At 37.5% G+C, this 121896-nt stretch overlaps 3 protein-coding genes across 3 annotated transcripts in view; 1 reads left to right on the top strand and 2 right to left on the bottom strand.

Moving 5' to 3' along the window:
* Window positions 1-10889: 10889 nt before the first annotated feature.
* On the bottom strand, window positions 10890-42231 carry LOC129280933 (DNA-binding protein RFX6-like). The gene is made up of 18 exons (XM_064112361.1): window positions 41973-42231; window positions 39007-39175; window positions 38160-38283; window positions 36970-37031; window positions 35267-35344; window positions 34640-34667; window positions 33672-33776; window positions 32643-32720; window positions 31921-32034; window positions 30558-30607; window positions 29378-29478; window positions 28764-28822; window positions 20771-20900; window positions 18562-18656; window positions 16862-16988; window positions 15458-15580; window positions 14829-14939; window positions 10890-12671 (listed from the first exon to the last, which is right to left on the bottom strand). Exons 2-18 carry the CDS (start codon window positions 39162-39164, stop codon window positions 11983-11985), a joined length of 2232 nt encoding a protein of 743 aa, XP_063968431.1. The 5' UTR covers window positions 39165-39175; window positions 41973-42231; the 3' UTR covers window positions 10890-11982.
* A 12748-nt stretch (window positions 42232-54979) lies between these two features.
* On the bottom strand, window positions 54980-75475 carry LOC129280929 (uncharacterized). Its single transcript, XM_064112319.1, has 7 exons — window positions 75317-75475; window positions 73114-73128; window positions 60798-60814; window positions 60224-60306; window positions 59329-59558; window positions 58053-58122; window positions 54980-57523 (listed from the first exon to the last, which is right to left on the bottom strand). Exons 5-7 carry the CDS (start codon window positions 59372-59374, stop codon window positions 57025-57027), a joined length of 615 nt encoding a protein of 204 aa, XP_063968389.1. The 5' UTR covers window positions 59375-59558; window positions 60224-60306; window positions 60798-60814; window positions 73114-73128; window positions 75317-75475; the 3' UTR covers window positions 54980-57024.
* Window positions 75476-104198: 28723 nt separating this feature from the next.
* LOC129280931 (uncharacterized) overlaps window positions 104199-121896 on the top strand; it is a 19835-nt gene continuing 2137 nt past the window's right edge. The window contains exons 1-8 of the mRNA XM_064111802.1: window positions 104199-104735; window positions 108163-108320; window positions 111026-111058; window positions 115976-115992; window positions 116375-116463; window positions 117328-117557; window positions 119309-119378; window positions 120835-121896. The exon at window positions 120835-121896 is cut by the window's right edge and continues 2137 nt beyond it. Coding sequence (XP_063967872.1) covers window positions 108173-108320; window positions 111026-111058; window positions 115976-115992; window positions 116375-116463; window positions 117328-117557; window positions 119309-119378; window positions 120835-121204 — 957 coding nt within the window. The 5' untranslated portion in view covers window positions 104199-104735; window positions 108163-108172 and the 3' untranslated portion in view covers window positions 121205-121896. The remainder of the gene's footprint in view (window positions 104736-108162; window positions 108321-111025; window positions 111059-115975; window positions 115993-116374; window positions 116464-117327; window positions 117558-119308; window positions 119379-120834) is intronic.

Genomic DNA, 121896 nt, shown 5'->3' with positions numbered 1-121896 from the left:
AGAATCGGGAACAATAGCCAAACAGCCTTCCTTGATAGAAATTCAGAGGGCCATTCGATTGATGGTACTGCATCTCGACTCTCGAAAAAATCACAGGAAAGACAAATACAATAGCCTTGTCGCTAACCATTAATATGATTAATTAATTAGGGAAGCTAGGTAATTTTGCTTTAAAACAAATCGTCATTTGCCCACATAGAGAGAGGGTATAGTACCACAACCTGCAATTAGGAAGTCAGTACTGACAGTCGACGGCAGAAAAATGCTCATGAACGCACCCCCCCCCCCCTCCCCGGGTTGAGTCCTGGTATTTGTATTAAAAAAAATCAAGCCTGGCTGCAGGGATGCATGATACGTAAAACATATGTTTTCAATTGCATTGATTACCCCCTCCCCCCTCCGACATTTTTTACGATATATCTGTAACGCAAAAAGATCGCGCCCAAACGCTTTATGATTTTTTTTTCTTTTAAGATCAAATTCACGACTCGGGGATACACGTTTTCAAAATAACGCAGAATTTTGCAAATGAATGCAGACCCAAAATTGCTCCAAAATGTGACTACGTGTACAAATACTATACAAATAGTGCCTTAGCACCCCCCCCCCCCCACCAAAAAGAAAATCAATTTCATCTTGTTCATGGTCAGAATAAAGTTCCCGAATATTTCAATAAAACAAAACAGTTGGAAAACAAATAAATAAGTTAAGAAATTTAAAACAAAAAAATACATAACAAAATAATTGTGATATTGATTTTTGGTTAAACAAATTTCATCAGAATGATGAAAAATTTATGAGCATTTGAATATTGCGATCATTAATGCTATGGAGATAATTCCATTGGCAATGCGACAAAGATGTGTGATGTCACATGTGAACAATTTTCCCTGTGATGGACTATAAAATAACCCCAAAATGTATTTTTTGCTCTATCCTATGGTGATACAAACTCTTTATCCATAATGTATTATTTACAAATCTGGATTGCATGCCCTCCTATAGACAGAATACATGATCTACTAATAGATGTGATATCAGTGGAATATATAGAAAAGTAATGGGGAAAGTTGTTCACATGTGACATCACACATCTTTGTCGCATTGCCAACTGAAGGATCTACATTATAATAATGATCTGAACTTCAAATGCTCATAACTTTTTTATTTTTTACTAATTTTTCTCAAAATTTCGTTGATATGTTTTTTTTTATTTTTCTGTTCTCACACAAGCCATCTTGTTTCAAAGGTTTCATTTTCCTTTAAGCAGCATGGAGGTGGATCTTTTATCACCTTTTAGAGAGCGAAGCTGGCTCAGTCGGTAAAGTGTCTGCCCGTCGAACCAAAGATCGTGGGTTCGAGTCCACCCTGGGCGGATGACTGAAGCCAGTGCGTTGTGTGTAACCGTCCCTCCCCTGTTTCATAGATTCAGGCTACATGTATGTTACAGTGGAAAACCCTCCGTCCCTCGGATAGGTCGTTAAACGGAGGTCCCATGTAGAGGATAGTCAGAAAGTGTGGGGGGAACCCCGGTGTAGCTGTGGTCCACCTGCATTCCCCCAACCAGTTGGGAGGAAGAGCGGGTCACAGTTCTGTGTGCGCCCTTCTAGGCGACCCAGATTGGCTGGCTCCTCCTAAAATGCGCCTTTGAATGTCTTTGACAGATACATGGCACTATTACAAATGCTGTGCATCATCATTACCTATACATCGCTGAGCGAAACGCGATATTGAAATAGATGATTAAATCTTGATTGAATCACTCACCTGGAAACTGACAAACTCGACGTCCTGGTGGGATTCCCAGTTTGCCCTTTCCCCTGCACTGTGCATCCTCGGCACTGGAAGCTGGGATCAGCTTGGGAATGGTCTGGACCATGCGACTGTTCTTGTCATGTTTCTCCGTGCATTGATCAAACATCGGAAGTGTGTAGTTGAGATTGTATCCATCCGTGCAATAGACTCCCTGGGAACATTCTTCAATTGATTGCGAAGACGTTGTAGACCCTCGAGCATAAATGGTTGAAGATTAAATAAGTACTTTGCATAAGCCATTTCGTAATTGCAATTCGCGGACAAGATTGTGATAATAGCCGTTAACATATAAATAGTGGGGTCTCTTGGCGTGATTATTCATAAGATACCTGCTATCTCATTTAACGGTCAAGTCCACCCCCGGAAAATGCTGACTTGAATAAATAGAGACAATTAAAACTAGCATAGTGCTGAAAAAATCATCAAAGTCGGATGTAAAATAAGAAAGTTATGACATCTTAAAGTTTCGCTTATTTTTCACAAAACAGTGCTATGCAGAACTAGGCGAGTCATTTTTTTTTTTTATACATGTTATAGATTTGACAATAAGGATAAACTTGACTGAAACATATAGCATTAAACAATGCTAATTCCCAATGTTCATGGAGGAATTAAACATTGTATCACTTGACAATGAGAAGATAATTAGAATATTTCATATAATAAAATACAAAAGAAATAGTGAGTGGATGACGTCATAGTCATTTGCATACCAGCCAGGATGTGCATATAACTGTTTTGTGAAATTAAGCGAAAGTTTAAAAATATCATTACTTTCTTATTTTACATCCAATTTTGATGAAATTTCCAGTGTTATGCTTGTTGGATTTTCTCTTTTTATTCAAATCAACTTTTTTGGGGTTGGTCTTGTCCTTTAAAAATAACAACAGTGTCATTCATGTTTGGTACTTGGCAACGGATCAAATGATAGCCAGTGAGTTAAAACATGGACCTACTACCCTGACGAGTAGGTTCATGGTTAAAAGCGGACATTAATGCAATAGGTTTCCCAACGTTAAATTAATATAACCTAGAAAGTATTGTCACCTGGTATGTGCAGTGGTCCATTTATCAGAGTCGAATATCGCAGATAGGTAGACTGATACCATACCAGCATAGAGCTATAGCTCCATGATACCAGACAAGCTTACATAACATCTTCTTTTAAAGGTCACTTCAGAAAGTTGCTCGAGAGCAAATTACGAATTATACTTTTCTCTTTCTTTCAACATGTTCATGCAGTGTCGGATTCATGTTAGCGGATAATTGGGCGAGGAGCCTTGGCCTTCAAATCCGCTTTTGTTTAGCTAATTAGTCAGCTTTTTCGAACGGGTGAAAATGCTACCCGGTTAGTGGAGATAATAGAGACTTTTCGCGCCGTACGGATTCAAGAATAGAGGAAGTTTTTCTCAAATGCCTTTCATGACAAAAGACAACCAAAAAGTCTTGGTCGAAAATTGGTAACTCAAATTAGCAGTGAAGTCCTTGACTCTGGACAACGATATTTGACATTTTTGTCAGCTCCAAAATTTAGGGGAGGATGTTGTTTCGGTTCTAAGTACCAATTTTCGACAAAGTCTTCCCAGATGTTCTCTGTCAATGACGGTCTTTTTCAATTCACTGTGTTCTTGAAGAATCCGTACGTCGTGAAGCAAAAATTGCATAAGAATACATAAGGGAAAAAACTTCAGGTGGGTATATTTCCTGGATCAGCAGCTTGTATACATGTATATCTACTGGTTTTCCCTCTACAACTCCGCATGCTTTGGATAGAAAGCAAACCCGGTTTTTTTTTTGGGGGGGAGCAAACTTGTTGTTGTCACCTGTGCTACAAAATTTCCTGGGAAAATCATAGCAATTAGATAAAAAAAACGCCAACATTTCTCCTCTTCTAACATATTAATACATCAGACACGCTTACACACATGCTTGCGCCCACGCGCATCCGACCGCACACGCACACACAAATCCTCACACGCAGAATCACTAAACTGATATGTAAAGCAACCTTTTATCATTTTTTTTTTCAAAGTTTAATAGCTGGAATATAATATAGAAAGTCTTTTCCTTATAGGCTTAATCGGTTTGAATTACATATCGGCCCAATTTCAAATTTGCAAATTTGGTTTAGCATTCGGCATGTTGGAAGCAATAGAATAGAACATCGTTTGCACAGAAGACATTTGTTTTTACTGGTCCAAAATTATGGAATTCTTTTTCAAAGGATATTATACAATGTAATTCAATACACAATTTCAAAGGAAAACTTAAAAAATATCTTCTGAATTCATATTAGATTATCGTTTTTTCCCAAAGTAATGTAATTCAGAACTTAATATGTAAATGTGTTTATTAATTTATCTTTGTATATATGTTTAATCGTTCTTTGATTTCTGTATACAGTGTATACTGAATCATTTATTTTTATTATTATTTAATTTTATTTTTATTTGTTTATTTTTTTATTCATTATATATATATATATTGTTTATTTATTTATTGTATCCTATTTTGTATTCATAAAATTTACTTATAAAAGGGGGCCTTCACCCTACAAGCTCTGCTTTTTAGTTGGTCTCCTTCCCTTTCGATTTCATGGTATTATTGTATTATAAAAAAATGATTTAAATGTTATATTTTGTACATATGTATATTGAACTATCATTGTAAATGTAAAAAGATTGAAAGAGAAAATAAATGAATTGAATTGAATTGAAATTAACATCTACATGGCTTCTACCAGCTAAAAACAAGGGTAAACTGCACATGAGAATTATTTACCGTTTATCAGCAGAAGGGCCAGGACTGTAAGCAATCTATCAAGCCCCTGTTAGAGTTTCAGGAGAGAGAAATGGAATCGATATGATGAAGGCAAACATTTCAACTTGAAAAATCACTTCATAATGAAAATGAATTGCGTTGTGGGATTTAGGGATTTCGGTGCTTAAAAGATTGAAAAATATTCCTGTGTAAACATGTTCAAGAGGAACATGTAATAATAATAATAATGATAATAATAATAATGGTGGCTATTATAGCGCACAGGTCCACCTTTCGGTGCTCATGGCGCTTCAGGAAAAATAAACACAACACACACACAACGATAGAAAACGAAAAAGAATAGCTGAAATATAATGTAATAGAAGATACATGTAGTGTTGATTCATATTAATAGCGTGCAAATGATACTTGGTGACAATGGTGGTGGTGGTGGTGGTGGTGGTAATATCTATATGAATAATAATAAACAATATGCGTCTGAACATTATTTTGAAGCGCTGTAGGGCGATTCCATACGTGTCGTATGGGACATTTTGGATTAAATTTTTACTCTCTAAGCTGAATGCTTGAGCAATAAAAAAAAAATTGTGTCAAAGATAAAGATATAGTGGGTAGTCATGTGAAAAACTAATAACTAACAAAAAATGTTTGATTTTGGGTGGAAAAAAATGTTGTTTGTCCTACGGGACTCAGAAATGTCCCGTACGACACACAACATTTTCACCTCTAATCCACCACTGATACAGGATATTTTTGTCGGTTACCATTTTTTTACATGACAACCCAGCATTACTTTATTGTTACCACAAAATGAATTGAAGTGCCTCGTTTGTTTGGACAGCAGGTTGAAAAATGTTGTGAAAATGGCTGATTTTTCTAGCATGGAATCGCCCTGTTCAGATTATTATCCCGTTCATCGGATTTTGGCATGCCCAAACCGTGTATGCCCACTCTACCTGGAGAGTAGGCCCTTTCCCAAGAATATGTATTAGAATATTGAACACTGCAAAGCCAACTTAGCCAAAGCATCCGAATCTACTCGTTAATATGGATAAAATATACAATATATTGTAAATTAACTTGATTAATTTTCTACACAAAAAATAAACATCGATAAATAATCCTTCAACTCGAAAACATTTATCTGAAGAGATGATTTTAATATAATTCCCATAACATGATAAATGTTTTGTATAAATGGGACTTAGTGCACAAAAATGATGAAATAATTCGTTCTAGACTTATGCTTTATAAATGCAAACATTTTCAATGCAGAAAATTGCATTCATTATACAATTAATAATTACCAAACAACTGACAGAGAAATAATGTCTTGATCATGTAACGTAAACATATTCATGACAACAAATTGAAAAACATAATTCCGTCGGTGGCCTACTCATTCAACTTACCATTTTTGGAGGTTGATCTGTACCTGAACGTAGTCCTGTGCTCTTTTTGTAGAGTCGGTCCTTTTTTTACCTCCTGGGCGTATCAGTAACAACACAAAAGCCCAATTACATACGCTTATTCTATACTTCTTACGCAACCTCCACACAACTCGTCAAAACTTACTCAGTACTTCTTCATGATTTCAACTTAAAACCTTCAATGAATTGCGGCCCTTCCAACGGCGCCGTTGATCTCCGACCTTAGCGGAGGAAGAACACGATAGAGAGAGACAATTTTTAACCGTTTGATGATAGATGAGAATAACTTGATATGGTAATACAACGTACGGCGACGAGCCTCGCGTCATTCGATCATTTCATTAATTTCATTAGTCGCAAAAAGTCCTCATTGAATTCACGGAACACAGGGGGGGGGGGGAATCAGTCCAATTGTTCAAGCTTTTATCGGCGGCTTCTAATATCTGTGGGCATAGCAACATGGTGATTCAGTTCGCTTTTCGTCTCCCAGTCACAGATGACGCCAAACAAATGATAAATATGATTAAAAAGTTAAATAAGGAAATGAATGTATTGCTTTCAGCAAAAAAAGCGACTTTCACATATCAAACCAGATGATTCATTTTCATACCATCTTTACTCTTTCTCACAAACGAGTCACATTACATACACACATATGTACACACATTTACACACGATGAAGTTGATCATAATTGTTAATACAATATTATTTAGATTTCTTAAGTATGGTATAAGAAGATAATTTCATTGGAACAATTTTGAAACATTGTAGTAATGATACAAATTGGTACCTAAAGAAAGATAAGGTCGAATGCCTCGCCACAACCTTTGATTTCAAAGCGGTTTTTTTTTCTTCTTCCCAAATCCTAAACTATTTTGTCGGTGTAGAAATTATCAAAGGATATGGCCCAGGTTTGACTTGATTCAACTTTTCGGTAAGGTACTGAGTGCAATATTTTAGCAAACCATCGTTCGACTTACACATAGAAGCGCGTGTTAACACTATTCCGGAATGATTATATTAATTTATTTATGGATGGGATGGAATCCCATGAAATATGAAGATCAATCAACATTTAATGGGTTTCCATCCTTGTCTTCGAGAACAATGAAGTATCGATATCATCAGACAATTTGCGGAATTGCTCATTTGCTTAATTGACCCTGGCCTAAAAAAGATTAATGGCGTCGTGCATTGAGAACCTAATTATGATTTAATGTTAATGTTAATGTGATCATTAAAAAACAATGGGATTTTTTGTAATCATTGTATTATACTTCCGAACGAGGCTTATGTTGCTCGATCCCTCTATAAAATAATAATAACTCTTATTAGGGATAACGACTTCATCTACTAGCTCATTTCCAAGCGGGTCTTGCATTATTTTATCATTACTCTTTTCCATTCTCAAAAGTCGAGAGCGGCACAAAATGGCTGAAGGTCCCATTTTTCAGGTCTAATTGGTATGACTCGATTGGGGATGGATCCCCCAAGACCGTCCGTTAATGAGGCGGTCGCTCTACCACTAAGCGTCCATGCCCGATTTTGTTTCTCTTTCTCGCATGCTTTCTCTCTTTATTAAGTCGTACACACATTATACACACCCACCCCTGGTCCAGGGGAGTGTTTCATGAAAGGACTTGTCAGACGTTTTATCCAACAAGTCCTGTTTTATCCGACAGTTACCATAGTAACAGTGTCTCTCAGCCAATCAGAATCAAGGAAAGATGTCAGATCTGACAACTTGTCGGACAAAAATGTTGAGGAAACACTCCCCAGATTGGACCTTGGTATATGGAAGTTCCCTTTCCCAAAGCTAACATAGAGGGCACATGTCTCCCAATCTCCAATCCACTCGAGGACGCACACCACTAAAGGGATATGTAATGGTCGGAAAAAATATTCATATCAAATCAACGGTGCATATCTGAACAAATTTTTTTCATATGGGCATAGAGAGGGATTAATTTGTCAATGCTGGATTTTATGGGAACTTAATTAGTTGCCCGAGAAACCCTGTGAGCACTGTGAATGCATCCAAGTTTGCATGTAGTCTTGGTTTGATTGAGCCCTTGTAGCGCAAAATATGCTGAAAACCCCCTATTTATATTTGTAGCGTTTGAAGAATATTGGATGAACTACCAATTCAGGAAGGTGTGAATGGTGTCATTATTAAGACTTCTTTTTGGCGATTTTTTCAAATCTCATTTTTAATACATGAGTCAATGGGGAAATAGTGGTGTGTGCCCTGAAAGGAGGGAAGATGAGTGGATTGGCACTGGATTAGAGATTGGGAGACATGTGCCCTCTATGACAGGGGGGCAGGGGGCAAGTTGCCCCCCTGGCGGATTTCACCGGGAAAATAAAAGAAAAACTGGAAGAAAAAAAAAAAAAGGAGGGAGAAAGAAAGGGAAAGAGGAAGGAAAAGGGAAAAGGAAAGGAGGAAAGGGAAATGTAAAGGGAAAAGAGAAAAGAAAACGAAGGAAAAAAAAAATTAATGGAAAAGGAAGGAAAGCGGGAAAATGTACGAAAGAAGAACATTTGAGGAAGGAAAATCATTCCGAAATAGGCCTATGTAATGCAATAGCACGGTGGGAAATAAATTAAAAGATGAAAAAAAGGCAAACAATAGCGGGAAACGAATGTAGAATGTAATTGGTCAAAAGCTAAATTGGAAAACAAAGAATAACACGACCGGGCTGCCGATGATTGAAATTAAAGAGCGGGAAGAAAAATGGACTGCATACAGCATTGTGCTATAAGCTTGATAAATTTTATGCAAATAAGCTACCGGGGCTTTGCCCCAGACCCAAAGCAGTAGGGGCTCTTCATTTATAACCTTCAAATGACTCTATAACGCCCCCGTTCAATCACGTTCAATCACTGGATTACAGGCGCGGAGGAGAAATTATAGGAGACAACGTATAATGAAATGAATGGAACCAATGAAATGTGTTATTTGCTTAATATAATGGAAAAATCGATCACATTATTAGAATTTAAATATACAATAGACATTTTTTCCAGCTCGCTTTGCACGCTGGCGACCTTTTACAAATTTTTCCCACATTGCTATGTTTTGCCCTCTCAAAATATTTGGTTCATACGCAACTGGGTTAAATAAATGTCTCGTGTAAAAGCTATATTCTGTATATGCCCGCGTTTTGATTAAAAATAGCAGCAATCTTCGAGGTTTAAATGGCTCTGATATCAAGAACAGCACTGCGTATGGAAGGGCTGGGTCATGCCCCCCCCCCCAAAAAAAAAGGAGGAAAGAAAAGCAAAGGAAAAGTGTAGGATATGATTTTACTTACTGAATATAATGTCAAAAAATAGCTCAAAGTTAGTTTCTCATGAAAAGGTGATTTTTTTCTCGCTCGCTCCGCTCGCTCGGGATTTATAAAAAGCAGCTTTTTGGCACGTTTGCTATAGTATACTGCGCCCCTCGTTTTTTTTTTTATTTTTTTTTTACTCTCCACGCTACGGCCGTAAAGAATCCTGTTCACAGTGGCGTACAGACCACAAAAAAGGAAACTGAAGAGAGAAGAGTTAAATATATTATTCTCTGGATATCATTTCAAAATCTATCACAAAATTGGATTTTTGTATTAAAAAGGTTAAAAAATTTTGCTCGCTCGCTTCGCTCACAACTCTTTTTAAAGATAAATTCTGCCCGATACGCAATATCTGGCCTTCTCAAAATAGTCGCCTCATTACACCATTACGCCTGTTCATACCATGATATGACCGGGAAATTGTTGGCTCTTGCCTTCCTGGCCACCGACCCCTGTTACGCCGCTGCCCCCCCCCCCCTCTGTTTGCTTCTCTCCATCTCGGTCTTTTCCACTAACATGCACTGATCGAATTCGCTCTCTCTCTCCCTCTCACACATTAGTCTCTTTTTCACTTCATTATTTCTCACTCACACACACCCTCACAAGTACTCTTACCAATATCCTCCTGCAAGCATAGTCACAAATACACACACGCACACATCCTAACACATACCCTGAACAATCTCGGACGCATTTATCATTCATCGCCAAAGTGGGGACGCGTATTAGTGGTATAGACACACACACAAATTAAATTATATCCAGCAATCTGGCTCACTTTCGGACATACATTCGCGCGTTTCGCAATTATAACCGGGGACACTTCTTACCGTCCTACACACACCTTGGCCCGTATTCTGAAGTCAGGTTTAACTTAAACTCAGGTTTAAAGTTGTGGTTTAAGTATGGGAAGCCAAAAGTATCAACATTTTTTATTAAGTTGTACGTTTCTTATGTTTACTGTGCTCTTTCCTGATCCATCGATGGTGAAGACAATAATCTATTTATACTTCCTAGACAATTATGAATGATTTGAGACCCAAATGAGCTGAAATATGATATCTCTACCGTTAGTGATTTATGTAACAATTGGCTATCCATACTTAAACCATAACTTTAAACCTGAGTTTAAGTTAAACCTGACTTCAAAATACGGGCCCTTGAGTTTAGTTGGCCAAGCAGAAACCCTTTCTTTTACAAACCTTGAGCTTACAACATGAAATGGTTTGAAATGAGAATAGGAATTATTAGGCATGGTTGTCTGAAATGGGGACGTCTCCGGGTGTATTACAATTCCTGTTGTAGTACGTCCACGGTTGGTAGGTAGAAAGGGAGAAAACCTCCACAGAAATAGTCAATACAGACTCATGTCCTTTCATTCCACTCCCTCACCCCACCCCCACTCCCCCCACCCCACCCATCTCTCTCTCTCTCTCCATCTCTCGTGTCTTTCTGTCTTTCACATCCCCTCCCATACTCTTTCTCTATATTCCCCACTCACAAAGATCTTTTAAACAACAGTTGTATGGAGTTGACATCAATTCGCATTTCTATTCACTTAGATTTCACTCACATTTGTTGACAAAACAAATGGATTATATTTACACTTTTTGGTTGTGGATCATTGTTGTTTTCTCATTGAATGAATATCACTTTAATAACACTCTTGACAATCGGGCCTCTTCACCAAGCCAATTGTCTTTACTGGTTTTCATGACATTATCAAAAGTAGCGTCACTTTTGTCACGGTGCACAATGAATTCTAAAACTCAGTTAATGTATTGAAAATGTCCGTCAAATGGCAACGAACAGCTAGGAGGTCTTTGCCGAAAATTGGCGAAACGAAAAAGCAGTTTCGTTCGACAGTGTTCTACCTTTCGGAGCTATCGAAATATGAGAAATATTTTGTTTGTCCAGAGTCCAGGACTAAGCTGCTATTTTAAGACTTCTTGGATTTTCATAGTCGAAAATTGCCTATGTCAATAAAGTTTCTATGTTCCGCGTTGCGGAAGCGAAGACCCCCTTGTATCATTACACGAAAACAAAATGTTAAAGTCCAGCCAACCAAACCGATTCAAAACCAACCAATGGTTGGTCTAGACTCTAGAGTCAATAGTCTCGGTCTAATATACATCTTCGTGAATCACTGATCCAACTTATTCTTGTCTATGGAAAGCCAACGATTCCATAATTTGGCATAAAGAAGTTCAAGAAAATTCTTACAAAAAAAACAATCGGTAGGTAACTTCAGATATGATCATCAACTCATATAAGTATATAATCTTCCATGCTCTGATACTTGGGCATTTCCCGTGTTATTTTTTAGACCATAAAACAAGGTGTCACTGGTTCCCGATATTTTTAGATTTATCTAAAAAAAAATAGTACATGGATACAAAAAAATGTCGATCAGTTGAAATCGAATCAAGAGGTATGACGATCACCTTCTGAGAAATTATCATAATCCTGCCATAATTTAAATCCTCCTTCAGATATTTTTAAGTAGTAAAGTACTGGGTGTACTACTTTCTTTATGTGCAACAACGCAACATGATCTGTAACTGGACCCTTCGATCAACGTAAACTATCTGTGTCCATGATAACCTGACTGATCAGGTGACTAGTGATTAGGCATGGGTGGGAAATCACTTGGGAACGGTAGGTTCCTAGCTACACCATCGGCTGCTTCAAACCTATTCATGTTATTTGGAATCATCATTCCAGTTGGAGCGTATCTCCCTGTTCGATCGTCAACGAGTGGCTGGAAACCAGGAGTATTGAAATTGCGGTAATCACGCGATTGTTCTGGCGTCGAGAAATGCATCATGTTTCCGTAATGAACCGGGGCTGTCGGGCCAGGTGAATCAGTGTAGACGCCGAAGCCAGTCGCCGAGTTGTTCCAAGAGGCAGGCAGGGGAAGGTGTGGAGGAACCACGGGGTTGGGGAATGTCGTCTGGGGGTAACTGAAGGAACCGACTGGGATAGAGACACTATGGTGCCCGTATTCAGGCGTAGGTCGTTGATTTTGGTAGGGGATGTTGTATGACCTCTCTGGTTGGCCGCCGTTTGTGTCGCTGTAGTAGTTGTGCCCTGGGATGTTTTGGTGCAGGGGAACGTGGTTGCTAGTTGGTGCGGTTGCTTCCGGGTTCTGGGGGTAGGCCGGCGGATACGACTGCGAAGGATTGCCACCTACTTGGTCCCTGGAATCTTCGGAGGACATTCCCGATGCATCTCTGGTTGATTCGGTGTGATTTAAACAACTGCCATGACTGTGTAGTTGTTTGTTCTTCAGTAGGTCTGGATCAAGATCTGTCGTGTAGAACAAATGAGACCGTCATTGACAACTTGGACATTTGACTATTATAGGAGGTACGTGGGTTTTGTCAATGTAAACATCGTAAAAGATTGATAAAAGAAATAGCATCGTCAAACTCTTAAGCAACCGAGGTATAGACATAGGCAAACAACACTCTTCCTCATTTTAGTCCTACCGATATACTAATGATGTTCCATGATTCGATCTCAGGGTCCCATTGCATAAGAGTTACTTATATAGTAACAACGCTCAACAGCCGATCTAATTCAAAGCTACTATGAAAGGTGCTACTGGATAGTGCTCAGAGTTACTATAATAATAACTTTTATGTAACGCGGGCCTTATAGGTACCTTTTCAAACAAGTCTCTCGTAAAATTGTTATGATGATAATTGAAGAGTGTAATCCAGAGAAATTGAAGTCAACGTTTGTACCTTTGAAGAGAAAAGTCCATTTGTCTAACAGCTGTCATGCCGCCTTTTCACACGGTAAAAAATATCGTAATCAGAATGATTCCAGTGAAAAAAGAAGACTAATGACGATTTTTTAGCAAGTGTGAAACCAAACTAGAATCACGAACGCTAATTCAAATTCTACTCCGTAGGTGAATTCCGGTTAAGTTTAACTCAAACTACGGTACGAATTTTCCGTGTGAAAGGTCCGATGATTCTAAAGACGAATTGCAATCATCATTACAATGATGATTCAAGATTCACGTGTGAAAAGGCCCCAAAATTTTCTGTGACAATGGGTAGGTTAACAAGGTGTGCAGACACAGACTTTGGTTTTCGCAATTCGCATTGTGCATAATGCAGAGTATGGAGTAGTGAGAGTTTGGAGTCTAGTCGTCACTCTAGACATGGTATAGTTGAAAAAATGTCAAATTTGAGTCTGTGTTTGCAGACCAATGTTAGCACTAGCATCAATATGTCTCTCACATTAAGGTTACAATCAAGATGCAAGATGCAATGTAAACGATAATACAAATTTGCAATTGTAATTGTTGATAGACCCCTATTGATTCAAATCTTGTGCGTGAGTTAAAAGATCAGTTACAATCAAGATGCAAGATGCAATGTAAACGATAATACAAATTTGCAATTGTAATTGTTGATAGACCCCTATTGATTCAAATCTTGTGCGTGAGTTAAAAGATCAGTTCCACAATAATTAGGGTAATTATCCAGGACAATGTTAATCTGTGACAAAACTCAATTTATTATTAATCAAACGTTAAATACGCTGGAGATCCATTTTGTAGCTACAAAGACTGTCAATTGAGTCATCATCCTCATCATCGTGACACATCCATCACCTATCGTTATCATTGTCGCCATTGTCGCCATTACCATCGACATCATGATCATCAAGAGCAGCGGCAGCACGACAATCATTATATTTGAAATCATTACTGTCATCGTCATCATGATACTACCAACACCAGCATTATCACCATCATCGTTGTCGTCGTCACCATCATCATCACCACCCTTACCATCATCATCATCACATTTATCACCATCATTATTACCACCAACAACATCAGCAGCATCACCATGATCATCTTTGCCATAACACAACCACGGTCACCACTATATCATCACCATCACGATCATCATGTAATCTCGATGATCGCAAACATAAAATATAAAAGGTGGACCAGTTGCAGTTGGTATATGTGACCGGCCACCCTAAACCAACAAGTCGCCAGGGAAGGTGCTCTATAGCCAAAATAGTAATTTACTCTTCAAACGCTAATGTCAAATTAAGCTTTTCTGAAAGGAGATTCTTCTTCGTGTTGACAGATTTTCAAGTTGTACAGTTGAGTAAAAAAAAAATACAGGAGTTTCTTTGACACAGGTTTTCTGACTACTTGGAAGTTTCGCCGAGATTGTAGCTTACAGTATCTCATGTTTGAGTTAACCCAAAACTTAAAAACTAGTTTTTTCCTATTTCGTTTTTTTTTTAACCTCTCGCGAAATTTCTTCTGCATTCATTCAAATAATTGTGAGTGCTATTGTTGATCAATTATTTATATATCATATTAACGCCAAGGATATGTTTTTCAGGTATAATAAGAATCGAAAAAAATTACTTGTGGTTGGTGCGGTGGCTGGTTACATTTACTTTACATTAATGATAATGGCTTACCATCTTGTGCGTTGGCACTGGTGCTTGCTCGTCTTTTCTTTGCCTTATTGGGTTGGGCGGATCCTGTTTTCCGATTCGATGTCCTCACCATTGCCTTCGTTTTGATAATGGCTGAGTTATCGTAGGAAAAAAAAGGATGGAATATACCGCTAACACAATAAAATTATATTTATCATGTTTATTGTATTTGAAGGTGTAAAAGAGTGAGAAGGATAAAAATGTTGAATTTCGGGGAGGCAGCATAGAAACTATTCGACTTGTACTTTTTTATAAGATAGAAACCTGTACAACCACAGTTGTTTTTAAGTAACATGGGCCGGGGAAGGAGAAACAGGCTTATCTTGAGCCCAGTCCCACCAAATAATGATGATAATTCTAAAAATAATAATGATAATAATAATAGTAAATCAATAAACAAAATAAAATGAAATATAATAAAATATGAGTAAGCCAATATTAAATCATAACATTCACGAATAGAAGGAAAACAGTTTTTTGCTTATTAATCTGCCTTAACTCGACCTACCACCAAGTCAACTTATAATTTGCAAGTTCTAATCAATTTTTTTTCATAAAACTTTTTAGTCTAAGAGAATTTACCAAAAGTAAGTCCTTATTGATAAGTTTACCTGTTTTCTTCATGTGTTGCTGAACGTTTCTCTGGTATCCAATATGAACCGCCTTTTCGTGTTGCGTCTCAATGGTCAGAAGTGCATACTCTTGGAGCATCAAATTCAGTAGATGGAACTTGCCTGCATACAGGTCGAAGTATTATGAAATTGAAATCATGTCAAGATCGAACTGGTTATTGTATGGACCTACTACTCTAGGCTCATGGTTATTGTAATCAGCACTTCAAGTGTGGAAGCGTATTGGTGTAGCGGTTCGGACTCTTGCCTTTTAATCAGAGGGTCGTGTGTTCGAATCCCAACGCAGACTAGCGTCCTTTAGCAAGGAGTCAACAAGATCAAGACGAGCGCATCGTGAAGTAATACATTTGTTGTAATAAACCAATATAACTCGACACTAACCTCGTTTAACTGTTTAAATAAGTATTAAAACTCGAGAACAATCGAGCCTCCTGCCTAAGCCCTTAACGCGCAACTGCTGGCGCTTTTTTTTTTCGTAACCTTGCAAGGAAATATATTTTGGAGGCGTTGGATCAGACTACAAATTTTGGACATGCAACTTTTCAGAGTCTAGTCTTATTTGTTAAAGGAGAATGAAACCCTTGAAACCAGCTGAATCCATATAAAAGAGAAAAATCAAAGAAACATATTGTTGAAAGTTTGAGGAAGATTGAATGAATAATAAGAAAGTTATGAGCATTTGAATATTGAGATCACTAATGCCATGTAGATCCTCCCATTGGCAATGCGACCAAGATCTGTGATGTCACACACGTACAACTCCCTCATTACTTTTAGTACTTATTTCACTTATATTCTCACTTTTATAGAGTCTATCCATGGAGCTATTAAGATAGCTCTATGGTCTATCACAAGGTGATGTGTTCTCTTTATGAGAGGACAAGTACAGAGGTTTCACAACATTATATCATTGATGAATCGTTTGTCATATGATTAGAATATGAGCAAAAAGAGATGTTTTGGGGTATATTTTCAGTGTCCAAAAGGGGAGAGTTGTTCATCTGTGACATCATAGATCTTGGTCGCATTGCCAATATGAGGATCTCCATAGCATTAGTGATCTCGACATTCAAATGCTCATACTCTTCTATTGCTAGTCCTATTTTACTCAAACTTTTGTTGATCTTATTCTTTGATTTTTCTGCTTTCACAAAAGCTAACTTGCTCCAAGAGTTTCATTCTCCTTTAAGATCGTTCAAGGCGAGACAGAACCTGCGTCAAAGGTCTTGACTGCAGAACCGGATATTTGATTGCGTCACCCCAAGAGCTGAACAAATTTCGAATACGTTTAGTGTGCTCATGAATATTCATGAGGCGTAGTCTGACGAAATAAACCTTATTATACCGCTATTCCCATATACCTATATACGCCAATGAACTTACCGAAACTCTTCAGAGCTCTCATTGTAAACTCGGCCATAAGTTTGCCCGTGATGAAAGACCAATTCATGAGGAACTCCGAAGCTTGGCTGTTGAACTGGGAGGGATCGATGTCCGAATCATCATGCGTCTGATACAAGAAAACAAGGTTAGGGTCGGTTTTATTATCAGTCTTTATTCACGATGTGTTGAATAAAGGAAACAGTGGCAGAGGTTTTAGTACATAACAATTACGAAAAAGCTGAAAAACTTCATCAAATTAAAACAAACAAATCTCGGCTTCTGTGGAAGCCCGTCGCACCCAAAGGGTTAACCCTTTATGGTAATTACCTTGAAATAGTGCTCAGCATGCAGCCACTCATATTCAAAGTTGTTACATACATGGAAATGTTCGCATAGTTGTAAGTCTTTGTGAAACGGTTCCAATGGCATGAGGGTGTATATGAAGAGCTCACTTGCAAAAGGGGTTAGGTCCATTTTTTATCAAATTTGATTTTTTGGTCTCAATGTATAGATTTTTAGTAGCTCTATAAGATGATACCAAAGAAAAGTTGAAATTCCTATTTAAAAGTGATCAAAAATGGCAAAGAAAAATCACTTTTTTTTTCAAAAGGGGTTAGGTCCATTTCAGTTTAGTTGCAAAAGGGATTAGGTCCACACCGAATTTTTTTGCAAAAGAAAATTTTTAAAAATATGAATAAAGGTAGATTTCTTTTATACCCAATTTTATGTTGTCATGGTAGGGAATCTTGAAAATTCAGTTTTGCATAAGAGTATGCAATATAGGAGAATAAAAAAAAATGATTTTCTTGGAGTGGACCTAACCCCTTTTGCAAACAAACTCTTCTGAAGAACTCATTTGTCAAAAGGGGTTAGGTCCATTGTTCATAAATTTTATTGTTTTCTGTCTCAAAACCTCTAAATTTTTAGTCGCTTTGATGAAAACAAAGAAAATTTGAAATTTACATGAAAACGTGAAAAAAAATTGGCAAAGAAAAATCACCTTTTTAATCAAAATAGATTGGATTCATTTCAGTTTACTTGCAAAAGGGCTTAGGTCCACAATGATAATTTTGAAAAGAATTTATAGAAAAAAATTGAAGACAGGTAGATTTCTTTTATACCCAATTTTATGTTTACATGATAGGGTAGTACATCATGACAATTTAGTTTCTCATAAGAATATTGCAGTAAGTGAGAATAAAAAACATGTTTTTTCTCAGAATGGTCCAAAGTGGACCTAAGCCCTTTTGCAACTAAACTCTTCATATATAGGATCACAAAATACGTACATGTGAAAATACGTGAATATGGTATGTTTCCCAATTTAAAAAATGCGTTAAGGCATTTTATAGGCCGAATTTCGATTGGCTTGCAAAACCCCCCAGGAACGTAGAGGTATGGCAAGCCAACTGTACAATAATTCAATAAACACTGTTTATCGATAAATATTGTTTTCGATATGTTATTAACGCAATCAAAACATGTTTCATATGAAAATCTTGACAGTGCTTTTCACTTGATACACATTGGGTTTTTTTTCTAACCCTAACCGATGTTTATCGACTTGCCGAGCATTTGACCTGCCATACGCGAGAACACAACAATATAGTTGACGCCCACGATATTATGTCCTCTTTTCATAAACATAGATCAATTAATGTATATTGTACATATTACAAATGCAAGAAACTTTGTGTCACCTTTAGAAGCCTGTCATCAATAACGCAGTCGATCCATTCAATAAACGATTCTAAGGGGGCTTGCTTCTTCATCAACGCTTCGAATTCCGCAAGCACTGAAAATAAATTATAAATTATGATGAAAGATAATACATTTAAGCAAAAGGTAGTGTTTACCCTTCTAAGCAATGTGCCAGCTCTTATTTCAACGGTTTCAGCCTGGATGCACGCATTATTTTTGACTGAGCATGGACCTAGGTCCATGGCATGAGGGAGCTGGTTTACCTTAAAGAGTCTTTGGTACCTCATCATTGTTATATCTTCTGAAAAAATATGGAACCTACACTGCAAACACAGTGCCGTTAAAACTATTATACCAGTTGTGAGTCAGCCGCTCTAATAAGCATCTTACACCATTGTTGCATTAATAGCGTTAGTTCAAAATCCACTAGATTAATGTGTATATTAACACCTCTATGGCGAAACATTTAAACTCCACAGTGTGCTTAACACCAAGCAGAGGTTTGCGATCAACTCACAACACTGACTGGTGTTGTTGTTAACACAATAGTTTCATAGCGTGGCATTAGCCAGAAGTGTGGACTAAGATCCTCGTATCATGTTTATGCTGAACTCAAACCCCTGCAAATAGACACTACGCATATGACGTAATAATTGCATAGCGCCCTCCCAGAGGTGATAGGAATACGCATAAAATATTATAACATGGGGCGGTGACATATGCGCTAGGTCTGTAGTCCAGTTTTTATCTTCGAGAAACATCAAACCCTGGTGTAAAGGCGACCGCACACCTTACGATTGGTCTCCGACCCGATTTCAGAATAAAATGTATAGAATGTTATGCTAATATTGAGACTTGGAATATCCTACTGTGTAATGTTCTAAATCATCGTACGAATACCTATATTCAAATCTGTGACTATGCTATCACCCTTCTTAGAATAAAAGCGAATTTGATATCTAGTCATAATGACGTCATAGCAGTCGTACGATTGGCTACGATTTGAAACTTATTTGGCCTTTACTCCAAAATAAAGGCTTGCAATCTTTCAAAATGGTTATATTAGTATTCTTTCAATTAATTTTAACCTCAAATAAAATGATATGTTCCATTCACATTTCTAGAAAATGAGCAAAATGCGATTTGTTCCAAAATCGGATCGCGAACAGTCGTAAGGTGTGCGGTGTAGAATTTAAATGGGCATTTTACCAATCACTTCGCGGACACTTTCAACAACGCACAGAATCTATTGTCAAAAGCCATTCATAACAAAGGGGGCTTTGTCGAAAACTGGTGAACCGAAACAGCAGTGTCGTCCTGTACTGACAATGCGCTAACAATGCGCTAACAGAGGCCATGTTACAACCGGTAATGTGGCAGCGATGCCCAATGCATATATGCTACAACAATGCATTACTTACACTTTGAAATAAATGTTTTGACTTCACAATCTGAAAGATGTGACTGGGCTTATGTTAGCGCTCTGTTAGGCTAACAACGTTTCTCTGCGGCCGGCACTGGACTCTGATCAATCGACATATTTGCAATTTTTTTTGCCCGGTCCGAATCTTACGACGATGTGCTGTCCCGATCCACCAACTTTCGACAATGACCTCTAATGAGCCCATTGTGGTTTGACGGGCATTTTCAATAGATTTTCAACGTTGCAGAAAGCGTCTGCGAAGTGATGCTAAAAATGCGCTAATGTCAGTCACTTAGGCGAAAATTACTCCATACCTGGGAAGCGTTTCATCAACTTTTTGTAAGATGTAACACTTTCATTGATGCTGATTGGCTAAGAAGTAGTGTTACCATGGTAGATGGGAAATGTCGGATAAAACGTCCGCTATCTCCTTTCATGAAACGCTTCCCTTTTATCATCCTTTTCCTCTCCTCTCTCCTCTTACATCCTGAATCTTTCCTCCCCTTTTCTTCATTGGTGACACCTTGTAGTAATCATTTTTTACTTATATGATACATTTCTTTGTCATCTGTATGCATCTGTGTTGTATTTGAATATTTATTTATGTTTACTTTATATTTTGTTATGTTTCTATTTGTACATGTAAACAGTCACACATTTCAGTCTTTGACTACTTGTGATTGTATTTTGATAGTTTTATCGCAATAAAATCCTATATACTAATGACAAAACATTGACCGGTGTGGTATCTTTTTAGCTGGTGTGACTGTGGTATACGAACTTACTTTCCTTAGATGAAGTCTTCAGTTCTTCTGTCAACCCAGCATGATAGAATGATGTCATAGACGTGATCTCTTGCAGATCTCTCAGCATCTCCGTGATCGACTCGTGGCTTAGTAGGACAAATCGAGCAGTCTAAAAAAAGAAGAAGAAATTTTGTTTGAAAGTACACATTCACCGCCTCTCTGATTCTACATGTACTATATCGTGTAATACTGTATATCTATACGCGACAACTATCAGCATTCCCCCACACCCCCGTGCAGTCTCCACATTCCTATTTCTTTATTCAACCATTCATTTCACTTTATTTTAAATGTGTTGTTTTTCTTTCGTTCTTATTCGTTTGCTCTGTTTATTTTTTGCTTGCATATTCATCCTCCTTTCTATTTATTTCCAGTAAATAATTCAAATTCGAATTTTAAAGCCATCAACACAAAGGCATTATTCAATTAAATGAAAAATGAAATGCGCTAAGTCAAGAGTCAACGCAGTGCAAAAAGAAGCACAAGAAGCCTAGCCGTGATCTGATAACCATGATAAGAAATGCATTTGTCACATATTCTAGATTTTCAATACATTTCCGTTGTCTCAAATCGTGACATCGCACAAAATACGACTTTACGTTTACCAGGTAAATTTGTTATCCATCATTGTCATGTTGCGCTGCATTACACTGTAAAAATACTACATGAATCTATGAAGATATTTCAATGGCAAAAAGAAGCTGCTGAAAACTGCTTATCTAATAAAAGAGAGCCAATGGAGTAAATTAGAAAGTCAAAAAGGGGCCTAAGCTTTCGATCCTAGCAGAATCTTCGTCGGAGGCAAAATGACAAACATATAAAGTGGAACAACCATAATATAGACCACAAACAAGCTACAGCAACACTAGAAACAAGGAGACAAAAGGGGCATTAGTGAGTAGAGAAGACCAATCAGGTTAGTGAAGGGGATGAAAGAAAAGGAGTAGGCAGACACAAAGGGAAGTTAGTGTAAGTAAAGCCAATAAAAGACCTCAAGCCAAGAGGGATTGAAATAATGAGGCAGGCAACATCAAACAGGATCTGGAACAAAACAGTGATAATGGGATGAAAAACAAGAGAATTAGTGAGAGGTGGGTCAAACAGGTTACAAAGAAAGGCTTAATAAACTGGTGCATAAGAGTGGGGGAAAAAAGAAAAAGAATGGGGAACAACTGATAATGTGCAAAAGACATATAAGTATATATGATAAAGCATTAAACAAACTAAGAGAAGAAGGTAAGTGTAAATATGTGTCTATAAGTGATATGTATATAAATATATCCAAAAAAGAAATGTATATGAAAAAATATAGAAATACACATATGGTGTAACTGATATTGTAATCCGCTAGGTGTGACGGGAAAAAAACATAAGACTATATAGTAGGGGAAAAAAAGAAAAAAAAAAAAAAAAAAAAAAAACCTGTGTATGTGAAAAAGAGGAAGCAAATTGCCTAAAAAGGTAAAAGCAAATAAAGAAGAGAGCGGGTGTATTATGAAGAAACCATAGTATACATGTAAATAAGCAAATGTGGTAAATCTAAAAGAGGTGAGTGGAGAAAAAACAAATATATATATATTTATATATAATAATTATTATATCGCCTGAATAAGGAAGGAAAAATTGGAGCTGAGCTTGTATGAGATATGGGAGGAAAGTGGAGTAAGAAACTATAATATAACTATTCAAAAGAGCTGAGGGAAAAAATTATATGTATATATAAATTGAAAGTGGATAGGAAAGAAAAATCAGTCGTTCCCCTCTTGGATGTTCAGGCCATGAGGTTGGGTGGTGCGAAGTCGTCTCATCCAGAGCTTCTCCCTGCTAGTACAGACTGAGTCAGGACGGGTACCTAAAGATTCGATGCCCTGTAGCATCATGTCAGTGATGGAGTGGTTGGGGAGGTTAAAATGGCGGCCAACTGGAGTGTCCAGCTTTGCTGTGTTGACGGTGGATCTGTGCCCGTAGAATCGTTTCTTGAGTGTGGTCTTGGTTTCCCCTATGTATTGTACCCTACAAACTCTGCAAGTGATGAGATATACAACATTAGTGGTAGTGCATGTGATGTTGCCCTTGATTTGGTGAGACAGGCTGATAGAGTTGCTGGTGAAAGTATCGCCCTCGTGAAGGTGTATTTCACATATGATGCACCTGTTGCTGGTGCATTTGAAGGTGCCATGCTGTATGGGAGAAGAATGGTTAGTGAGGGAGGGCACTTCAGCACGAACAATGAGGTCCCTGAGATTCGGTGGGCGTCGGTATGCTAGAAGGGGAGTATCGGGAACGGCCTGTTGGAGACGATCAGAAGTGTGTAAAATGTGGTGGTTATCAAACAGGATTTTGCGGAGAGGGGGTAGATTGGGATGGAAGGTGGTCACAAGCGGTATTCTGTCGGTGGTCTCCTTGTCACTTTTTGGTTTGAGAACTTCAGATCTGGGGAGAGAACGAACTTTGTTAATTGCCAGTTGGACTGCCCTGGCCCCGTGGCCCCTGGCACAGAGATGTTTCTGCAAATTCCTGGCATGGAAGGAAAAATCAGGGTCCTCGGAGCAGATACGGCGAAGTCTGAGGGCTTGACTGTAAGCGATGCCGGTTTTGCAGTGACGGGGGTGGCAGCTGGATGAGTGGAGGTACTGGTGGGTATCTGTGGGTTTAGAGTATAGGGTAGTGGTGATACCATTAGACTTTTTCTGGACTGTAACATCAAGGAAGTGGGTTTCCTGTTGGGAGAAATCAGAAGTGAATTTGATGGTCCTGTGGAAGGAATTGATGTGGTCAATTAATGTATGGAGGCTGTCTTCATCCCTGGTCCAGATGAAGAAAATGTCGTCTATGTAACGCCACCAAATCCATGGGCGACAGGGGGCTGAATCTAACATCTGCCGTTCCAGCTTCGTCATGAAGAGACAGGCGAATGAAGGAGCCATCCGGGTGCCCATTGCTGTACCGAATATCTGTAGGTAGTGCTTGCCCATGAATGTGAAGTTGTTTTTTGTTAGTACATGAGACATCAGAGATTTGATATCGGATATGGGGGGACTGGAATGGCCACTGGCGGCCAAGGCTTCACATGATGCTTGAATACCTTCGTCGTGGGGAATGCTGGTGTACAGTGAAGAAACATCGAAAGTGCCGATGATCGCAGTCTCGGGTATCTGGTCCTTGATGTCATTTAGTTTCCTGAGAAAGTCTGGAGTGTCGTGGATGTAAGAGGGTGCACGTGAGACAAGGGGCTTAATGTGGTAATCAACAAAAAGGGAGATGTTCTCTGTTGAAGAACCATTTCCTGAGAGGATGGGTCGACCGGGGTTGCCAGGTTTGTGGATCTTCGGGAGGAGATAGAAGCGGGCAGGTTTAGCGTTAGTAGGGGAGAGAAATGTGTGGGCCTTCTCAGAGAGATGCTCGTGTTCTTTCATGTCATTCAGTGTCGATTGGATCTGTAGGGAGAAATTACAAGTAGGGTCAGAATCGAGGAGTGCATAGTGAGATCGATTATTGAGATGTTTCATGGCTTCATCGATGTACTGCTGGCGGTCCATAACAACGACGGCTGATCCTTTGTCTGCAGGCTTGATGATGATGTCCAGAAAAAGTCTAATGGTATCACCACTACCCTATACTCTAAACCCACAGATACCCACCAGTACCTCCACTCATCCAGCTGCCACCCCCGTCACTGCAAAACCGGCATCGCTTACAGTCAAGCCCTCAGACTTCGCCGTATCTGCTCCGAGGACCCTGATTTTTCCTTCCATGCCAGGAATTTGCAGAAACATCTCTGTGCCAGGGGCCACGGGGCCAGGGCAGTCCAACTGGCAATTAACAAAGTTCGTTCTCTCCCCAGATCTGAAATTCTCAAACCAAAAAGTGACAAGGAGACCACCGACAGAATACCGCTTGTGACCACCTTCCATCCCAATCTACCCCCTCTCCGCAAAATCCTGTTTGATAACCACCACATTTTACACACTTCTGATCGTCTCCAACAGGCCGTTCCCGATACTCCCCTTCTAGCATACCGACGCCCACCGAATCTCAGGGACCTCATTGTTCGTGCTGAAGTGCCCTCCCTCACTAACCATTCTTCTCCCATACAGCATGGCACCTTCAAATGCACCAGCAACAGGTGCATCATATGTGAAATACACCTTCACGAGGGCGATACTTTCACCAGCAACTCTACCAGCCTGTCTCACCAAATCAAGGGCAACATCACATGCACTACCACTAATGTTGTATATCTCATCACTTGCAGAGTTTGTAGGGTACAATACATAGGGGAAACCAAGACCACACTCAAGAAACGATTCTACGGGCACAGATCCACCGTCAACACAGCAAAGCTGGACACTCCAGTTGGCCGCCATTTTAACCTCCCCAACCACTCCATCACTGACATGATGCTACAGGGCATCGAATCTTTAGGTACCCGTCCTGACTCAGTCCGTACTACACTGGCGTAAATCCCGGGGGGGGGGGATGGGGGGATATATCCCCCCACTTTTCGAGGAGGGGGGGATGGCCTGTACAAACATCCCCCCCCCCCCCCACTTTTTACGAAAGAAATAAAAAAAAAATCACAAGAGATAATTGTTTTATTGGTGAAAATTCTTCCTAAAATACCGCTTAACAAATAAAACAATATTATTGAATCATAAAATGCAAATAAAGAGCCAGTTCACCATTTCCAAACGAAATACTTATGTCCTTATTATAACATTGAAGAGAAATCCCCGTTTCTTCTAATTCATCAATGTTGGGGTCTTTGGGAAGGGATTAAGATGGAATGTCAATTTTTTTTCAATGTAATCTCTAATAAAACAATTAAACCATCATGGGGAAAAAGATAATAATATTGGGGGGGGGGGGGTATTTGCCATATGGACATACAGTGGCGTAACTACGGGGGGGGGGGGCATGGGGGGCACATGCTCCCCCCCCCCCCCCCCCCCCCATCGGCTGACCAAAACAAAAACGGGGAAATGGGGAAAAATAGAAAAGAGGGAGAAAGGAAGAGAAACGTAGTGGGAAAGAAGAAAATATTATTCATTATAATGTTGTATTATAATTATGTTATGTTACATTACATAAGAAATATTTTTATCATAACTTCATGAAACATAATTTGCCCAGGGCCTACGTCTTCATAGTTCCTGGTGCTCGCATTGTCTGTTCAACGAGATATATAATCCTGTTGTACTAAAACATCCCGTTTTCAAGTCAATATAAACTAAATATATTTCCTAGCACTTGAGTTATCATTGTTTTATGTAGTGACATGAGCTTCTTTTACATGATTAAAAATGTGATTGCCCAATGTTAAGGTCTTCGTATATATAAAAACATTTCCTTCCGTGATTACGTTCGCATTAGTGGATTGGTGAGATATGTCTGCTCTTCATGAATTCCTAAAATCAGTCCTTGAAATGTCCCTTCTTCTGATCTGAATATCAAAAATTTTCAGCTCGCGCTTCGCGCTCGCATCATTTGGTTAATGAAATAGGTATGGTCCTAGTTAATTCCTACAAAGAAACCTTAGAATTCCCCACTTCAGGTCTTAATTATCTAAATTATCTAAATTTTCAGCTCGCGCTTCACGCTCGCAATATTTGATTAGTGAGATGCGTATGATAATCATGATTGCAATGAGTACAAAAAGTGTTTCATGTGTTCAGATGTAATTCTAATAAAATCAGCAAGCGCTTGGCACTTGCATTAGATGACTATGGTGAGATATGCATACTCTTAATGGATTCCTAAAATATATTCCTTAAAATCTCGCTGTTTGGGGTCAAAATATACGAAAATTTCAGCTCGCGCTTCGCGCTCGCATTGTTTAGCGAGACAGGTACCTATCATGATTACACAAATTTGATTATAATGTCCCTTCTTAGGTGTGAATATAAAAAATTCAGCTCGCGCTTCGCGCTCGCATTATTTGATCAGTGAGATACATATCCGTTCAATGACATTGTCCTTAAAATGTCTCTATTAGGTCAGAATAACTAGCAACCGAGCGCGCTTCGCGCGCTCACTCAGTGATTCGAAAATTTTGCTGGTGCCCCCACAATGCCGTGACCCACGGTCTGCCACTGTGGACATATCAATTACAATTCCTTGCATATCTAAAAACATGATAACAAAAAAAAAAGCCAAAATATTTCAGTCATCCCCCCCACCCCTCAACACGGATTTACGCCAGTGCCGTACTAGCAGGGAGAAGCTCTGGATGAGACGACTTCGCACCACCCAACCTCATGGCCTGAACATCCAAGAGGGGAACGACTGATTTTTCTTTCCTATCCACTTTCAATTTATATATACATATAATTTTTCCCCTCAGCTCTTTTGAATAGTTATATTATAGTTTCTTACTCCACTTTCCTCCCATATCTCATACAAGCTCAGCTCCAATTTTTCCTTCCTTATTCAGGCGATATAATAATTATTATATATAAATATATATATATTTGTTTTTTCTCCACTCACCTCTTTTAGATTTACCACATTTGCTTATTTACATGTATACTATGGTTTCTTCATAATACACCCCCTCTCTTCTTTATTTGCTTTTACCTTTTTAGGCAATTTGCTTCCTCTTTTTCACATACACAGGTTTTTTATTTTTTTTTTTCCTTTTTTTTTTCCTACTATATAGTCTTATGTTTTTTTCCCGTCACACCTAGCGGATTACAATATCAGTTACACCATATGTGTATTTCTATATTTTTTCATATACATTTCTTTTTTGGATATATTTATATACATATCACTTATAGACACATATTTACACTTACCTTCTTCTCTTAGTTTGTTTAATGCTTTATCATATATACTTATATGTCTTTTGCACATTATCAGTTGTTCCCCATTCTTTTTCTTTTTTCCCCCACTCTTATGCACCAGTTTATTAAGCCTTTCTTTGTAACCTGTTTGACCCACCTCTCACTAATTCTCTTGTTTTTCATCCCATCATCACTGTTTTGTTCCAGATCCTGTTTGATGTTGCCTGCCTCATTATTTCAATCCCTCTTGGCTTGAGGTCTTTTATTGGCCTTACTTACACTAACTTCCCTTTGTGTCTGCCTACTCCTTTTCTTTCATCCCCTTCACTAACCTGATTGGTCTTCTCTACTCACTAATGCCCCTTTTGTCTCCTTGTTTCTAGTGTTGCTGTAGCTTGTTTGTGGTCTATATTATGGTTGTTCCACTTTATATGTTTGTCATTTTGCCTCCGACGAAGATTCTGCTAGGATCGAAAGCTTAGGCCCCTTTTTGACTTTCTAAGATATTTCAATGGTAGTAAAGTATACACGCATAACTAAATCAATAGTGGAAATTTATTCCAGTAAACAGTTTGGTTATTTTTCGGAGGGGGGGGGCATTGGCGGCGGAAGCCAAAAATTTTAGGGGGGGGGGGCCACCAAAATTTTTTGACAAGCAAAAAAAAAAAGAAGGTTATCCACGTACCAAAAAAATTCCCGGGAGGAACCACCAAAAAAAATTGACAAGCAAACAACAACAACAAATTTAAAGGGGGACACGCAGTGGCGTACCTAGGATTTTCCACAGGGGGGCAAAACCGTCAGCCAAAAAATTTGACAAGCAAAAAAAAAAAAAAAAAAAAAAAAAAAAAAAAAAGGTCTTCGATCACAAATAAAGGATTTCGTACCAGAAAAAATTTGACAAGCAAAAAAAAAAAAAAAAAAAAAAAAAAAAAAAAAAAAAGGTCTTCAAGCTCGTCAGGGGACCATTGAAGGTCTTAAAGCTCGTCAGGGGGGGGGCAAAAAAGGTTTTTCAAGCCCGTCAGGGGGGGGTACAGATACGTTTTTGCATGGGTTGTGACTCGTCAGGGGGGCAGAGTGCCCCCCTGCCCCCCCCCCCGTAGGTACGCTAGTGGGGACACGTCCCCCCGCCCCCACCGCTTCCGCCGCCTATGGGGGGGTAAGAGCGGGGTGGGGTACGTGGTTACCTGTGCAAGATGAATGAATGACATCTGACGTCGGAGGCTCTGAACAAACGTTCCAACAACTGTCATGAAAAAAAATATATAAACATTAATTTCAATCAAACTCAAGTTTACCGTGGAGTGGTTACCGCAGCACTAAGACTAAACTATGGTAAACTTATTTCGATAATCACAATGGAAACCATGGTTCTTGATTGGCTCAGTGTTGAGCCTTCAACCATATTTACAGTAATTGGATGGTTACCACAACAGGGGACCGTGTCGTTCAGTCAACACACTTTATTACGTTTCTTCGTTGACTTGAATTTTATTCGGGATTGTTTTGGTTTGTATTTGGTCAACGTTATAAATTTAGTGCTTTATAGTTTTCCTTTATAAATCATCAGTAATCAAAATGTAATATTTCTCATACTGCCTTTTCATTTTCCTTTTCTTGGCTTCTGCTGATATCTGGACAGGTATTACGACGTTTCGTGACTATTTTTTTCACTTTGATGATTATGCAGGGTAATTTTTTTTATAATTTTGTGCTTATTAGGTAACTTTAAACATGACGAAACTGAAATGAATTTCGAATAAATCGTCGGTCATCAAACGAATTTTTCTAAGACTTATACCTTTCATTTTCTTTTTCCTGACTTCTCCTGGGATCTGGTCTAGGGACATCTCAAGCCAGACTGGAAGTTTTCTTGCGAACAATCTGATCTCATTTTGAAGGCTGCAGGGTTACAAACCAAATCAAACAAAAACAAACAAACATTCCATTATTATGAAGCGCTGTGGATTAGTCGCAGGAATTTCAGATGATCATAGGTTCGAATCCCAGCCATGGCGTAATTAAATTCAGCAAGAAATTAATCTACATTGTGCTGCATCACCTCCAGGAGCGGCGGAGCGAAGTTGGAAGTGAGGGGAGGGGGGGGGGGCATAGTGAAAAGAAGGACACATTTTCTTTCGTAAAGGGCACTAACTAAAACAAATAAAAAAACGATTTATCTACCCCCACTCACATGGCTCATTAAACTTGATGCATGTAGGATTATTCTTACATTTTTTTTCCTTCATTAGTAGTAACATAATTATAAAAATGAGAATGTTTTTTATTTTATTTCTTACCAATGATGCTGTTTCTTCATTGGAATTTGCAAAAGTATTGCAAATGCTGTGGGGCAAAGTATACATTCGTGAGGGGGCAATTTTCTTGCGTAAAAAAGGACACTTTTCGGTGCTTCAAAAAATGGGGGGGGGGGGGGTACTGCCCCCCCCCAGGATCGCAATCCCTCTATTACCTTGATAAGGTAGATTGGGTACCTGTAGTTACGCTGTTTAAGGCTTAAGCCGCGGTTTTTTCAAGCCCCTTTAATCCAGGATTGAGTTTTCCCTTTGTTCAGTTTCATTACTTAGTGATCAATTAAAAGCGGCTATATCCACCTTTTAATTTCTTCATTTTTATTTTATTTATTATATACGCATGTACAATATTAGGTACTCAATTACTTTCATAATTTCAAGGGGGATCCACACTTTGCAAACATTGCTATTAGTCGAACCCCCCCCCCCCCTCCTCATCTCCATAAGCTCTATTTTACAGACTTTTCTTTAAAATGTAATTCCTTTCATTTGTATCTGATATATATTACTTTATATAACTTTTAAATGGAAACTGAATAACAGAATTGAGTTGACTTTGAGTTCAATAGTGTGACAATGGGTAATTTTGCCGGAAGAAATATCCTGAAATCAAAATTCATACTAGAACAAAAATAATCTTAGTAGAAAAAAATTTAATCGACATACCTCTCGGGAATATCTTGGATGACCGTTGGGATTAGAACGTCGTTGAGAACCTTAGATGAATAAGAAGTAATGTAGGTGACTTGGATAAAATTGTATTGGAATGCTCGAATAAACTGCCAAATACCACAAAGTATTTTTAATGATTATTTAGAAAATTTGCAGTAGACAATAATGCACTTTTGAGTAAACAAAGACGAACTGCAAGTGAAAAGTATAAACATTTATGTTACCAGGGCACTGGGGTGCTGATGTAAATTTAACAAGCAAAAAAGGGGGGTTTATCCAAAGAAATTTTACAAGAAAAAAGGAGCTCTCCACAAAAAATGTAAGTCATTTTTTTATATTATTTTTTTTTATCCAGTTTGTCACACCTACCAGAATTCCAGGGGTGCTACCCATAGATAATAATAGACACCGTTCTCACTACTAAGAGCGTTTCCATAGCAACATGATTGCTTCGCTTAACGTGAAGTGATTTTGAAAACCACTTTCGTGCGATCACGTGGGAACGCTTGCAAAGCGATCTTCCAAACTGGTTTCCTGAATCGGTTTCCAGTGAACTAGCTTTACAAAGCGTAATGAGAACGGCCTCGTACACGCAACACCCCCAGCCCCCCGCGCTTTCCAGGGCCATGTATGTCACAGATATTGAGCGAGGTAGGCCTTTCAGAAAATTTAAGAAACCACAAGTGATTTTGATTGTTTGCAAGTGACGAGTTCGATTGCAACAGGACCCCGATTTGCTTCCAAGGCTACATGGGAAACTGGACATTCATCTAAAGCATCATATAATTTGCATCATAATGCTAATAATAAGTTTTATAAAAATGTGTTCTGTTTAGATTCGTGCTTCAGATTTGTTTTTAATTGATAGTGATGTTTATACGGAAAGCCAACGCAGCCATAATTCGTACCCGTACTACATATCGACATCCTCAATCTGAGGTTTCTGTTTCTGTTTCTGTTTGTGGTAACTCCCTCAGGAACTCGGCAGGACAGCATTTTGCTGGTAAACGCCAAGCTGGTATATAACCAATTACCTATGAAACATTTTACGTCTAGGTTAATCAGTCATAGTGGCTGACGTTATAGACTACAGACATCACTCTCGGGTCCTTTTTTATCAAAGTGGAGACAATGGCAGAGTTTGGATTCGAACTCACAACCTTGCGATTATGAGTCCAATGCTCTATCCACTGGACCACACGACAGGTTTAAACCATTGTGAACATGATGCGTAGACCTCCCGGCATGACTGCATACGAATTATGACTGAGTTGACTTTCCATAGAGTTGGCAGTCACCATCTTTTTTTTTCGAATTTTATAAAATAAATAATGCTCGAAGCTTAAGTGTCACATACCTTGTACAGAATGGAATCGCAAAGTACTACGACGTCAATGATGACGTCATAATTCAGCAGACAGGACAAATGAGGGGGTAGGCCTTGCCAGAAATGAAGAAGAAAATTCTGAACCTGAAATTGAATACAGAATCATTGAAAAATATGACAACAAAGAAAATGACCCGTTCCGAATAGTTTAAAACTCGAATACACTGTCTTCACCTCTTGACACCATCTGGGGGGGGGGGGGGTGCCCCTCAAGTTATCAAGTTAGTATAAAGTTGTGAAAAGAGAATATCAGTTAATAATGTATCTCTGTTAAATGAAATCATTATGATTGCAATTTGACTATGAAAAGCGTTTTATCGTGCACATTTCGTGTTAGTTCCAACTCAAACGAATGACGTTCATAATAGGGAGTAAACACTACTAGTACTTCAATCATCAGCTAAAATACCAGGTATTTCCAGTAAGTAACTAACTTTCTTATAAACTCGGTAAATTCTTACGTGTATTGATAGCATCTTTTGGAATAGCTGTTAACATTTAAGGATATCTACGTTATAAATCTAGCTACACACAGTTACAACAGACTAAAAAAAAAACCTTAAGCGTTCAGAAGCTTACTAAATATAACAATCAACTTAATGAGGAGGTTTAGCGTTTTGATCATGTTTATGAAATTTCGAACAAAGTCATATTAATAAGATAATTAATTCTAAACTGTTATTTTTTCTGACCTCATCAAAATTATTTGACACGATGACATCGAGCAGTCGTTGGGAGTGAGTTCGATACATCAGTATGAATATCTCGACCTGAAAAAGAGATAAAAGTGATAAACTCGGCGTCTTTACGATTCACAATGAATTTACCATGTTTACTATTCAACGATGCAATGATAGACATTGATTTGCTCAGGATTGGGGGCATTGGGGGACAATGCCCCGTGACTAAAAAGTCTTTTTTTCTCTTTGAATGGGGCGTCCTCTTGAATGGGGCGTCCTCCGGAAAGGGAGATCCGTGACAAGATGGTAACTAACCCTATTTCATTCTTTAATTCATCCATTCATTCATTCTTAATTATTTCATTATTCAATCCATCCATCCATTCATTCATTCATTAATTCATTAAGATCTGAAACTTCTCTTCATAGATTTAAGAAACAGTTGAAAACGTACTTGTATCCAGGATAGATGTAGATTTTAAGTGTTGTAAATTGATCTACAGTGTAAACGCTATGATATAATGTACTATGTATAGCGTTCCTATATGCCTTATCATTATTATTATTCATTCATTCATTCATCATTCATTCATTCATTCTTACTTATTTCATTATTTAATCCATCCATTCATTCATTCATTCGATCGTTCGTTCGTTCATTCCAACCCCTTGACGAGATGATAGCCCAACGAATAATGTTAACTCAAACAAATCCGAGATTTTTTTTAATTAGGGGCCCCTTGCAGAAAGAGTTGCAACCGATCATAATTCAGAAATGATAACGTGTTACCAGGGCGGATCCAGGATTTTCATAAAGCAAAATCACAAAAAAAAGTTTGCACCAAAAAATTAAGGACTTTTCGTCCACGAAAAAAATTTGACAAGCAAACAAAAAGGTTCTTCACTTTCACCACTTGTGTTTTAACGGCATATTCCCTTTAAATTGTTTTAATTGTGCCTCTCAAAGGGGGTGCATGGGCCGGCTGTATCAACCCCCCCCCCCCCCCGCTCCCCCCTCCTGGATCCGCCAGTACGTGTTACCTTTTCACAAGGGACCTCTGGCGGGAGAACGAGGTTGTGAGCATCCGGGTACTCGGGAAGAAGAGTACCCGTCTTGGAGCTAAGAGAGAACTTCTTGTTGGATCCCTATAAAACAAAGAAAATCAAATATTATAATATAAATTCATTTTCATTATAATATAACTGTTTCTGTAGTGTGATAGAAGCTCTTTTTTTCATATAGACCTATGTACACATCATTTCACACTAAAACTTGGAAATGGAAAAACAAACTTCATCACGTTTGTAGTCACAGAGAACACGGAGAGGGGGATTGTTTGTGCCGGGGAAGCCTCTGTGGAACATGAAGTGATGCAAAAAAAATGAATGAATAAAAAATAAGTATTTGTGAAAAAGTATTTCTTGGTTTGTTTGTTGTCTTTCTCAAAGTTAGAAGAAAGGAAGAAAAATTGTCAGAAAAAAAAGAAGAGTAGTACAAGAATAAGACGAAAAAGAAAAAAAGACGAAAAAGAAGAAGAAGAAAAATAAGAAGAATATGATGATGAAGAAGATGGAGAAGAATACGAGATGAAAAAAGGAAATGAAGGAAAAGGAAGAAATAACAAATGAAGAATACGAAGGAGATGGAAAATAATGTGAAGAAGGGGTATTAGAATGAAAAGCAGTTTTGGGGAAGTGAAGAAGAAGAAGAAGAGAAAAGAATAGAATAGAAGTTAAAGAAGAGAAAAGAATAGAAAGAAAGAGAAGAAGAAGATAAAGAAAAAAGATGAAGGAAAAAGTAAGAAAATATAATATGAATAATGCGACGATTGAAAAAGAAGGAAAAGAAGTAAAGATGAGGGATGTGGAAGCAGGATGAAGGGGTGCTGATTAAATGGTGTAAGAATGAAAGGGGTGATGAAAAAGGAATTTCAAAATGTGAGAAAAGACGAAGAAGAACACCAACAATAAGAAAAGAAAAGGAGGGCGAGGAGACATATTTTTCTTACCTCCATCTTAGGCTTCTTTTCTGAAAATCTGAAATAAATTAAACAAGAAAATTATTCAAAACATATAAGTTTCTAATCCTTGTTGCAGTAGCAGATTCCTACTTTGACTGCAGATGAGGCAGATTACATTCTTACCATTGATATGAAATTTTGGGTGAAAAAATATTGTACCTTTTAAAAGGGAAAAGTCAATGATGCAGAGGAAATGTTCATTCTTTATGTAGTCTTGACAACATGATACGTGCATCGATGTAATGTTGGTTTCCTTTACACAACCAGTAACCATGGTTACTAGTAATGTACACTGCCTTCAACAGTTGATACCATGGTAACAATGCTGCTCGTTGGCCATGTTAGCCAATCAAAATCAAAGCTTCTGTGGGAATTTCAAACAGCGAAAGATGCCATAATATTTTATGGCATGTCAATGTAACGGGGACAAGAATGTTGGCTTATTCGAAGATGCACTTCCAAATGTTTCAGGTAGCCTTACGTGGTTACTTGCTGAATTCCCCCCTCATTAAAGATATCCTAAAGTGCTTTCATTTTGGAATGTAATAAATTCATGGTTTCGAAAAGTTACCATCAACTGCGAATTCGTGACTTTTCCTTTTCAGAACGATTTACCTTGTTAGACCAGGGCCAGAATACACTGAATGGTAGTAGATGGAACTTCTCTTGATGCCAATCCCGTAATAGTGGTATCTGAAATGGAAATCGTACAACAGCAATGTGCGTGGACGTATGTATGTACATGCCAAAGGGACTACAATAAACAAAGGACCAGTTAATGAAGAAAAAAAGAATAAAAGGCATGGAAGGAATAATTGAGCTCGGAATTCGGCAAACGTCCCTGATTCTATTTAACCATGTGTTCGGAGCCATCAGGAGAAACTATGTCAGGCAGGCGCGTGGTGCATTAGCCGAATGTTCATTACAGATGGGTAGACAATAGATTTTCCCCGTGGAACAGACTACAAAGGAAAAATATGCGTTGTGATTTGTCATTGCACGTTCCGATGATTTCAAGCATACTTTTTTTTCAAAAAACTGTTCTTCCCACAGGCTTTACCAGCAGGGGATTTCTTTCATTCTTCACATGACGAAGATTCAATCTTGTCAGTGACAATCAAAATACATAACAATAAAATGAATTACAATAACGTAATTGCAACTAGAAAAGACTGTCGGGTTGATAACATTGGTAAGCTTATAAAAAAACAATATACCAGGGCATGAAAGAAAATAGGAATTAGATAAACCTGCAACTTCTAATAAACAAGATCATTCATCGTGTTCATGGCGCAGTCAAATTTCCCCTACGGCGAGTCGAAAACAACCAACTATATGTAACTGGTACAAACATGTTAAAACGGTTATTTTCGATTCGCCGTACGGCCGCCGTAGGGGAAATATAACTGTTCCATCATTGACACACATCGATCTCTGCTAACCCCCCCCCCCCCCTAGTTTGGGCTTGCAACTGTTGAATGATTTAAGACCTTTCTTGGGATATATGGGAAAAGAAATTCAAAATATTTTTTTAAACATGAACTGAATTGAAATTACTCGACGAGGCATAGGTGGTTGACCACAAGTCCACGCCTTAACAAAAAAAAAAGAGATTCACTAAAACCGGCATTTTTAACATCAATGTTAGGTGTTTGATCTCATTTGCATTACTTGCAGTCACAAGAAATCGTGAACGGACATTTCGTTAGTACTGAAATAATAAGCCATTCATATTCCATTTTAATCAGAATATTCTGCGCATGATCAGAAGAAGATCATTGGTACTATTAAAGTGACATTAGGGTTTAATATTTCATGAGATAAACACCAGCTTTGTTGACCAAGAACATTGTTATAACAACATGCTAATGCATTCAAAGTAGAAATGCATTAAATACCTTCATAGAGAGTTCATTGGTGTGTTGTTCAAGTACCATGTGCCGACCGCACAGAAACGTTGTGAGCCAAACAGAGCGCTAACAGTAAGCTCAGTCACATCTTTCGGATTGATAAGTCAAAACATTTATTTCAATGTTAAGCAATACATTGTAACATTAGGCATCGCCGCCACTTACCGGTTGTAACAGGGCCTCTATTAGTGCACTGTTCATGCTGTTAGCGCTAACAACGCTTTTGTGCGGCCAAGTACAGACCTATTAAATTTCTTCATTCTGCTATGTGAGGCATGCTAACACAATATCTTGCTTTGAAATCTGCCTATCATGATGAAAGAAATTAAAGGTCTTTTGACCAAAATTGCCCATGATGCAATTGCGAAGTTGGAAATAAATATTGGAAATAAACGAAATATTTCTTACTTTGATTGGCCTCTCGTACCAAGACGCCTGGTAGTCAACTTGGGAAACTTCTGTCGAATAATCTATGGAATGCACATGTGGGAAAACCAAAGATCAGTTTTGAAAATAAATATCATAAACGCCTAAAAAGTAAATAATAGTAATGTCAAATAATATGCATACCTTTTAGCCATTGCTGCACTCCTTAATTTCCCTTTATCTGTAAATTCATGCTAATCAAGTTGGTTTCAAAAAACGGTTGATGTATAATATTTAATAAATATTCTGGATGAATTTAGAAATCGAATTTAAGAGGGAAATTCAAGAGGGTTGACAATTTAAAAGCGCAATAAGATTCGATAGGTCCGATTAAAGCTTTCACGGCATTTTAAAATTGACCATGAAAATCTTATCGACATTGAGTGAAATTGTATCACTAAAAAAAGAAACAATTTCGCCTTTCACTTACTCGTGCCCAAACGGATCAATTATTATTTTCCACAGCAGTTGGTCAATACGTCTAAGAACACTGACCAGTATTTTTGCCTAAAATCTTGTACTGAATAGTCACAATATTGATGGAAGTTTACTTGTTAAGTTTTTTGTTATTTTGGTGATTATAAATGCAGAATTGGCATGATTAGCTCAAAGAAACATGTTTATTATGAATGCATAAATACATTTTCGTCAAATCAAACATTTATTTACATATCAGGATAACACAAATGATTATAACCATCATCATCATCAGCATTACCTTCACTATCTTCACCATCATCTTCATCATCGTCGTCATCATTCTTGCCATATCGTATCTCTCTCATCATCAACGACATAATAATTAAAATCTTCATCATCATCATCATCATCACCATCATCATCATCACCATCATCATCATCATAATCATCATCATCATCACCATCATCATCATCATCATCATCATCATCACCATCATCATCATCATCACCATTATCACCATCATCTTCATCATCATCACCTTTACCATCTTCATCATCATCACCTTCACCATCATCACCATCATCATCATCATCACCATCATCTTCATCATAATCACCTTCACCATCATCACCATCATCTTCATCATCATATTCACCATCACCTTTACCATCATCACCTTCACCATCATCATCATCACCACCACCATCAGCAACAGCAGCATCTTCATCATTGAACGACGAAGATGTCGTACCTTTCCGAACGTTGCAGCACTTGATGGAGAAAAGTCGTGCTTCTTGCAGAAATCCAGGTAGTGTGTATAAAGAACACATCGAGGTACACAGATGCCGTCTGATCGCTCGTAATTATCCGATAGCCTTAAAAAATGTTAATGAACTAAATTAATTTCAACAAAAGGGCCTACAATTTTACACCATCATAATAAAGCTCAATACGTTGATGCCTTTGACTATTTACAATGTTAACGGCCTTGTTTGTTTTGCCTTAACATTATTGTCATTATTAACCTTGACATCGTCGCTGTCGCCATCACACAGCAACAATCGTCATCATTAAAGCTCTTTACATATATTGTGAATGTCATTTGATTTCAAATATTTTCATCCCATAGTATCATCCTCACTAAGATTCTCATCATCAGCATCACCAAAATCATCATCATCATCATCACCATCATCATCATCACCATCATCATCATCACCTTCATCATCATCAATAGCTTCATCATCACCCTCATCATTATCATCAGCAGCAGCAGCAGCGTCATCAACATCATCATCAAAATCACCATTCAGAGCGGTATCATTTTCATCACCGTCGTCAACGTTACTATCCTTCTCAACATTGTCGTCTTCATCGTCGTCACCATTATCATCATCACCATAATCCTCATCATCATATCACCATCATCACCTCCTTCATTGCCATCACCATCTTCATCCCATCGCCAACTTTCAGCAACTTCGTGCCAATCATGTTTTCATCCCCACCACCCATCACCATTTCAAATATTATAGCAGTCATTTGTTGTGTGCCTATCTGCTTTCCAATTAAATCCCAATACAATTGAAAGACCATACCAATTCAGCGTTTCTACAAGTTGAACGTGTTTTGTGCTATCCAACGCCTCTCCCGGCTCATCCGTCGCCGAGCATTCGGCGTGGTTTTCACTCCCCTCTCCACTGTCTTCCAGCTGTGTTGACTTTCCCAGCCCTTCAGGAGTATTCGAATCAGACATGTTTGCTCGTCCTGAAAATGAAGAACAATTCTTTATGAAACCTTTAGATCTGCATGAATGTGCCATCAACAACTTGGTAAACAAAATGTTGAAATCCCATTATCATAATTTTTATATTCCCTGGTATTTTAGTGAAATGGATTCAAGAGGTGACACAATAGCCGAAATACCCCGGGGGGGGGGGGGCCACTTACATTGACGAGTGGATACCATGCGCGACCAAAAAAACACGTAAAAAGGATGTCCTTTTCACGATAGGGCACGTTACGTACGTAACGTGATAAGGGTGTCAAAAACACAAAAATAATGAAAAAAGGGTGTCTATTTCGCTAGGAAAATTACGTGTTTAGGGTCGAATTTGCGGGAATGATAAAACAAAATTAAAATGTTTTATAAAGGATGTCCATTTTACCCCAACACTTCGTGTTTAGAGTCCGATTTGCGCGAGGTGTAGAAGGTGGGGTCGTACTAAACCAAATAAGGTAAAGCTGACGACCGAAGGACCCGTAACAATAAAACATTCCTGTACTTGTTTAGGGGTTCATTTCAGGGAATATTTGCCAAGAGTATCGTTTTGTTTCCAATACTTGTTAAGGGTAGGGTTTCACACGCCAATACTTGTTAAGGGATGCATTTTCAGAATATGGAAAATACGTGTTTAGGGTGTTTTTCGAGACCCCATGGTCACGCATGGTATCCACTCGTCAGTGGAAGTGGCCCCACCCCCCGGGCATATGATGAATTCTGATGGTTGAAATAAAATTTCTACACCGAACGGGAGTGTTGATCTTTTTTCTCGATCGTTTCAGTTTGTCGAGGTTTCTAAATTATATATAAATAGCCTACAATTTACATTGAATAGTTTTACCATTTTTATGGCATTGTGCACTTTCGCATAAATCGGCTAATCATATATGCGGAATGACAAAAAGAACAAGAATCGGTTCTCTCATTCTCTTCATCTTTATCCTTTTCTCAAAATGCGAAAATTAATAAACAAAACTCTTTTGAATTCTGATAATAACGTAAGTAACGAAAATAAACAGCGGATGAACCACGGAAACTATATCATGTATATTGTGTAAAATGATATTCATTCATGATTCATGAGGACCATGATATTTAATTAACACCAAACCCAGTGAATGACATGGTGGATTATTTATGAAACCCTTGAAAGCAGCTGAATCAATATCAAAGAGAAAAATCAAAGAAACATATTGTTGAAAGTTTGAGGAAGATTGAATGAATAATAAGAAAGTTATGAGCATTTGAATATTGAGATCACTAGTGCCATGTAGATCCTCCCATCGGCAATGCGACCAAGATCTGTGATATCACACACGTACAACTCCCTCATTACTTTAGTACTTATTTAACTTATATTCTCACTTTTATAGAGTCTATCACAATGTTAGGTGTTTTCTTTATGAGATGACAAGTACAGAGGTTTCACAACATTATATCATTGATGAATCGTTTGTCATATGATTAGAATGAGCAAAAAGAGATGTTTTGGGGTATATTTTCAGTGTCCGAATGGGAGAGTTGTACGTGTGTGACATCACAGATCTTGGTCGCATTGCCAATGGGAGGATCTCCATAGCATTAGTGATCTCGACATTCAAATGCTCATAACTCTTTTATTGCTAGTCCTATTTTACTCAAAGTTTTGTTGGTCTTATTCTCTGATTTTTCTGCTTTCACAAAAGCTAACTTGCTCCAAGAGTTTCATTCTCCTTTAAGTATATAATTCTATAATGTAAAATTTTGTGAAATTTAGATGGATCTTGACTGAGTAATAAAGGTTTACACTCAGTGTTGTGATCTTGTGGGGTTTACAAACGTAAAATATTTTTATTGCGTATTTCTCGGGACCTTGCAAATGGATGAGCTTCAAAGCTGGATAGCAAAAAATCAAGCACCTCGACCCATGTTATTTTTTGCATATTTGGAATATGCAGGTGCTAAAATATCTTTGTGCGAAGTTTGGTGAAAATGACACTTTAACTGTAGAACGTCCTTAAATGCCTCTGGTTACGACCAAACAATTATGTTCTAATACGAGTTAATATAAGATTTATCCAGATCAATAGGATAATGATATTTTCATTCAGCAAAATCAGAAACTTCTAAATAAAATGAAGTTATTTTACCCTTTTTTTAGAAATAAAAGGAGAGAAAAGCTAGAGACGGTTCTTAACTCGCAATCAGACTCGAGTGCCGTTTTCTTTTTTCTTTTCCCACACAAAAATAAAGGACTATTTTTGGCGTCACCGGGTTCAAGTATATACTGAGGATAGAAGAATTTCGTCACGCATGCACTCATAAAATTCTTGTAAAATCATCACTCGATGCATGATTAAATGGTCTAAGATTTGACTGCACTGTTTCCATCTCTCGATATCTCCATTCTCTCTCTCTCTCTCTTTACCCTGTACGTCGGTATCCCTTCCCTCTCTTCTTATTTTTTTATACATATCTCTCATTTTCTTGTTCACCTTCTCTCTCTCTATAGGGGCAATGCAAGAAAATATTTGCAATCAATCGCAAATATTTTTACAATTGATAGATCAGTTTTAGCTCTAGCAAATCAGCTTACACTCCTTTCAAGGAGCAGATAAGCAATAATTTGCAATTAATAAATACACAACATAATTATGATTAATTTAGAGAGCAAAAAAAAAACCCAAAAGACTTGTAATTGATCGCAAGTTTCTTGCAACACCCCATAAGTCTCTATCTACATCTATCTATCTATCTATCTATCTATCTATCTATCTATCTGGCTATGTCTTGTATACTTACTTTGCCAAGATGTCGTCGTCCCAAAGATTCTATGATGTTCTATTCCTCCAGACCGAGTATCTTGAAGTATAAGGTCGAAGTGTTATTCCGTATTTCCTCGTTGGGTGACTGCTGCTGTTCCCATTTTTAAAACGTTAGATTTCAACTTTTCCTTTGTTTCTGTAGATGTTCGTGCAAAAGCCAGGTGCGAAGTATGTATAATGAGAGCTGTATCATGAATTCCCGATGTACAACTTGCATCATCCCAAAGTCATTGTGTGGTCTCGAAAGAGATGCAACGTCAAAATTCATTAGAGCATTAATATCAATATTTGATGAGGGTGATTAAAGGTAGTACAAAGGGGGAAAGTTTGGGAAAGCGATGGCTGAGAGGCTGGCCAAATCAAACTGGACGGTTACGTCACTATGTGTGTTTTGCAGCTCACGGCAGAGGATATGTACACAGTATCACAGAATGAATGGCATTAAGCACTGCTTAAAATGAAAAAAAAAATTGATTTGGCATCATTGCACTTTCAATCCTCGTCATTTATTCGGGGCGGTAAGATTTTAATGTTGTTTTTTCAGAATTAATAATAATAATAATAATAGGCATTTATATAGCGCCATCTATCTACAAATAATCTATTCCGAGGCGCATTGTTTATTATCGTTATTACCTCCCCCCTGGCTTTAGCTCGAGCTGCCTTTCAGCGCTCAGTGCATTCAAGTAATTAATCCTGCCTGGTACCCATTCACCTCACCTGGGTTGAGTGCAGCACAATGGCTAGGATTCGAACCCACGACCCTCTGTTTCAAAGTCAGAAGACCAACCCACTGGGCCACAACGCTCCACTTATTCATTAATATGTATATATTTCTTTTATTCAACTGTTCAATTTCATTAAACTGAATCATCAAATTCTCTCTTTTTTGTCCTTTTTTTTTTTGGGGGGGGGGGGTAATCCTTTCTCAACCATGTCCTAACTCACGCTATTCGGATGGCGACGTTAACGATTTATCTCAGACATAAATAATCCCAGTTTACCATACGCGCCGGAGGGGGAGGGGTTCGGGTTTATCTATATTCATTATACACACACAGCTCTCTAAATTGAGTATTTCGAGAAAAAATAGCCCCCCCCCCCCCCCCCTTCCGCTGTTTCAGGAGCTTTATGCGAGTAACGGCTTAAGGCCTTAAACAAAATCCTGGTAAAATCGTGTATTTCTGCAATTTGAAACGAATATTGAATTTCTCAATGAACCGCACGATACTATAAAGGGGCATAAACCTCCACTCTAAAAAGGTATTGGGTAAAAGTGCTCCATGAGGGTAATTTTGTGTCCAACCAACACTGGGCATTTCTTTTGGGCATTTTTAATTATCCAGTGTGATGAGAATTTTGCCCATTCTAAAGTAATTGCTGCTTATTTTTTTAAACATTACTGGACAATATGTTTCCCGCATGGGTAAAATACTGCCCCCAGATTGGTTGGACACACATCGTGGTGGTAAAAATTTTACCCAATATTTTTTTTTTACAGTGTCCTATAAGAGTCTAGAGGTCGATAAAAGTTGTTATCAAATATATCGATTTTTTGCAAATCTTTCCACCAGCACCAATGCCGCCCGTTAATCAAGGGCCAGGGTGAAAAGTTCGACGTAATTCCCTTTTAGGGTCTTTTGAAATTTGTTGACATACCTTGTAGTCATTGACCATCCACGTTCTTCAGTAAATGTTCCTACGCAAATAGGCGCTAATCCAATCATTTTGACCAATAAACTAATATTGACAAGGCTCCCGTAACACAAAAAGTCGGCGATTAATCGTAAAATTGATTTTCAGGATTAATCGAACGTTGTAGTCAATGCGAGCGAACGATCGTAGAAAGATGTTCTCCGATCATTGCTCAGCTTTGTATTACGGGCCCAAGAGCTATAAATCTACGAAGCCCCATCGAAAGTATGTATAGCTTTATCAATAGATTATAATTCACTGAGCAAAATGCCGAAAATTTCATCAAAATCGGATAATAAATAACAAAGTTATTGAATTTTAAAGTTTCGCAATATTTTGTGAAAAAAGTCGTCATGAATATTCTTTAGGTGGGCTGATGATGTCACACCTCCACTTGTTCTTTTGTATTTTATTATATGAAATTAGGTTTATTCAATTTTTTTCCTCCAAGAACTAGAAAAATTGGATTGACAACTGATTAAGTGTATTAGATATTTATTGCTGCAACTTATTTCATTATAAGGGAGACATATTATTCACACAAGTATGAAATAATGACAAAATTATGATTTTATGTAATAACATAAGAAAACGGAAAATGGAGATGTGACATCATCAGCCCACCTAATGAATATTCATGACGACTGTTTTCACAAAATATTGCTAAACTTTAAACTTATCCGATTTTGATGAAATTTTCGGCATTTTGCTCAGTGAATTTTACTCTATGTACATGTATTAAGATATAAATATTTTCAGCCCGGACCATCCCTTTAATAGTTCCATGATGAACTCAAAGCCCTGTTATTCCTATGAGGTCGGGGGAAAGAGGGGATTAATCCCCAAAGTTCTTCAATAAAACCAAGTAAAAAAAAAATAATAATAATTCCATCTACACTTCACAAACACCGGTGTTGATTTAACACCAGCCCGGTATCTATATCGGTCCACACCAGAGAAGCGTTGAAACAACACCAGTTAATAATCAAACCGACATTGGTTTGACACTAATTGGTGTTGCTTAAATGCCAAATTGGTGTTAGCAACATTAATCCGGTGTTGTTTCAACACCTCTCTGGTGTGGACCGATATAGATACCAGGCTAGCGTTAAATTAACACCGGCGTTTTTGCAGTGTAATTGTTATTTCTTTACATCCCCCACACACCCTCATCTACGCACCCTCACACTTTTGTCAAATCCGTCCACATCTAAAAACCGTTCCGCGTCACCTGCCATATACACATTTCGGACAGGTTTACTTTATCAGTATAGTCGTCAAGCGAAGGGAGTACGAAGTCTACACTGGGAATGACAAAATGTTTTGGTGGAAGGGGGGGGGGGGAGATTGGAAGCCACTGCTCCTCTGAAAATATTGCAACTATTGTAATGTTTGAATAGGTAGTTTTATTTTGAGGGTTATATTGTTCCATCAAAATTCCCCGATTTTCAAGGCCAATTTACTTTCTTACCTGCAAAATCTTTGACAGGGTTATTTAAACGTGTCAGGGGTTCACTGCGAAGATATTGACGTTTTTTTCTTCAGAGTTTTCTAGAAAAAGATGTTTAATTGTTAACGAAAACATTTAAACTCCCAATGCAAAGAACAGATCAATGTATATTCAGGATTACTTTCAGGATTGTAGGTAAGCCCTCCATTGCTTTACATACCATGTATACCGTGTGAGAAAAAAAAACTTGACATCTCAAAAAATTAAGTTAAAAAAAATGTAATGAACACATAATTATTATATATGGTCTGAAAAGGGCATATTCTTCCAAATAATTTGATACCATATTTGTGTGGTATGTGTTAACGCATGGATGATCAGGCGGTATTGTTTGCAGTGAAGTAAATTTTAAATTGCGCCAAAGTAAGGCGTCACTGCTATGAATGAATCCAGAAGTCAGTGACGTAATAATCCTACAAGGGTTGCATTAAAATCCATTTCAAAACAATTTTCTTAAGAAAAAAAAAGAGAAAAGGGAAGAGAGAAGGGTGAATTATTATTTTCTGAATAATAGTTTACTGAATACAGAATTTGATTTTCCTTATAAAAATGTCAAAATTTTGGCTTGGTCGCAACTTCTTGTAAATTTACGTGATACGACATATCTAGCCCCCTCAAAATTTTGTCCCATTACGCCACTGTAGATAAGTCATATTTTCTTTGCCCTTTTCGAAAGAAAAAGTGCCTTTTTTCCCCTGTGCCTCCCCCTTTTCTCCACTCCGCCGCCCCTGCGAGTATATAATGCAACACATTATCATCTCATTTGATCGAATTATTGATAAATGACATCAACTTCGGTAGACAAACGCATCAGAAAAAAAGTACGCCCACTTAAACAAAAATAAAATCACAGGAATCGTTTCGTTAAGGTTCAGTAATGGTGCTGTCTTTATTCATTTAATGCTCTTAATAATAATTACAACATCTTTACAACATTTTACCATTGCTTACATTCGTATGCAGATATACATTTTGCGAAATTTATCGTATTATTTTATTATTATTATTATTGTTATTATTATTTTTAATATTATCATTATTATCATTAATATTCGAATTCAAATTCAATAATGGTATTTTATTTTACAAATTCAGTTGTATACATGGCAGCCAAATGGCTGAAAATTTAGCATGCTTACAATAATTTTTGAGGTTATCATTATTATTATTTTTATTATTATTATAATTGATATTATCATTATACTATTATTATAATTATTATCATTATTTAGTCTTATTATTATTACTATTAATATTATCATTATTATTATTATTCTTATTCACGCCATGGCTACCAGAACACTTTCCCAATACATGTATCATTCTAGGACCTTTTTGTCTTTTTATGTGCTCACTCAAGCACGACTTGCATTTATACAGTGACATGAAAGATTTTTAAAATTATTTTCCAAGTCTTCACCTCATCTAATATTTTATTCACTCGTCTTCCTCCTCTTATGTTTCCCTTCAGTCTATTTTTCTCCTCTCTTTTCCCTTCTTTTTCTTTTTTTCTCCCCCCCCCCCCCCCTTTGCATGGCTGATAGCCAATTAGTGTATAGAGAACGGTCCTGCCAAATGCTTTTCCTTTGATAAAAGCTGTGAAAGTATGTTTAAAGGGGGAAACACTTTTTCTTGAGTTAAGATGATTTCTTAGGGAAACGCAGGACATCACATTATGATTGATGGGTTTAATTACAGGCAATCACGTGACTGCATTCTGGTCAATCGTAGCGCTACAATAAGATTATCCATTAATTTGGTTAGTTAGTTTGCATATTTAAAAAGAACTTATAGCCTGAGACAGCATTTGTTCATTTTCACCAGGGCCCTTATTGAAAGATGATTAGTACTTGAATATAATATGAAGAAATGTACATCATGCAGTCGATACGTCTCTAAAGAACATATATGTATCCAAGTATATAATCCTTAGATACCGTATTATCCAGAGTGCAGATGTAACGGACTATTTCAAGAATGAATTCATTGACAGTGTAATGTACAGCAGGGTCAGTATGTTCACTGTAAAAACTGTGGTGTTAAAACTGACACCAATTGGTGTTGATAGAGGACCACACCCTGAGGTGTTAAAATAACACCATAGAGATTGAACATAACACCAAAGAGTGTAAATGTAACAACCATAGGTGTTGTAATAACACCTGTAGGTGTAAAACTAACACCACCAATTTAATACCGGTGTAAAATAACTGGTGTGGTCCTCTATGTACACCGGTTAACACCACAGTTTTTGCTGTGTAGTTTAGTGAGCACACGCAATGGTTAAAGCATCAAAATAACGCCAATCAAAAAACAAATATGTCCGATCATCCCAATAGAACGTGTATCATCTTCTAGACTACAATAGGTAGGCTGAAAGGCATTCAATAATATACAAATAATCCATATTCATGAGATCAATGGACAGAATACTTCATGAGGTAAAAGATGAAATTATCCATTCAACGAGGCGTAGTTGAGTTGAATGATCACTCATTTCAACTTTCACCGAATAGAAGTTTTCTGTCCATTTCACGAAAAGAACATTCATTACTTGTTTTATATGACACCTAAAAATAGTAATTTTGCATTTAAAAATTTTAATGCAGAAGTGTCTGTCAGTCTGTTGGTTGTCACGTATATACACACAGGTGCACTGTAAATGCGAGTGTGTTTTAATGTGTCCTGCCGGTGGTGTTGGCGCGCGCGTGCAATGGGCAAAATCATATGGATCCAAAACTGCTCCATGAATGGGTCCAAAATTGCATGGGCAATGACGTAATTTAAAGGTCAAGTCCATCCCAGAAAAAAGTTGATTTGAATAATTATGTAGATAAAAAATCAAATTAGCATATTGCTGAAAATTTCATCAAAATCGGATATAAAATAAGAAAGTTATGACATTTTAGAGTTTCGCTTATTTTTCACACAACAGTGATATGCACAACTCAGTGAAATGCAAATGAGACAGTCGATGGTATCCCTCACTCACTATTTATTTTGGTTTTTATTGTTTGAATTATACAATATTTCAATTTTTACAGATTTGACAATAAGGACCAACTTGACAGAGTCATATAATATTAAACAAGGCTAATTCCACATGTTCAGGGAGGAATTTAAAACTGTTTCACTCGACATTGAATAGAAAATCAGAAGATTTCATATAATAACATACAAAAGAAATAGTGAGTGGATGACCTCATCAGTCTCCTCATTTGCATACCGAACAAGATGTGCATATAACTGTTTTGTGAAATTAAGGGAAATTTTAATATGTGATAACTTTCTTATTCAACATCCGATTTTGATGAAATTTTCAGTGTTTTTCTTGTTGGATTTTTCTCTTTTTATTCCAACCAACTTTTTTGTAAGAGTGAATGGTCGACATCAAACAACCAACAAATGACAAGGATATATCTAGGTGTCATATAATTTCCAACAAACATGTTTGCAGCTGTGCCTTCGACCCAAGAGTTGTAAGTTTTGAAAGTTGATCATAATTATTTACAGTACATTGCAGCAGCATCATTATCATGTGACGTCATATGCAGTCAGCTGCTACAACATTATATCATGCGAATTAAATGAATAGGCATATATACATTATAGATTTCCTTTTTACAAACACATTGTATTCTACTTGTGGGGATACCCAGGCTGAACATAACTTCTTTATAAGCAGAGTTAAACTAAATGCGCTAAGCGCGGAAAAATTCCATTAAAAAATATAACTGAAGTAACGAAGCTATGACATGTTAAGGTTTGGCAATATCTGTGAAAGAAATGTTGTCGTGATTATTCATTAGGTGGGCTTATGATGCCATGTTTCATAAAAATAATATTTTCATTTTGCGTGTGTGCATGACATACGATTTTGTACAGATTATATTGTAAATGATTTTGTATGGATTATATTGTAAATTTATATCTTGTGAAAATGGAAGAAAATAAATGTTTATTTGAATTGAAATGAATACCACTTTTGCAATAACACAAATTTCAGTACTGATGATCTATGTTTTACATTCTTTGAAGAGGAAATTTAAATGAATACAATTTCATGCAATAAATATAATGTGTAGATATGACATCATCAGCCCACTCATTGCAAATTCATGAGACATGCATATTTCACTGAAATACTGCGAAACTTGGAAATCTCATATCTGTGTTAATCCATGTCAAATTTTGATTCAGGTTTCAATGTCTTGCTTGTATAATTTCATTTAATTATCTGTTTAAATCATGTTATGTTCAGCCTAGAGTACACCCTCAATTGCAAACGTATAATAAATAGTCAATATATTATGATCAATGAAATACATTTGCTCACAACCACACACATTAAAACGAGATGTTAGAATGATTAACACATCAGTTCGCCCTCTGCCCTTTAAAATACATTCAAATGTTACATGTAAATCACCATAAACATTTAAGATTCAAGGCTCTCGTTGTGTGGGCCATTCTAAGAAACTCGCATATAAATTTTGCGAATAAAGTGTAATTCCCCAAATCTGCAGAATTGGCGTTACCAAAACGCTGAACACAAATCAACTACAATTGGCGTGTACACAAAGATCCACTCTTTATTTGCGGACTAACTTCGTATTTCTGGCAAATCCCAATGCCTGTGAATATAATAATTTTTGCAAATGCGATTTTTAAGCTCTATCGTTATCTAATTTCCAAACATCGATTACACGGATTTCTAACAAAGGCACTTAAATATCTACCAAATATCATTCCAAACCAAATTGGCAATTGTTTAATAAATTGCACATCAAGAAGTATTATTCAATATTAAACACTCGTCTTGTTTCTTTATTCCTCGGAAATTTAAAGCACCTTTTTGCAAAAAAATGGTAAGACTGACAATTTATATCAATATATTTTGATAGTTACACATTTTATGCTTCATGATGACTACCCAAACATTCATATCTAATAGTAACGATTTGAAAATAAGGAAACCAGACTAACATCTAGTCATTTTAGTCGCATGCGAATTAATTTGTATTTCCTACGACTTTTTGGCACATTTTTCTGTCCGTATCTCAGACAACCCATTTTGAAGATTTAAAGTCAGACTGGAAGTCTTATATTTGTATTTTAGTTCCAAAAGCTAGTCATGATCATGATCATGCGCAGAGTGGATTTATAGCAGTTGTTTCCAATACACAAACAGGTCACTAAACTTTACACCAAAAATGTGTATTGATCTGAAAAGAATTATTTCCAATCTATCATCCAACATTTGTTTATAAATCGTTTTAAACTCCCTCGAATATTTGATTTTTCTTCTACAGAACAATAGAACGGATTTGTCGTACATGTAAAACATCCCCATTTTATTTTCAATAACATTTTTTATTAATATAAAATTGAAACAAAAAAGTTTCATGCCAAGAAAAACAAGTATGCCCATAGAAAATACCAGGGCCCCGTCTACGAGATGCGATTGATCCGATCAACCACAACTATGGAAAGCCAGTAATACCAATGCTTATGTCTTAAAGGCATGTTTCTTCAAAATGTTTTCTAGATATGATGTATATACACACATTCGTTGCCCCCCCCCCCAACCTTTGTTTACAAAAGGACATCCGGACATACATGTATATATTTTGAATATGATCTCATCTTTCTTTATACATTGTAGATTTTAAGTGTGTGCGACAATCGATGCATAAGAGAGTATTTTCTATGATGTGGTTAACTTAAGTTCCATACAAAATGTTGTAAAAAGAACAAATAAGTGAACCATGAACCATGAACCATGAACCAATACATTCAAGGAATTAATCCCGCCGGGTACCCATACACACCACCCGGTTGAGTGCAGCATAATGTGGATCATTTTTATGCAACTGCAATTTCTAACAATCAACATTTTGTACGGAACATAAGTTAACCACATCATAAAAAATACTCTCTTATGCATCGATTGTCGCACACACTTAAAATCTATAAAGAAAGATGTTTCCCTGTATGCGAAAACTAGCTATTGCGCAAATTTCCTGTTACAAAATTATGACATTGTTGGATGTCCATATTATTTGAGGTTTAATCCCATCAATCGCAACTCTTGGTAAGACGAGACCTGGAAGTGTTTAAAGGAGAATGAAACTCTTGGAGCAAGTTAGCTTTTGTGAAAGCAGAAAAATCAAAGAATAAGATCAACAAAAGTTTGAGTAAAATAGGACTAGCAATAGAAGAGTTATGAGCATTTGAATGTCGAGATCACTAATGCTATGGAGATCCTCCCATTGGCAATGCGATCAAGATCTATGATGTCACAGATGAACAACTCTCCCCTTTTGGACACTGAAAATATACCCCAAAACATCTCTTTTTGCTCATTCTAATCATATGACAAACGATTCATCAATGATATAATGTTGTGAAACCTCTGTACGTGTCCTCCCATAAAGAGAACACCTCACCTTGTGATAGACTCTATAAAAGTGGGAATATAAGTGAAATAAGTACTAAAGTAATGAGGGAGTTGTACGTGTGTGACATCACAGATCTTGGTCGCATTGCCAATCGGAGGATCTACATGACATTAGTGATCTCAATATTCAAATGCTCATAACTTTCTTATTATTCATTCAATCTTCCTCAAACTTTCAACAATATGTTTCTTTGATTTTTCTCTTTGATATGGATTCAGCTGGTTTCAAGGGTTTCATTCTCCTTTAAGAAAAAAAAAACTCGAATAGGCCTATAAACTGTATATAAGCACTGAATAAGACAAATACAACCATCTCAATTTTTACGATTTCACACGAATATATACAAAATCAATGTCATTAAAAGAAAACAAAACATCAAGAATTTAAACACACAAACCTGTTTTGAACAGACAATTGATTAAAAAAAACCTTCACAAATGGCAAGCTTTTCTGAGTACAAATTAAGGCCAGCAGTGTTGCACACAGAGGCACTCTCAACACACAGGATTAATAACAAACATGCATTTCTTTTCCCATAGCAACAACACCGAATTGTTATACTGCGTATAAATAAACATTTTTATTATTTTATACAAACAATAATATTTACGTTAATACAATTTTGCTTTCCCTACATATAAAGAAAAATAAAGCTCGAGAAAGCTTAATTCTTTTGTTCTTGGCACAACAGCATACTTCTGAAAGTAATGAAAGTTATTGATATTTACAACCAGAGATGAATAACGACAACTTCATGAATCAATGATAATCTTAAGACATTAATTACCAATAATACTTCCATGCCGACATGCTTTGTTTTCCCCTTCCTGTTTACTCTTTCAACACAAACTCATTGAATATAGTGAATGAATACATACTTCCGAAACCATGGAAACATTTTATGCATTATTACAGTAAAGGTCACGCAGGAATAGAAGTATTATTGATAATAGTAGCAATAAAAATTGCAATAATAATAATTATCGTTATTATTATTACTCTATTATCACACTAATAATAAGAACAACCAGTGATACTAACGCAATTTTACGCAGCATGCTATAGAAAAGTAATCTATTCCAAAATTATGATTACGTGTACCAACTACCACTCCCTGGGGAAGATTCTTGTCATACTCTTTCTGTTTATAATCACATACAAGTTCACCAACGCATACTCGCGTATATGTTGCATGGGTCGTGGAATGTTTTATTTTTCTCAAAGAGGGCGGGGGTGGCTGACCATGCAAATCCCAAATGGTACACTGCAAAAACTCCGGTGTTGATTTAACACCAGCCCGAAATCTATATCTGTCCACACCAGAGAAGTGTTAAACAGCACCAGTTTCGTTTTGGTCTAACATCAGAAATTTGTTTATACAACACCAATTAGCTTTAAAACAGCATCGGTTTGATTCCAAACTGGTGTTGTTTCAATACTTCTCTGGTGTGGACATAATTTATTTCGGGCTGGTGTTAAATCAACACCAGCGTTTTTGCAGTGTATACACAGCAAAAACTGTGGTGTTAACCGGTGTACATAGAGGACCACACCAGTTATTTTACACCGGTGTTAAATTGGTGGTGTTAGTTTTACACCTATAGGTGTTATTACAACACCTATGGTTGTTACATTTACACTCTTTGGTGTTATGTTCAATCTCTAGGGTGTTATTTTAACACCTCAGGGTGTGGTCCTCTATTAACGCCAATTGGTGTCAGTTTTAAACTACAGTTTTTACAGTGTGGACAGTGGCTATCCCTTGACTCAAGTGTTGTTGTGACGATTGAATTACAGCCAAACTCTTCGTATGAGGGAATGTACATGTAAGTGAAGCCCATTCCCTTTTTTAGGCTTAGACCTAAACTACAAATGAATTAGTCCATCAGGCTCGTGCAAAACGTACTGATTAATCTAAAGAGCAACGGTGATAGATCATAGCCCTGAGGGGTGGAACTTTCCTGGGCGCCTCATTCCCTCTCATTACTTGCGGCACAACAGGGTGCATTAATTTCTTGGGAAACTGGAGAGCATAGCACTACTAATCAAAGCCGAACGCAGATTTTTTTTAACGGGGTGCGGGCTCGTATTTTTTTTTCGAAAAAAATTGAAAGCGAGGGAGCGGAGCGATTGAGCTTGTCATTGAGGCGCTTATGCATACTGTAAAGTCAAACTGAAGTATTTTTCATGAATACTTTTGATGACTTTTTTTACAAATTTTCTTAAAAAAAAAATATTAGTACATACATGGAGTATACCATACAAAAAGACGAAGTTCAGGCTTTCGTTCTATATTATATTTTTTGGCGACATTGGCGTACAATGCATCAATGAAAAGGTTAGGCTATATCTGGTATTACAATGTCGTTATTTAAAGTAAAGTTTTTAGACTCGAGCGCCAGTCGCTGATGGCACAGTCTTTCGCGACGGTGCACAGTGGGCCGGGGCGAAACAAAAGTGCGCCAAAAGTCATTTTGGGCAATTTCAGATTTTAAATTTTTGTCATGCCCAGCTGAAAGACAACACTTTGAAGAATACTCCAGCGAAATATTTCATTCGGGAATTTGCATAAAGGTTGTTAATTTCCTACCTCAAATCGTAAAATGCGACATTTTGCGAAATACCGCGTATATGACAACTTAGTTGAAAAACAAGCCATTTCACAAGAGGTTTTTCATGTAGGAATCTGAAATGGCACCCACATGATCCTGATATATTCTTTTTTTCATGTAAAATGGTTCAAAGTAGATAAAAGACACATTTCAGGAGGTTTATAGGATAATTATTCCTTGTAATAGGCTGATAATCCATGTTTTTTTTAATTTACATTAGAAACGTTTGTATTTCCGTGGATTTCCGTTTAAATTCTATCATCATCTCTTTGCCAAATATCTAAGCTTTAAGTCGATACCAAATTTAGCTGCCTGTTTTTGCCCGTTTTCATGTTAAAGCCGATTTTACTTGACACAACACCCCCAAAACCTGTTAAAAAACGGTCATTTTTATACCGCGCGGTCATCGCAGCGCACCGTGTGGGTGTACATTGCCGTTCATTTTTGCACGGCGAGGACGATTCCCCTTCCATTCCATAAAAATGACATGAATTCCGGGCATAATGCAACCAAATAAAAGTTGATAATGCATATTAGGGCTACCCGCCCCTCTTCCAGAGATAAAAGTTACTTGTAGAATAATTTCAGCCAAAAACCCTCCTCATAGTAGTACAATCGTGGTGTTATATACTCTGCGTTTTACCCAAGTCTACACCGGTTGATAAAGCACGGTTAATATTTTTCTGATTTTTAAGTATTTTTTTTTAATCTAATGATCATTTTGATGCCATAAAATTATTTTCAGGATCTCATACACACTTTTTAGGCATGTGAGAAACATAAACCAACATTCAATCTCTGGTCAATCTTAAAGTAACATATAACACAAAGTTTATACTGCACATTGTTTAGCGTAATTTGTCTTTTCACATATAGGTTTTAAGTAGCCAATCAAAATTTGGTATCAAAGTGACGTCATATCGGCTTTAAATTATGTTCAGTCGATTCTACGCCCAAAATTACCCCTAATCAACATGTTAAAGTAAAAATATAACACGGAATATAATTTTGGCGCACTTTCAACTCATTCTGGCCCACTGTGCGGTGGCACGAAAAATAAAACACGCACACGACTTTCAAAAGCAGGACAATTGCTTCCGGATAGATGCTATTCAATTTTGAATCTGTGTGTAACTTCGAAAAGTAAATAGAATCAACCAATCGCCGGGCAGGATCTTTTTTCCCCTTCCCTCCGGAGCCTTTTAAATGTTGGCTATGAAACTGGCGAAACAAGGATCGTGTTCCATGGATCTTTGGAAATACATGTAAAACATAGCTAAACATGGTGGATCTGAAATGAAAATGCACTTGGCCTCCTCCCAAAGAATAATAATAGTAATAATAATAATAATAATTTTTGTCGGGCATTCATCTAAACTCTGAATATTGCAGATTCTGCCCAGATTTTCAATTGGAAAATTCCGTGAAAACTATTACTCTATAAAATCCCCGTAGGTGGTTTCAGACCGCCTCGAAGTTCGCCAGTTCCAGGTATTCTCTGATCGGGAAATTTACCCCGATCAGAAAATACCAGGTATTTTGGCGGTGTGAAAGCAAACTACGCGTAATATCCCCGAAAGAAAATACCCGATAAATAGTAGGTACTTGGCGAAATTACGAGAACTTTCGCGGGGATTTTTCCAAGGTCGTGGGTATTTTGGCGGTCTGAAAGCAAATTACGGGAACTTTTAGCCCAGCGTGTCGTTGGGTGCGGCGCCGTGCATGGGTTGCTGCTGGGCTAGTGATTTTGAATTTCGCGCCTTGCTGCTTATCAGACCATACTGCGCATGCTCGTAACTTCAGGAACTTATCCCGAAGGGTATGTTTCAGGGCGGTGTGAATGCAGGAATAATTAATGGGTATTTTTCAGCCTAAAAAAGTTCTCGTAATTTAACGGGGATTATTGTGATCGAGGCGGTTTGAAACCACCTCGTGAGGAGTATTGATGGAGTCGTTCTTGCAGGATCTATGTTGGATTATTGAGCCGGGTAGGCGTCAGTGGGTTTTGACAAGAGGCAAGCCCATCTAAATGATCACATCATAATTGCCTTACATCAATTCCATTCAATGTTATTAGGGATGGTGAATCTGCCACTGCTTGAAGAATCAAACGTGGTCAAATGCATGAATACCTATGAAGCTATAATATAATAAAGTAAACAATATATACATACGAAGTACAAAGTTTGGGTATCATGTTTAGATAAATCCAACGAATAGTCATAAAACAAAGATCGAATATCAAAAGTTGAAATATTTATGGCATTGAAAGGTATTTTGCACGTTGCCTGTCAGAATCACATGACTCGATCATTCAAGCACAGTAAACATGTAAATCGTATTGATTTGTAGTCTATATCAAGGTCGACGTTTCAAAAAGCTGTTCGTTAGTTAAGAGTGACTTTAAGAACGGCTGGTGATCCTTTCTTGTTGTAAATCGTATACCCCAAAATGTTCATTGTAAGGATCACCATTCGTTCTTAAAGTCACTGACTTATGGACAGCTTTATGAAACGGCCCCGGGGGACATGCATATGCATAGTCATGTGTATGTAAGCGGTGTTGACTTGAAAACAGCCCGGTATCTGGAGGATTTGGGTGGAATTTCTTGGAGATTCAATAGAACCCCTCCCCCTCCCCTCCACCCCCACTGATGCATACGTCCATGAATCTGAAAACAATCGTCCTATCAAACAAAATGCGTTTCAAACTAGTGAATAATTACTTTACCGAGCAATACATTCGAGGGATCTATACGGGTTTTGGGGGTGGTGACGCTATACCCTCATTAGCATAAGCTCCACCACCGGTTTCTTTAAAAGGAATCGTTTCGGTGGGCTTTGCGCTTTTCTTCTCATCTCCGTCAAATTCGGCCGAGGGGCTAACACTCGAAGACCGTGGTTGTGGAGAATCGCATTCGTCATTTGGTTTACACACGATGTAAATGTAAATGCAGAAACCTAGGACGACGGCACCCTGGAGGAGGCTGAAGACGATGAAGACGACGTCGAAAGGCGAACTGAGGCCAACGGCAAGAAGGGCGATGACCCACCCACAGAAGCAAGCGGACGTCGCAAGGCATTGAGAGATCCTTCGCCAAGCATCGCATCGCCCTGTCTTATTTTTCTTGGTGCTTTCTCCTCGAAGAAAGCATATAGCCACCACGTTCGTGACGTTGATAGCAAATAACAAAGCTGCGATGAAGACGATATTAGTCACATGGATGTCATAGACAGCAACCAGGAAGTACCTGTGTGGGAAAAATTAGATTTGACATTTCAAATGCTCATGTAATCCAATACGCTGATGGACGAAATTTAAGAGGAAAGACGCGTATCTCTCGAAGAATTACACCACCACCACCAAATAATCGCCTATTCTCGCCATACAAATTAAGGTTCCATGACGTTTGCTCCGGAGACTATTACTCCGCCCAAGATTCCCAACAGTAGTCAAATTGACCAACTTCAACCCTCGGTTTTACACTATACCCTACCCTTGACCTATAAACTTAACATAAAACCTTATTGCAACCCTAACCCTATAACTTAGACGAAATTTCAACCCGGAACAATTGTCATGTCACCTACTTTAACGGCACCATTAATGCTCTTCTTCCACTAATATATAAACCTTGAGCACCCTAAAATACAGTGGATTATTTGGATTTTCGCACATTATAAATGCCTTAAGTATTATCTATTATTATGATCATGAAATTGGTCTAAACATTATTTTCTAAACTGTAGATTAACTGCTGCATAATAAAACGGACGTACCCTTTGCATGGTGATGTGACATCTTCTGCAAGTACTGCAAATTCTATAATACTCTTCAAAAGAGGAACACCTGCATAAGAAAGAGCATGATTGTAAACACTGATTATTTCTAAAAACCCAACAGCCTCTTTGAAAGAAGATATTCACACAGGTGACAAGTCGGTTTAATTAAAATTCAGAAAATTAGAGATTAATGTAATATATTAAATCTTTTACGAAAATCAAAGAATAACATATGACAATAGTCGTACGCGAGCCTTATGCCATTATAAGAATACGATTTAAGGCGGTGTTGAAAATCAATATAAGTTGAACGAATACATTATAATCAGACAAACAAAACGCTGTAAATTTACAATAACAATTTAACAAGGAGTAATAAAAAAGGAGGAAACATAATGGTGAAAGTTTGAAAGAAATTGGACAGGCAATAATTAAGTTATGGCTGCTTTAAAATTGAAATCCCTAACACTATGAAGATTTCAAATTGGCGATTAATTCAGGACAAGGGGCAAGGACAACTTTCCCATAGGCCATGTACTTAAATATATGGAATGTGTGGTTTTCTCCCAAGTACCCATTCCCCTGGGGCAGTAATCTAAATATGACAAGGCAATATATTGTTTTATCTGCTCATGAAAGAAAATATAATTTGAAGAAAAACTTTGGAAAAAATGACATTTTAGCCATTTCATATATTGGGGTACATCAGTACATGGAACATATGACATCATAATTATGTGCGTCCAATTTGAAGTTTCCATAGGTATAGTGATTACCGATTTTACAGATTTTAAACAATCATAACTTTTTTATTGTTTATCCGATATTGTTCAAACTTTGACCTATAGACTAGTCCGATTTTTCTTTTCCTCTAAAATCAAGCTTTTATTTGGGTTGGATTTCTTTTTAATGTGATGATAATTTCACACTGTGCACACCTCAACGGTGTGATTGTTCATTGTGTTCACATACATGTAGTTGACTATGTAAAAGAGTGATTCAAGAACATAGAAAATGCATTGCCAAATGCCCCTCACGACAAAGAGCAAACAAGAAGTCCAAGTCGCAAATTTTTGAGTGAAAATAGCAGATCCGTCCTGGACTATGGATAATGGGACATATTTGCAATTTTTCGTCGACTCCAAAACTGCTGCCAAAGACCTCTCAGCTGTCTTTGGTCATTTGGCAATTATTTTCGATAAGTTTTATACTGTGTTCTTGAATCCGGTTTTGGTTGTGGTAAGTAATCTCCCTATTTTAATAATTGACTCACCCCAGCAGCACAGTCCAACCAACAACGACCCTAGCTTGATGGACATCGGTTTGTCCCTGATCAAAAGACATGTGGCGATGGCCTCAACCAGGAGCGAAGACCACGAGGCAACCAGCAACCAGTCGACGAGAAAGTTAAGGGCAAAATTCGTCGGGTGAAAAACGTTCGACACAAAGAAAATCAACAGAGCAAGTTGAGCACAAGAGGAATTGATGACAGTCCAGAGAATCCTGAAAAATGGATTACGAAATCATGCATTTGATATGTTTCAGTAATCAGACAAGGTTGCGAGCTTTCTTTCCGTTCTCACCCAGTGGAACTTCCTTCGATTAAACACAAATTTGAAATAGATTTGCGTTCAATTCTATATTATCTTCTTGTAAAATCCTCGTTTGATTTGCAATTGAACGAAAGTTTCCATTAGACAGCCCCCGGACAATTCCAACCTGATAACTCCTTCCCCCGAAGCACACCTTCCCCCACAGGACAACTACCCAAGGGACAACTATCCGGTAAAGAAGCAAAATAAGTCCTCGACCTCAAAAATTTAAAGGAAGCACAATTCAAGAGAGTATATATTGATATGTAACTGGCAAATCTGGTTCAACATCTGCACGAAAATACCTATTTAGAGTGTGAAAATCTTGGATAACTGCACAGATATCCGCGTTTGCGTGTCCTAGCGGCCTGCCGTTGAATCCTCATTTTGTTTTGGGGTTTGTTTTTTCCAGAACGATAAACGACTTAATGGCAGTGACTGGGTTGATGGTATCTAGCAACCCCCTCCCCGGCGCTGCGAGCCTGCGACCAAAATGTAGGTTTAAATTCAATTAACCATAATTTACACAATAGGTCATCATAAACGGGTTGCAATGTGCTAAACGAGAAATCTTACCTCTTTTTACTAAGCACAAAACAGATGATAAGTGATGAGAATATTAAAACAATTGCAGGGATGGCTCCGCCTAATATCAAACCCTAAATTGAAAATAAAAACAAAACATGGTAGTCACAAGATTATTTCATTAATTTCGATTTTGCTCAACAACACTCGTAATTTACATCACATCTTGATAACATTTTCAGTGAAATGCTTCTTTTATCAAATCTAAAAATAAACAAAAAGTAATATTTAGTTGTAATATTTTGTAAACGCATACGGGCACAAATGGACAAAAATTTATCATGCCTCGGCAGTAAGTCCTCTTAAGCCCCTTTCACAATTGGTGGTGCGACTGCTTACAACTGTGTGCAACATAAATTATATTGTGACCGAATGATCGCAAGCGATCGCAAGAGCGATTGTGAAAGCCCCTTTACATCCGAAAAAGTCCAATCCGTCCCTTTTTTAAACTTATTCAAACGAGAATGGTGTTGAAAGTAAAAAAGCTGATTGCATGAATTTGCTGCTCGTGGTGTTAACATATTAATCAAAATTATTGTGAAAAAAAGTTGATACATGTACTTACCTCATTCAGAACAGGTTCTGTTTAGCACACCATCCAGCATAAGTAAAGAAAAAAGAAAAAGGGCAATGTCAATAAGCAGATAAGCAATGCAGGAAAAAATGCAAGATCAAAATCATCTGGTAATATGATCTCCTTATTTCTTCGTAAATTCAATAAACGGCGGTTGACGTTGAATACTCAATACATATTCAATGTAATTTTTCAAGAGAATATTCAGTTTAAGCGCTTTTATTTCTCATGTGTCAAGTGAGTAATCAAAGAATATAATGTAAAACATAACAAAGTAGTAAATAAACAATTGAGACAAATTGGCAAGAAATCTTACATACATTTACCGAATCGATAGCTAGATTACTCATGATGTCGAAAACATGAGAATTGAGACACAAAAAAAGCAGAGTTTGTAGACGGTTGGTGCGATTAAATACGATATCTAAGTCATTTATTCCAAATAAGATTGTATACAGTATATAATATCATTGACCATTATGCATTGCCTTAAAAAACAAGACATTAAAAACATCAATTAAAAAAAGGAATAATAATCTAAACAAGACGAGAAAAGAACTAATGTATTTTTTTAAAGATGAGAGGAGAAACATGAGAAAGATGAGACGTTTTTTAAACCCTTCCACATGTTTCCTTTATTGACATTACAAAAGCACTTCTTCACAAAATATTATGATTCATATAAAAAATATATCACAAAAGATCAGTTCATACAATACATCCATGAATCGTACATAATTGAAAAAAATTAGAAAAGTAGACTAAAAAACATTTGTGGAACCGAAACAACTTTTTTTCGAAATTATTTTCTTTAAGATTTGTTTTAGCTATGTACTTCTCCGCATCATAATATTTTTCATCACTATCAAGATCTTTTCAAAGGATGGTATTTGACTCTCATATTTAGCTAAGTAAATTTATGTTCTTGCAATGATCAAAACACAATTTAAGGCATCATTATGGCCTTCAAGTAAACCAGATAATTTATTTTTATTTGGGAGTCTTATTTTTTGTTTAAGTCTTGATAAAAAAAAACATTGTTCAAGTTTAAACTAAATTCGTTTTGAAAAAAGACAAGAACAAAATTTATGTACAAGTGTCTCAACGCTGTTATTACAAAAAGTACAATTTCTATCAGGAACTAAATTGAAATTAAATAATGAATCGTTCACATGAAGTATCATGTTTGTTATTTTATATTGAAATCATTTCATGCTAACATCAACAGTTGACTGAATAGGAATTATACTATATGAATAAAAAAAAGTTTTGTCCTCTAATTCTACATGTATTTTCCAATTGGAAAGACTCTGACATTCCATTTCTTATGTTTTAAAAGTGACTGATAAATATGGGAACACCCTTTCATCCTTTTCAATATAACAAGTAATGATTCTGATATAATACATGCGGGTTCTGTCAACTTTTTTTTATCACATTCTTTTCTAAACCAGCCCGGATGGCATTGCATATTCCATAAGAATAAATGAAATTAATTTCTATATCAAATTCATTCTTTAATAATTATGTAAATGCGAAAGAAACGTACCATCATTATTCAAAATATCATTGATATAGCGTACACCTTTCTTACGCCAACCTTTTAGAAATATTGTATAATTGTTTATTATTATCCTTCGGTTATTCCTAAGAGGTTGAGAAGTACTATTAGTATAGTAGAAATTACAAACAGCCCCGAAAGGGCCAGAAACACCTCTTTCCAAACAGTATTAGGCATAAAACCGGTAATTGTTTGTAATATTCAGACCCCATACCATTGAGGACAAATTGAAGGAGGCAAAAAAGAGAAAAACATATAAAAAGTAAAAATTTCGTCTGATGAATCAATAATAAATCTTCTGATCCATAGGGAATGAAACCTTTGGAACAAGTAGGCTTGTGCCGAAACAGAAAAATCAAAGAATAAAAACAAGGAAAGTTTGAGAAAAATCGGACAAATAATGAGAAAGTTATGAGCATTTGAATATTGCAATCTCTAATGCTACGGAGATCTTCCCATTGGCAACGCGACAAGGATGTGTGATGTGACACACGAACAACTTTCCCTTTGATGGACTATGAAATACCCTGAAAATGTGTCTTTTTGCTTTTTCGTATGGTGATACAAACTCTTTATCCATGATGAATTCTTTAAAAATCTGTATTACATGCCCTCCTATAGAAAGAATACATGTTCTTTTGATAGATGTCATAAAAGAGGCAATTTAAGTGAAATATATACTAAAGTAATGGGGAGAGTTGTTCAAGAGTGACATCCGCTGAACTAGAAATACGTATTTCTAGTTCAGTGGTGACATCACACATCTTTGTCGCATTGCCAATGTGAGGATCTCCATAGCATTAGTGATCGCAATATTCAAAAGCTCATAACTTTCTCATTATTTGTCCGATTTTCCTCAAACTTTCTTTGATCTGTTTCTTTGATTTTTCTGTTTTCACACAAGCTATCTTGGTCCAAAGGTTTCATTCTCCTTTAAGTGATATTATGTGTAAGAAAATAATTATCTGTCATTTGAACACCATCCTCCCAATAAGTGATACATTTGTTTTCGCCCTATTGTATCAGGCTTATCAGCCCATATAAAGGGGAAAAACATCGATTTAAATCCGTTATAATTTGTGAATTTGGTTCTGAAAGCGAAAGAAACGTGTAATTCAATTTGGGTATAAGCAACGACTTAACGACGCGGACTCGTCCTACAAGAGTCAATTATTTTTTCAACCACAAACTCATTTTTATTTATTTATTCATTTAAAATTATTAATTTCAACAAGGGTGTCTATAGCGGCTGAAAAAGCAGAATTGCATAACCCTTTACAATCATTTACATAAAAATACATTCATCGAATTAAACAAACCCAATTTACACAAATTCTACATCATAAGAAATATAAAAACACTTAGAAAGGTTGTTTTATCATGTTGGGGTGCATGTATTAAATTATGACATTTATCCCCATCGTGATAAACCAGAATATTATTGAAAATAATATGCAACATTTTATATAGCGCTTAATACAAATGTTTATAAGCGCTGCATACTATTACCCCCGGCTTTAATAGCACGGCTACCCTGATCGGGCGCATCGAGCATTCACGGAATTTCTTCCTACCGGGTACCCATTTACTACACCTGGGTCGAGAGTGGCAAATGTAGATAAACGCCTTGCCAAAGAACGCTAGTGCTGCGGTGGGATTTGAACCCCGGACCTTGTGGTCCACAGTCCGGAGACTTATCCACTGAGCCACAACACCTCTACATTTGAAAATACATTTGACTCTTTATTTCTCTAATCTTTTCACAAGAAAACGAAAATTGGAGCATGAAAATTACATCTAAATGAACAGATGAATGAATGTGAAAACAAGAAAGGTTCCACGTTTAAAACATTCACTATTGAAGATAGAATAAGAAATAATAAATCTTACATATACGATTCTAGAATTAATCGTTCTAAACGTCTTTTGAAGGGAACGATCCTGGGAATCAATATGACAGATTAGTACATAGGATATACATTTTTTTCTTCAAGGGATACTCCGGTCTGAATTATCTAAATAAATAGAGTAAAATTCACATATATAGCAATATGCTGAAAATGTCATCAAATTTGGATAACAAATAAATAAAAGAAGTTATTGAATCTTAAAGATTTGCATCATTCCGGTGAAACAGTTCTAGGCACGTCTTCATGAATATTCATTAGATGGGCTGATTATGTCACATTCCCACTTTCCTTTTTCTATAACATGAAATCATAATTGTTTCATTTGTCATAATGTGTAAATGATGTGTCTCCATTATGATGAAATAGGTTGCAGCAAAAAATAACTTGTGCACTTAATCAGTTGTCAATCCAATTGTTCTCGATAGAAAAAATTGAATAAACCTAAATTCATATAATAAAATACAAAGGAACAAGTGGGGATATGACATCATCCGCCCACCTCATGAATATTCATGAAGACATGCCTAAAACTGTTTCAACGGAATAATGCAAATCTTTAAAATTCAATAACTTCGTTATTTGTTATTCGATTTTGATCAAATTTTCAGCATTTTGCTCTGTGAAATTTTGAACTCTATTTTAAATATGCTCCGGGCTGAAGATATTTATATCTCAATAAATTATTGAGATATAAATATCTTCAGCCCGGAGCATCCATTTAACAGGACTAAAGCACAATATTATATTATTCAACTGCCTACATATTGAGGAGAGAAGACAAACGAACAAACAAACAAAAAGTTGAGAATGAGGGGAGCTCATGTTTTTTTTTGGCGGGGGCCTCAGAAAACTAGAAAAAAGGATCGGAAGTAATGAAACTATAAGATATACAAGATTAATTGTATATCTCTAATCTTTGACATGTGTTGACAAACTTTCAAAGGTATAAACAAATTGCATGGACATTTTGATGGAATGATCCTCAAATGAATTTGACACATACATATAGATATTCTAAAACCAGGAAGGTACTGGGTTTCTATTCAACTCGACTAAAAACAGCTGTAACTTCATTTATTTTTTTACCACATTATTCTGGACTTTTGGTCGGAAAGGTATTCAAATTCACTTCGTAACAGTCACAGAATTGCAATTACAGTGCCGGCCGCGGGAAACGTCACAGTGCCCCCTAGGGCGAACGCGGTAGCCCGTAGCGGACATTTGAGGGGAGCGGACGAGGGAAGACGCCCGCGTCCGCTCCCCTAGGGCATGAGTGCCCTAGGGGAGCGCCCGAGGATAGTGCCCGCGTCTATCCTAGGGTGTTTCCCTAGGATGTTCGGCCGTGCATTCTTGGTCGAAAGAGGTCTGATTTGACACATTCGTTCAAGACTGCATGTGATTTTATCTCATATCAAGCATAAGTTTTCGATAGTTTATTGTGGATAAAATCTGTTATGAAAATTACAAAGTTTTGGGTTGATAACTGGGATCTTAGGCTTTTCACCGAATTACTTATTGTGTTCGATTACACACTGGCACCAGCGTAAAGGGTCCTTTCCTATACATGTATATGAATATTCTCCCGTGGTGTCCGTTATTTCATTCACTGACTTGGTTAGTCGTGATCGTAAATGAGTTTCTGACGAAGGAGCAGGTATTTGTCGATGTTGACCCTACATTCCAGAGGTCGTCCTAGAACTATTTACTCTATTCTTTCCCTACATGGTCATCCTTTTTTATATACCCTGACATGCCTTTCAGGCGCGGATCTACGAGATGCAGATAAAAGGGAGAAGAAGAAAGCAAAAATGAAAGAAAAGCCGAAAATGAAGGGATGGATTGAAGACGAGAAGGAAAGAGATAAGATAAATAGAAAAAGTGAGAGAAGGGGAAAGGGGAGAAAGAGAAAATAGAGCGGGGGGGGGGGGGGAGGAGAAAGAGGGAGAGGGGGTAAAGAAAAGAAATAAGGAAAAGGTGAAATGGAGAAGAAAACAGAGGGGATAAAAAAGGGAAGGTGAGGCAGAAAGAAAAGAGGGAAAAGGAGAAAAGGAAAATAGATTGAAAATCGAAGGGGAGAAGAAGATACAAAGGAAGAAAAGGAAGGACAGAATGAGAAAGAGAGAATGATAAGGAGGGGGAAATTAAATAAAATGAAGAAGGGAGACATAATAAAATGGAGTAAAAAAGAGAGAAAGGGAAGAGAAGGAAGGGCGCAGGAAAAGGTAAGAAGTACAGGGGACAATAGAAGTGGGACTTAAGAAAAAGTAGAGGAAAAGAGAGAAAGTGGGAAGAAAAATTTGGGAATTTGTCCAGATTTTCATGTCATAAAATACGTTAGTAACTCGCATTTGCCCATTTTTACGCTGATGACAAGTATTGAACATTCTTGCGCTTAATCTATTATTTTCTCTCACCATGCTCACAATTTCCTGCTCTCGTTGCATCAATTAAAAACTTATCCCGAATTTACATCCGCTAATTCAAGAAAGAAGAAAGAAAAATGAAAGAAAAAGGCAAATAGGAAGGGATGGAGGGAAAATGAGAAGGAAATAGAAGAAGTGAGAGAAGCAGAAGGGAGCGAAGAAACGAAGGGGAAAGGGGAGAAAGAGAAAATAGAGGGGGCTTATTGTTTCATGGTAATATGGATACCATATAGTTCTGCAGTACTTAGTTATGAAATTTGTTTTACTCAGTAATGCTCACGCGTGATGATTAAAAGGATTTTCGACTATATAAAGGTGAACCGGGACGGGGCTTTCATTCTTTAACTTGGCTTGACTGACTCCTTTGTTCCCCCAAAAGAATTGTTAGGTTTGATAGTTAGCGTTTGCGTGAGCACCCACCAAAACTCTTTACAAAAGAAAAGAATGGTTTGTATAGCTGCTCCATTCTTGCTTTGTCGGCAAGTGATAATTAACTCGTTAAGTACCCATTCCACACACTACGTCATAGTCGCTTTCGAAAACATACTTTTACTAGGGTATGTGTTTAAACATTGAAGCTAAATGCGCTAGAATTTTTTTAAATAGTTACATTATGTAAATAGCTTTTGTTGCTTTTCTCTGAAGCGCATTGAGCATCCAATCAAGATGGAAAGTGCGCCTTACAAATGCCATGTATTATTATTTTTAGCTGCCATATAACACTGAATTCTGTATTATACCAAATTGTGACTTGGTTTTATCATTTCCAATTCATATAACAAAGTATATTTCTTCCTCCTCATTTATTATATCACCACTTTCATCTCTTCCTAATTCGAATATCTACCAATGTAACTTAAAAACCGCAATAGAGTGCAGGTAATGTGATCAGATGTTTTAGCAAAAAGATAAATCTGTTTTATCTGTTACATTTAGGTAAATTTATACTTTTTATAGGGTGAGGGTTTTAGAGACCCGATTTGAACCGAAATGAAAAGAACATCCTCATTTATTGTTGTTAACACATCAACAAATTAATCCCCCCCCCCCCCCCATTTCTATGAACATCCTGTCATAAATTGGGAAGCGGATGTGATCAAAGGAGATCAAAGGTGTGGGCGGGGAGCAAGACTCTACCAGACTGTTGACAATAACAAAAGAACCAAATAACAAATCGATGAGCACAACCAGTTTTGCTGGTGTTCGCTTTTTGCACGTCTACTTTGTATGATCTTGGTCATACTAGTATTCGTTTTCACGTACCTTTCATTCCCTTTATTAGGGTTTTATCAACCATGCCAACGAATTGACGATCCCAATATTGACCGCACGTTTGTTATAACATAATGAGAATTCGCAAATGCCCTTGATATTCATAATTCTGTTTTATTTTAAGCTTGTTATTAATGTTTGTTAACATTCACTCTGTTAATAACTTGTCAATTTTGATTTACAAAAAAAAATCAAGTCTGCTTATTAATGTCTTTTGTCTATTTTAATTATTTTTTTGTTGTTGATATGCCTTTCTTTCTTCTTTCCTGATTCCACCTTGTGCACCCCGTTAAAACTCAAGGAAGAATGTTTCAAATGTTTTCTAGTTCTTACACTGTTCATAATAAGGAGATGGGAATTGGTGTAAAGTTCACGCTGAAGGGAGAGGAATGGGTACGTATGGAGAGAAAAAAAACTTATCACAAAAGATAAAGAATTGATCTCCATGACATTAAATCACATTTGTGTCCTATTTTTTAAACAAATTTGTATGATACATGTATGCCTCCCACGTAAGGCGTAAGGAAAATAAGTTTACCTAATGCATCAAATTAGATTAATTGATTAGATTCATTGCGGTAAATGAACAACAATAAATTCGATGTTCCAGCAAGGGTGACCAGATTTCACAAAATTAAATACGGGAAATCAACAAAGCACTATGTACCATCGGATCGACCGAGCCAGGCCAAAAAATCAACAAAAATGCTACACAATGTTAGACTTGTTAACAAAATATATTAAGAAAGGGGAAGGGAGGGTGAGCGGAAGAAACAAAAGAGAAAAAAAATAGGAAACAAGAAATGAATTGAGAGGAAAGAAAAAAAATAAGGAAAAATTAAAAGGAAAAAAGTTTGAATAAAAGGATGAAAGAAAGAATAAAAGACAGATAACAGTTTCCGTCATTACTTGAAATGAATAAAGAAAGAAAGAATTAAAATAAAGGAAGGAAGATGAATAAATGTGTGAAAGAAAAAAACATAAGGAGAGAAAAGAGAAAAGTAAGAAAAATTGAGGAAAAGAGAAAGAAAGAAAGAAAAAGAATTCCTTCATTATTTGAAAGAAACAAAGACAGAAGAAAACATGAAGGAAGGAAGAAAGGAAAGAGGGAATAAGGGAAAAGAATTAAAAGGGGAAAACAGAAATGAAAAAATGAAAGAAAAGAAAACAAATAACATCTAAAAAAAAATCTAGAATAGATTCTGATCACGCTAGTTTAAAAATATAATGGTCTATCACAACATAACCAAAGTACATGCACATGTAAACATAATGCAATGTACGTACCCTAGGGTACCCGAGGATAAGTGCGGGCACGGCCAATATTATATAGCACGCGGGAAACTGCGGGCGCGGCTAAACACCCTAGGGGGCTCCCCTTGAATACCCTCGGTTAGACGCAAAAGCCCCCTAGGGTGTTTGCGTGCTCGGGCGTGACGTTTCCTGCGGCCGGCACTGTAAATGGCGGTTATCAATTCTTTTAATTTGTACAAGGTTCATTTCACATCCACTTATTGATAGATTATTTTATAATTCCTTTATAATCTCTATATACTGCCCGGCTACACTGTCGAGTGAAACGCTAACTCTTCAAAACCATGGTCTAAATTACAACGTTTTGTAGTTGCGCAGCAACATGCCGGATGACATCATATTTGTTCCAAGGGGGTTCCCCGATTGTGAACTCAGCGTGGGCGTTGTCTGGTTAATGTACATGAACTATTGATATATTCATGCGATACTGGTACATTCAGCCTGCACTGCAGCATTGTCTATGAAAATGATACATGCTTCATTGAGAATGTGCACTGATCTAGATGACTTTTTGTCTACAGTCTATATCGGGGAGCGTTGTCGTTTAGCATGCGCATGAGATATTATGTATTGCATATTATTCTGCCAAGATGGCGCTGATTATGCTAAACCTGTCCTATTTCCATCCGACTCAACCATTTTTATATGACTGTATTGGTGAGAGGACTGCAGCCATGTGAACGTGCTCACAATGCGGAATGTGTTAGCAGTATCGCGGTAGGCCTAGGAAATTTTGATGAGGGTAGAAGGCGGGGCCGGTGGGGGGGGGGGGGGTCAAGATGACAGAAGGATGACGCCATGTTTTTTTTTTCAATTGCCAATTCTTAAGTGATCCATCTTATCTATATTCCATCTATTTCATTTCATTTCATTTTCATTTCATTTCATTTTATTTTCCACACATCAATCAAAATACAAAGAAAAACATACAACTCATTCCGAAATAGTATGTATAATTACAATATAAATGCAGATTCTAAGTGGATGGACCTAAAGTATAAAAGCAAAAGCTTGTTGTGGATAGGCCCTTAACAAATAATTAATGTGTAATCATTGATAGCTAAAAAAAATAGAGCTGAGCTCGGAGAAAGTTACAGAAACTGGACAAGGACAAAAACGGAGAACGTTACAAAGAACAGGGACACACAGGTAACTAGACAAAACCAAGGAAGACAAAGCAAAACATAAAAGAAAGAAAGAAGGAAAGAAGAGAAGACCCGTCTATTATATTGCTGTTCACGATTACGACGTGTAAGTATGACATGAAATATTTTGACAGAATTGGTCGTATCTCGTATGCCAATGAAATAAAAAATAGTAGACGGGTCCTTTGTAAGGGTATCTGCAGCTGTAAATATGAATACATGTCATTTATTTACAATGACAAACATACGGACATAGTGAGGGGATGGAGCACCTGGCAGACGAGGAAAAGAAAAAAAAACTTGATAGTTGCTAGGTGAGAAAAAGTATTAAAGGAAACAAAACTTCGAAGAGGTACGTGGTTGATAAAAGAGTTTCCCTGACTACCAGGTGCCCAATCCACTCTCCGACCGTCCTAAAAGTAATACACAATTGAGTACAAATAGGTAAATATATATTGTGTATTTAAAGCGTTCCCCATTATCCCCTTCTAACATAACATTAGTAGTGAAGGTCCCTCTGCCCCCCACCCCCCCCCCCCCATTCGGTGTCACCTCCCACGTGACTTTGTATGTAGACAAGGAGGGGTCTTCTTTGAATTCCGGCATGAGTCATTTTCCCATTTTAAGAGGAAAATCAGTTTGGCCGTGCACTTAAGTGCACTTAATGAACCTGAAACGTGAACTGTTGTAAACCTTTTGTAAACAATTTAAACCTCCTAAATCTTGGCAGAAAACAATTGACATGATTAAAGCGATGTTTTGAAATAGAAGGTAGCATATAATGGTAGCTGCAAGATGATTTAAAAAAAAAACAAGCGAATTCAGAAAAAAAGATATTTGATGCACATTGCATTTCTATTGAACCTTTTCTTTCCTCTCTTTAATTATTTCCTTTACTTTTATTCATTTTATATCCAACTATAGGGCTCCTTTAAAAAATCCCAAACTGTATAAAATATAAATAAAAATACAAGACGTAGTCTGTAAAATGTGAAGCCTCCAATTAGAATGCGACAGAAAAGGCACAAGATATACACCACAATATACATGATACAAGGTTAGGGCGGAGAACCGAGTTGGAAAGTATTGGGACCTGAAAACGCATAAAATCTCAATCTTAGGGCCATTTTCATTTTTATGTACGCGCTGAAAAAAGGGTGGGAGAGGTGCAATCCCCCCCCCCCCCGCCACAGCAATATGGACAGGTGAGGTATTATTCAAGTCTATATCAGCTTCTGAATGAATCTGTTATTGGTATTTTCAATGCGATTTAGCGAATAGAGTTAGCGTGTCCATGAACCCTACCACGTGTCAAACATTAGTGTAGGCCTTACATTTGTGCTCAAAAGTTAGTGAACCCCATCACAAAATGCATTTGTTCTTGCCGAGGGTTGAATGTAGTACACAACAACACTACATTGCTCGGCGAGCTCAGAGAAACAAACTTTATTGAATATAATATTTTATCACCTGGCTTTATGAATCAAATATTCAAAACATGGCAGAACTTTAACAATTTAAATATATTCATTTCTGGTGGGGTTCACTAACTTTTGAGCACCACTGCCGGATGTGTATCATTTTGGCGGTTTAAGGGCGGCACATTACGTTCCATACCCATGAACTCTGCACCCAAGGGTGCAGAGTTTGATATGCGTTGAAAAGAAGATCAATACCTTTCACAATCACAGTATGCCTCAAGAAAAACAAAACAAAACACGGGGGTAATGCGACCCCATATGATTGTTTGAGTAGTGAAAAAAGATAATTATGATTGAGTAGTGAAAAGAGAGAAAAGGGAAAGAAGGACAAACGTAAAGAAGGGTATTTTTTTTTTAACCCACCATTGGCATTTATTATATACATAGTTGAACATTCAAAATCACATCACATGTTTACATATTTCTTTTTCAAACAAATATTCCAAATTAAATTCTCGACAATCTTTTCCTGTTTTGTTTCTTATAAGTATACATTTATAAATGCACCAAAAAGCAATTGTAAGAAAAGAAGTAAAGAAGTGTATGAAAATGAGAGGCACAAGTCGTAGCTAACTGAAAACAAACATTAGCATACGAAGATCTCTATAAGTAGGCCTATATGAAAATTGTGTCATCAAATACCCTTTTTACACACGCTAAAATTTCCTTAACCCCGTACTATAGGTGGGGCTAAATTGCCATTTAGCCCCACCTATAGTACGGGGTTAAGCTTAGCCCACTTTCTTTTTACACAGCATTTTTGCAAAGTGGGCTAACCCCACCTTTAGTACGGGATTATTTGGCCCTGCAAAAAAGCAGGTTTATCCCAGCAATTGCGGTGCTAAGAGCGATAGTACGGGGTTAAGATCGCTAGTGTAAAACGAAAGTGGGCTAAGCTTAACCCCGTACTTATAGGTGGGGCTAAATGGCAATTTAGCCCCACCTATAGTACGGGGTTAAGGAAATTTTAGCGTGTGTAAAAAGGTACGAGTTAATGAGCTACCACTAGTCCGGGGTTAGCGAGTTTCGTGTGTGAAAAGCAAGCATTCCTTATCCGGGGTTAGCAATAACAATTTGGCATGTGTGAAAAGGAAAAAAAAATAGTACGGGGTTAAGGATAGTACGGGGTTAGCGATAGTCCGGGGCTAAGAAAATCCTGTGTAAAAAGGGTATTTAAAATGAGCGTCGAAGGTTAACTTACGTGGAGGACAAGAGTCTGTTGATAGAAATTAAATGAAATTGAATGAAATAAAAAAAATAATAATAAAAAGTGAAAACGAAGAATACTAGCACATCAATGATGTGGAGCTCATCCTGCATCGTGCCACGAAATTTAACACAATTTTTTTTTAGCCCAGTCATGCCAGTTGACACTGTAGTGAACTACAGTGCGTATAAAAAAACGGGACAGTTTTGAAAAGTCTATAAAAAATTTGTTTCAAAATATTATATCTATATTTTGATGTTAATAGATGCTCTTAGATCTTATCTTTCAAATGCCATTTAAAAAAATAAATTTTGTTCATGCTTGAGCGAACACGGGATGTTTTTGTCAGGGGTTCAAAAAGAGGCTTGCGCCAAAATGGCAGAAATTAGAAATTTGATGATTAGACTTTTGGCTAATCAGCATACTTTCTCTTAATCTTTTCATTATCTTTGCCATAATTTTCGAATTATGCTGTCAAATTTCATTTACAAATTTATTTGTTTACCTGAATTATTTTGTTTTTCATTTAAACCTCTTTTACCTTTGAATTTTCCTTCATATGTAAGATAAGAAGACCTTTCGTCAACCCAAGTAAGAAGATTTACATTTTTAATTGGGAGAATTTGTGATGATTCAAATCCTTTTATTATGTGAAACAAATTATGTTATGATATCTTTAAAAAACATGAATCCATTTTCAAGAAGTTATTGAATCCTTCACCAAGTTTAATTATGTTCTTGACAGGACAAACAGGAAAGAACTCATGTCTTTCAATGGCATTGGTGTATTGAGTCAATTTTGAAGGAGCAAGATATAGCAGATCGGGTAAAATGTATTAAAAAGTTGTGAAGTGAGCAAGCAAAAATTTCCACTTTTTTATTAAAATATCAAATTTTGTGATTTTGACATAATATTCAGAAAATTATATTATATTTCGTTTTTTATGTTTTCTGTTGTTTTTCTTTCCACTTTTTTTTCATGATTTTTTTTAATTGGTGGGGGGGGGGAGCACCCCCGAGCCCCCACCCATCAGAATGCCACTGTTCAAAGGCACCATAACCTTTGTAGCACACAATGAAAGGATTTGGAAAAAAAAAACACGCTCTCCCATACTTCGGTTTAAAAAAAATGTTCTTGCCTAAAGAAGGAATTTTCATTGCTAAAGAGAACATATTAAAAAGGAACAACAACAGAAATATTCAAGCAAATAAGTAGATTTGGAAATGAATTTTGACCGGATAATTCGAAAATTATGGCAAAGATAATGAAAAGGTTAAGAGGAAGTCTGCTGATTAGCAAGAAGTCCGGCCATCATATTTATCATTTTATGCCATTTTGGCGCAAGCCTCCTTTTTAACCCCAGACAAAAACATTCCGTGTTCGCTCAAGCATGAACGAAACTAAATTATGTTAATGTCATTTGAAGGATAAGACTTCAGAGCTCCTATTGACACCAAAATATAGAAATCATAATTTAAAACAACAATTTTATAGACTTTTCAAATCCGTCCCGTTTTTTTTTATACGCACTGTATATATTGGTGACATAAATTGAGGAAACAGAATTTAAATTGATGAAGAGATGACAGAGAGGAAACAATTTTTGTGTGATTCATGAATTGTGATTCATGAATGAATTTTGTATTAATTAGCATAAATCATTTTCTGGTCAAAATTTCTAAATTCTGTGTAGAACCTTGGTGAACCTCATGTAGCTCTCAGATGGAAAAAAAAAATCAGTCAACAAATACATAAGAAGCATTTTTGTGAGTTTTGATGTCTCACTCCGACTCAGTACAGTGCTGATGTATGTTCTGCATGCACTTACAAAATGATGCGTGACTGCGGAAGGGCATACCGGGGTGGGGCACAATTTTGGTCTCATAAGTTACGCGAGACTTGAATGTAAAAAGTCTGCGAACGACGCGGTCAAAAAAAAATGCGCAGCGGATTGATTGCCAAAAGTGTCGTGGGGGAGGGCTGAATCAGCCCCTCCCCCATACTTGTTAGGGTTAAACCCGTCACTCTAACAGATTGTTTAAAGTTTTAATCAATTGTTTAAACTTTTTTATTGTTTAGACTTTTTAGCAATTTGTTTAAAACTTCAACACAATAGTTGAGAGTGACGGGCTGAAACAAAGTGCTATAAATATAGCGTTTTAACAACGCTTAATTCAAAAAGTATTTGATCCTTACCACAACATGACAGTCTCTTAACATCGAATGGAGGTGGCGATTTGTTACAATTGGCTTTGGATGTGCGTGGGAGGCAAACATCTACATGATCTAGGGCCTCACTACCAGCAGCCCCGATGATGGTAGCCGCCAGGGAGAAGGTTGCTAATAATCCACTCACCATCTGGAAATTATAAAACGAAAAAAAAAAATAAGAGCATGATGATGATTGCGCTCTTGAAAGGACGGTTAAAAAGAAATCGTTAATGAACCATTACTGACTTGAGTAAAAATTAGCGAGTTTTTAGAAATGCAACGGGGACGGATTCTACAACATAGTAAATCTGTTGAAAATACCCGTTATATCGCAATGAACAACTGAGAGGTCTTTGTCGAAAATGGGTGCCCCGGGATAGCAGATCGCCGTGAGATTTGGAGCTGACCAAAAAAATGCAAAATTGTCGTTTGTCTAAAGTAAAGGAAAACACTTCTGTTTTGATTCAACGATTTTCAAAAAGGGCTGCTTTGCCATGAAGGGCTTTTTACAATAGATTTTCAACGTTCCAAAAAGCGTCTGCGTAGTGTTCGCGAAAACTCCCTTTAATATGGATTTCATAATATAGCGCTGGCGTACAAACGAGGGTGCATTGGGGGAATGTAAAAAAACACAACCAAAAACAAAAAACAAAAAAGGAAGGGAATAGGGGTGAAATATGATACTATTTTCTAAATGATATGGAAAAAATCTATCATTAAATCATATTTTTTGTATGAAAAAGGTACAAGGGCGCCGGAAGCGGGGGGCAAGGGGGGGGGCACTTGCCCCCCCCCCCCAAATAAAATGTTTGGGGGGCAAAACGAGATTTTGCCCCCCCCCCCCCCCCCCCCAATGTGCCCCCCAAAAGTAGAAAACTGATAAATTATTTAAGGACAAAAGTAAACGATAAAGGCACTTTTCTGCCTAAAAATTGTAATTTCCATTGTCAAAATGAAAAAATTTCGCCCCTGACGGGGCAATTACATATCATAGTACTAAGCCTCGCGTCTTTTGACGAACATGTCCCTCTGTGAAACATACCTTTCATAAGCCCCTTTTCCATCTTATTACAGCGTGATAACGTTTAACCTTTTAATGAATACATTTCAGACTAAAACCGAATGGCAAATTGAGAGTTGTACACCAATGCATGCTGGCTGTGTCGGCTAACAAACGCACGGTCGCCCAGAAACGCTCAGACCGGACCCGATATCACTAACGCGCGTTTACTCGAACGCTAGTTACTCGAGCAACTATTATAGAATCTATGTCATAGCTGTCAAGCCCAGAAACCATGCATAACATCTCGAGGTCGTCAATATCTCATATACTTGTTGCCTATGTAAGTCATCCCTGAAATTGTAAGTATAGATTAATAAACATATAGATTTAAATTATGAAAACTTATTTCAATTATTTCATTTTCAACTAAATATAAATTGAGTTAATACAATGATAACAAGTCAGTGCCCTTAAGGAAATACCAAGGTCATTTCAACTCAATATAGACATGTTATCAGAAAATTACACACATAATAATTATGTGTAGAGGAATATAATTTATAATTTGTAAAAATGGTGAATCCCACTCGAAAGCATCTTAGAGATAATGTTTAATAAAATCATCTGTGAAAGTGTTTCCTTGATCCGAATCATATTATCCGAGATATGAATAAAAATGTAAATAAAGAATATAAAAGAAATATAAGCGTTACAGTACTGCTCTACTATTTTCATAGCCCCGTATTTTCCTCGATTCCTTTTCATTGGCATGATTGGCAGGCGTTTTGTCTGATACTATTTCAGCTCATATGATATAGCACTTTTGTATTTTAGATTCCAAGACTCCTTCCCAGTACCTGTTACTAATCAGATCGAGAGGCAGCTATGTTCTCTGGTTTATCCCAGCTTTTGTTATTCATGGATGTATGCAAAAATCTAAAAAAATCCGGAGGTGGGTGGGGCTGCAAGACCTAAATTTTCGAAGATACTTAAGAGCGAGGGGTTTGTGATGGGGGAGCTTTTGCATTTTCTAGAATAAAATTAAAGGATTTCGTGCACACTTTTGGTGAATTTTGTGAATTTTTGCTCTCTCGATCGGCGGCCCCCGGCTGCGTACGATCATGTTTGCCATCTCAAAGTCTTTAAAAGGCCTATATTACTTTGGTTTGAAACAATTTCGTTTGCCAGGCTCGTCATTTGCTGGAACTGCGACCCTGATCATGAAGAAACACCAGTCTGGGTCAATAGGGAGGAAACAAAACTAGTTATGGTCACATTTTCCCCAGAAAATATGTAAAGAAAAAAGAAGATTTTGAAGGAGTCATCCAAAAGTGCTTCACAGCCATACAAAACATGCAAAAGGAAACACATAAATCGAGTAATGTTTTAAACTTTAATGATTTTCAGAAAAGTTTTAAATAGACAATTAAGCTTGTCATATTTCTTTTTCCTCAAGTTACAAAATATGAAACGTATTGCCCATGCATGGATAATCAGGGACTATCTCCAATGCTGATGTCACAAATGATTTGCATAGAATGGGGATTTAAGTGCTTATCGACGTCTGCCACGTCAGAACGGTATGACATTTTTAATTTGAAAAGACATTCATTAGAATTTCTTTTGTTTCTGTTGTTACGCTTCTTCTGCTTACTCCTTGTTCTGACAATAATTACTTGAAACGTATGATGATTGTGCTCTCTCGCGTCGTCCGTGTATGTAAATGTACATAAATAAATGTTTCTGAAAGGATATTGCATGAAAAATGTAATTTCTGGTATTTTGAGTCAATATAAGCGTAATACGTAAGTTAATTGATCAGACATGAAAACCACATTCCGAAGCGATCGTTTTGCGCGTAGATTTCATAGGTTCTCATAAATTATGAGTATAGTCTTTCGTAGTGAATTCTATGTATAATTCTCAAGAAATTTATTTTTGAATGCTCTTAGAAACGCAACTTTTATACTCCATTTTTACACAAAGTCCTTACCGTGGGGGGTCCCACACCCTCTCCCGCTCGATCGCTTCGGTATCTCACGCTGTCAAAAATATTGTGCCCCTTCGGGATTTTGCCCCCCCCCCCCCCCCAAAAAAAAAAAAAAACTGAAAGTGTTCCGGCGCGCCTGGGTATGGCCCCTTAATTTTGTTTTCGTTTTTGCTATTTACGCTTAATAAAGGAGAATTTCCCCCATGACGTCAAGCTGATTTAAGAAAGACCTCGGTGAAGAACAAAGCCATTATATCAATGGCTCTGAATAGAGTGATCCATCCGTATAATCTTTTAGGTGTTTAAATATTTATTCTTAATATTTTGTACAAAGATGTATTTTGTTGTGATTTTTATGCGGTAAATAAAACCAAACCAAACCAAATTCCATGTATAATTACAAATGTTTTGCAAAAACCGGTCTAAAATAACAGATGCATATATTTCTATCTTTATAGCTTTTTATTATGCCATCGGGTATTCTGACCCAGGACTGTCGAAAAGAATTTAACAGTGATAAGGTATGAAATTCACGAACATGATAGTAATAGTATCTCACTCAATGAATAATGCGAGCGCGAAGCGCGATCCGATATTTTTAATATACTGACATGAAAACGGATATTTTATCAGTAGATAATCAGTCATTTCCAAATCAGAATTGCGAACTCATAATTGACGGAGTCATTCCCGACCTTTCGTTGCAGAACGCAAACGCTTATTTACGACGCTAGTTGATTTTGGAAGAGACTTTTGGGCCCGTCGTCATGGTGTAAAACTCTGTCCTGCAATGCAAATTGTGTGACATGAGATTATTTTCGTTTCGCATCTGCAACGGAAACATTCAATCTGCGTTTCGTGTGCAAAATTCTGGTTGCTACTATGGTAACGGCGATATGTCCGATTTAGGACGACTTTCCAGAGCTCGAGAGGCCGCCTGGGTGGGGGGGGGGGGGGGGCACTTCCATTGACGAGTGGATACCAGGCGCAACCACGCGTAAAAAGGGAAAGTGGGGCAGGTACGTTACGTATATATGCCCATGTAACGTTATAAGGGTGTCAAAAACGAGGTTTAAAATACTGAAAAGAGGGATATATTTCCAATACTTGTAGGGTTTCACAAGCCAAATACTTGTTAAGAGATGCATTTTCATGATCTGGAAAAGACTTGCTTCCCTTGTTTAGGGTGCTTTTCGAAACCCCATGGTCGCGCCTGGTATCCACTCATCAATGGAAGCGGTCCCCCGGGAATTTGAATCTAATCTCCCATTTCTGGGGAAAATAAAACATAATGCCCATTACATTGTGTGCTAGAGGCATATCGTTTGTGTAGGAGGAGCAAGCAAACGAAAACCGCCGCAAATTCGGATGATATTCAGACGTATAGGCCTACTGCATATGTGTACATATCAACACAAACGCAAAATGGTTTCGGCTGGAGAGGTGATCTGACCCATGAAATCAATTGCCAGTGATCCACCAATCATCCACTTTAAATGCAATATCGATTCGATGGACTGTAATGATCTGTATCTAAGCCTTAATTCAGTAAGTTTATCATTACTCAATATGTACTTGATTTGTTTGAAAAACCACTTTCTTATCAATGTCATAATCTACATTTCGCATGTCTCCAGCCAGCTGGAGTCATGATAGCCATGGTACAGTCCGCCGCGAGCTCAAGTCACTTCCAAATAAACATGATGAATTGATGAATAGAGTGAGCAACAACTACTCATTTTACATAATAGCAGTCGGTGAAATCCATAGAGGATGTATTTGCTTCCACAGCAGTCTTTGTCGAAAATCGGTGAATGAAACCAGCAGGTTCGTCCTAGACAAACGACAAATCATATGCATCTTTTCGTCAGCTCCGAGACTAAGGACTACCTGCTGTTAGTCTGCAGGCACAGACCCTGATTGAAACTTTGATCAAGAAGTAACAGGGCATTGAACAGTACACAAGGCATGAGTAGGCTGCAATTCAGACCCTTAACTCGAGTGGAGGGTTTGCACAGCAGACTAACCTGCTGTCCCGGCTCACCAGTTTTCAAACAAGACCTCTAAGCTGTTCATTGCGATTTGAAGCTCATTTTCAATTTATTAATACTGTCTTGTTCGAGAATCCAACCCCGTTGAAACGGCGAAAACTCCAATTCTGATGCTGAACATGCCATTGACAATTTATCGGTTATCCGTGAAGATCGATCAAGGCATAGAGAAGGCGAATCATTATACATATACCATGTATAGTTTGTATACTCTATAACATTTATCTTGCATAGACAATCTAAACATTGAATTAGAAAGTATATGAATGGAGATCAAGCCCCAAAAAGCACATTTAATACTCATCTGTGCAATTTGTGGAGCTCCTAACTCGACTGTATATATACTTTAATTCATATAATTAATATGATTCCTACACTGTAAAAAAATGAAGTGCCAATTTAACACTTAGGCCTCCAGTGCTTGTGTTGTGACTGCACTATTCCAGGTAACAAGCCAACGTTGGCTCTACGTTGGAAACTTGAAAGTCGTTGGACGTTGGAAAAACTTGATGGATTTACGTTGAATCGACGTTGGAAACTAGTTTGATGGAAATATGATGGACAATCAACAATGACACGACGTTGGCAACGTTGGAAACTTGTTAGTTGGAGAGTTGATGGACAGTCAACAATGTCACAACGTTGGAAACACGTTTGATTGGATAGTTGTTGAACAGCCAGCAAAGGCACAACGTTGGCAACGTTGGAAACTAGTTTGATGGAAAGTTGTTGAATAACCGACAATGGCACAACGTTGACAAAGTTGAAAACTTGTTTGTTGGATTTTTGTTGGACGGTCGACAATGGCACAACGTTGGAAACTAGTAAGTTGGAGATTAGTTGGATTGTCGACAATGACACAACGTTGGAAAATGGTAGGTTGGAGATTAGTTGGATAGTCGACAATGACACAACGTTGACAAAGCTGGAAACTAGTTAGATGGAGAGTTGTTGAATAACCGACACTGGCACAACGTTGACAAAGTTGAAAACTTGTTTGTTGGATATTTGTTGGACGGTCGACAATGGCACAACGTTGGAAACTAGTAAGTTGGAGATTAGTTGGATTGTCGACAATGACACAACGTTGGAAACTAGTGTGTTGGAGATTTGTTGGACAATTGACACTGGCACAACGTTGGAAACTGGTAGGTTGGAGATCAGTTGGATAGTCGATTATGACACAACGTTGGCAAGGTTGGAAACTAGTTCGATGGAAAGTTGTTGATCAACCGACAATGGCACAACGTTGACAAAGTTGGAAACTGGTTTGATGGAGATTTGTCGGATAATCGACGATGGCACAACGTTGGAAACTAGTGTGTTGGAGATTTGTTGGACGGTCGACAATGGCACAATGTTGGAAAATGGTAGGTTGGAGATTAGTTGGATAGTCGACAATGACACAACGTTGACAAAGCTGGAAACTAGTTAGATGGAGAGTTGTTGAACAACTGACACTGGCACAACGTTGGAAACTGGCATGTTGGAGATCAGTTGGATAGTCGACGATGACACAACGTTGGAAACTAGTGTGTTGGAGATTTGTTGGGTGACACTGGCACAACGTTGGAAACTGGTAGGTTGGAGATCAGTTGCATAGTCGACGATGACACAACGTTGGCAAGGTTGGAAACTAGTTCGATGGAAAGTTGTTGATCATTCGACAATGGCACAACGTTGACAAAGTTGGAAACGGGTTTGATGGAGATTTGTTGGATAGTCGACGATGGCACAACGTTGGAAACTAGTGTGTTGGAGATTTGTTGGACGGTCGACAATGGCACAATGTTGGAAAATGGTAGGTTGGAGATTAGTTGGATAGTCGACAATGACACAACGTTGACAAAGCTGGAAACTAGTTAGATGGAGAGTTGTTGAACAACTGACACTGGCACAACGTTGGAAACTGGCAGGTTGTAGATCAGTTGGATAGTCGACGATGACACAACGTTGGAAACTAGTGTGTTGGAGATTTGTTGGACAATTGACACTGGCACAACGTTGTTAACTGGTAGGTTGGAGATCAGTTGGATAGTCGACGATGACACAACGTTGGCAACATTGGAAACTAGTTTATTGGAGAGTTGTTGACAGTTAACATTGACACAATGTTGGAAACTATAGTTTGGTGGATATTTGTTTGACAGTCAACATAACATCCCGGCATAATATACACAGTGTTGAGAAAAGAACTGGTTCGTTGGAGAATTGATATACAGACGACAATATTACTCGCATAATTTCCAATGGGGCCAAGGGGGATGGGTCGATCAAGTAAGTTTGCTTGTCTATCCATGTCACCCTTGTATCCTCCCAGCAATAAGGGGAAAAGAAATCGAGAGAGAAGGAAAATAATGGGAATGGAAAGAGGAATTTAAAGGGGAAAACAAAAATAAAGACGGGATAGAATAAATCAGGCTACCGGGGGCTGAAAATGTGTCGATTAATATATAGAAAATAAAGGAGAAAAACAAGAAAACAAATGCAGTTCAAGACCAGAACTTCCAGAACGCCCTCGCCCTTGCAGCTGGCTAGGCCTCTCACACTAAGTACGAGATATAGGCCTACCGTCACATAGCTAGAAGAAATTGAAGAAGGAAATACAAGCATCAAATGTGCCTATTTAAAAATACCATACTATTCTGATGCGCAGAATTAGTCGCGACGCGTCGACCTCAGACTCCTTCTTCTGTGTAGTCTGCTTCCTTCAATTTTGAACTTGAAGAATCTGGCAGAATTTGAACTGGATATAGCCAATTAAATTCCCGAATATCTAGTGATCTGGCACAGTACTTATAAGCTGCATATTTAGGACCTACAAACTACAGTGAAATTTTCTTTGCACTTGCAGATAGTCGGTAACTGCAACTGTTGATCCCCTCGGAAAGATCCCGGAGTCAGCTTTTGTGTGCATACAGTCCGACGCTACTATTTTCGTGTAAGTACTTAACACAAGTCACTGCACTGCCTCCTGTAGCTCACGGACAGGGGGCGAACACGACGAACCATCCCCGTAAAATTATCTTTTACAGTTAAGATGAGAGCAAATCATTAGAGTTTTAATACATTTTAATGAAAAAATATTACGCTCGGTGTTGGAGCTCAGTTCAGCAGCCCTTTCACGCTCTCAACACCGAACACCGGCCGTACTTGAAATTACCCAATTACTTGCTTCCTGGCATTCCTGCCTTATTTATTATATTATACGCTGCCTTGAATTGACCTGGTCGGTCGTGCCTGGCCTAGCCTGGACGGAGTGTTTTCCAACTGCAGTCAAACCTGTAGGTGCTACGTGAGGCATGCTTACACTTAACGCTGAAATATCATTTAAGAGTTATGGCATGAGCGAGACTAGGCCATGCATGGCCATGCTTATTGAGATCTCAGTTGACTTCTATCTTAATCAAAAAGAGGCGCTCTTAAGTTACAGTAGGCAGTAGCTACGTTACTCTGAGTGAGGCCAAGTTACGCGACCTCCTTTTTAGATCTTGTAAATACTGAGAGACTGCAATTATACACATGTGAGTTTTTGTGATGATTACTGACGTTGCAATTGGCATTGCATACCGAGTCATCAAACAATTGTAGACAGAAACAGAGATTGCAACTCGCAAAAAATGTAATACATCTTAATTCTTATTACATATGCCTATGTTTGGTATTAGTCTTGTTTGAGAAAAAGAGGATAACAAAAATGTTTAAATGCTACAAAGGCCTCAATAAATATCACACGTAATTCTCTTGATTCCTCTTAATTATGTGAAGAGACTTGTAACAGAAAGAATGAAAAGAAATGAATAGTTGTAATAACAGTTGTAATGTTTGACAGAATCATGAACAGGTTACAGATGATGATGGCACAGTGTTGAAAACTGATGGAAATGGCGCATCGTTGGATTTGTTTAAAATTAGACCAACAAAGAAGCAACGTTACACCAACGTTGAACCGATATTAGACAGACATTGAATCAACGTTTACGCCAACGTTGGACTAACATTGGACTAACGTTGAATCAACTTTCCATGGACCAACATTAGACCAACGTTGGATCAACGTTACCCAACGTTTGACCAACATTGGAACAACGCTGCCATACCTGCCTCATCTGGACATAATGATTATGCACTCATGAATATTCATTACATCAGTAAATGACAAAGATTTTAGGTAATATTGCTATAATAATGAAAGTATTTATGTTTATTCTAAATTTCCACTATGAAAAGTTTCAGAAAAGTATGTGGCTCCATTACCATATCCTTTATAGTCGAAACATATTATTCTAAGTGAAATTTTCAAGGTTAAATGTGGAAAATGATATTAACTGTATTCTGCCAAGTTTAGCAAAGTTGCTCTTTATATAGGAGTCAATGACAGGATTCAGTGGATAGGTGTAGGATGATAGGAATAGGATGTAGGATTAGGATGTAGGATTTTAGGATAGGATAAGATATGATGATAAGGATTAGAGTGTAGAGTTGCAACGGTGGACTTCACCTTGAAACTCATTAATGTTTTGTTGATTATTGCCATACGTTGGAATAACGTTGGAGCATTGTTGGAGCAACGTTGTGACAACGTTGTAACAATGTTGGAGCAATGTTGCCATACAACGTTGGAGCATCGTTGCTGGACAGCGTTGAACTGACGTTGGAAATGTTGTTGGTCTGACGATGTATGGACGTGCACTTCTATCGATGAAGTTGTAGCAACGTTGCATTTGACTGTTTAGCCAACATTGGATCAACGTTGCCAGACAACGTTGCAACATTGTTGCTGGACAACGTTGAACTGACGTTGGAAATGTTGTTGGTCTGACGATGTATGCGCGTGTACTTCTATCGATGATGCAACGTTTGCCTGCCAACGTTGTGGCAACGTTGGGAAAAAATATTCCCAACGTTGATCCAACGTTGGTCCAACGCTGTATTGTTACCTGGGATACGAGTGCTGATTTTCTAGTTTAGATTTGAACTAGAAAATCAGCACTCGTAATGCAGTCACTATAAAAGCACTGTAAGTGCTAAATCGGCACTTCATTTTTTTACAGTGTATACATACCGACATAATTCACATTTTATCATGCTACGTCTGCGCTACGTCCTTGATACGTTCATGGCGCGTTAGTGGTGTTCTTTCCGTGTCCGCTACGTCTATGTTACGTCGATGGAATTTTTAGTACGCGATAAGAAGGTCCTTAGTGCGTCAGTACTACGCACTGCTCAGACGGCGCTCCCGCTAAGTGGACTTTGGACACGTTCAAAGTACACGTAGCGGAAAATTTGTCTCCGGAGATCATGCAGACTATGCCACGTCAATAACAGTTCTCGCTACGCTCTCAGTACGCTGCAGCAGTTCCCACTGCGTCATTTTTCTTTGACGTAGCGAGAACTGCATGGACGTAGCGTTGGTGTAATGGGGGTATACGAACATACATGTATTCAGAAGTTGTTAAAACTCGCTTCAGCGACCATTAGGCCCCTACCTAATTTTTTACTGTCTTACATCAAGCCAAGACAATATCAGATTGTCGTCAAAACGTCGGTGAATATCGGAGCTTTAGTCATTTTGTTCATGACAACTTTATTATCCAGCTACAAATATTACCTTTGACTTTATCTTTAATAACAAATTTAATAAAATCAATGTATAAGAAGCTTGGCTATAAGTGTACATTACGGTCTAAAGTCTATCGTGTGTGTGAGGTGAGACAATAAGAAAGATGAATAGAGGAAATGGAAATATAACTGTCAGAATATTGGCATGAATATATTAAGGACCCCATGGAAGAGCAGTAGTATACGATTCGTAACATTTGAACATCTTAATACAGACAAACACAGCAGCGTACGCAGGATTTTTTTAAAGGGGGTGGGGGGTTCAAGTTGATATGAAATGTTGACATCAACAAAAGAAAAGGTCTTCACCGCCAATTTTAGGTCATTTCCTTCCCCGAAAAAAAAATTGACAAGCGAAAAAAAAATGTCTTAAACAAAAATTTAGGGGGAGGGCCTAGCCTAGGTATAACAAAAATTGAAGGGGTTGAAACCATGTAACCATCCCCCTGCAACATAAAACATAAAGAATGAAATTGCGCAAATGATTAAAATTATTAGAAAGGTAAAGATTGATTTGTACTTTGTATCATAAATGCCTGTTGTTACGACTTAAACATTGTACATACTGTATATTATCTTGTATCATGCGAAGTGATTCATGCCCGTTCTTCTCCTTACTCGCCTCTCTAGCCCTTTTCTTTTCCTGTCTTCTATTTGTTTCCCTTCTCTTAACCATTTCTTTTTTTGTGTTTGTTGTTTAGTTACAGGCGTCTCCCGACAAAAGCACCTGCTGCTTTCAGGGTTTTTCCTCCATATTCCGTGTACATAAATTACACATTGTATTAACATTCATCACCGGCGTAACGGGGATCGGTGGCCGGGGGGGGGGGGGGGGGGGTTAGAGCAAACCATTTCCCAGTCATATCATGGTATGAACAGGCGCAGTGGTGTATTGAGGCAAAATTTTTGAGGGGGGAGATATGGCGTATCGGGCAGAATTTTTTTTTTTAAGTTGCGAGCGAGCGAGCAAAAACAATTGACATATTCATTTCAAAAATGTAATTTAACATATTAACATAGTATTCATAAAATAATGTCATATTTCACCCTTCTCTCTTTCCTTTTTTTTTTGGGGGGGGGGGTCTGTACGCCACTGTGAACACGATTCCTTTTTTATGGTTTTGCGCGAAGCTGTATGCGGTAGTAGAGGGAAGATTTTTTTTTAAAGAGGTACACAGTATGGTGCATGTGCCAAAAGGCTGCCTAATGTAAGTCCCGAGCGAGTGGAAAAAGCGAAAAAAGTCACCTTTTCATGAGATTCTTACGTTTTGACACTATATTCAGTAAATAACATCATATCTTATATATACACTTTCCTTTGCTTTTCTTTCCTCCTTTTCTTTTTTGTTCACGGTTGTAGAAATGTTGAGGGCACTGACCAAACCTACCATCTGTATACGTCAGTGCTATGCGGTTGTGGTCGTGGCGGAGCCCTAAAACCTCTTGATATCAAAGCCATTTTAAACCTTACAGATTGCCGCTATCTTTAATCAAATCGCAGGTAAATTTTAACACATTTGATTTGATTTGATTTATTGTTTTCTTCTGCAACATTCGTATTATACATTTTTCATAACATAATAAACATAATATGCTAGCATTTTTGGCATGAATCATAAATAAAGAGTATTAAAAAGATAATTTCAGACAAAAATGATTAACTATATGATATTCACAATTTGCAGGAGAAGGATTGTCATCATAAGCAGATTGCTTGAAAAAAATGACAATCCCAAACTTATACTAATAGAATTAATTAATACATTTATAAAGCAGAATGGGCATACATTTTCAAATACGAAACATTAATTCATGCAATTTTATAGTATGAAGATGAAGATGATAAAGCTAAGGGTGACGGTGATATGATGTTGATGATGATGATGATGATGATGATGAAGGCCATGGAGATGATGCTGGTCATGATGAAGATATTGGTAATGACTAAATCGAAGGAGGAATAAATTCACGATAAAAAGGATACGACACAGAAATTTTACTTCAAATATTCTGATAATAACATAGATTTAACGTTTGCCTTAAATGAGTGAAGAGACGAAGATTGTTTTACAGGCTCTGGTAGAGAGTTCCACAAATCTGGACCATGGTGTCTTATGGATCTCTGCGCAATAAGCAATTTAGGGTTGATTAAATGGAAATTTGAAGAGTTACGGGTAGGGTAAGAATGAATAGATGTATTCAGAGTATAAAAATTGTGGAATGAAGGTGGGAGCATGTTATTTACGTACTTAAACATAAGTAGTAAACTTTGAAGAGTATTTATGTCAAATACTGTTAATTCAACGCAGTTGCGTAATGAACCAATGTGGGAAAATTTGTAAAAAGTCGAGCCCGAAAAAACATCTTATGAAATGAAATTCAAATTATGTGATAGATTTTTCAATTATATTCAACATAATCTAATTTATTCCCATTCATTTCATTCCGTTGCCTCCTATATTTCATTTCATTTTATTGCCCCTTGGGTGTGGAACCAAGTCCCTCCCCCTCCCCTGTACGCCAGTGATTGAGCATAAAGCTAAATGTAGGAAGGGTCCACAGGGAGAAGGCGTTATAGAGCCCTTTGAAAATTACAGATTAAGAGCCCCTACTGCGTGGGGTCTTGGACAGTGCCCCCCGGTAGGTTGGGAGATTTAGCCAAAGTAAACATTATGAAACTTTTTAACGGTAACTAAAGCTTTACCTAGGTAGGGATATATAACGTATAGTATGCAGGATGATATTTCAAGCCTGATTGGGTGTGGAACCAAGACCCACCCCCTTTCTTCCCGTTCTCTATTTTCAATCCTCGGCAGCCCGGTCGTGTTATTAAGTTTTTTTTTTTTTTTTTTTCTTGTCCCTTTTCTTCGTTTTCCAATTTAGCTTCAGACTCATTCCATTCTACCTTCTTTTACCGCTTTTGTTTACCATTTTGTCATCTTTTAAATTGTTTCCCTTTCTTACTAATCATGCTAATGTATTAGGCCTATTTCGAAATGATTTGTTCTTTCTCAAATGTTGGGGTTTTTTCAGTTCCTTTCCCCGCATCCTTCTGTTTTCCTTTTTTTTCTTAGTTTTCTTTTAACCTTTCCCTCTCTCTTCTCTTCCTCTTTCTTTCCCCTTTCCCTTTCGATCTCCCTCCTTTTTTTCCTTTGCCCGTTTTTTTTTCCCGCTGAAATCCGCAAAGGGGCAGCCTACCCCTCCCCCCGCCCCCGCCTGGTATATTACTACATTATTGATTTTTTTATATCATATGAAGTTGGATGCAACCTAGCTATGTAATGTCAATCGGAAGAAAATATATGTTTACTTGAACTGAATTGAATCGATTGCATAAAGATTATGGTGGCAGTCCCGATGCCATGTGGAAAACATTGAAACTAAAAACGGCTTCGAATAATGATGAACGCGTAACATTAGAAGCAGTGGCGTACATTAGGTCACGGCATGGTAGGGGGGCACCAGAAATTTTTTGAGTCACTGCGCGAAGCACGATCAGTTGCCAGGTATACTTACCTAATAAAATATAGACATTTAAGGACAGTGCCATTATATGGACATGTATCTCACTGATGAAATATTGCGAGCGCGAAGCGCGAGCTGAAAATTTTGATATTCAGACCTAAAAAGGGACATAATCATATTTCTGTAATCATGATACGTACCTGACACGCTAAACAATGAGAGCGCGAACACGAGCTGAACTTATTGTATGAATTGAACCCAAACAGGGGATTTTAAGGACTATATTTTAGGAATCCCTTAAGAGTATACATATCTCACCATAGTCATCTAATTCGAGTGCCAAGTGCTTGCTGATTTTGTTAGAATTACATTTCAACACATGAAACACTTTTTGTAGTCATTGTAATTATGATTATCATAAGCAACTCACTAATCAAATAGTGCGAGCTGAAAATTTAGGAAATTCTGACTTGAAGAGGGGCATTCTAAGGCTTGTTTGTAGGAATTCACTAAGACCATACGTATTTCACTAACCAAATGATGCGAGCGCGAAGCGCGAGTTGAAAATTTTGAAATTCAGATCAGAAAAAAGGAACATTTTAAGGACTGATTTTAGGAATTCATGGAGAGCAGACACATCTCACCAATCCACTTATGCGAACTTAAGCATGGACAGAAAATTATTAAGACCCCAAAAATGGAGCAATCACTTTAAGTAGTCATGAAAAAGAAGCATATGTCACTTCATAAAAACAATAATAATTCGAAGTGCGAGGACATATATTTGGTGTGTGTAAACTAGAAAACGGGAGGTGTTAGTACAACAGGATTATATATCTCGTTAAACAGACAATGCGAGCACCAGGAACAATGAAGACATAGGCCCTGAGCAAATAACGTTTCATAAAGTTATGAAAAAAATGTTTATAATGAACAATAATTTCTTCTTTCCCCCAACGTTTCTCTTCCCTTCTCCCTCTTTTTCTCCTTTTCCCCGTTTTTTTTTTTTGGTCAGCCGATGGGGGGGGGGGGCACGTGCCCCACATGCCCCCCGTAGTTACGCCACTGATTAGAAGTCTATGAGCAGCGATCACTGACCCAGACAAAATTAGTCAGCACTTTAGCTATTATTTTGTGAATTCTGTTTCTGAATTATTAAATCCTTTGAATGCTGACAATATTTAGTCAGGCCTACGCAGGGCCACAAAAGAGGGAACAAGATAGCTCGTGTGAAAAGCACCCCCTACTCTTTTTTGTTGATAGCCAAACCCCCCACCTAAGAATTGAACACCCCCCCCCCCCCTAAAAAAAAATTTGAAGAGCTTTTTTTTTTGCGCGCGTCAATTTTTTGGCGAGGGTAGGAAACGACCTAAAAATGGTGGTGAAGACCTTTTTTCTTATTGTCAACATTTCATTCAGCTAGACCCCCTGTCCCCTTAAAAAAACCCTGCGTATGCTACTGGTCTCAGCAACACCAAAGCTCTGAATAATCGAATTTACCACTCTCCTGAACATTGAACCATCTGACAAATAATTTCATCCCGTTGTAGAAAAATGTTAATGTATTGCAATAAACATGATAAAGATATAACATTGTAATTTCAATACTACTGTACAGTGCGTCCCACAAAAAACGAAACCGAGATGTATCGATGATTTATCATAACTTAATCACAAATACAATAGACAAATGACCTACCATTGTAAAGCTTAGAATCTCTTCTTTCATCTGAAATTACTTAGATTATTTCTCATTCACGGATGAGTGAGCAAAAACAATTTGAAGAGGGGATACCAAAAAGTCATTTGGCGGGCTGTATCTGGGTTTCTAAAAGAAAACCACAGTTTTAAAAGTTCAATATCTGCTCTTTAATATGATACCTCAATTACAGAAAATGGTCAAGAAATAACAAAGTTCTGGTTATTTGAAATAAGGCTTGAATTTCAATAATTTCATAAAATTAAGAGGTTCTACAGGCTAGCGTTCAAACTCACTTGACACTCCGTTTTGTTGACGATCAGCCATGCATTCAGTCTTTTGTTAACCATGCGATAGCTTCTGTGGGAAACCGGTGAAAACACGTTTATTTAATGAAATTATGGAAATACAAGCATTGTTTCGAGGGAACAAAACTTTTTTACTTCTTGACCATTTTTTGAGATTAAGGTATCAAATAAAAGAGCAGATATTGAACTTTTTAGGCATGTGATTTTCTTTTTGAAATTCAGATACCCCCCGCCAAATGAGTTTTTGGTATCCTTTCTTCAAATTGTTTTTGCTCACTCATGCGTGAATGGAGAATAATCTAAGTAATATCAGATGAAAGAGGAGATTCTAAGCTTTACATTGGTAGGTCATTTGTTTATTGTATTTGTGATTACGTTATGATAAATCATCTCTTAATCTCGGTTTCGTTTTTTCTGGGACGCACTGTATACATGATCTACTTACCATTTTAATTTTTGTGGGACACGCTGTATTTCTGGTCGTTTTTTTTTCTTATCAACCCTTTTCAAGAGCGGAAACAGGGCGACTCTGAAAATGAAACTATAATTATTTTTTCCTCCGTGTAAAAGAAAGATTGATATAATCATGATCACCAAATATAGGCCTTATGACCAAATGATTTGGAATTTCGATTTATTTATTTTTTTTTTTTTTATTTGGTATGCTTTATTAATATTAAAACTTATACAAATCGTGGTAGCATATTCAAAAGATTAATTGACATATACATAGGATCAAAATCTTCGAAAGGAATGAGGTCGCATTACACATTTTTAGAAATAATGTTTTCAATATTCTTTTCCTTTGAACATCAATATCACTTTACATTGAAAACATTATTTCTAAAAATGTGTCATGCGACCTTATATAATTCCACTTTATATTTCTATACCATAACTGCATGAGACAAAATATATGAGGTGAAATCAAAACATGGCGTACAGCGCAAACATCTTAAAAATCTGAGAGCGAGCGAAAAATGTCTACTCCTTTTGGAGTAGATATTTTTAGTAGTAATGATAATAACGTTTTATTTACCCAGGGTAGCCACTTCAGTTAGGAAGCGGGCCCTGCATAACGTAATATGTTATTATCACCTTTCTCCAATCTAAATGCTGAGCGCCTATAGCAAGAAGCAAGAAGGCGGAAGGTCCCATGTATGATTCGGCCGAGCATCGAACCCACGACCTCCTGCTCATGAGGCAGATACTCTACCTCTGAGCCACAATGCAGACCATGCTCGGTGATAATCACTTTTTTCTCTTTGCTATTATTCCCTTTTCTCCTTCATTTTTCCTTTGTTTTTTCTCCCTTGCTTTCATCTAGGCCTTAAACGTTAGTAAATACCATTGTAGATTTTTGATTATTTGGTTGACCTGTGTTTTTTCGTAAAAGGTCAAAATAAGAGCGGTAAACCTGACATCCAAGCCCATGACATAATCTGTATATTGTTCTATGAAAACAAAAGCGAATATATCATGAAGCCTACTCTAAGGCCATACAGCAGGACTACTCTGTAATATGAATAAATACACAAAATCCCCTTGCAGCTCAAAATTACGCGCCCATGTCTGATTTGACACTGTGTCAGGAAAGAAATTTAATTATAGAGTATTTCAGTTGAGTTCAGACATGTGTTTAAAATATTTACTTGGTCCAGCTTATGGTAGGCCTATAGACAATTGTATATGTACATATGTTTTGAATGTTTCAAAAGCAAGCGTTGGGAACGTTTGATACCCCCCCCCCCCCCCCCTAGAGTCCAAGATCAGGTGGATGTCATATTTTGTTAAAGTGTTAGACATATTTCGTACTAGCTAAGCATCTTCATACAGGTGTCATAAATAGTTAATACTGTGCTTTAGCATTGAAGAATGTAGATGTACAGATGCACAGGAAGTCTTTTTGTTATTAAGAATGTGTTGCTTTATGCACTCATCTGCTATAAAAATTCTTTGAATTACGTTATAGAAATTTTACAGTTATTCCTAGTAACGGTAGGGTATATTAGGAGGTTAGTTTCAATAATTCAAGGAGAACCACCTAAGCTAGAATAGACTACAGACGTTCGTATAGGCAGTCTAAGTTATAACTGAAGGGACTACGTCGGTGACGAGATAACGACCCCAGCTGCCACCGGTTCTCCACCGACATGTTTTCGTCAAAACTCATGTCATCATTGGGGGCTCGATCTCGTCCACTAATTCGTTGAAGCCACATCTCTGATCTGGGGGTTACTCATCAAAGGGGCAACACAGTCTGCGGAGGCCGAGGCCGAGTGGAAGAGACATCGCTAGCTGCGGAGGCCAGGAACTGGACCGACCACCAGGGCCGAGTGGGGCATGTCAGGCCAGATGAGACGATGGGGGCTAGAGTCAACGATTACCGTTAAGTTAAGTTGTATTTTGTTTTATCCATGTACATTTTCATGTACAAATTATTGTAAAACCATCAAAAGAGAACATCAGAAAGATTGAAGAGATATGATTAAATCTTTTTAATAACTGTATTTATCAGTTTCACGTATTCTTTTTTGGTGTCAAGCAGCAGTAAGTAAATAATTAAAAAAAAGTCACTTCCCACGTGACACACTGGCGCTTAACAATATTTGCATTATCTCCTTTTTTTGGCTTTAACGACAATTGTTGCCAGTGTGTATAATGCCGACAGTGGTTTACCTAGCTCTTATTCAATACAAGAATATTGTAAAAAGTAAGATCGGCATAGGCCTATATTTACATCAGTACTCATCAGTAGTGATGATGATGATGATGATGGGTTCTTGTATAGTAGTATATAGTATATAGTAGTGATAACCTTTTAGAAAGTAAATAAAAATGTCAGATATTTTAAGTCCATATCCTGATCATTATACATTCCTCTATAGATCTAGGCCAAAATAGACAAGAGTTTATTATTCTTTTTCCCGCGTAGATTATGTTAAACAGAGAAAAAAATACATCAAATTAAAACGTAAAATGCACGCAAACAAACGTAATTTTCTTTTTCCCCCTCACTACATGTGCTTGAAAATCATTGGGGTCGTATGCATCGCCCCCATGCATGTAACCCCCCCCCCCCCCTGGCTGCGCCGCTCCTTCGTAGCTTCGATCTCCCACATTTTCCAGTTCACGAGATTGAGATGTATTTACAATTTCCACAACGCGACAATAGATGTGTGGATTTCTAAAGCAGTATATGCCTAGTAAAGTACAAGGTACACGAACGATCAATAAGGCGTGGGGGCGTGGATGAATTGCATTTAGGTGAGAAAAAAATTAATACAAATGAAGAAAAATAAAACCCGCATAAAGCCAGCAACGTGCGTGATCCATTATTGTAATGATATGGCTACCTGGAAATATAATATCCAACAAAATACCTCTAGTTACGTTTACACGCTGATATATTCTCCAGGGACCAAGGGCGTGTACACTCACTCGGCTGTATTATTTGGGTGAACTCAATTGAATCAAGTTAAAAGCAAACGAGGAAATGAACATTATGAAAATGCTTGAGTTTCGTAGTCGTACTGTTGAGAAGATGTACACGCTGATGAAAGTGAATTAGAAATATACAAAACAACCTTGTAGTGTAGGTGTAGTCATGAGATATTCGCGAAAACAAGACGAATACTACATCTATATCGCGTAGACAGACGAATGTACAGTTTTTAATGTCGCATTTGCATCAAACGTTCGTCGCGTCGCGATTCTGAACAGTAGAAGGCGGGAATTCCCCGATTCGACCCTAAGTCATGTAAGTAGGGCTTTGTTGACTCGGGGTCAATAATAATCAATTATTTTATCGTGGGCATCAACGGAGAGGCTAGTAAAAGTTCAACTCCCAGATTCGATCCTATAAGTAGGCTATAGCTCGACATTCATAATGTCGTAAACACGGATTCACTCACTGTTCCCTACATACATGAGCTCATGCGAACATACGGCAGGTAGATGTATCAATAGATGATGTAAACTCCGTGCCCGTACGTACCGTAGGCATGTGCGAGCCCAAGTTCAATGTGGTGCGTCGGTACGGTGCGACGTCGTTCATCATTACGGGTCATAGATCATGTTTCGGGCATGCAAGCTGAGGACACACCTTACTGACGTCGAGTTCAAGCAGAGATGTTGCATTATATAGTCTCCATACAGACCCACTAGCGTACCTACGGGGGGCAGTTTGCCCCCCCCCCCTGACGAGTCCCAAACCATGCAAGGGACTTATCCCTGCCCCCCTGACGAGCTAGAACCCCGCCCCCCCCCCCCCACTCAGTGTTATTTAGGGTACGCCTATGCTCGTTCCCTCCCTTTGAAAGCACCCCCTATCGAAGGTCTGCCAAACTTTCTGAACCCCCCTCGCGGGCTTTTTCTACCTTGGAGACCCCCTAAATCCGGAACACTGCTCAATGTACCCCCTATCTCAGGTGAGCTCTCATTCCAACAGAAGGTCCGTACTTTACTTTTCAAAATGAAATAATCCTGAATGAGCTTTCAAAACTATAGCAGGAATTGGATCCCGGGATTTGATCAATTTTTCTATGTTATTCAAGATATTTTGACCCCCTTTCAAAATTTCTCAGGAGTCCAAAGAGAGAGATAAAAAAAAACCCATTTTAAAGAAATCTCCGGGTGAAAATACAAAACACCCCCTTTTTAACAATTCGCGGGCCGGACTTGTCCCGCGAAAAAGTACCCCTTTACCGGACATTTTGGGAACACTGCATGCGGTCCTTTCGACCCCGGAGTGGGGGGGGGGGCGGGGCTAGAATTTTTTTTTTTTTTTTTGCTTGTCATTTTTTTCTGCATGGTACGAAATCTTATATTTGTGGTTGAAGACCTTGTTTTTCTTGTCAAATTTTCGGGCAGACGAATTTGCCCCCCCCCCCCCTGTGAAAAAATCCTAGGTACGCCAATGTACAGACCCCATAATTGGCGTTTAAATCAATAACTTAATATGATCTTGAGAGAGGCCCCTTCTATTTTTCCTTTTCTTCCTATCAGGTCTGTATAATCCTACCTCCAGTTATACACATAATACATTTGCAATCTAATTTTAGATAGTTCACTAGTATCGTACACTGTAAAAACTGTGGTGTTAAAACTGACACCAATTGGTGTTAATAGAGGACCACACCCTGAGGTGTTAAAATAACACCCTAGAGATTGAACATAACACCAAAGAGTGTAAATGTAACAACCATAGGTGTTGTAATAACACCTATAGGTGTAAAACTAACACCACCAATTTAACACTGGTGTAAAATCACTGGTGTGGTCCTCTATGTACACCGGTTAACACCACAGTTTTTGCTGTGTATAACGCTTTGATGCACATCCTGCTGATAGACCTATTACAACTAAGCACTGAATAAGTTTTTTTTTTATGCAGCTCGGGCGGCTTGTCTTATTTTACTTGGCGAGATACTTGTGCTCTTCATGAACTGATTCCCACAATAAACTTAATCTTTGAAATGTCCCCCTTTCAGCTCAGTAGGCCTATATAATTTTTTCATTGTTTTTAATTCATATAAATTGTTTAGTTCGATACACATCGTGCTCATTGTCAAGCTGAAATTAAGGTATTTAAATTGTCCCGTTTTGGGGTCAAAATCTTAAAAAATGTTATTGTTCATTGACTTAACTGCATTGTTTGTTTTATCAACAATGTGTTAAACTTTACTGTTCCTTTTTTCCGGGTTGAATATCTCAAAATTTTGAGCTCGAGCTTCGCGCTCGCATCGATGGTTCAACTAGATACACAAAATGAGATAACAAATTTACCTATAGAATGTCCTAGTATGTACATAAAATTTAAGTCAAGGTTATTTTAGATAAAGAGGCACCGCCCCCCCCCCCCCAAAAAAAAAAATAATAATAATAAAAATAAAAAATCAGACTCCATTCCGGGACCCCATTGCTTTAAATGGGAACGAACTCTGCAGCTCGTTGTGCTACGTACATGAACCACTTCCCCCTTCAAATTAGGGTCTGTTCATGCAGACTAGTTTAACATAATTGAATATAATACAATTATCAATAAGAATATTGCCAGTAAATGAAGGTACCTATTACAGTTTCAGTTGATAAATTATCCCTCATATAATTGAATGAGGCCTATTATTTTTTATGATTGATAGCTTTGATTGTTATGCATGTTCAATCGCAAAGCAAGCATTACGATCAATAATTGCATTAGCATACGTTGAGGGCTCCTTGCCATAGACAGATATACCATATAGGCCGAACTACTTGAGCATGAATAGGTTATAGAAATGAAGTGTTATGCAGGAAATAAAGGCCTTGCAACTTATCATCTGATTAAAAATAAACACGCCCAGTGGCGTAACTACGGGGGGGGGCATGGGGGGCACGTGCCCCCCCCCCCCCCCCAATAGGCTGGCCAAAAAAAAACGGGGAAAAGGAAAAAAAGAGGGAAAACGGAAGAGAAACGTAGTGGGGAAAGAAGAAATTGTTGTTCTTTGATAGTGTTAAATAATTATATTATCTTTTATAACATAAGAAGCATTTTTCATAACTTTATGAAACATTATTTGCTTAATAATATTGTGTCTTCATTGTTCCTGGTGCTCGCATAGACTGTTTAACGAGATAAACATGTATAAACCTGTTCTACTAAAGCCTCGGTTTTCAAACCAATATACAACAAAATAATATATTTCCTCGCAATTAGAGTTATTGTTGTTTTAAGTAGTCACATATTCTTCTTTTTCATGACTACTGAAAGTGATTGCCCTATTTTAAGGTCTTAATATAAAACATTTCCTGTCCGTGCTAACGTTCGCATTTGTGGATTGGTGAGATTTCTGCTCTTCATGAACTCCTAAAATCAGCCCTTAAAATGTCAATTTTTCTGATATGAATATCAAAAAAATTTAGCTCGCGCTTCGCGCTCGCATCATTTGGTTAGTGAAATACGTAGGGTCTTAAAGAATTTCTACAAACAAGCCTTAGAATGCCCCTCTTCAGGTCTAAATTTCCTAAATTTTCAGCTCGCGCTTTTGCGCTTGCAGTATTTGATTGGTAAGATGCGTATGATAATCATGATTACAATGACTACAAAATGAGCTTCATGACTGTGTTTAGATGTAATTCTAACCAAATCAGCAAAGGATGGCACTAGCATTAGATGACTATGGTGATATATTTGTACTCTTAATGGATTCTAAAATATAGTCCTTAAAATTTCCTTGTTCATAGGGTCAATATATACAAAAATTTTAGCTCGCGCTTCGCGCTCGCATTGTTTGTTTAGCGAGACAGTTAAGTATAATGATTACAAAAATTTTGCTTATAATGTCTATTTTTAGCTCTGAATATCACAAATTTTCAGCTCGCGCTTCGCGCTTGCATTATTTAATCAGTGAGATACATATCCGTTTAATGGCACTGCATATGTCCTTAAAATATCTCTATTAAGTCAGTATACCTGACAACCCTAAGTGACCCGAAATTTTTGCTGGTGCCCCCCCCCCCCATGCCGTGACCCACGGTACGCCACTGAACACGCCGTTTTAAAATCAAGGAATTTATATATGGTATATCTCAATAATTATCTTTCTACTAGTCTACATTTTTGTTAGTTCGAAATAAGGTTACACTTCGTAATTCCGAAGGTTCGTAATTCCGAAGAATCTTTATTCCGAAGGTTCGTAATTCCGAAACACGTAAATTGCCTATACCTCGGTTTTTGCAGGTTTTTTCTATCTTGTGTTCTTGTACTTGGAATTTTGTATGTAACGATCCATCGATATTAAACGAACCGAAACACAAGGAATGGTGTCGTGTGTCATCTTTCTACATCAGTTTCCGCGTGTTACAATAAGAATGTCCCAATTTAAAGTCTAAATCTGAAAAAAAAAATCAGCTCGCGCTTCGCACTCGCTTCATATATTTAGAGAAAATGTTGCCTAAAATTTCCTCGGAATATCAAAAATTTCCGCTCGCGCTTGGCATTGAGATACACAGATTGTTAAATTGCATATCCGAGTTTGTTCTTTAAATGAAAAAACAAAACGTGTGGAAATATTAAGTTTTCAAGTCAAAATATCGAAGGTTCTAAGCTCGCGCTTCTGTACCGACAGTTATAAGTATGTCCCGGTTTAAAGTCTAAATCTCAACAAAAATTTCAGCTTTCGCTTCGCGCTCGCATAAAATTATTTGATAGATCAATATTCTCTCCACAATTTTCCTTCATTTTGATGTTGGACAGTGCTTAAAATTTCACTCTTGGGTCAGTACTAGACCAAAAATTTCAGCTCGCACTTTGCACTCGCATTATATTTATTAAGATACACACCTTGTTCAATTACATATGCGGAATCTAAGTTTGCTCTTTATACAAAAATGTGTGAAAAATAATGTTAAGTTTTTAAGTCAAATGATGTAAAATTTTCAGCTCGCGCATCGCGCTCGCATTATGTTTATTGAGATACACAGCTTGTGTAATTACAGATGCAGAAATTGAGTTTGTTTTAATGTAAAAACATGTAAAAATGTTTATTTTTCAAGTAGAAAAAATTAAAAAAATAAAAATAAACTCGCGCTTCGCTTGCTTGACATACACAGCTTGTTCAATTACAGACGGAGAAACTGAGTTTGTTTTAATGTAGAAACACGTTAAAACGTTTAGTTTTCAAGTCAAAATACCCCAAAAAATTCAGCTCGTGCTTCACGCTAGCATTAATGTTTATTGAGATACACACCTTGTTCAATTACATATGCGGAATCTAAGTTTGCTCTTTATACAAAAATGTGTGAAAATGTTAAGTTTTCAAGTCAAAGTATCCAAAAAATTTCAGCTCGTGCTTCGCGCTCGCATTAATTATGTTATTGAGATACACACCTATAGCTTTTCAAATCAAAGTTAATAAAAACAGAATTTAAAAAAAAAGTATCAAAAGTTGTCAGCTCGTACTTCAACCGACAGTGAACCATTTTCCTTCATGTTGGACAGGGCTTAAAATGTCCCCTTTCGGGTCAGTATAAAATCAAAATTTGCGCAAGGCCTATTTGATTAGTGGTAAATGTATTATATTCACGAGTCCCTGTAAACACCTGATAAACACGTTTTTTTTTTAAAAAAGGTTAATTAAAACACGTCCCTGATTAAAAGCATCTGCTCGCGCTCACATGAATTGCTATATTCATGCAAAAAGTGCTTACAATGCCCAGTTTTCTGGTCAGAGATTAAAATTTCAGCTCGCGCTTCGCGCTCGCATCTCTTGTTTGATTGATATATCTACACTCTTCATGCATGGTTACAATCGAGTCTTCAGGTCGAAATACACAATTATTTAGCAAGCACTTCGCGCTCGCATTTTGGGATTGGAGAGAAATGTATTCATTCATGGATCACAACAGTCTTTAAATGGTCTTTTTGCTGGCCAGGTAAAATTTGCAGCTCGCACTTTGCGCTCGCATGGATCGTTCAGTTAGATACTCCCATGATAATTACAAAAGTTGCTCACAATGTTTAATTTTCAGGGCTACATGTATAAGATATTCAAAAATTTGAGCACGCGCTTCGCGCTCGCGTGGTAATTTATACTCAGGCCACATGGAATAACTTGTGTTGCCTCTAAAAATAAAAAAAATAGTTAGGACTGATCCCTCCAAGAAAAGAAAAAGAAAATCAGATTTCGGCGGCCGCGACGGGAAAATGTTGATGAAAATATCCCCCCCCCCCCCATCGATAAAAGCTGAAACAGATCCCGGGTATGACCATGGACCTATTACGAAGAAAATGTGACTATAAGGAGAATGTAGAACCCCTCCAAGATTCATGGTTGCCGGACGTCTGACTCAGTAATCGCTACCGATATTTGCCGGTATAATCAGGGCCTCCACACCCCCTACTGGAAAAGGCCTATAGCGACGCCCCTGGATGTACCGTAGCCTACATGTACATGTTTACTTCCTAATAAGTGCAAATCAAATATACGAATTTACCAAAAAGAACCAAGCTAGTTTGATACCAAAGATATATGAGAGAAGCGGTAATTTGCACGGCCATACCTTTGCGTTGAGTCCTGCCTTTTCTTCGAGTTGTGTTCGCACTGGAAAAAAATGATATAGGTCTATTGATCTGAAAATGGGATACTTTAGATTGTTTGTGGGAGTTCATGGAGAGCACACGTATCTCGCCAACAAGCAGCACGAGCCTGGATTAAAAAAAAATGATTACCAGCACTTTGTTATCACCAGGATGCGCATCATGACCGTTGTACAATAAATCATCTATTGCAAATGTATTATCTGTGGTATGATACAGACCTGATAGAAAGAAAAGGAAATTATTAGGGTGATGGGCCTGTCCTTTATTTATTTAAACGCCAATTATGGGGTCTGTATCTGGAGACTAACGCAACATATCTCTGCCCGAACTCGATGTCAGTGATCTGATGAGGTCATGTCATGTCCTCAGCTTGCATGCCCGAAACATGATCTATTACCCGCAGCAATGTGGAACGACGTCGTCGCACCGTACCGACGCACCACTTTGAACTTGGGCTCGCTCGCGCCTACGGACTTTACATCTATATATTACATCTGTCTAGCCTGCTGCTGCATATATCCGCGTGAGCTCGCTCCTGTACGTTGGGAACAGTGAATCCGGCAGTGAGTAATCCGTGTTCACTAGGCCTACACCATTATAGGATCGAATCTGGGAGTCGAACTTTTACTAGCCTTTCCGTTGATGCACACGATAAAAGAATTGATTATCATAGAACCCGAGTCAGGGTCTGACTTAGGGTCAAATCGCGCGTCGGGGAACTCCCGCCTTCTACCGTTCAAAATCGCGACGCGACAGAACGTCTGTTTACATGGTCTACGCGATACTATTCGTAATATTTTCGCGAAGATATATCGTGACTATACACCTTAGCTTGACCACAAGGTTGTTTTGTATATTTATAATTCACTTTAAAGCAGCGTGCATACATCTTCTCAACTGTACGACTACGTAACTCGAAGCGTATATTCATTCCCTTGTATGCTTTTAACTTCATTCAAATGAATTCACCCATATAATACAGCCGAGTGTACATGTCCTTGGATAATATATCAACGTGATACAAACGTAAAAAGAGGTAGGTAGATTGGATATTATTTCCAGGTAGCCATATCATTACGATAATGGATCACGCACGTGTCGTGCGGCTTCATGCGGGTTTTATTTTTTCATTTGTATTTTTTCTCGCTTATCCTTTGAACCCGGTATTCCGGCCTAGCTCAATAAATAAACGCGCATATTATGATAGGCTGAATACCGGTCTGCATGAAGCCATGTGACTTAAAAAACATGGGTTCTAAGTGTCTGTGAGGTGATGTTTTTAAGATAATGTCATAGTACGTGTATAGATATTTAGTTGATAATTTCAGTCTATATTGGTATTACTGTTAATTTCGGAAGGGTTTAGCATTAAAAATTGCCAAAATATGCCACTCTACAGCGGTGGCGCATATGTGCGGTATACACAGTGTAATGCGACACGTGCTGACTATGGGGAAGGTATTGATAAATCTGTGTGGAGTCAAAACAACAGACACTAAATTAAAGTTGATATTTAGTCTGTAAATTATAGGTCAACGATCCGTCAACGAGCAGCTGTGAAGTGTATATGTGGATAGCGCTTTAATAATGAATGATGCGAGTGCGAAGCGCGATCTGATCCCGGATCTGATACCCGGGGGGGGGGGGCACTTCCATTCACAAGTGGATACCATGCGCGACCATGGGGTCTCGAAAAGCACCCTAAACACGTAATTTCCATATTCTGAAAATGCACCCCTTAACAAGTATTGGCGTGTGAAACCCTACCCTTAACAAGTATTGGAAACAAAACGATACTCTTGGCAAATGTTCCCTGAAATGAACCCCTAAACACGTAAAGAAATGTTTTATTGTTACGGGTACCTTCGGTCGTCGGCTTTACCTTATTTGGTTTAGTACGACCCCACCTTCTACACCTCGCGCAAATCGGACTCTAAACACGAAGTGTTGGGGCAAAAAGGACATCCTTTATAAAACATTTTAATTTTGTTTTATCATCCCCGCGAATTCGACCCTAAACACGTAATTTTCCTAGCGAAATAGATATACCCTTTTTTCATTATTTTTGTGTTTTTGACACCCTTATCACGTTACGTACGTAACGTGCCCTATCGTGAAAAAGACATCCTTTTTACGTGTTTTTTTGGTCGCGCATGGTATCCACTCGTCAATGTAAGTGGCCCCCCCGGGCACGTATCTCGCCAAGCAAAATACAAGCAGCACGGGCCTGGATTAAGAAAAAAATTATCATCAGCACTTTGTTATCACCAGGATGCGCATCATGACCGTTATACCATAAATAATCTATTGCAAATGTATTATCTGTGGTATGATACAGACCTGATAGAAAGAAAAGGAAATTATTAGGGTGGGCCTGTCCTTTATTTATTTAAACGCCAATTATGGGGTCTGTATATGGAGACTAACGCAACATATCTCTGCCCGAACTAGTGATCTGATGAGGTCATGTCATGTCCTCAGCTTGCAAGCCCGAAACATGATCTATTACCCGCAGCAATGTGGAACGACGTCGTCGCACCGTACCGACACACCACTTTGAACTTGGGCTCGCTCGCGCCTACGGACTTTACATCTATATATTACATCTGTCTAGCCTGCTGCTGCATATATCCGCGTGAGCTCGCTCCTGTACGTTGGGAACAGTGAATCCGGCAGTGAGTAATCCGTGTTCACTAGGCCTACACCATTATAGGATCGAATCTGGGAGTCGAACTTTTACTAGCCTTTCCGTTGATGCCCACGATAAAAGAATTGATTATCACAGAACCCGAGTCAACAAAACCGATTTACCACTGCACTACTTAGTCAGGGTCTGACTTAGGGTCAAATCGCGTCGGGGAATTCCCGCCTTCTACCGTTCAGAATCGCGACGCGACAGAACGTCTGTTTACATGGTCTACGCGATACTATTCGTAATATTTTCGCGAAGATATATCGTGACTATACACCTTGACCACAAGGTTGTTTTGTATATTTATAATTCACTTTAAAGGTTTAAAGCAGCGTGTACATCTTCTCAACTGTACGACTACGTAACTCGACTCAACGTATATTCATTCCCTTGTTTGCTTTTAACTTCATTCAAATGAATTCACCCATATAATACAGCCGAGTGTACATGTCCTTGGATAATATATATCAACGTGTTACAAACGTAAAAAGAGGTAGGTAGATTGGATATTATTTCCAGGTAGCCATATCATTACAATAATGGATCACGCACGTGTCGTGCGGCTTCATGCGGGTTTTATTTTTTCATTTGTATTTTTTCTCGCTTATCCCTTTGAACCCGGTATTCCGGCCTAGCTCAATAAATAAACGCGCATATTATGATAGACTGGAATACCGGTCTGCATGAAGCCGTGTGACTTAAAAAACATGGGTTCTAAGTGTCTGTGAGGTGATGTTTTTAAGATAATGTCATAGTAGGCCTACGTGTATATATATTTAGTTGATAATTTAAGTCTATATTGGTATTACTGTTAACTTCGTAAGGGTAAAAATGCCCGGGGGGGCCACTTACATTGACGAGTGGATACCATGCGCGACCAAAAAAACACGTAAAAAGGATGTCTTTTTCAAGATAGGACACGTTACGTACGTAACGTGATAAGGGTGTCACAAACACAAAAATAATGAAAAAAGGGTATCTATTTCGCTAGGATTGCTACGTGTTTAGGGTTAAATTTGCGGGGATGATAAAACAAAAATTTTTTTTTTATAAAGGACGTCCTTTTTTTGCCCCAACACTACGTGTTTAGAGTCTGATTTGCACGAGGTGTGGAAGGTGGGGCCGTACTAAACCAAATGGTGTGTAAAGGTAAAACCGAAGACCGACGGACCCGTGACATAACAAATAAAATATCGCTGTACTTGTTTAGGGGTTCATTTCAATTGCCAATAGTATCGTTTTGTTTCCAATACTTGTTAAGGGTAGGGTTTCAGACGTCAATACTTGTTAAGGGTGCATTTTCAGAATATGGAAAATACGTGTTTAGGGTGCTTTTCGAGACCCCATGGTCGCGCATGGTATCCACTCGTCAATGGAAGTGGCCCCCCCGGGTAAAAATGGCCAAAATATGCCACTCTACAGCGGTGGCGCACATGTGCGGTAATACACGGTGTAATGCGGTAGTAATCCGTGGCGAGGCACGTGCTGACTATGGGGAAGGTATTGATAAATCGTGTGGAGTCAAAACAATTTAACAGACACTAAATTAAAGTTGATTTTTATGTCTGTAGACTATAGGTCAACGATCCGTCAACGAGCAGCTGTGAAGTGTATGTGGATAGCGCTTTAATAATGAATGATGCGAGTGCGAAGCGCGATCTGATCCCGGATCTGATATTATTATTATTGTGACCTAAGATCTTGATATTCTAAGTAAAGCCCCCATCGCACTTATTCGGAATCAGCAGGAATCAAGCAGAAGCTGGAACGAAAATATTTTAAAAATCTAGAATTTTTTTTGGAGGAACTTATGACTTCACCAAACTGGAGTTGAAATTCAGTAAATTGACCAGCTAGTGAATCATCATACACTAGTCAAAATGAACCGCAATGGAGTCAGATTGATAATTCGTGCTACATTCTTGGACATTCTAGGCGCATTCTAAATATTCTGAGTGCATTCGAAATATTTCTGTCATTTCTCTTGGCCGTCCCGAATGTGTTGGTCCTGTTCTAAACATTCGAGGGGTATATTTACGAACGGTGTTCGAAGTAGATTAAAATTATCAACTGGTGGTCGAACAATAGTACTTTCATTCTGGCCAATTCTGCTTGATTCGGAATAAGTGTGATGGGGGCTTAACTGTTAAGCCTAAGAACATTTTGTCATCATATTACATGTATTAAGACTATGACTATCTTCCTATTCCTCTTCCTAAGCGCGATATGAAACTAAATTGTCAATATTCCTTTTTGAAAAAGGGACAATTTAGTTATTAGGAATTCATGAAAATTTTATTATCATATTTAGATGTATTAATGTAATAAGCCTGATGAGTGAACTATTAATGCGAGCGCAATGCGACTGCAATGAAATTGTTTCTCTGCACTAAATCGTCTTAACCCCCCCCCCCCCCGCATATAATTTAGCTGAAATATTTTCACAGTGAGATATAACGTGTTCATAAATTTCTTAAAATTTTCTTTAAGGTTCCTTTTCAGGTCAATAGATATAATTTAACAAAAGTCATTTCGCGCTTCGCAAGCTTGCAATGCATTGCTTTTAAGAGATATCTTGTTTCGGAGCTATATATGTTTCATGTTCTCAATTGCAAATTTTGTGAATGAAATATCCGTTTATAACTCCTGAAGGTTTCCATGGCGAAGAAGAATAGTGTAGTAGGTTTCACGGTACTTGGGCAAGTGTTGGTCCTGAAAAGGACCACCCAATCTCGACGTTTCGACAAGTGTGTTCTTGTCGTCCTCAGGAGAATGAGCAAAAGGTTGTAAAAAAATAAAAGTTTGTAAAAAATAAAATATCCGTTTCCATGTCAATATCTTTTTTTTATCAGATCGCACTTCGTGCTCGCACTATTCATTGAGTGAGATACTTTTACTATCATGTTCATGAATTTCATACCTTACCACTTAAGTTCTTTCCGACAGCCCTGGGTCAGAATACCATGATAATGACATGATAATCTATAAAGATAAAAATTCATACATCTGTTATATTCGACCGGTTTTTGTAAAACATTTGTAAGTATACATGTAATTTGGTTTGATGTGGTTTTATTTACCATATAAAAATCACAACAAAATACATCTTTGTACAAAATATTTAAGAATAAATATATAAAGACTTAAAAGATAATACGGATGGATCACTCTATTCAGAACCATTGATATAATGGCTCTGTTCTTCCTAGAGGTCCTTCTTAAATCAGCTTGACGTCATGGTGAATTTCTCCTTTACTTTATAGCGTAAAGAGCCAAAAATATATATATAAAATTATAAAGGGCCTTACCAGATTTATGATAGATATTTTGCATAACATTTTGAAAATAGTATCATATTTCACCAACTTTCCTTGCATTTTCTTCCTTTTTTTTGTGTGTGTTTTTCGTTTTTTTGTTTTTTTTTTGGTCGTGATTTTTTTTTGTGTGCATTGCCCCAGAGCAGCCTCATTGTGCGCCAGTGTTTTAAGGTAATATGAAATCCATGTATGTTAAAGGGAGTTTTCGCGAACACTGCGCAGACGCTTTTTTGGAACATTGAAAATGTATTGTAAAACAGCCCTTCATGGCAAATCGGTGAATATCTGTGAATCAAAACAGCAGTGTCGTTCATGACTTTAGACAAACGACATATTTGCAAATTGCAATTCTTTGTCAGCTCCAAATCTCACGGCGATCTGCTATCCCGGGGCACCCATTTTCGACAAAGACCTCTCAGTTGTTCATTGCGATATAACGGGTATTTTCATAGATTTACTATGTTGTAGAATCCGTCCCTGTTCCAATTCCGAAAACTCGCCAATTTCTACCCAAGTCAGTAATTGTGCATCAACGATTTTTTTTTCGACCGTCCTTTCCGTCAGTGCAATCGTTATATGCTCTTATTGTTTTTCAATTTCTAGTTTTCAGAAAATGAGTGGAATACTAGCAACATTCTCCCTGGCGGCTACCATCATCGGAGCTGCTGATGCTGAAATAATAGATGTCTGCCTCCCAGACAGGTCCAACGCCCATTGTAACGCACCGCCACCCATATTATTTGATAAACCGTCATTTTGTGGTAAGGATCAAATATACTTTTAAACCCTATTTTAACTGGGCTATTTGGGAACCAACATATTTGGGTTAAATTTTTCACAAAATTGATCGTTTTTTTTTTTATTAATTATGCAAATAAGCGTATGAAATTTGCACCCATTTTTTTTTTTTTTTGGGGGGGGGGGTGGGGGTATGTTTTTGCCTTTAACTCACTTTATATAGCTAATAGAATGCTAATTTTTGGTGGACATGTAAATTTTTTGATTTCTAACAAAAACCTACAAAAAAACTAAAAATAAAACAAAAAATAATTAATTTCCTATGTATTGTGTGTGTTTTTTCTTACCTGGTATGTATTTCGTTATTTTTAAAACATTTGTTTTTTTTTATTGTATTTTGGATGAAGTTAATCGAGGACCCTTTTCCGATCATGAATAACATAACATAAATCGATCTAAATCAATAAAATCTAAAATAATCACATATTTATGATTTTTGGTTGAAAAACACAATTTGCATTGACTTTGTACACGGAATCACGTTTGGTTTTTTTAAGCAGTTTTGGGACTGAAATGCGCTTACGAAATATTGTGTAATTTTGGTAGAATTCACTGAGCAAAATGGCGAAAATTTTATCAAAATCGGAAAACAAATAATAAAGTAATTGAAGTTTAAAGTTAAGCAATATGTTGTGCAAACAGTCGTCATGAATATTCATTAGGTGGGCTGATGATGTCACATCCCCACTTTCCGTTTTCTTCCATGTTATTACATAAAATCATAATTTTTTAATTATTTCATACTTGTGTGAATAATATGTCTCCCTTATAATGAAATAAGTTGCAGCAATAAATATCTAATGCACTAAATCAGTTGTCAATCCATTTTTTTCTAGTTCTTGGAGGAAAAAAAATTGAATAAACCTAATTTCATATATTGATAAAATACAAAAGAATAAGTGGGGATGTGACATCATCAGCCCACCTGATGAATATTCATGACGACTGTTTTCACAAAATATTGCTTAACTTTGAAATTCAATAACTTTGTTATTTGTTATCCGATTTTGATGACATTTTCGGCATTTTGCTCAGTGAATTCTACTCTATTTATTAAAGCTATAAATACTTTCAGCCCGGACCATCCCTTTAAACAATCTGCTGTAAGAGTGACAAGTTTTACCCTAACAAGTCTGGGAATCGGAGGGGGCTGATACAGCCCCCCTCCCCCATAGACATTTTTGGCGATGCGCATTTTTTTTGCCCGCGTCGCTCACCAACTTTTTTACTTCCAAGTCTCGCGCAACTTTTGAGACCAATGTATTGTGCCCCCGGGTATGCCCTTCCGAAATTACCCAACATTTCGTAAGTGCATACAGAATGTACATCAGGGGCCTGTTTCATAAAGGACTTGCAACAATTGTAACTTTGTCATGATGGCAACTGCCATTATAACCTTGATTCTGATTGGCTGCTGAGCCCTGTTACCATGGTAGTTGCCCTATGGCAAAGTTACAACAGTTGCAAGTCCTTTATGAAACGGGCCCCAGCATTGTAATGAGTCTAAGTGAGACATTAATTTTGTGCTCCGTCATACTGTTGTGTAATAAAATGCTGAAATAAACAAAGAAAGTCATCCCTTTCTTATTTCACATTAATTTTGAATGAAATTTTGAGTGTCATGATTTTTTTTATTTCCTCTTTTATTGGTAGTCCATTTTGATGCAATTTTCAGCATTTTGCTCTGTGAATTTTATTCTATTAATATTGAGATCTAAATATCTTCAGCCTGGAGCATCCCTTTAACGGACAAGTCCACCCCAACAAAAACTTGATTTGAATGAAAAGAGAAAAAATCAACAAGCATAAAATTTCATCAAAATCGGATGTAAAATAAGAAAGTTATGGCTTCTTATTAAAAGTTTCACTTCATTTCACACGACAGTTACATGCACATCTCGGTCGTTATGCAAATGAGGAACTGATGACATCACTCACTCGCTATTTCTTTTATATTTTATTATATGAAATATGGAATATTTTTATTTTCTCATCATTGTCATGAGAAATGAAGTTTCATTCCTCCCTGAACATGTGGAATTCCATTATTTTAACATTTTGTGCTTCAGGCAAGGAGGTCCTAATCGTCAAATTCGTAAAAATTGAAATATTGTATAATTCAAAAAATAAAAAACAAAAATAGTGAGTGAGTAACATCATCGACTCTCTCATTTAAAGTAACTGGCTCGTTCATATAACTATTATGTTAAAAATAAGCGAAACTTTGAAATGTCATAACTTTCTTATTTTACATCCGATTTTGATGAAATTTTCAGCATTGTGCTTGTCTGATTCTTCTCTATTGATTCAAATCAACATTTTTCTGAGGTGGACTTGACCTTTAAAATGCAAGCGCGCTATCGATTGACTGCTTTGTACATGACTGCTCGCACACCCTGCGTAGTGTATGACTGCAAATAAAAAGATCAGAGGAAATAAGCGATATCGGGGCAAGTTTATAGCCTTTTTGGAGACATGTTTTTTTTGTTCACTAGATGCTCGCGAATGGATGGCAATAATGAAAGAATTTTGTCAAGATTATGAAGGGCAATAAACGTTTCACGTTTGACAGTTTTATTATATTGAACATATTCACATTCATCGTTTTCACTTTTTATGATTTGTTTTTTAACATTTTCTTTTAATTTCATTTAATTTCTATCAACAGACAACTATGCATGTAGGGACCCTTGTCCTCCACGTAAGTTAACTTTAGCCGCTCATTTTGATAACACAGTTTTCATATAGGCCTACTTATAGAAAGCTTAGTATGCTAATGTTTGTTTTTAGTTATGACGACTGGTGCCACGATGAATTGTTAGGGGGGTGCAGGACGAATTAGATGTCAGGTGATAGGGTTGATAAAGTCCAGGGGGTAGATATCCGGGGGTAGATGTCCGAAGGTAGATGTCCGGGGGTAGATGTCCGGGGGTTAGATGTCTTGGGGGTAGATATCCGGGGATAGATGTCCGGGGGTAGATGTCCGGGATAAAAAAAAATCCGGGTGGTAGATGTCCTAGGGGGTACTTGTCCTAGGGGGTGGATGTCCTAGAGGGTGGATGTCCAGTGGGTAGATGTCCTGATACGAGTTACACGACTCATATACCTCATATTTTCATACCCTTCTTTTATTCTTTGGTTCATCTTCCCCCTTTTTCTCTTTTTTTCACTAATAAAAAAAAATAATGTGGGGTCGCACTATACCCCATTTTTTGTTTGGTTATGGTGGCTCAGTGGTAGAGCGTCCGCCCCGTGAACGGGAGGTCGTGGGTTCGATCCTTGGCCGAGTCTTACCAAAGACTTGTAAAAATGAAACCTTCTGCCTTCTTGCTAGGCGCTCAGCATTTAGGTTGGAGAAGGGTAATAATAACATTATTGTGTTGTGCAGGGCCCGCTGGTTGAGCAGTTTCCTAACTGAAGTCGCTACCCTGGAGAAATAAAACGTTCTTTTTATTACCATTATTATTATTAGAAAGTCAAAAAGGGGCCTAAGCTTTCGATCCTAGCAGAATCTTCGTCGGAGGCAAAGATTCCTCCGACGAAGATTCTGCTAGGATCGAAAGCTTATATTAGGCCCCTTTTTGACTTTTTAATTTACTCCATTGGCTCTCTTTTATTAGATAAGCAGTTTTCAGCAGCTTCTTTTTGCCATTATTATTATTATTAGCACTTCTGCTGTGAAAAGTATATTAACACTCTTAGTAAGGGCATATCAAACTCTGCACCCTTCGGTATTAATTGATTGGGGTATGGAACGCAATGTGCCAGCCTTAAACCGCTCTTTTCTTTCCCTCGCATTTGAAATACTAATAATAAGTTAATTGAGAAGGTGATACAGACTTGAATAACACTGCATCTCTCCATATTGCTGTGGCGGGGGGGTGTAGTCAGCCTACCCCACCCTTTTTTCAGTAACGGTGTACATTAAAATGAAAATAGCCCTAAAATTGAGATTTTATGCGTTTTCAGCCCCCAATACTTTCTGACTTGTTGTCCGCCCTTGTAATGTGGTGTATATCTTGTGCATTTTCTGTCGCATTCAAGTTGAAGGCTTTATACTTTACAGACTACGTCTTGTAGTATTTCTTTCTTTTTTGTGTGTGTGTGTGGGGGGGGGGGTGATGCAACCCATGATTTTTAAAGAAGTTGGGGATAAAAAGGAAGAAAATTAAATATACCGGATTTAAAGGGTGGAAAGAAAAGGTAAAATTATATTACAATAGAAATCCCGGGGGGGGGCCACTTCCATTGACGAATGGATACCATGCGTGACCATGGGGTCTCGAAAAGCACCTTAAACACGTATTTCCATGTTCTGAAAATGCACCCCGGCCTTAACAAGTATTGGCGTGTGAAACCCTACCCTTAATAAGTATTGGAAACAAAACGATACTCTTGGCAAGTATTCCCTGAAATGAACCCCTAAACAGGTAGGGCCTACAGCGATATTTTCCCGGGAGGCCACTTACATTGACAAGTGGATACCATGCGCGACCAAAAAAACACGTAAAAAGGATGTCTTTTTCAAGATAGGGCACGTTACGTACGTAACGTGATAAGGGTGTCAAAAACATAAACATATTGAAAAAAGGGTATCTATTTCGCTCGGAAAAATATACGTGTTTAGGGTCAAATATGCGGGGATGATAAAACAAAATCAAAATGTTTTACAAAGGATGTCCTTTTTGCCCCAACACTACGTGTTTAGAGTCCAATTTGCGCGAGGTATGGAAGGTGGGGCCGTACTAAACCCAAATAATGGTGTCTAAAGGTAAAACCGACGACCGACGGACGCGTGACATAACAATAAAATATCTCTGTACTTGTTTAGGGGTTCATTTCAGGGAATACTTGCTAAGAGTATCGTTTTGTTTCCAATACTTGTTAAGGGGTGCAATTTCAGAATATGGAAAATACATCGCTGTACTTGTTTAGGGACTCAGTTCTGGGAATACTTGCCAATAGTATTTGTTTCCAATAATTGTTAAGGGTAGGGTTTCACACGCCAATACTTGTTAAGGGGTGCATTTTCAGAATATGGAAAATACGGGTTTAGGGTGCTTTTCAAGACCCCGTGGTCGCGCATGGTATCCACTCGTCAATGGAAGTGGCCCCCCGGGGATATTTTATTGTTATGTCAAGGGTCAGTCGGTCGTCGGTTTTACCTTTACACATCATTTGGTTCAGTACGGCCCCACCTTACATCTCGCGCAAATCGGACTCTAAACACGTAGTGTTGGGGCAAAAAGGACATCCTTTATAAAGCATTTTAATTTTGTTTTATCATCCCCGCAAATTTGACCCTAAACACGTAGCTTTCCTAGCGAAATAGATACCCTTTTTTCATTATTTTTGTGTTTTTGACACCCTTATCACATTACGTACGTAACGTGCCCTATCTTGAAAAAGACATCCTTTTTACGTGTTTTTTTTTGGTCGCGCATGGTATCCACTCGTCAATGTAAGTGGCCCCCCGGGATAGAAATACAATGTGCATCAATAATCTTATTTTCTGAATTTGCTTGCGTTTTAATATCATCTTGCAGCTACCATTATATGCTACTTTCTATTTCATTGCATCGCTTAATGGTTAAAAGCTACACAAAATCTCTTGTGCATGCTAAACGACAACGCTCCCCTACCTTAATTGACTATATAGACAAAGAATCGTCTAGATACACTTCTCAATGAAACTCATTGTCACAGACAGTAATATAGCGTGAATGTACCAGTACTGCGGATGAATGTATCAGTAGGTCATGTACATGTACATTAAACAGACCACGCCCCTGCTTAGTCTGCAAACGGGGAAACCCCTTTGGGGCTGCGCATCTACATAACGTTGTAATTTATACCATGGTTTCAAAGAGTTCGCGTTTCACAGGAAATGTATAGAAAGGAAAGATTTTTCAATAAGTGGATGTGAGTGGAACTGTGAATTCGAATTCCTTCCAGAATAATATGGTAATAAATGAATGAAGTTACAGCTGTTTTTAGTCGAGATGAATAGACATTTAATACCTTCCTAGTTTTGGAATGTATTATATTACAGTGTGGGGCATATTTATTTTTAATAGGTTCACTCCATCAAAACGTCCATGCCGTTTGTTCATGCTTTTCAAGTTGTCAACACATGTCAAAGATAGGGGGGGTCTTGTGTAATAGTTTCATTCCCCCTTTTCTATTTGTCTGAGGTCTCCGCCAAATACATTCAAATTCAAATTCAAATTTATTTATTTCACTTCCATCAAACAAAAACAAATTGTATACCATATATAAACATGAATATTTCTTTCCGTTGCAAAAAAAAATAATAATAATACATATGTTGTGAAAAAAACACTTAGACAATTTGAGCAACTCATTGTAGGTTTTAAATATGTAAACTTTTTTTCAATAGAAATTAAATTAAGATGGAAATGAGCTTCCCCCATTCTCAACGTTTCTTTTTCTCTCCTCAATATGTAGGTAATTGAAAAATATAATATAAGGCATAATTATTGTGTCGTGTTAAAGGGGTGCTCCTCGCTGAATATAATTTATATATCAATGGATAGAATAAAATTCACGAGCAAAATGCTGAAAATTTTATCAAAATCGGATAACAAATTATAACACAGTTATTGAATTTAATGATTTGCATTATTCCCTTGAAACAGTTCGAGGCATGTTTTCATGAATATTCATGAGGTGGGCCGATGATGTCATATCCACACTTGTTCTTTTGTATTTTATTTTATGAAATTAGGTTTGTTCAAAGTTTTTCTACCAAGAACTAAAACAATTGGATTGTCAAAGTCTGATTAAGTCCATTAGTTATTTCTTGCTGCAACATATTTCATCATTTACTCATTTATGAAAAAATGAAACAATTATTATTTCATGTAATAACATAAGAAAAATGAAAGTGGGGATGTGACATCATCAGCCCACCTAATGAATATTCATGAAGACAAGCCTAGAACAGTTTCACAGGAAATGATGCAAATCTTTCAAATTCAATAACTTCTTTATTTGTTATCCAAATTGGATGAAATTTTCAGCATTTTGCTTTGTAAATTTTACTCTATTTAGATAAATCAGTCCTAAGTATCCGTTTAAGAAAAGATGTATGTATCCTATACTAATCTGTCAAATTTATTCCAAGGATCGTTCCCTTCAAAAGAGCGATTAATTCTAGAATTGTATATACATGTAATATTTATTATATATGTTATTCTATTTTCAAAGGTGAATGTTTTTACATGCACGTGGAACCATTCTTCTTTTCACATTCATTCATATAGATATACTCCATTTGTTTATATACTATTGTTTTATAATGTTTTACATTATATTCTTTAATAGATTGTTTATTTGGCACATGTATGCATGAGAAATAAAAACGCTTGAACTGAATATTCTCTGAAATAATTAAATTGAAGTTGTATTAAATATTCAACTTCAACCATTGTTTATTTAATTTGCAAAGAGATATGAAGTAGTAATTATGACCAGATGATTTTTATATATAGAGTCTTGATCGGTTTCCCCCCCACCCCCTGTATTGCTTATCTGCCTCTTGACTCTTTTTTTTTTCTTGTTTCTTTACTTATGCTGGATGGTGTGCTATATACAGCATGTGATCTGAACAAGGTAAGTACATGTATCAACTTTTTTTCAAAATAACCTTTGATTAATATGTTGTTAACACCACGAGCAGCAAATTCATGCAATCAGATTTTTTACTTTCAACTTCATTCTTGTTTGGTTTGAATGAGTTTTTAAAAAGGACGCATTGGAACTTTTGCGGATGTAAGAGGACTATATATGGGTCCATTTGTGCCCGTATGCGTTAACAAAATATTACAACTGAACTATATACATTTTGTTTATTTCTTTAGGTTTGATAAAATAAGCATTTCACTGAAAATATCATCAACATGTGATGTAAAATACGAGTGTTGTTGAGCCAAATCGAAATTAATGACAAAATATTGTGACTACCATGTTTGTTTTGTTTTTATTTTCAATTTAGGGTTTGATATTAGGTGGAGCCATCCCTGCTATTCTTTGTATATTCTTCTCGCTTATCCTCTGTTTGTGGCATGCGTATAAGAAAGAGAGGTAAGACTTTCTCGTTATCACATTGCACCCCGTTTATAATGACCTACTGTGTTTATTATGGTTAATTGCATTTAAACCTACATTTTGGTCGCAGCTCCGGGGGCCGAGGGGGGGGGGGTGAGTAAATACCATCAGCTGCCATTAAATCGTTCTGGAAAAAAAAAGCCAAAACAAAACAAAATGAGGATTCAACGGCAGCCCGCTAGGACTCAAACGCGGATATTTATGTAGTTATCCAAGATTTGCACACTCTGATTATGTATTTTTGTGCAGATGTCCCATATTTGCAAATTAAATATTAATGTTCTGTCTAGGCTGTTGTGACTCAGTGGGCAGCGATGAAATCAAGCTTCCATTAAATTTTTTGAGGTCGAGGGCTTATTTTGATTCTTTATCGGACTGTGCTATGGAAAAGTTGTCAAATTGGTAGTCGTCCCTTGGGAAGTTGTTCTCTGTGGTAGTTATCATCCGGGGGAAAGTTGTCCTTCGATAAGTCTATCCTGTTGAAAGTTTTCCTCTTGGGAAAGTTGTCCTTTGGGGAAGTCATCCTCAGGAAAAATAGTCCGATGGGGAGTCGTTCACGTTGAGTTTGAAGGAGGAGGGGGGGGGGCGGGGGGTGTCCTCTAGGGAAGTTATCCTTCAAGGGAAGAAGCTCTCAGGTGGGAATTGTCCGGGGGCTGTCTGATGGAAACTTTCGTTCAATTGCAAATCAAACATGCATGAGATACAATTTGAACGCAAATCAAATTCAAATCTGTGTTTAATGGAAGGAAGTCACACTGGATGAGAACAGAAAGAAAGCTCTCAACCTCGTTTGAGTACTGAAACATATAAAATGCACGATTTCCGTGATCTATTTTTCAGGATTCTCTGGACTGTCATCCATTCCTCCTGTGCTCAACTTTCTCTGTTGATTTTCTTTGTGTGGAACACTTATCACCCGACGAATATTGCCCTTAACTTTCTCGTCGACTGGTTCCTGATTGTCTCTTGGTCTTCGCTCCTGGTCGAGGCCATCGCCACGTGTCTTTTGATCCGGGACAAACCGATGTCCATCAAGCTAGGGGCGTTGTTGGTTGGATTGTGCTGCTGGGGTGAGTTCATTATTAAAATAGGGAGATTACTCACAGCAACCAAGTATGTTCACAGTGTATTCACAGTATGTTCACAGTGTATTCACAATATGTTCACAATATATTCACAGTACATGTATGTTCACAGTATCTTCACAGTATCTTCACAGTATGTTCACAGTATCTTCACAGTATGTTCACAGTATCTTCACAGTGTGTTCACAGTATCTTCACAGTGTGTTCACAGTATTTTCACAGTATGTTCACAGTATGTTCACAGTGTGTTCACAGTATCTTCACAGTGTGTTCACAGTATTTTCACAGTATGTTCACAGTATCTTCACAGTATCTTCACAGTATGTCCACAGTATGTTAACAGTATGTTTACAGTATGTTCACAGTATCTTCACAGTATCTTCACAGTATGTTTACAGTATGTTCACAGTATCTTCACAGTATCTTCATAGTATCTTCACAGTATCTTCACAGTATGTTCACAGTATCTTCACAGTATCTTCACAGTGTGTTCACAGTATCTACACAGTGTGTTCACAGTATCTTCACAGTATGTTCACAGTATCTTCACAGTGTGATCACAGTATCTTCACAGTATGTTCACAGTATCTTCACAGTATGTTCACAGTATCTTCACAGTATGTTTACATTATGTTCACAGTATCTTCACAGTATCTTCACAGTATGTTTACAGTATGTTCACAGTATCTTCACAGTGTGTTCACAGTATCTACACAGTATCTTCACAGTATCTTCAGTGTGTTCACAGTATCTACACAGTATCTTCACAGTATGTTCACAGTATCTTCACAGTGTGTTCATAGTATCTACACAGTGTGTTCACAGTATCTTCACAGTATGTTCACAGTATCTTCACAGTATCTTCACAGTATGTTCACAGTATGTTCACAGTATGTTTACAGTATCTTCACAGTATCTTCACAGTATCTTCACAGTATCTTCACAGTATCTTCACAGTATCTTCACAGTATCTTTACAGTATGTTCACAGAGTATCTTCACAGTATCTTCACAGTGTGTTCACAGTATTTTCACAGAGTATTCACAATATTTCCACAGTATCTTCACAGTATGTCCACAGTGTGTTCTGAGTTCATAGTGTGTTCAAACTGTGTTCACTGAGTGGAAGACAATATGAAATCACCTTCACACTTTTAAATTTGAGCATTTTAACAGTGAAATAGGACTGATTATGGATATACTGTAAGTACTACAATGGAAAATAATCATTTTTACAACTTATTTTATTACGAGGGAGACATCATACACACGTGTATAAAAATATGAAATAATTATGATCCCATGCAGTGAAATCAACAAAGGAAAGTGTGGACACGACATTATTATCCACCTATTGCTTCTTCATGAAGACATACAATTGTACATTTGTAACTGTTTCACCGAAATAATGTAAAATTAGATATCGTCGTAACTTTATTACTCCTTGTTAAATTGTTATTGTAGATTTACAGTGTTTTGTTTGTCTGATTATAATTTATTCGTTCAAATTATATTGATTTTTAGCGCCACCTTAAATGGTATTCTTATGGCATGAGGCTCGCGTACGACTATTGTTTTCTGTTATTATTTGATTTTCGTAAAAGCTTTATTACATTTTTTCTAACTTTCTGAATTTTAATTAAACTGACTTGTCACTTGAGTGAACATCTTCTTTCAAAGAGGCCAATGGGTTTTTAGAAATAATAAGTGTTTACAATTATGCTCTTTCTTATGCAGGTATTCCTCTTTTGAAGAGTATTATAGAATTTGCAGTACTTGCTGAAGATGTCGCATCACCATGCAAAGGGTACGTTCGTTTAATTATGCAGCAGTCGATCTACAGTTTAGAAAATATAATTATTAGACCAATTTCATGATCATAATAATAGATTGATTGATTGATTGATTGCATTTATTCTTTTTCATTCCAAATTTTAACAAAAGTTACAATGTATAGTAAAACACAAAATATAATATACAGAAATGAAAAAAGGGAACCCACTGGAAAGCAAAGCTTGTTATTATGGGTTCCCTGCAATAAATAGTTGATTAAAGTATGTAATTGATCAGTGAAATTCAAATCGTAAATTAAAAAGGTTTATACAATGAAAAAGAATACTACTGGGGTCAAGCTTTTTATGTGTACTGTGTTAAAATTGACAAAAAATATTATATTATACCCCTGCTGTATAAAAAAAAACCATGAGTTCAGGAGTGTATGAACAGACAATCACTTGGAAAAGACAGAACGAATACTAAAAACAAAACAAAGACAAAAACAAAGAAGGCACGCAAACCACAACAGGACAAGACAGCAAAAAAAGGGAACAGAAACAAAACAAAACACACTACAAAACATAGACAAACAGGAAAATAAGAAAAGCAACAGAACTAGACATTAAAGGTGATAGGAAGAGAGAGAGAACAAAAGAAATATAAGAGGGAGGAGGAGGAGATAATACTTAAGGCATTTATAATGTGCGAAAATCCAAATAATCCACTGTATTAGGGTGCTCAAGGTTTATATATTAGTCAAAGAAGAGCATTGATGGTGCCGTTCAAGTAGGTGACATGACAATTATTCCGGGCTTAAATTTCGTCTAAGATATAGGGTTAGGGTTGCAATAGGGTTTTATGTTAAGTTGATAGGTTTAGGGTAGGGTATAGTGTAAAACCGAGGGTTGGAGTTGGTCAGTCGACTAGTGTGCGGAATCTTGGGCGGAGTGATAGTCTCCGGAGCAAATGTCATGGAACCATGGGGGGAGGGGCATTCAAATTCATTGCTGTACACAGGCGTGACCAAATTATTTCCATTTCCCCCTCTACGAGTCTCTTCTCTGTGTGCAAAATAATCCCCTAAACAATTTTCGCGGGCTTTATTTACACAATTTGCCCCCTAAACGAGTTGTCACCAAAATAATTATGACCTCGGGGGAAAAAGCTTGTGGAAAAACGTACCCTAAACACATCTGGCTAGTCTTAAAAAAAAGCTTTGGGGGAGACCAGTCTTTCAAAAGCACCCTTTTTCTTGAAAATCAGTGTTTTTTTATACCCTTAACGAGTGCATGCGCGGCCCGCGTCCAAAACTGAAAAACACCCCTTTGAACGCATTTTTTTTTGGTCACGCGTGTGTATATTATATATTTGACTGCCCTCCCCCCCCCCCTCCCGGTGGTATACGCATCTTTCCTCTGAAATTTCGTTCATCAGCGCATTAGATTACATGAGCATTTGAAATGTCAAATCTAATTTCTCCCACACAGGTACTTCCTGGTTGCTGTCTATGACATCCACGTGACTAATATCGTCTTCATCGCAGTTTTGTTATTTGCTATCATCATCACGATCGTGGTGGCTATATGCTTTCTCCTAGGGGAAAGCACCAAGAAAGATAAGACAGGGCGATGCGATGCTTGGCGAAGGATCTCTCAATGCCTTGCGACGTCCGCTTGCTTCAGTGGGTGGCTCATCGCCCTCCTTGTCGAAGGCCTCTGTTCGCCTGTCGACATCGTCTTCTTCGTCTTTAGCCTCCTCCAGGGTGCCGTCATCCTAGGTTTCTGCATTTACATTTACATCGTGTGTAAACCACATGACGAGTTTTTCACAATAATGAGGTGGAACCCCAAGAAATGAATAGTGTTAGTGGAATTTATCATAATGATGAGGTGGAACCCCAAGAAATGAATAGTGGTAGTGGAATTTATCATAATGATGAGGTGGAACCCCAAGAAATGAATAGTGGTAGAGGAATTTATCATAATGATAAGGTAGAACCCCAAGAAATGAATAGTGGTAGTGGAATTTATCATAATGATGAGGTGGAACCCCAAGAAATGAATAGTGGTAGAGGAAATTATCATAATGATGAGGTGGAACCCCAAGAAATGAATAGTGGTAGTGGAATTTATCATAGTGATGAGGTGGAACGCCAAGAAATTAATAGTGGTAGAGAAATTTATCATAATGATGAGTACATGGAACGCCAAGAAATGAACGGTGATAGAGGAATTTATCATAATTATTGATGAGGTGGAACCCCAAGAAATGAATTAATGAATTGAATTTATTAAATTTATTAGAACGTCACAGGCATTCGCTAATATTTTGTTCCAAAAAAAGTACAAAATAAATATACAATTCAAGGAATATAAGCAGATAAAAAAAATAGTAGTAGTGGAGTTTATGCTGATGATGAATGGACATAACCACCACCAAAACCCGTATAGATCCTTCAAATATAATGCTCAGTAATTTAGTCATTATTTACAAGTTTCTTTGAAACGTATTGGCCCAAATTTACTCCGAGAGCCCCAAACTTTATCTTC

Source organism: Lytechinus pictus, chromosome 17 (assembly GCF_037042905.1).
Source record: "Lytechinus pictus isolate F3 Inbred chromosome 17, Lp3.0, whole genome shotgun sequence".
In the NCBI taxonomy this organism is placed as follows: domain Eukaryota; kingdom Metazoa; phylum Echinodermata; class Echinoidea; order Temnopleuroida; family Toxopneustidae; genus Lytechinus; species Lytechinus pictus.
Note: the sequence above shows the minus strand (reverse complement) of the source record. Positions and strands in the feature narration are given on the sequence as shown.

Excerpts from the sequence above, each read along its gene's own strand:
- LOC129280929 (XM_064112319.1), bottom strand. The coding sequence starts at position 59,374 with ATGTCCATCAAGCTAGGGTCGTTGTTGGTTGGACTGTGCTGCTGGG. Across the intron at positions 58,123-59,328 it reads GGTTGGACTGTGCTGCTGGG|GTGTTCCTCTTTTGAAGAGT; the intron begins GTGAGTCAATTA and ends TTTCTTATGCAG. Across the intron at positions 57,524-58,052 it reads GTCACATCACCATGCAAAGG|GTACTTCCTGGTTGCTGTCT; the intron begins GTACGTCCGTTT and ends TTTCCCACACAG.
- LOC129280933 (XM_064112361.1), bottom strand. The coding sequence starts at position 39,164 with ATGTCTGATTCGAATACTCCTGAAGGGCTGGGAAAGTCAACACAGCTG. Across the intron at positions 38,284-39,006 it reads CTTGTAGAAACGCTGAATTG|GCTATCGGATAATTACGAGC; the intron begins GTATGGTCTTTC and ends ACATTTTTTAAG. Across the intron at positions 30,608-31,920 it reads GCGATTCCATTCTGTACAAG|GTTCTCAACGACGTTCTAAT; the intron begins GTATGTGACACT and ends TATTCATCTAAG.